Source organism: Lissotriton vulgaris, chromosome 4_1 (assembly GCF_964263255.1).
Source record: "Lissotriton vulgaris chromosome 4_1, aLisVul1.2, whole genome shotgun sequence".
Classification (NCBI taxonomy): domain Eukaryota; kingdom Metazoa; phylum Chordata; class Amphibia; order Caudata; family Salamandridae; genus Lissotriton; species Lissotriton vulgaris.
This window is the reverse complement of record NC_141691.1, coordinates 403,512,077-403,656,255: the sequence shown is the minus strand read 5'-3', so window position 1 is coordinate 403,656,255 and position 144,179 is coordinate 403,512,077.

Sequence of the window (144,179 nt, the reverse complement as noted above, 5' to 3'; positions counted from 1 at the left end):
CCACTGTTCTCACAGTAGATCTAGTAGCACCAGTGTCCAACAGGAAGGTGACGTCTTTTCCCTCAACCTTTCCTTCAATGTATGGTCCAGTCTGGTCTACCGGTAAGGAGGCGCCAAGTACGCACTCCTCATCCTCCCCTCTCAGGCCCCGTCAATCTTGATCTTCACAAAGGAAGGTATCGTTTAACAAATACTGTGGAATGACTGCATTTCTTTCACTCTCGACTTCCCATACTTCCGCCCTTTCATTCTGCTGACCCTGATTCTTAAAATTCTGTCTAGGTGCGCGAGGTACTGGAGGTAATTTTACCTGTTGCTGGTTCCTTTTCGTCCCCTCTTTCTGCACCTGTGGATTTAAACCATTTATAGGGGCATTACCGGCCTGCAGGTGTGGACACTCGTCTCGCCAATGCCCTATCTGGCCGCACCGATGGCACGGAAACTTTTTCATGGCCTCTTCCCGACTCATTTTAGCTCGGGGCTTTCCTCCCCCCCCAGCTGTGGCATTCTGAGCATTATTACTAGAAGTCAATTTGCTTAACTGTTTTTCCTGCTGTTCAGCTAATTTCACCTGTGCCCACATTACCTTTTCTTTGAGAGCTTTCTTTTTATTTTCGATTTCATCTTCGCAGTATTTTGCATATTTCAGGACATCATCTACGGGCTTTCCCTGCCAACTGATTTTATTATCTCGAATCCATTGTGATATTTCAGGTCTTAATCCTAGCACAAATCTGTAACTGAAATGGGTCATGTCTTTCATGTCCACATTATCGATACCACTGTAAGTTTTAAATACTTGCAGTAACCTTTCATAAAAGGAATGGACAGTTTCATCGCGTTCTTGGGTGGTTCTATCTATTCTGGTCCAATCTGTCTCTTTTGCGGGCACCTTTTTCTTAAGGTATTGTATGACTTGCTCATACTTCCTCATTACTTCAGGTGCAGGAGCTCCTGTTTTCTCATCTCTGGGAAATTCCTCACTGGGCCAATCAATTTCAATTTTACAGTCGGTCCACAAATCTACAGGGACCACAATGTCGAAAAACCCATCCAGGTCTTTCAGCAGACACTTCTGAACTTTTATGAAGCGTTCTACCTGCCTGTACCAATCAACAGGCTTCTCCCGTAATTTCGGGAAGTCATTTGTAAATGACACAATATCCTGTCGGGACCAAGGGACATGGACATACTTCCCTCCCGGGACCTCTCTCATGGGGCACAATTTTTCTGTTGGGGTTACTTCTTTTAACACGAATTCTGAAGCCTGAGACTTAGCCCTGCTGTCCTCCTTTTTCTTTGCCCACCGGGTTCTCCATTTCCCTACCTCTCCCCACTTCTGCAAGAGCTTCAACAATTCCTTTATCTGGATCTGTTTCCCCCCCACATTCAAGCTTTCTAAATCCTTGTCTGAAAAGTCTACTCGGTAAGGTTTCTGAAGGATTTTGGAGCGGCTAACATCAATCCCCATTTCTGTGGCTGTATCCATTATCCTTTCATGGAGCAACCTAGCACTCCGGGTAAGATTTTTGCTGATAAACAGTAACTCTTCTTCACTGTATGAGCTTAGGCGCTCAACTCCTACATTTCCAGCCATCATTTCTTCTATTTCTATCCTTAATTTATATATCTCTAATGCTTTGGGTTGGGGAGTGGTCTCCTTCTCCAGCTCTTTTGTCCATCTGTCTAATTCTTCTGGGGATACTACGGTGGCACTCCTAACCCCAGATGCACCTTCAATCAACACCTCTTTTGGTCTAGTCTGACTTCTTGCCCCCGATGTACTAGTCCGAGGCTCTCTAATGGGCAAATCCATCAGAACCACAGATTCACACTCACTTTCTTGATCTTCATCTATGTATACTTCCTTCCTCGGGGAAGGGACGCTAGGAGTAGGCAGCATTGGGGTGATAACAGGAGGACGGGGACTAGCCAGGTCATTTCTATACAGTGGAATAGCTGGACCAATAGTTACTGGAATAGTCAGGGAATCAGGATGGGGATGAATGTGGGCAATGGTTCGAACTAAATCCTCTCGCTGTCTAGCAAGGGTTTCTTTCTCTTTTTCCCTCAACGTCTTTTCTGCAGAATTGTCATGCAATACCTGGGGTACCAAGGGAGGATAAATACTTGGAGCAGTCGGAGTGACCAATCGGGGTGGACCTTCTCCGAACGGCTGATAATTTGGGACCGTGGATTTAGGTCTGCAAAACCCATCCCCGTCACTGGTTTTACTGTCTGTACCCGTTCCATCTGTATCACTATCCCTCCTACATCTGGGATATTTTGAAAAGGGATTTGGAGAATGCACAGGTTCTGACTCTGCAACATAGGGAGGTGGATTTTTCATTAACAAATCTTCCAGGTGCTCATCTTCTGAGTCCCCCACAGGCATTAGGTGATGGGTCTTTTCTTTACATTTTCCTTTTTTCTCCTCTAATACCCCCATCATAGGAAATAGTCCTTCAGTCAACATAGATTGCCTCCACTGTTTCATTTTCTGCTCTTTGGTCTGCGCTTGAACCCTCGGATACCATTTACTCACTCCCTTATCCATCCGGGGTCTATCTCGCTCTACAGCCTCAATCTCCCATTCCTCCAGGGCTTCGTACTGGGTCAACCTAGGTCTAGGGTGTAATTCATTCATGCGGGTCCTTAAGTTAAACAGAATCCGACCATTAAATGTACCTTCAACCGGGAATGCTAGGACTCCGTCATCTGCAGTATACTTTGCCCAATTTTCTAACCAGACACAAGTGTGGTACCCTTTATCAAACAGCATGAAAGAGGCAGGGGTATTTGGCGGGGGAATGAGCACGCCTTCCCTCGTTCTAATGGGCTTGTCAGTCTTGAAAAAATTCTTTATTTTATCAGAAAGTGACAATTTCCTCTTTACTCCATACATCATGTGCGGTCTTCCTCGTATAAGCTGATCCTTATGAAATCCTAGGTATTTTGGATTCGGTATGAAATCTGGATACCACATGCAACTCTCCAGACTCGCTTCTAACTCGGCTTGATTAATTTTGTTTACCTTTGTGCTTCCAATGCTAGCGCGACTTTTATTTCACAATACCCAATCAGGTCAGAGAATACAAAAACCCTTAACCAATGGGTGCGCGGCCTTTTCGCAAGACAGAGTCTCACGCTTCGGCACTCACCCCTCCTTTACAATTTCAGCTTCACTACACACCCGCTGTTTTGACCAATACCAGCGCGGCACGGAGTGACGTCAGAGCAGCTTTCCGACTGACTCCCTCCTTCACAAGGTAACGGAAACTTTTTACTCTCTCTAAAGTCCAAATGCAAGTCTTAGTCAACAACACGCAACGTTTGCCACTATGTCTGAGTGTTCTAAAGAGGTAAAAGAATTTTCTTTCACTACAAGTAAACCACTTCTGTCTACTTTTCATTCACTCTGGATAGACTTCTTTGCCTGTCCCTTCACACTAGTAACATAGAACCCGTTATTCTTCTGACTCATCCACCTTAGTCGGGGATATGTACTGAGCCAGGATTTCACCAGCGAACTATCTTACTTACCAGACAAGCCTCGGAGACCCTACTACTCCTTCCGTATGCGACCCTTACTAGGTGATATCGCAATGAAAGTTTTATAAAGGACTCGTAGCTATCATTTACTCCAGAAAATAAAGATCCTAATTAGTGCTTCCAGTTATTCTTAACCCTGCACTAATGACTCAAACCTAGTGACTTCAACAGCTAACCGGATTCTGATCACCGTTAGCTAAATACTTCCCCGGGGATTCGGACTACACTGAACATTCACAAACAGTTTTTCGGTTAATATAACATTTATAGCAGCAATGCAAAAATCATATACATTTACATATAAATCCTTAACACATTTCAAAATATTTGAACCAATACAGTAGAAAATCAGCAGCACATTTTATTTTCACGGTTTGTTTATCAACTATCCTGTCTACCTAATCTAACTAGTCCAAACCATCCTCTGGTTACCAGAAAATTACTGATAGAGCGCGCAGTTCACCCAGTTCACCAAGTCTACCATTTACCTACACGCACTGGGCCCTGGCGTGCAAATTTTAATACACCACTGACATTGGGTGAACCGGGTGAAAGATTTCTTTTGTTTCTCCTCCTGCACGCTGCTATGAGCAATTAAGGTTTGGTTTCACCTCTGCTTACCATGCACCTGACTTACCACAGGCACAATTCTTCTGACAGATCTGGAGCTATTAGGGAAATAGTAGACAGGGCCTAGGAACAATACTCTTTATAGTCAGTACATACTTATCCACAATTTCTGTAAAATGACCACAGACACCTGAGGATGTTCAAAGTTTTATATAAAGTTCAAAGAGAGTATGACAAGGCAATAAGTGATAGGCAGAGTAATGCGTTAAACATCAAAATCAAAACCAATAGATAACTATGTATTAACACTAGGACCATTGAGTATATGGGAAAACTAAAAGGTAAGAATTTTTAGAACAGAGCTAGTCACTGCAACTTTATACTAGGACATAGGACGTGGATGAGACCTAGAACATGTACTTAACCTAAGTGCTTTAAACTATTCTTGCTAAGTTCACCGCAATCATACTAAGGGAGAGGGAAAAATCGGAACATACTAATAAAATATAACAGTTGGCAATTCGCTAAGGGTGGGGAGAGAAGTGGAACAATTCTAATAAACCATCGCATATAATTTGCTTTAAAAGGTGACAGAGCAATATCACAGGCAAGAGTGCTTTATTAAGAAAACGAAGAGAGAAACGAGAGGGAGAGAGAGAAAGACGCAAACCCACAGGCTGATATTTACCTAGTTCAGAAAGAAGACTAACCCTGGCCACGGGTCAGTTGGAAGGACGGGGACAAGGACCCTCAGGACGGAATGCCAGAATGCGAGCAGGTACAGCTCACGGACAGTAAGGACAGGATACCCCTCAGGATTTGGGATCAGGACTGGGCTCACCAAGGTACGACCAACACCCGCAGCTTCGGAAGCAACGCCAGCGTTACCCCTCTCTGCAAGTAATCCGCCAGTAACCCCGATTGGGTTTTTCCGAATTTCCCAGCAAAGTGCTTCGCCAGCACTTAGGACAATTTCCACCCCTTAGGAGTCTGTGGAAAGTATGGACAGAGTGCTCCGCAGCACTTCAGATTGAGCACCTATAGAGTTCGTAGGGTCAGTGACAGGTCTGCTACTCGGACAAGTCGGACAATTTGCCTAAGCCAAACTAGGGCAATTATACTATTTGGGGACCCTCAGACCACCCACCAATGTTGCAAGTGACAGTTTCTCACAATATGATTGGTCAAGAGAGGTGGTGCGGTCATTACCACCTCCTAAAATTCATCGTTCCCATCATGAAATTTGAATTTACTTGTCCGCCCCTTAGGTTCACGTTCCCATCCATAGAATACAATAGAAAATATGAGTGCACAATACATTGCAACAAAGTCTCTTGGTTTCAAGGTGAGTTTCATCATCTTGTGCTGAGTTCTCAGGTGCATTGGGCTTCAGGAGCCAGCTGGCTTGTTTCAGCTTCTGCGCAATGGAGTTTTTCTCCGATCATGTGACGGTGCCCAGCAGAGCCTCAAGTATGGCTCCGCTCCCGATTTCCCAGCCCCAGAGACGCGGTACATGAAAAGTAAGCGAGAACAAATTAAAATCACATCTAAATGATCATACTGTATACCATGATAAAATTCTAACCAACCCTTACTTTATAATGACTATAGCATTATTGTTTAGTGCGAAAAGACAGATAGGCTAAAGCAGCAGTGGCAGGCAGAAAGCGTGGTGAGAGACAAGCGGCCATATTTGCAACAATGCGCATGAGCACAGATTCCCTCCAGAATGCGAGTGCGTCACATCACATGAGTATGACCGACGCATGCGCAGACTGAATTTCAGCGAAGCAGCCGTCTTTAGTGCAAGCTTCGTTAGTATGAGAAAGACATACAAGCAAGCATCCTGGGGACACCCGCGTGTTTGGAAAAACGCTTAATAAATGACAAACAACTGGTTTAGTGTGATTATACATTAGGCGAGGTTCTCATATGAGAGCAAGGCGCTTTACATGCGAATCCTTGCTCCATCATCTACACATGAGCTCTGTGGCTTGACCCTTGTCAAATAGCAGAGTATCCGGGCTGAACTGCGGTTCCAGAGAGTGTGGTCCACTCTAGTGAAGAACAATAGCAGAGGATATTTGCACAGAAACGCTTGCTCTAAGAGTTTCAGTCTGACAGACGGGTCAGATAACAAGAGCAGCATGAGCAGCCCAGTATGTAGGTTAGCGACGAGGATATTCTCCCTGTGTAGTGTTTGGTTAGGCTGCCACCACTTATGGAGACCCCATTGCTTGTAGGGCTGAGAGTCACTAGAGACAATGTATCGCTCTCATTACTTGGCTGCTACAGGAGCTTGGCAATTCATGGTAATTTCAGGTGAGAAGGTGACAAATGTAACCCCGCACACGCCATCTATGTAAAAGTAAGCTTTGCAAGGCTCCATGGATTGTGAGCTCACCCTCCCCTTCGCTAGAGTGTCCTGGTCGAAAGAACTGCTAGGCCCGCTGGCATCAGCATCCAATCTGATTGACAGTGGTTGCGCAAATGGTATGGAAGGATGTGAGCTTGTCAAAACAACTAATAGGAGGTGGTCAGTCGATATTTAAGGAACAGAGAAGTGCTGAATGCTACTAAGGTGCAGGGACCCAATTCAAATAGTTTGCCCACCACCTGGATAGAATACAGAGTCCATCGGCCCACCCTTATTGGCGGAGATTCGTCATCTGGAGCTCAAGGAGAACTAGATCTAGGACCACAGTGCTGAGCCAACTTGCTCAGATGTGAGCTTGCCCAGCCCCTGAAGGCAGTTTCCAACGCGTGACAATTAAAAGAAAGAATAAGGAGAGGGAAAGCTGCGCTGCATGTGGTATTGCGAGGGCATGTTACCTTTAAGGTGCCTCTAGGCTGGTAGCTGGGACCCAGTCGCAGCTATCAGGGTCATCCCGTCTCGTCGCTGCTGTGTTCACTACCCGCTTCTGTGAGGGGGTATCCCTCACCATCAGACAGAAGAAAGAAAGAACAACACCCTGTCCAAGTAAACTGTTCGGGACAGGCAGAGAGGCAGCAACAATCGTGGGGCCGCCGGAAATGCCTCCCAGGCAGAGCACTGCACAGTGGCTGCCGGAGGACACAGGGGAAAAAAGACATTACCTGCCCAAGCAGTCGTGTGGCGCCGTGTAGCCTTCACTACTGGTACACTCACTCAGAGGGCATCAGACAGATCAGACCAAAGCAGGCCCAGCAGCAATCTCAGCCGAGGGCCACTACATGACTACTGTCTGCCGAAGGAGAGGGAGGCATCAAGCGGCAGCCACAAAGGACTGTGCCACCACACTGCCACACCTTCAATTCAAGCCAGCCATCACTCCGGGTCCCAGTCAGCATCTAGTGGCAAGGATGGGTGTATCCTTGTGGTGTATTATGGATTAAGCCAGTGTGTGCTTGACAGCCACCGCAGTCTAGGACTGCCAAATAGCCAATGTCCACCGAAGGAGAGTGGGAGTTGTTGCAGCAGCCCCAAAGGACCGAGGCCCTTCGGCTCAGGATAGCCGCCACTCTGGATTCCAGCACAATATCCACTGGAGGAGAGAGGCATCAGCCGAACCTCCTCAGCTGGCGTAGACCTCTGTTGGCAACTGTGTCACCGTCCGTGCACTGCAGATAGCTGAGAGATCGCTATCAAAGACTGCTCAATGCTGATGGATAGCGGGCTTGTAAAGAATAATTTTAGAAATAAGGGCCTCAGAGTCCGGAGTGTTTTCAATCTGCGTCCACCATCTTTGTGTGTCCCAGCTACGCCCTGATGTGAAATGAAGTTGGATGACCTGAGAAATGTTGTCCTCCGAAACCGAGAGCCACTGTCTGGTCTGAGTTTCTTTATCTCCCCTCGTGGCTAGCCAACCACTGTCTATTCTGGATAAGCTCTTCGGCAGATGTGGATTTTACGATCTCTATTTTGTATACTTTAAATATCATCAGTTTATTACAAGCATATGGCGGCTCAGTTAGACCCCCATAATCTGAACTTGCTCAAACCAAAGGTGTGAAGGGATCACTTTCAGGAGCTGGAGGGACAGGTAGAGTGGAAGCTTGACAAAGAGGACACTCTCCTAAGGTGCTCTCTTGAATCTCTTCCAGACCATCTCTTCTAAAATGCTTTTCTGCAGACCTGGCTTTTTTTAAAGATTCTTTTTATTAACAAAAACAACAAACAAAAAAAGCCAAATGCTTCAGAAATCACTACAGTGTACATAGAGTGTGTTTGGTGTATAGAGATACAAAATATTACCACAATTCAACCCTCCCACTCGCCCACCCGCTCCACCCGTCTGACAAAGGTCACAATCAAAAAACATTTATTATCAACATACCTGCGACCTATTGCTACACTGGGGACTGTCCGGTTCTGTAGCCCACCCAGGCCCCCCCCTATCTTCTCCCATTTGCGTGGACATCCCCATCTCTGATATGCTGCTTGCTCAGCCCGTTGGCACTAATCTAAATAATTTTCCCATGATTCCACCATTGGGACTGCACTGGATCCCCGTGCATGGGCAATGTTATATTTTGCCACCACTCCCACCAGAGCGAGCCAAGCCGTGGTCCATTTGGGCCCCTGCTCCCCCACTACCAATGTCATCACTCTGGCCACGCCAGCCCAGAAAGCTTGAACCGTGTGAAAAAAATTCCCTGTCTCACCATAGCCCCTAATACACTGCATCGAGGTATATTTGCCCCAATGGTACAGTGCAGTCCTCGAGGCAAAGGACCTGTGTAAAATGCGCAGTTGGATCAACTGGCTTTTGGTTTTAACAATCCCATACTATTCAACATCGGCTAATTGAACTGCTTTAATGGCGAGAGCTTGAGGTATTACAAGGCGGGTTCCCCTCAGGAGACAACCTTCTGAAGTCATGTTTAAGTTGTGTCTTGCATTATACAACAATGTGAGGACTTTTCAGGCTTCTCGTGTACAGGTCAACAGTTCGGATGTCAATGACCTCCACTGCCCACTCTGAGTTTCATGAGTGACTATCTGCAAACAGTGATTGTTCACAGTAGTATCACAGTTGTCTTCCTGGGACATTGGCAGCGGGTCGGATCGCCCTATTTCCACTCTAACATATTCTTCCATTTTGCATTTCATAAGAAGCGGCTAATCCCGGATATCTCCATAGGTAATCTGCTGGCTTCTGTTACCCTGCTTCATATACCACAGAGAATGAGTATTCTTGCAACTAAAGAATCCACTTCTCTACTTGTTGTAGGTGAGGTGGCTATGACTGCAGAAACAGTGGAACTAGCAGTTTGTGAGCAGTGAAAGCCTGGCTATATAAGTAGAGATACAAGTGTCAGCACCACCCCGCCTTTATTGGATGCAGTATGCAAGTAGTGTTTTTTGGTGGGGTCAGGACTTGACTGGTGTATGTAATGGTTGCCCGATTTTGGCAAAGTTGTTTCTGCAACAGAACCACTTCCTGTCCCATGGAACAGTGGTTTCTTACAACTTAGATTCTTTACAAAGGTTGAAGTATTGGAGTGTGATTATGTTAATTGCATCTTTTGTTGATTGAAGTGCAGTTGGATGAATTTCACCACAGCTCCAGAAGGCAGACACTTTGTAGCTCCATTAGAGAAGTGAGATTCCTGATGAACTGACCACAATCAAGGACTTCCACATCAGCAGAGAGCTGGTAACCAAAGAAGTTGATGCTTGTTTTGAGGAACTCACATTTCTTGTGATTGGGTGTAAGATCAGTCTTTCAGTCTTTGACGAATGCTGTGGGGCCTAGAATGGTGCTCATTGAGAGCTTAAGCAAGTTCAAGAATGTCGTCGCTGGTGTACCATGTACAAGAATGTCATTGCTGGCATTTATGACTTCTGTAAGTCAAGCTAGACCTCTCTAATGCTTTTTTGAAAAACTTCAGTGACACTAGAGATTCAAAAGTTGATATTTTCTATGTGCAGTGGATGACCAGGGCTGGACTGGGAACCCAAAACTGCCCGGGCAATTTTGTTGGACCTGTCGTGCCCTAGGGAAAAGGGAGGCGGGAGGGGGCAATCTTGAAGCACAGCTTCTTAACAAAAACAGCCAGAGCACTGCTGCTTTTGTCAATGGCGACCAATATTGCAGCATTGCTGCAAAACTGGCCCCCAATAACTTCGGCTGAGGAGAAAGTAAGTCCCTGTGCAAAGTAACTAGTACAAAGGAATGCAGTAAAAAGAAAGACAAATAAGCGCATCTGATGATAAATGACCCATATGTTTCAGGTGTGGAAACAAACGTCACATGGCTAGGGATAAGATTTGTCCGGCCATCAAGTACAAGTGTTCATTTTGTGGAATCTTGGGGCATTTTGCCAAAGGGTGCATGAAAAAGAAGGGCAGGAAGTATTCAGTCAAGTGTGTTGATGGGCATTGATAAGGATAAAGTACAGTTGAGAGTGAGTCACAGAGTGATGACGGCATCTTAACCCCTCCCATGCTCATGACGAGCTCAGCTCGTCATGAGCCACGGTGGCCGTGTGCTCATGACGAGCTGAGCTCGTCATAACAGCCGCAACGCTCGCACGCGGGGCTAATTCCCCCGCTGTGCTGAACGTTCTACAGAAACGGGTGTGGCCCTGATGAGCTGAGCTCGTCATGAGCACACGGCCACCGTGGCTCATGACAAGCTGAGATCGTCATGAGCACCGGGGCGCTGTGCGCGCCCCCATTGAGGATGCTATATTAGATGCAGTGGGTTCTACAAGGAAAAAACCTGTGTGCAATATGACCATTGGTGAAGTTGACATACAAATAGTGGTGGACATGGGGTCTCCTTACACCATTATTTAACGACTTGTGTGGGAGGACAAGTGTGCTAAGGTGTTGGGGGAAGAACTGAATCTTACAGATATGCATCCGGTCATGTTCACAGGGTAAGAGATCCCCAGGGTAGAGTACATAAGAGTGATGTTCAAATTTAAAGGAAGGGGTGCCCAGGGGAAGTTGTATGTGGCTTAAAAAGGACCTTCTGTATTGGGATGGGTTAACCAAGGAGCTTTAGGCATCACGCTCGATCCCAAAAGTAGTCGTCAAGTAATGTTGTTGGGTGAGCTTGTAATCACCATGGAAGGAGGACTCGTCAAACGGTTCCCCAGTGTATTCTCAGGCAACGTGGACAAGTCAAGTGGGTTCACCCATAGAATTGCGTTAAAGGAGAGGGCTGTACCAGTTAGTCACAAGGCCATGAACATACCTTTGGGGGTTGAGCACAGTGTCATGGAACACCTAGATGACCTGGAAAACAAGGATATGATTGAACCGGTGAAGAGTGCTGAGTTGTTGACTCAGTGGTTGTAGCGCAGAAACTCAATGGCAACATTAGACTTTGAATTGCTCTTAGGGATTTAAATAAGAATATTGTTGTGGACAGTTTACCCTTCCCAGAATTGATGAACTCCTTTTTCAGTCTTAGGGCTGTAAATGGTTTTCCACCATAAGCTTGATCTCAGCCTATCACCAAATGTTGTTACATCCTTCTAGTAGGGAATTAACATCCTTTGTTACTCCTTTTGGCTGCTATAGGTCAGTATACATGCCATTTGATTTAGCATAGGCTGCTGCTGTCTTTCAATGTCATATGCATAAGTTGTTTAAGGGCACCAAAGGAGTGACATATTTCCAGGATGACATACTGGTGATGGGCTGAGACAGACAAGAACATGATTCCAGGTTGAAGCTCATGTTCATGAAATTGGCTGACAAGAGACTTAGTGCAGAGCTAAACAAATGTAAGTTTGCTTGAGATCGGTATCTTACTTGGGACACGAGGTAGGTGGGGATTGCATTTCTCCTAAGAAAAACATTGTTGAGGCCATTATTTAGTCTCCTGATCCTACATCTAAAGACGAAGTCTAGTCTTTCCTTGGCTTCCCCTAATTCTATTCTAAGTTTGTTGAAAACTTTGCTATGAAAACTCATGGACTTGACAGTTGGTCAAGACCAAACAGGTGTTCAGATGGAGCAAGGAGTTGCAGGGGGATTTTGAGAATATCAAGCAAGATTTATGCACTGCTTTTCCCTTATAAGGTTTTTAAATTGGTGCCTACAGCGTGGTACCACTGATGCTAGCGGTAAGGGGTTAGGAAAGGTGTGACCCAAATTTCGGAGATGGTAAGAGAAAACACGGTTGCATATGCTTCTCGTTCCCGGTCTCCAGCAGAGGAGAATTTCTCATTATGGCAAAAGAGATGCTAGCTGGGCTAATGGCCTTAGAAAAGTTCCGGCAATATTGATGGGGAACCAGATTTAAATTTAACACCAACCACAAGCCCCTTGTGAAGGTCCTCACATCCTAAGGAATAGCAAAGCTACACCGTACGTAGTGAGAATTACACTTGGATTATTTGATTTGGTTTATGACGTAGAATACTTTCCTGGCAGTAAAAATAAGGTAACTGAATATTTGAGTCACTCTTTGTTACTGTTAAGTGAGCACGTTAGTTACAGTATAGCTGTGTTTAGTGAAGGGGATGTGGTAATATCGAAAGAAGAATGGGAGACTGACTACCTGGAGGATAAACATTTTGGGTTCAGTTAAAATGTACATCATTAATGGATGGTCAGGAAAAAACAGGTTGCGAGAGGAGTGTAACAAACTATGGGAGAAAAAAGAGGAGTCATCCCTATTGAAGCGGGGTATATTCTCATGTGTGATAGAGTATTGCCTCCTAAGAGCTTGAGATCAAACTTTTTGGGAGATTGGTCATGAATGGCACCTCAGCATTGTGAAAGTCAAGAAAAATCATCTTACTGGTGGCCAGGTATTGATATGGGTGCAGAGAGGTTTGCAAGTAATTGCAGTATTGTGTTGATGTGGAAAAAGCACAGTCTACTTTTGGTCCTCCATTGGGGGTAGGAGGTGCCCAGAAATCCCCTGGGAGGATTTCAGCATAGATATACTAGGTCCCATCATGTATGCGTGGTGTGTACTCAAATATGGTATTGTTCTCATAGATCATTATTCTAAATGGTTGGAACGTGAGGTATCTGAGAATATCAATGCTGGCACCATAATATTTTTCTTGGAAGGGATATTTTTATGGAAATGTATACAGACGACTATCTTGAATGATAATGGGTCACAATTTACAGCAGAAACGTTTGGGAAATTTTTAATGAGGAATGGCATAAATGAACAAACACCTATTTACCCTCCTGCTGGGAACAGAATAGTAGAGCGATTCAATATGGGCTAATGGGGAGTGTGCAAGCAGCAATCAGGGCTGGGAAGGTTTGAGAGAAAGAGGTGGACAAGCCTATTTGGGCATGTAGAATAACGCCTACTGTGACAGAGGTATGCCCTTTCAGGATCCCAAGGTGGAGAGAACATTTCACAAAAGATAACAGAGCGTGGATGAGTTTGAAGTTGTGCAGTAAGTGGTCTCCTGCTGTAGAGAAAAGGCATTTACTGAAGATGCAGGAAATATATAAGGAGTGTTTCAACAAAAACATGGTGTTAAGAAGGAAGTATACCTGGAACATGATGATTGGATGAAGGTTAAGTAGGGTTGCAAGATTGGGAAGAGTAACAGCAAACTCTTGGAACCATTGCAAGTAAAAGAGGTGTATGCAAGATGAGTATTGTTGAGTGATGAGAAGGTGAGGCATTTTAACAGGATGTCAAGGTGTAACAAAGTGCTGAATTTGAGGCATGACAAGTGTGTGTTGTGAACTCTCCCCAGTTTATGATTGGATGTGGGATGCATGTGTAACCACTCCTGATGCATGTCGTTTCAATGGCGCATCCAGTTCCAATGGTGCACTGATAGGGAGGAATAGTCAGGTTTAAGGTTCTGAGGCCGATGGTGCTGGAAGTAGTGTCATGGATAAGACTACCCGCACAGGTCGATCAGTGGTGCTACCCGCAAAATTTAGTGAGTTAGTGATGTGTTGATCATTAGTATTTTTTTGTTTCCTGCGGGTTTGGTTATTTGAGCTCTTTAGTGCGGAAAACAAGCAAGTGAATTGTATGTATTTATACTTATTTATGCACTAATTTGTGGTCATACTATGTATTTCTACTTAAATTGTATTTGCATGTTTATGTACTTGTACTGTTAGCGTATGGCTGATTATAAATGCTAATGTCAGTTGTTGACTTAAGGTTGTGCACACATAGCATCTTTTTTTGTGTTGTGTTCACATTTGTAAATTAAATAAAGGAAGAAGATGTGGTATCTAGGGTACCTGGGGATTCTGTAATAGAACATCCGAGTTACGCAGTGGTGAAGGGTGGAAGAGACCTCTGCACTGCAAGGTTGCTACCTGGTTGTTCCCCATTAAACCACCCTACTTACCTTATATGGCACGAGGCTCATTCCTACGCTAGGCAATGCCAAAGTAAAGTTTCACTATCCTTTTATTGTTCAGCAAATTTTAGAAGCTGAGGACTAACAGGCTCAACTGCAAATTGTAATTGGATCCTCTTCTACATCATAGATATGATTTAGCCAATATTGTATGCTTTTATGAGATTTTAATTGATTGAAATATCTGAGATGGATTAGGATATTTGAGCTATATATTTTTCAATTTAGAAGTTTTGTTCCAAATTACATAAACCTTTCAAGTTCACTCTTATTCATGGTCATCAGGCCTGATGACTGAATTTTAGCTTGAAAATCAATGTAGGAGAGAGGGGCAGCCCCACGTATGGCATGTCTCTGATCTGTGACGCGCACAAATACCACGTAAGACATGTTTGGTTGTAGAAAAATCTTTCCTACCTGAGAGCCACAAAGCAAGAGGACAATAATAAGCCAAGGAACCCCCTTGGCTTATTATTTTTCCAATTAATAAAATATTCACAATTATTGTATGGTTCTGGCCACACAGATGATCACATTCGGCTGAATGTATAGAATTCAGAGAGTGTTGGTGACCATCTGCAGAACACCTGTCATTGGTTTGTCATTAGGATAAGCTATTGCTTATCAGAAGTGTAATTATGGCCAAATGGAGAGTTCAAGATTGAGGGAGCATACTGCCCACCGGCAGGCCATCTCCCACTTCACCTTCCCTTAGAACTACTTGGAAAGGATTCACAAAGTTCTTAGAGCAACAGCTATCTTTGGGTCATTCCTATATGTGGTGACACAGCGCCTCCGGTACCCCAGTGCTAGCTGGGACCTGGATTAACCTGCTCCTAGCTGCAAGTGTGAAAACCTGGCCCTACCTGTGTGGTGGGCAGCTCAATCCTTAAAGATCCCCCTTTCATGTTTGGCACCGGGATGCTGTACAGCAGTCACAGAATGTGAAGTTGAGCTAGGGCCCCACTCTGGCCCTTTAGCAAGCAACAATGATACAAACCTGCAGGGGCCCTCCTACGGTTCTTCCCAAGAATGGGGCTGAGTTATCCTCTTCCTGAAGACTAGGACCACGGCTGATGCCTTACTAGCGTGCTGTGCTTCCACTGACCTTGCCTGCATGGTAGCAACCAGCCAGCCAGGAAATCCAGAGACACTGCCACAGCACAGAGAAGACCTTTCCACCCTTTCCTAGAGACTGGCGAACAGCTGCCAAAGGTGAGTTGAGTTTTCCTGGTGCCTGGTGGGTACACTGTGTCACTGTGTGGGCCTACCACCGAGCCATTTCCTTGTATATACATGAAACTCCAACTGGAATGGCGTCTAGAACAAATGCATTATCAACATTTGTGGCTTACATGCTGCAGGAAAGGTCCCTGAGACACACCCAGCCTGGTTGTACAGAGGACTATTCTGGGTCTGACCTGCTAGCTAGTCACACTCATAGCTCAAAAGAAGCCCTCATGGTCCATGTGTCTGTCCGTGTCTAGGTGGGCTCATCGCCCCAGTTTCTACTGAGGGCGAGAACACTTTCTGACCTACCTTCATTATAACCCACCTTCCTTCCTACACTGGTTATTAATATTCAACACCTCCCAGTGTCAGCCATGGGGTATAGCAAAATATATGGCTATGTGAACAAGGCTAAGAGGGTAGGGAAAACATTTTGCATCATAATATTGTAACTGAGACCTGGTCAGCATTCTCGGACCAGGGCAGAGGTAAAAACTTGTAGAGGAATAAAAGGCAAAGAAAGTGGAAGAAAAAAACCTTGGAACGCGGAATTTCGTACAACTGCACAATAAGAAGTATTTAAGCAGTTACAATGACTGAAACGCCATGTACATAGAACCTATCACTGTTTATTACGTTATTAGCTGGTGTCAATTCGGTGTGATGTAGCTGCACCCTTCTAAACCTTGATAAGCCTTTAATAGAGAATACATATGGTAAAAATATGCTCAGTTATGCAGTTGCAGCCACACTGTCATTAGTTGTTAGTGACTTTTTAACTTCTGAACATGACACCTCTCTAAAAATCTCAGCTTGCAAATGAATTCGTGTGAAGATATTGCGTGGTTCGTTGGTGTGAACTTCACAAACTGCTATTTTTATCGTGTGAAAGATTAGTACATTTCAGGTAAGGCCGCACTTGTAAATGTAAATGCGCCAAATTGTTCTCTGTAGCACCATGTTACACTGTTGCCGATGGAGAAATTGCTGTACGGACCTCACTCAGGAATGATTTCCCCAATGGACAGGCAGTGTGAGCTGGTCGGGCGTATCATTAGTGCAGCAGGTGCAGCGGCACCAGGGCCCAGGGGTGTGAGGGACCCGCTGCACCCATATTATAGCTATCATTTTCTACTCTATCAAGGGGTCTGGGAGTCTCTTTTCCCTTGCATTAGGGCCCGTTGCACCCTTGGAGTTCCTTTATCGTACCCCAGGCTCAGCATGTCATTCCAACTTCTGCCTGTGCACTTACTTCAGTCTACAGAAGGGGGACGGGCATGCTTATCTTGTATTCGTTTTACTGCATTTGATGATATGGCTTTGAATGAGAGCTGTATGTATTAGTGACTATGGTAACAAAAAACTTCCCTTACATTCCACGTTTTTGAGGAGTTGCTCCCATCGCTCTTGGGACCTCTGCCCTTTTCTTTAGGAGCAAAATGGGGTGAACTTTTATCTGGTGCGGTCTGCAAGCAACCCAGAAAGGATTCTCATTCCATTTACCTGGGCACTTTTCCGTGACCGTCTTTATGGTCTGCAGATTAATAATTGAAGTAGTTGTTGACTGGAGACCAGGTGTATGGTTTTCTAAGCCCATAATTGGCACGACCGTCGTTTTTGCTGTCTACAGTCACCCGTAGGTTCATATGGTGTTGCTCTACAGTCGTGCAAGTCTTGCTGGTCCCCATGGAATGAAATCACCGGCCAACTTTTCTCTCCTAACATTCTAATAGTCTTTAAACAATTGCCTGCGTCCAGGTTATAACAGTGAGAGCTCAAATTGTTGGTGGGTGACATCGCTCGCAGGAGGATCAATTAATGTGCATTTGAGAAAAAGCCCTGTTCCCCCATCAACAGGATCAAAGGTTACTGTGACTAAAGATCTTCTGTGGTGTATAAAGGACTTAAACCTACCAAGAACTTGGCATTGACCTCTGAATTCGAGACCCTCCATCTATTTAGGTGGACAGAGAATGCTGGGCGCAAATTTACCATTTTGTATAGTTTTGACAGCCATGGATAGATGGACCATGGTACTAGATTGGACTTTCTTTTTAGCTATTATGCCAACAAAACTTTTAAGGAAAAGGGAACACCTTTCCAATGGAATTCCACTGGCTTCAGTTTACCAGCCAACACGATCTTCAAAATGTGCTGCACAGTGGTACCACAGCCGGCATCACAGCCTACCTGACAAACTCACATCTCTGTTGACTCTCGGCACGCCTGCTGCCAGGACACCAATAGCCTGGAGATGAACATTTACAAAAACGAAGAAAGAAAGGTAACAGACCTTCTCCACCTATGCAGCCAGAATGTTGAAAGACATCTCCTTATGCATCAAGACCGCACCATACCTGCTTCAGTATTGGAAAGAGCTGATTCCACACATATTTAGAGTACAGTGTATGACATCACAGTATTAGTTTACCTGCTTTCCAAATCCTGCCTCGTTGACTGTATCTTTGTCTTTGACCTTGTTCAGTGCTTTGCTGACTCTCTGTGATTCCTGTGCTATTATGTACATGCATACAAGTTTGTGTCAGGGAAGGGAATGGCACTAATTAACAACTGGATGTGCCTGTTTTGGTATGGTGCATAGCTTATCTCAGAGATAAGACCCCCTAGTGACTCAGAGCTAATTGAGTGCCCTTTTCTGGGCACTTCTGATGACTGTGAGGATTTTGGCACACCCAGTAGATCATTCTTGGCTCCCAAGGCATGTGGTTATAGTCAGTATGAGCGCGGGAGGCCTTTTAGTCTCATAACCTTAACCGTAACTCTCCTACTGGGTCCATGGAGTAGGATCTTTAATCTTTTATAAGTTCAAAAAGAAGTTTATTGGTCAAAATACATGATATCATCAACAATATAGAAAAAATGAAGGGAAACCAAAGGAAAGGAAAAAGAAAGCAAAAGCATTCAAGAAAAATATAACAATAAAGTCAATGGCATAAACAAATCATGGGCATTAAAATGGAACAAAGACAGTATAATGGCTATACTTGTAATCAGGTAGAAATAGTCAAATAACAGGTGAGAACGAAGGAAAAAGGAAATGCAAAGGGTATTCAAGGTGGTTTAAGGACTTCTTGGTGGTCAGGCTGTGGACGGTAAGACCCCAGAGCACATTTATCGAGGTACAATGTGATAGGAAGCCATAAATCTGCACGTTTCGTAGGCATGCTAATGGGAAAGACAAAAGTAGTATCTAGCCTGTGGTTGTGACAGACATTATCCCACCATGCTTTAAAGGAAATGATAGATGAAGCTTTCCAATTAATGGTAATCTGTTGAAACGCCACAGCTAACAATAAGCCAACAATGTGTACATCAAGGTCAACATCCTTCCAGCAAGGCGAAAGGCTTCCTAGGGAGATGCAAGCATGAGAAAAGGGAATACGAGTGCAAAAAATTACATTGATTTGAGCCCACACCTGCAACCAAAAGTCACGTACAGATTTGCAGAGAAACAGCATATGAAATAAGTTAGCGCGTGGAGAGGAACAAGATCAACATGCATCCGGGTTGGCTGGAAACCTCTTGTTAAGGGTGAAGGGCGTGTGGAGTAGCCTATTGTAGATGAAAAACAGAGATTGCGTTAGGGTCGCCGCTCTGGATGATTTACGAATCTTGGTCCATATTTTATCCCACAATGAAATAGCCCAAGTAGTACTAAAATCTGGTTCTCACTGTTCCTCCACCTTGGACTCGGGTCTAATGGACTCGTGAGCATGAAGATATTTGTAAAGAGTAGTAGCCTTAGGGGTAGTGCGAAAGAGAGAATGAAGTTGTGTAGCACAGGTGACAGAAGAGGAAGGCAACTGGGCTTGCAATAACCGGGTATGTGCAGCCATCACAGCTGTTTTAGGTAAAAGATACTTGGGGGCAAAAGATGCGGGTAAATCGAAGGAAGAACAGAGAGTTGAGAAAGGCAAAAGGGTAGAGTGTAAGAATAATTGCGATATCCAAACTAAACCTCTTTGTCTCCAAGCCTTCCAGTAAAAGGGTTTGTTGTGAATTAGAAGATGCGCATTATGCCAAATTGTGGAAGAATGGAAATCAGTGATGGTAGTAGGAGAAGGGGGCTTAGAGGAAAGGAGGAGTCTGGTGGTGAATTTATGAATGGGAGTGGGAATCGAGGAAGGTTTACGGGAAAAGGATAGATATTCCGTAAACGAGAAGGGTGAGAGGAAAAGACGCTCCACCTTAACCCATAGAGGACAGGGAGAAACAGGGTCCTGTAACCAAAAGGATGCTTGGCGTAGCAGAAAGGCTTTTTGGTAAACTGGGAAATCTGGGAAATTGACTCCACCTTCTGAACAGGATGAATCAGTTTAGCAAGCGACATCCAGGGTTTTTTGTTGTTCCATAGAAAGGAAGACAAGACTATGTTAATTTTCCTAAAAAATTTGGAAGGAATAGGTACAGGAATATTGGAGATTGTATAATGGACTGTGGGGATAACATCATCTTAATAGTGTCAAGGCGGCCCCACCAAGACAAATAAAGTGGGTGCCATCTGGTCACTAAATCCATTATCTTTTTACTACAATTATTCAGGCAAAGGGAAACAGTGTCTGAAATAGAAGGGGTAATGTGAAGGTCTAAATACTTGATATGCGAGGGGCTCCAAGTAAAATTAGAGGCACTAAAGTCAGGCTTAAAGGTGAATTTTGTTAGGGGCAGGATCTCGCACTTATCATTGTTAAGTTTGTAACCAGAAATGAGGGAAAGCTACATACTTCCTGCAGGAAAGCAGGGATTGAGACTGTGGGGTTGGAAAGGAAGAGTAAAATGTCATCTGCATAAGCAGCAAGTTTAATGTGAGCATTCGCGGTCTGAAAACCATGAATGGTAGGGTTTTGACGTAATTTAGACAAAAAGGGTTCCACAGCCAAATTGAAAAGAAAAGGGGAGAGGGGACATCCTTGACGTACACCCCTACCAAGGTCAAAAAAGGAGGAAACCTGACCGTTGGCACAAACTGCTGCACAAGGTCGTGAGTACAAAAGGGAGACTAAAGAGATAAAATGAGGGCCAAAGCCAAACCATTCGAGAGTATGGAAAAGATAGGACCATTCGACTCTGTCAAACGCCTTTTTGGCATCTAGGGCGATCGCTGGTAGAGGGTGCTGTAGGCGTAGGGATTTCGACAAAATGTTAAACAGTAGTCTGGTATTGTCAGTTATAAAGCGGCCCTTCACAAAACCGGACTGCTCTTCCTCTAAAAGGTCGGGCAGAAAAGGGTCTAAGTGCACCGCTAATGCCTTGGCAAATATTTTATAATCAATATACACTAGGGATATAGGCCTGTAGTTCTTACAATACTGAACATCTTTCCCATCTTTAGGTATCAAGCAAATGCGAGCATCAGAAAAAGATCCTGAAGAACTTCCGAGGGTAGTGAACGTGTCTAGAAGAGAATGAAGTTTTGGGATAAGTAGCTTGGAAAAATTGAGGTAAAATTCAACAGTGAAACCATCTGGCCAAGGGGCTTTGTTCAATTTGAGGTGTTGAAGTGCAGTAAGTAGTTCCTTCTGAGAAATGTCCGATTCTAAATGAGAAAGGTCGATAGGGAAGTGTGCAGGTTTCTGGATAGTAGAGAAGAAATGTGTAAGCGAGTGTGGGGAGGGTTGAGATTCAGAGGAATATAACGTTTTATAGAAAAGGGAAAACTCAGTGAGAATGTCGGCATCCTTGTGCTTGAGAACAGAATCCGTGTCGTAAATAGATTCAATGTTCAACTTATTATGTTTTACCTTTAGGTAATTGGCAAGAATCTTCCCAGCTTTATTTCGTCCCCCATAGAACTTAGCACTAGATTTCAGAAAATATAATGAGGCATCCTCCGTGGATTTCTTGTTAAACTTCATTTTGGCATCCACAAGAGCAGTCCAGCTGTCCTGTGAGTGCGAGGTGAAGTAGGCGTGTTCCAGTCTCTTAATGTCACAAAGGAGATCTGTTACGAGCAACCTTACGCTTCTTTGCCACAAAATTAATAATGAAATCTTGAGCTGCAGCCTTAAAGGCATCCCAAATAATGTGTTTTGAAATGGAGGGAGACTCATTGATTGAGAAAAATTCATCAAAAAAGGCAGTAAAAGAAGAGGTAAATTTGGGATCCAGAAGGAGAGCATTGTTAAAGCGCCACCTCTTAGGTCCGGCGGATTTAGGGAGTACGTCTATGCTGATCAAAACAAGGGCGTGATCCGAAAGTAAAATCGGACCGTTTTAAGAGTTTGGGCGACATGGTGAGATACAAAAATGTAGTCAATCCGTGATTGGGAGCGATGAGATGGAGAGTAAAAAGTGTACTCCTTTAAAATCGGATTGCATAAACGCCATGCGTCAATAAGCTTGTGATTGGAAATGGTGTGAGTGAAGAGCTTGTGGGATTTGTTAGGAATGTAGTGAGCAGCCGAGTTCCTATCAACAAAGGGATCCAAGGGGTGGTTGCAGTCGCCCGCCAAGATGAAATTATCATCCGCAAGACGAGTAACATGTTGGGAAAATTCAGCCCAGAAAAGAGGCTCACCTACCGTAGGGGCATAGACATTGAGAAAAGAGACTGGAACACCTCTGATGTATAACTTAACAAAAGTCCATCTGCCATTATCATCGGATTCTTGGGAGATAATGGAAAATGGAAGAGATTTGCGACATAAAATTGCTACACCATTTCGTTTGCCATCGCCTTGTGAATAAAAAACCTCACCCACCCAACCCCTTTTAAGTTTTGCAGATTCAACGTCAGAGAGGTGGGTTTCCTGCAAGAAAGCCACATCAACATTCAGTTTAGCTAAGTGGGACAAAATGCATTGGCGTTTGATGGGAGAATTAATACCCCTAACATTCCATGTAACTATGTTCAGTGACATATCATACAAAGTAAGCCATGAGAAACATAACAACAAAATTGATGAGAAAAGCCCAAGATTAAAAGCAAGAATACAAAGAAACAAGTAAATTCTGAGAGAAGAAAACTATCAAATAGGTACAAGTGAGGGAGAAAAAACATAAAGGGGAAAACGCAAGATAAAAAGAAGAACAAAAGGTAAGAACAAAAGGAAAACATACCTACGAGAGGAGAAAATGAGAAGGAGCTGGGGAGGGATGGAACCACACGGGTAAGGCAGCACATCCAAGGTCAGCTAGGCGGGGAGCCGGGGAAACAACATCAGACAGGGAAGGATTCCTGCAAAGATGAAGAAGGAAAATAAGGGTTAGGATACAGACAAATGATTTAGAGATATAAACAACAATGAACGACAACAGAACTCAAAGAAAACCAAAATCGGAGAGTGAAAAACTGCTCAAAAAGTGAAACAAGCGAAATGCAACATCAAAGCAACATCTGATAAAACTGTGGCTCAGCCAGGGAAAGAGGACGAAGGCCCAGAGAAGTCCATGGTGGAAGTCTGGTGCGCATTAATGAAGCTCTGTAGTCGAACTGGATCTTCATATGTGGTCGTCTTGTTGTTATAGGTGACTCTAAACAAACAAGGATGGAAGAGGCCATATCTTGCTCCGATTGAACGAAGATCGTTTCTCATACCCAAGAAGGCCTTACGTCGATTAGCAGTAGCCTTTGCATAATCCTGGGCAAAAAACAAAGAGGATCCAGACCATGGTAACTTTGGAGAAGATCTGGCAGCTGTCAAGACCTTCAGAAGATCCGTGTATTCTAGAAAATAAAGAATAACACCTCTGGGTCTCTGTGAAGGGGAGGCAGAGATAGTGGGTCGGCCCAAGCGATGTGCACGTTGGATGTTAAGATTTGTACCCTCTGGAAGATAATGCAGCTTGGGCGAGAATGATTTGAAAAAGGAAAGTGAGTCTGAGCCCTCAAGTCCCTCCACCAGACCATAAATGCGTAGGTTGTTCCGCCTATTCCTGTTTATCAACTCTTCCAAGAAGAGCAGATACTTGGGAATTAAGATGGGAGACAGTGGAACAAGTCTCCTGAAGAGATGTAACAGATTGCTCAACTGAGGATACCTTTGTTTCCATTAGTGACCAATTAGTGACCAATTATCCGCAAGAGCCTGAAGTTTGACATTAGTTTCCTCCATAAAGGGGCGAAAGGATCTAATTTCCCCCCAAAAAGGGCGGAAAGATCTGATTTCATCTAGTAAAACTTCCATGGAGACAGGTGTAGACTGTTTGGGTGAAGGAGGGTCCTTTTTCAGTCTCTTAGTAGTAGATTTTCCCGTTACAGGTTGAGAGAGCTCCATTGCAATGTCAGAGCTTGCGGAGGTGGAAGAATCCTCTAGCTTTGAAAAGGCAGAGAAGACTTTAGAGTTCTTGACAAAAACAGTCTGTGTTGATTTAGGCAAACGGGACAGGGACTTGAGTTTGCCCATATATTGCAAGTTATGGTGACCTCATAATACAACAAAGACGAGGAGGGCAACATCCATAACTTACAGCTGGTTAAGCAGGAGCCGATAAAAAGCACATCCGCACAAGGGGTCAGTTCACTGTATGCAAGTGAAGTCGTCAAATGAGTGGGTTATAAGTTCCTTGAGTAAGAGGGACCAACCATCAGGCAGCCAACACAGTAGAGTGAGAGATAAAAGGGAGTTGTGGAGAACGCATCCCTCATAAATTGAAACGGGCACGGCCTCAAAGACCCACATGGAGCATCATAATGGAGTGATGAAGGACAGCATCGTAAATCACAATGTCCTCAGCAGGTGCAACCCAATGACAGTGCGACATGTAGCTAAATTGTAGAGCAGGTGGAAGGCTCCTGGAAGCTGTACAACCTTCCGATGGTGCTCCGGTAAAGTTCGATAAGCTTATGGCCCGGCATTTGGCAAATGAGGAAAAGATGCGGCAGCTCGCAAAAGAGCACAAAATGGCGGCCATGATTGCGGCGGCTTATAGCAACTCACTCCGACAAAATACTGCGTCTTCTGGAGCGTGTAAGAGACCTGCCATTGTCTCAAAGTTGTCCCTGGGTGTTCCGTCATCAGAACATCGTCTCAGGGCAGGAAAAAGCAGTCGCAAAGTGAGATTCCCTCGGCGTCGCAGCAGAGTTTCACATGGACGCCGCCGTCACCCTCGGGCGCCAAGCCACGCCCCTAGGATCTTTAATCCAACACAGAATCTCACCTCAGAAGTGATGGTCCTCTGTTGGACCTTTCTTTGTCGTGGTGAGGGGTGAGGACTCAATCAATCAATCAAGCAATCAGGGTTTGGTGAAGCGACAGGTTGCAACAGCTTTCATCCCTTTTTGGGTTAGAAGTTGTGCCTGGTGATGTCAGGTTCCTTAATGAGGGAGTGGATGAGCTGGGGGTCATCGGTGTAGGAGACGATGTTGTGCCTGTGGTTTCTAACAATGGTTGCAGTGGGTCCATGTAAACATTGAAGAGTGTGGGGCTGAGGGAGGATGCTTGGGGTACTCTTCATCTGATCTCGGTCTGTTCTGAGAGGAAGGGTGGGAGTCTTATTCTCTGTGTTCTGCCTGAGAGGAAAGATCGTATCCAGTCCAAGGCTTTCCTTGGATGCTGGCATTGTAGAGTGTGCTGGCTAATGTGCAGTTGGAGAAGGTGTCGAAGGCTGCTGATAGGTCAAGGAGGATGAAGACTGACGTGTGGCCTTGGTCGAGGAGGGCGTGGATATAATCGGTGGCGGCGTGGAGGGTGGTCTCGGTGCTGTGGTTGCTGCGGAGTACCCGGATTTAGAGGTGTCTAGGATGTTGTTGGTGTCTATGAAGTGTGCTAGCTGGATGTTGACGGCCTTTTTGATGACTTTGACAGCAAAAGGAAGCAAAGAGATAGGCTTGAAGTTCTTGAGGTACGTTGGGGCAGCAGAGGGCTTTTTTAGGAGGGGGTTGACTTCGGTGTGCTTTCAGTTGTTGGGGAATTATGCTGTCTCGAGGGAGCAGTTGATAGTTCGGCGTAGCTCTGGTGTGATGGTTGCCCTCTGAAAGATGCAAAAAGAACAATTGATGGACAGAATGCAGAACAATGTCATACAATCACCCCAGTACAAAGATTTAGGCCTAAATCCATAGCTTTTTTGCTCACCATGCCATTCCAATTTGTACCCAGCCATTTGCAAATCAGTCTTGACCTGCGCCCCAATTGGAACAGTCCAGCCCGAACTCCCAGGCCAGGTTCTCCCTGGACTGGAAACAAGCATTCTAGGCCTGGTTTCGGGCTTTCAGCCCTCATCAGCCAGGATAGCTAACTGGGTATTCCCAGACGTGGGTCCCTTGCTCTCTTTGCCACTGGATTCAAGCTAGCCTTGCTGATGAAGGGTGTTACCCAGAAACTGGTCCCAGGATGCTTTTTTCCAGTTCAGGGAAGACCTGGCTTGGCAGTTCAGGCTGGACTGTTTCCATGAGGCACTAGGTCAAGGCTGATTTACATATAGCTGGGTCTGAATTGAGGTGGCAAAGTGAGCTAAAGAATGATGCTGGATTCAATCCAGATCTGTGACTGGGGGTGAGTGTCTGAAAAGTTTCAGCGCTCCATTCACCATCTCCTTGTGTTTGCTTTGTTTGCCCTAATTTGGCAGGGTATGCCCAGAAGTGGATCCGTTGCTCACTTTGCCACTGGATTTATGCTAACTTGGCTGCTAAAGGGTGTTACCCAGAAACCAGTCCCAGGATGCTTGTTTCCAGTTCAGGAAAGACCTGGCTTGACAGTTCAGGCTGGACTGTTCCCATGAGGCACAGGGTCAAGACTGATTTGCATATAGCTGGGTCTGAACTGATGTGGCGAAGTGAGCTAAAGATTGATGATGGATTCAACCCAGATCTGTGACTGGGGGTGAGTGTCTGAAAACTTTTAGAGCTCTGTCCATCATCTCCTAGTGTTTGCTTTGTTCGCCCTAAGGTGGCAGAGTATGCCCGGACGTGGGTCCCTTGCTCACTTTGCCACTGGATTCAAGCTAGCCTGGCTGATGAAGGGTATTACCCAGAAACCGGTCCCAGGATGCTTGTTTCCAGTTCAGGAAAGACCTGGCTTGACAGTTCAGGCTGGACTGTTCCCATGAGGCACAGGGTCAAGACTGATTTGCATATAGTTGGGTCTGAACTGAGGTGGTGAAGTGAACTAAAGAATGATGATGGATTCAACCCAGATCTGTGAATGGGGGTGTGTGTCTGAAAAGTTTCAGCGCTCCGTCCATCATTTCCTTGTGTTTGCTTTGTTCGCCCTAAGTTGGCAGGGTATGCCCAGACGTGGGTCCCTTACTCACTTTGCCACTGGATTCTAGCTAGCCTGGCTGATGAAGGTGTTACCCAGAAACTGTTCACAGGCTGCTTGTTTCCGGTTCAGGGAAGACCTGGCTTGGGAGTTCGGGCTGGACTGTTCCCATGATGCACAGGGTCAAGACTGATTTGCATATAGCTGGGTCTGAACTGAGGTGGCGATGTGAGCTAAAGAATGATGATGGATTATACCCAGATCTGTGACTGGGGGTGAGTATCTGAAAAGTTTCAGCGCTCCGTCCATCATCTCCTTGTGTTGGCCCTGTGAAAGATGTGCAGTGGGCAGGGGTCAGAAGTTGCTCCGGAGTGGATACTCTTCATTGTCTTTAAGGTGTCCTGTGGTGAGAGGGGTCCAGGTGAGAAGGGTCTGTTGGGTGGATTTGTTGGGGGTGGAAGGTGAGGTGGTGCTGTGGTCTTGGATGTCTTGGATGTCTCAGGATGTCTAACTGTCAGCTACCCGATAAGGACCCTCACAAATTGTTAATGGGGTTCAAATATATCACTCTCAAGGCCATGCTATAGAAATACATTATAGTAATATGTCTACCGTATGTATCCTTACATAAGAGTATTACACACAAGGTTGGCTTTTATTTACTCAGTGTTAGATCTGGGGGTCTCTAGTTGGCATTGGTATTCACCTTTGTCCAAATAGGGACCCTTACTTCTAAGTCAGGATAAGGGGATTACATTCCTTAATAACCCCTGCTCACCCCCTTGGTAGCTTGGCATGAGCAGACAGGCTTATCTCAGAGGCAGTGTGTTAACCCCTTCTCTGCGGGAGTAATTCCCCCGCTGTGCTGGGGGGCGGGGGGTGTGCATAGTGCCCCATGCTCATGACGAGCTCAGCTCGTCATGAGGCACAGTGCTCCTGTGCTCATGAGGAGCTGAGCTCGTCACGGCTGCACCCGTTTTCGTTGAACATTCAGCACAGCAGGGGAATTATCCCCGCGTGTGAGTGTTCCACGGCTCATAACGAGCTCAGCTCGTCATGAGCACAGGAGCACCGTGCCTCATGACGAGCTGATTTCACGACAAAAATCCACAATACTATATGCAAAGTTGACTAAAAGATGATAAAAGTTGCTTAGTTCAAGTTGATGATAAATGCGACAAAGTTCTCAACAAAGTACCTGGATGCGTAACGCGAAGTAAACAAGAGGCTCGCAAAAGGGGAGATGCGTCGGTTCTGTGATCCGGGGAGATGATGCGTCGTGCCTCAATGCTTGTGCAGAGTAGGGGATGCGTCATTATCCTTACCGGTGCAGAAGTAATGCATAGGTTCTCGGCTTGCGGGCCGTAAGATGGCGCCTTGATGCGATACGATGATCCGGTTGCGATGTGAGAAGATGGCACCCTTGATGTGATGATGCGATCACTCTGCGAGGATGATGCATAGACGCCCTGGCAGCCTTGCGACGACTCTGTACTTTGGGGTCGCGACAGGCCCTGCAACACGCTTCTCCGGTGATGCGATGGCGACTCTCTTGATGGCGTCACGCTTCTCTGGTAATGCGACAGCAGGCAGCTTCGATGAACACACGCTTCCAGGGAGTCGCGGCGAAGGCTCGCTTCTCCGCCGTTGCGACGATTTTAGCTGTGGCAGCGACACGCTTCCTCTCGATGCGTCGCGCTTTAAGCTCCCAGCGACACGCAAATGTCTGGAGTTGAGAATTCCCAGCAAGGAAATTCAGAGGGGAGCACAGTTCAAGCCCTTGGAGAATATTCTGAAGATGATGCAAGTCCTTAATAAGTTCCTTCTCATTTCCTTGGCAATGAAGCAACCACTGCAGGCCAACCCAGCAAACAGCACACTGGCAGAGGGGCAGTAAAACTCCTGGAGCTTCCTTGGTTCTTCTCCTTGGAAAAAGGTTTATTGTTCCAGAAGTGATCTAAAGTTCTTGGGACTGTGTCCCAATATTTATATCCCAAAATCCTTTGTTATCTGAAGGCAGAAAGGCCTCTGCCTAGTCCAAACCAGTTCCCAAGCACTTTGTTTACATGACTCTCTTCTTCCTTTCACTGTGTAGGGCAGAGACATCAGACAAGCCACAGGAGGTGGACCCAGCACAGGGGAAGGAAAATACAGCTCTGGAGCACTTTCTTGACAATATTCCTTCTCTCCTTTCACAGTGCAGGGAAGAGACATCAGACAAGCCACAGGAGGTGGAGCCAGCATTGTAGAGGGAAGGCCCAGCCTTATTCACGTCTCAGGTGCAACTCCTCCCTCCCATCTAGATGCAGATCTCTCTATTCACCACTGGGCTTCCCCACCCTGTCTCCTGGAATCCCCCAGCCCTGTCACTCACAAACCCAGACAAGGAATACCCAACATAGCAGAGGCAGGCCTGGAGTGTTAGGCAAGAAAATACCTACTTTCTTTAAAAGTGGTATTTTCAAAACCAACTTTACTAAAAGATGTGTTTTATTATTCTGAGCTCAGGCATACTAAATCCGAATTTCTACCATGTTCCCTGAGTCAGTTAGGATTATAAGAATGTAATAATCTAACTGCCCATTCTAGCCTATGGAGAACAGGTAGCCTTCAACAGTGAAAAACGAAAATGGCTGTAATTCACTATTAGGACATGCTACACACACCAGAGCATGTCCTACCTTATACTTACAATGCGCCCTGCCCTTGGGCCTACCATAGGGGTGTCTAATATGAAGCAAAGGGAAGGTTTAGGGACTGGCAAGTGGGTGCACTTGCCACGTCGACATGGCAATACTAGACTGCACACAGGCCTTGCAATGGTAGGCCCGAGACACACTTTACAAGCTGCTTCTGTGGGTGGTACAGCCAGTGCTGCAAGCCCACCAGCAGCATTTGATTTACAAGTCCTGGGCACACATGGTGCACTGTACTAGGGGCTGACAGGTAAATCAAATAGCACAATCATGGAATCACCAATTAGTACATCAATTTAACATAGGGAGCACTTCTACTGTGGCACTGAATATCAGTGGCACAGTGCCCAAAGCATGTAACTAGCAAAAATATATCAAATAGCAAAAATATATCAAAACAGAGGAGGCAAACTGTCAAAAATAGAAGGGAGACTCACGCCAATGATGCCAGGTCTAACACTCAGCAATTCAAATTCTATTACCATCAATGTAAGTAGTTGATTCTTGAAGGTTCCCTAAGCATCGAAAAAGGAATCAAGTTAAAGCCTACTAGAAACAAAGCCCGTGGGCAAGGGGCAAAGACGAATGGAGCATAAATCAGGAAAGTTCAAGCTTAGCATCTCACCAAGCCGCTTCGAAAGGTCCTACAGGCAGGTCCATCAGCAAAGACAAAAAGCAAAGGAACATAATAAAAGATAGTTTGGCAGGCAGGTAACAGTCAAAGGGAAAGTGTCATAGGACAGCCTGAGCTTAGATGTAAGTTCTCAAAAGTGCAAAAAGCTTATTGCCACTCCTTTTCCTGTATATCCTGTGATATAGTTCATATTTGTCATTATGACATTATTGATTGGTTCACTATCATCAAATGATCATCCTTCCGTGTTTCCAGGTACAAACTTGTTACATCGGTAACATTTCTCACACAGGCCATGAGAAACAAATATCCTGCCAACGACACAAATTAGTTGAAATTTACCTAATTTAATCTGCAACTTATGGATGTAGGAGAAAGAAAAAGAACATTAGTGATTTTTTCACCCAACAAATGTCATATTAATCCAGGAACAAATAAAGTATCATTTGGGAACGTATCAAGTCCATTGCACAAGAATATGAAATAATGCAGCCTAAAGAGGAAAACATCCTTATGTATTTAAATTCAACATTTCCTCTTTTAGTATAGAAACACTCCTAATTAAGTTTAAGCATAATTAAATAAATCACACATATCATATCTGACCTTTTGCAATGTTGTCAGTAAATTTTACACAGAAATGTTTAACTTTAAATATGACCTACAGCCACTATATCAGGAAAGTAGTAACATGTAAACAAATCCTAAAAGTCATTAAAATAACTAAAATAAACGGATGCAGCCCCATGTGAAAGGGCCTGCATCAGTCTTATGCCTGCTGTGAGGCAGGCGTAAGATATTGACGCATTTGAGTCCTAAAAGTGGCACAGTGAAATCTTATAGATTTCACTGTGTCACTTCTATGAACCTTTCTTGTGTCAGAACGCCCCCCGCATACATTATACCTAGCGCAGGTATAATGTGGCGTAGGGGTTTATAAAGTGTTGCATCTACCTAGATGCGTCACTTTGTAAATATGGTGCAACGTGGCAAATTTTTTACACCGCTGGTGGCGGCGTAAAAGTGACGCACAGCCTCATAAATAAGACCCTGGATCTTTACTTGTGACTGGCATGTAAGTGCAACATTGTTGAAATGTACCAACTGACAGACTCCGCCCTCTTTCGCGAGAACAATGCCAAGAGTTAATAGATTTTGCATCTCCATTGGTCTTATTGAAACAATTTCAATATCTACTACAGAAAATCTTGCAGTTATACTTGTGGCTAGTTTATCTATTATCAAAGAGCTTATTACTCTTATGCAAATTTAATTCCACACCTACAAATGGTATTAAAGCTCCAAAAATGTCACCTACTATTTCTTTAGCACTCTGACTTCTCTTCCTTCTCCCTTTTGTCTCTTGTAATTCGTCTCCACTTTGTTTCAAATGATACATTTTCGGAAACACAATTCCCAGACTACAGCTTCCATACCATATTTTTGGCAATTTGTAATAAGCATTCTTTCCACATATATAATGCATCCAGGAAAGATAGGATCAACTCCTTCTGACTATCTTACCCAGTTCTCATAAACATCAAAGGTATGTTCAGATTCACTATGAGCTATACGTTTTGTATTAGTATTTGATCTTTTGCTATATATACAAATGTTTCCTTTAATCTCCCAGTCAAAAGCTAAAGTAGCCGGTCCTTCTACTATTTTATTTACTTCTCCTGGTAAAATAACATGAGTTTATTTTTAAAGGTTCATCAGTTTTATTAGTCACATTATTCCATCTGCTCTCTACTAAATCTATGAATTTCCTCACAGCTCTCTCTATTTTATATGTTAGGTTACTTCTATGTGCATAACCCATGTTGAAAGACTGAGTTGGTCAGAAAAAATAGCCCATATTTTCAACAAGTAAAGCTTATGGGTGTGGGTTTAAACTTTTTAGTACAATTAGTTCAGAATAGACCAGATCTTGATTTGAATAATAATAGTGTAAGCAATCAGTACCATAAAACAAACTAACAAACTGAAAGATACTCAATAGGTTAATGGTAAGCTGTGGTAGGTTACCAATTCAGACACCGATACAGGAAATTGAATACATACGTAGCAATCATTAGCATCTATTGGTTCCACATACTCATTTATCAGTTGAGTGTGAACATTTTGTGAAGGTTCAGAATTTGACGTTTAAAACAGTAAAATCAGTGCCATTTGTTTTAGCAGTTTTTAAAGAATTGGCAAGTTTAGGATTTTCAACAAGTACATAATGCCGCAAATTCAAAAGAATTAGCAGTGAAATTAATATCAGAAGAATAACAGAAATAATTCCTTGATGCACAGGTTTCTAATTAAGGGAGATTTCAGTGCTAGGCCTCATGGCTTCTCACAATTCAGACCGTTGACTATAAAATAAAAAGAAAGTAGCAAATCACAGCTGGCGTAGTTTGTGCAATTCGGCAAAGGCACTGTTCAATGGCTCAATTCAAACCGAGAATTTTGTAGATCAGCTTCATTGATGAATTTATTTAGGGTAACTTGCGCCAGTCTAAATTCAAAACAAAGTTTGTTTCAAGGAGATTCAGGTAGACTCGCACTGTTAGGGCAAAAAGCAATGTATACCCTCCAACTTTCATTTGTAGTCAGATAAGTCTATTCAGGACATGAGTACTTGTGACTGGGTACTCTCGCTCTTTTTGATCTCCTTGCAGCTTCTCTTGTCATCACTGTCACTCTGGTCAGACTGCTAAGAACTTTCTGGAATGATCTGTGGTTCTTGTACTCTTCCTTCTGTTAGGCAACATCAAAACATCTCACCTTTCCTGGGCCAGCCGTCACCAGGTACATTTAGTTTTCTTGATGCACTAGGACTTTTACTAGGGTCAACGCTTCTTGAAGTCAACTCTACTGGCTAGGACCCTTCAGTACCATCACCAGTTGACTCTCTCAGACCCCTCGCAGGACAAACATGAGCTGTCCCAGCAGCTTGCTCCTCTCCAACAGCTTGACTAACCTTCATCCACTGTTTCTCTCTTACCACAGGCACAGCAGGGATAGGTTCTGTTGTATCATCAAGGGGACCTGGGACTCTGCAAGTATGGGCAGCATGTACCCAGTTCGGGAGACCTCCACACTTTACAGCAGTGTTGGTAACCAGAATCACCTAGTAAAGTCCTTTTCAATGGGGCTTCAAGCAGGTTTTCACATGTGCTTCTTTACCAGGACCCGCCCGTCAGAACTCAGTTCATGGCACTGCTCCTGTTGTGTCATAAGGGCAGCTTCTCCAACCTGGTGAGACACAGAACTTACCACATTGCCAAACCTTTACAATAGTCCAAGACCAGGTCATCTGTTGTGTTGACAACACATTTGCAGGAAGAGCTGGCTGTGTCATCACTCAGCCCGTTATTACTTCATGGGGTGACAATCCTGTTCTCCTGTTTGTTGTACTTCACAAGCTCATCGACACAAGAGACAATGCATTGGGACTTTCCAAAGACATAGGAGTGCATACCTTCACCAATCCTGATTTCAATGTTCCAATTATTTGTTTTACAAATCCAGAAGCCTCTAGACGGTAACTGCAGTGAAACTTCTGCTCAACCTGTGTGGCTACATAAAACATTTTCAGGACCTCATTGTTAAACTGAGTTCCTCGGTCTGACTCGAGAAAAGTCGGAAAGCCGAACCTTGGAAATAGCTCCCTTAACAACCATTTTGCTACTGTCAGGCTTTCATTTCTGCAAGTTGAATAAGCGTCCACCCATTTTGAAAAAATGCACACACAACCAAGATATATTTCAAACGGGTGAAAAGGGGCATTTCAATAAAATCCATTGTTCATCCGGTTGAAAAGACTTGTAGATTTTCCTAAATGGCTCATTGTAACAGGTGTTCTTTTTCCCACATTTTGCTGCTGACACACTACATCTTTGACAAAGGTTTTTTGCAGTAGCTCTTAATTTGGGATTAAACCACAGCTGTTGAAAGAGGCGTATTTTCGCATCTCTTCCCACATTTGCAGGACCATGATAATATCTAGCCATAGGTGGTACAAACTATAAGGTAATACCGGTCTGTCATCAGTGTAAAGCCAAACATCATCCTCAGTTTGGATACAATCTGCTCACACCCAACTTTGCTGTTCTGTTTCTGACACTTCTTCTTGTGACTGCCTAACCTAATCCCATACGTCTATTGCAGTTAGCAATAGGTTGCAATTTGTGTCATCTGATGCTTCATCAGTTAATTATAAATTAAAAGTATGAGAAATATTTTCTGTGGGAGATGCAGTTGACTACTGCAATTTGGGCATGCAATTGTCGGGACCGGAAAAGGTTCTTTAGAATTTCTCCACTTCGTAATGGTGATTCAGAGGAAGTCATGAACCCTTGCTGTGACCACAATTGCCTGAAGTCATGCATGACTTCAAAGCCGAGCTGAATATCCAAAAATATGGTAAACCTGAGTTGCTCAGAGATGATACAAACTCGATCCGCTCAGCAACTTGAGCCAAATGCACTCCTACAAACAGGACACTTCCATAACAACTGCACAGTACAAACAGCATATACAGCTTTCAGATTTCATCCAATGGCTCACATGCAAGAACCATCAACAAATAACACATGATCAAATTCAGGCAATGGTTCATCCATTATATCAAAACTGGGTTTGGCACATAGTTCAGTCACACTCATGCAATCGCGTTCATCTTCATCAGCCACAGTTTCTTGTCCAGGCAGTGGCAACAGAGTGGACAGATTTAATATTGTGTCTTTTAAGTGTAATATTCTCTGCACCCAAAAGTATTTGCTCATATTTAGTCAAACGACTATTGGTTAAATACTGTATCCAAGTACGGGTCAACAGTATTTCCACTGAGTGAGAGCCAAAAACAGTCACTGGATGTCCTATGACTACGCTTTCACACTTCTCAAGACTCATACATTCAAAAGCTATCAAACATATGGGCAAAGCAGCAGCCACTGGGTCAAGAGTTGCAGAAAAGTATGTAATAGGTCTGTGATTTCGTCCGTGCATCTGTGTCAGTACAGATAGAGTGCAGCCTTCTTTCTCACTACAAAACAACAGAAAGTACTTGTTATAATCAGGTATTCCCAGAGTATGTGCCCATCAAAGGCATTCTTGCAGCTCAGTGAAAGCTGTCATACACCTGTCATCCCAGGGTACCGGATCAGTCACTTCTTTGTATGTCAACCTCTGGAGAGGCTTCACTGTCAATAAGAAATTTAAACTCCTTTGTCGGCAATAGCCCACCATTCCTAAGAACATGTGGCCTTCTTTTTGGGTATTTGCAGACTCATATTTAGAATTGCTGTAATTCTCTCCTGTGACACTTTCCTTGCCTTATTTTCAATTTGAAGTTCTAAGTACAGGACTTCAGTTTGTCAAAACTGTACCTTAGTTGGGGATACTTTATGTGCATTCTTGGCCAGATGATATAAGGGGCAATTGTATCAGTTTTGCAAGCTTTCTTTGTATTTGTCACCACCAATAGATTGTTAATATACTGGACCAAAAGTGAGTGATTTGCCATCTCCAGAGACTCAAGATTTTCTTGAGTATCTGATTAAAATTTGAGGGTCTTTCTGTATTGTCTGTATGTCCCTTACAGCTATGCAGACTGTATAAACTAGGGAAGGAGAATGAAGGGATAAGTGCAAATTGTTCCAAAAGGCGGTCCGTTCTTCCTCAGAACAACTTTGGATGGTGACCGATCTTTGACAAATGTGTTACTACAAGATGGCCCCATATACTAGAAATACTACTGGAACCTAGGAAACACAAGTGAGCGCACTAGACCTCTTTTTGCATGTAACTAGTGCTGAGTATAGAGCAGGGACACTCAGGAGTAGATACTCCATCCCTGAAGAAGGCCCAAGACTCATGAGGACTCACGTTGAGTGCCGAAATATGTTAGCATTTCGAAGAGGGTATAACTACACCAATTGCGTTCAGAACAAATTTGGTTCACTGTTTTATCTCATACCCCAGGTACCCTACGAATAAACCTATGGTTTGGGTATACCTGTAGGTATTTTTAACATCACCTATCTGGTTCCTTGCATGACCAGCCAATATGTTATATAAGAACTCCCATAACACCTTTGGTTGAGTCCTCCCGGGTAGTACCATCTTACCTGGGTGTGGAAAGACGCCAATGATGAAGCATGTCACGACAAGTGAGTGAGACGTCTTCGACAATATTTTTGGATATCCTACCATCTGAAGTTGTTCTGAGGAAGAACGGACCGCCTTTTGGGACCCTTTACACTTATCCTTCATCCCCCTTCCCTAGTTTTGGCAGTCTGCAAAAAACGTAAGGGACATACAGACAATGCAGTTTCCTTTTGTTATGCGATTGTACCTGGGAGATTGCAACTGATCTGCTTTTCTCACTCTCTATTGTAAATAAGGGCTTTCTGTGTTCCCTTGTGGGACCCAGCATCATGCCAAGACATGATTCACGTAACAGAAAGTAAAAAGATATTGACTATCCTCATGCAAGGGAATAGAAAAGAAAGTTCGTCATAAATCAATGACTGAAAACCATTCAGCTTCGCACGGTATTTGAAATAGGATGACAGCTGGATTATGTACCACAGCACAACAAGGAACAATAATGTATGGAATTGATTTTCCTCAAATCCTGCAAAATACGATACTTGCCATTTGGCTTCTGTGAGCACATAATGGGAGAGTTACTTGGACTTCCCAATATCTCCTTCAAGATTCCTTGCTCAATCATTGAGTCAATCAAAGGAGTAATACCGGCAATAGTATCTGGAGGCAAATTATATTGTGGGATTCTTGTATAAGCTGAGATTGGTTTGACTGTGATTCGGACTGGTGCAACACCATTGATTAGTCCCATAACTTTACCTGTAAACTCTTAGACTTTAGGCAACACAACATCTCTCAGCTCAATGCGCAAATCCCCTTTAGTCAGAAGGGAATATATCAAAGTTTAAGACCCAGTGGCTTCCAGTGCTCGGCACCGGGACTTAATATCCAGCACTAGCGCTTATGACAGTGTGCCACCATTGTCTGCCTAAATTAGGGATGAGCACAAGAACAACTGTTTATTCATTCAATATACATAAACAATAACAAATAGCTGCCACCCAAGCCATTCCTATAGTTTTGGGGCCTAGACTAGTATGAATTCTCACACTTGTAAGAGTGTGATGGTTAGCAATTTTGTTGGTACTGTCATTGGCAGCGCTGGTAGGGACAATGAATGGTGCAAGCTGCAGTGGCCTCCTGAAGAGAGCCCTGGCACTTATTATTTTTTTACAAATTAAGCACTGGGATACATTCCCATGTCAGATTTTACAATCATTGGTATTAAACTCAATATCTTTTGGAGTGCATTAGATAGAACACAGTAATTTACAGCGCAAATCTTGTCCACAGGGATTTACTGGACTCAAATCACAAACCATAACTTGATGTGGATCCTCATAAGACCCATTTTAACAGTAACTGGTTATGAAATTGGGGTGGATATTTTTTATTTGTAACTCCTACAACTTGGCTACTTTCTCCCGATAGGGATAGGCTAGGAACCTCTGCTGTTTTCACAGTAGAGCGGATAGCAGCAGTGTCAACAAGGAATGAAACATGATTTCTGTTTACCTCAATATCGAAATATGGGCCGCTCTTGTCTACCTCTAAAGCTGCACCAAGCATGCAGTCCCCCTTTCCCCTCCGGCACCATGAGGCTGACTGGTCCTGATTGAAGTTGTCTGTCTGAATCAAATACTGTTGTGATGCAATTTGATTGTGGTACGAATTTCTATTCATCTGCTGATTCTGGGGATTGTATCTTTGTACCTGAACATTCTGTTGAGGCATTGGAGCTTAGGGTAGCTGCATTGATTGGGATGTGTAAGAATTATGAACTCTCTGTCTTTGTGTCTGTTGAGTGTAGACCATGTCCTTGAAACTGGGCGTTCCCTCCATTTTGCATCTGAACCCCAGAATTACTTGGATTATATTTACACTTGCGTTTCCAATCCCCAGACCTTCAGCACACATGACAAGAATTCGTTGTCTTCAAAACCAACAAATCAACACCTGTTCTAGAATCCACTGAATTATTGCATACTCTAATTAGTGTCTGAAAATGTTGCTTGACACCATGAACACCCTGCATCACAGTAACTGTGTTAAATCTTCTGTGTTTTGAAGCCAAATTGTGAAATGATTTTGAACTTTTTGTACTGCTCTCATTTGTGCTTTTTGTGCTTAAATTCCAATTAATCACCACAATATTGGATGTAATGCAAAATCTCATCGATCGATTTGTTTTTCCAACACAATAAACACTGCTGAATCATGGACGAAATATCAGGGTGCAAACCATTCACAAATCTATAAACAAAATGTCCCATATCTTTCTCTACCACATTTTCTATTCAACTGTGCCGTCTGAAACCCTGAGTCAATCTTTCATACAAAGCATGAACTGATTATTTGCCTGATTGTTTAATTCCTTGGATAAATCTGTTACTCTTTTGCCAATCGATTTCTTTAGAGGAAAACTTTGTTTTCAGGAAAGTAATCACGTGCTGGCACCTGTTTTAGGATCCTTCTCTGGTTTTCCTTCAGGCAAATCCACAGAGATTTTACACTTAGTCTATAAATCTCCAGGAGCCACAATGTCAAACAGAGTATTCAAATCTATCCATAGGACTTTTGAGATTTTCACAAACCTTTCAATCTGTCTGGACCATTCCACTTGATTATTTCTCAATTTCTGGTATTCAGTTGTAAATTACAAAATATTACCTCTTTTCCATGGCACAGGCATGTATCTTCCACCAGGTACCTCCCTCATAGGAAGCATCTGTATTTCACCTAATCCTTCATCAATCATGACTGAAGGTCTCTGCATTGTAACTTTCTGCACTTACTTCTTTTTCGACCATGTACCTTCCCATCTATCTCTGTCGCTCCATTTCTTAATCAGTGTTATCAGTTCCTTAATCTGCCATTTAATTCTAGCTGCCTCATATTTGAAAAGGCTTTGTCACTAAAGTCTAATCTGTATGTCCTTTGCAGGACCTTGGATTTCTGAATGTTATTGTTGTTGTTGTATATGCTGTATTTCGACAGCTAGTGTCATAAAAGCTATAAAAACATTTATATAATAAAAATACAGAAGAAACATATGATACAGCAACATGATAAAAATGGCATGCAGAGGCAATCTATAAGTATAAACTGTTGCACTCTCAATGGATGATGCTTTAGCCAGAAGCTACTTGATAAAAACTATTGTACAATTCTTCAATAAAAAAGATTGAATAAATTACGATAAAAAGGTAAAACGATAGCAGCAGAACGATCTTTCCTAGGGAAGGGTGCTGAAATAGGCCCAGAGTGAGGCCCCAATGAGCACCTTATAAAAACAAGTTGAACCCTTATAAGATAGTTACAGGGGAAATCGAATATAAAGTGCAAGTGCATGAGCTACATCTCAGTAAGGAGCTGAGTGGCCTTCAATCGCTACAACAGTTCGTCTCAGCTTCAGTTAGTTAGGTGTTAGGCTGCTCTTAATAGGGTCTTTTGCCTAATTAACCATGCATGTGAAGTGAAGAGTCGTGGTCCAGGAGCAGGTATAAGGTGAGTTTATTCAGGAAGCACAGCAGTACAAGTACCAACCATCCTGCCTCAACAACCGCCAGGATCAGAATGCAGAACATGGAACCATACAGGTAAGAGAATACAGAATACATGCTGGCATAACACTCTAAGCTTAGAAAACTGTGATAACATTAAGATGAGAGGCACAACATATCTCCTCCCCTTAAAGAGAAAAAAAACACTAAAAAAAAACAAGAAAGAAATAAAAGAGAAAGAACAACAAAAGAAGAGAAGGAAGAGAAAAGAGAAGAGGAACAGAGAATAAGAAAAATCAATATCTGACAAATTCATCAAATTTCTTAGGAACACGAAGAGTTCTTCCATAGGAAGTGCGACCCAAACTAGAGGGCACTCCTTGTGAAGACCCAGGAACAGAAGGAAACTTCTTAGAACAAGTGGGTGTAACAGGGAAAGAGTCTGGCAACTGAAAGGTGCCTTGAGAAGGACCTGAAGCAACTTTGGAACCCCCGAGAAGAGAGTCACCCCTCAAGGACACATCTCTGGATGATTGCTCAACCACTTTCCCATCTGAAACCTCCTTCTTGGCGTACAAGGCAATCCTGCGGAAATTCAAATTTTGTCCGTTCTCTAGCACAACATGCCATTTATGTACTTCCTTAACCCTCATGGGATCGGAAAACTTATTCATGCCAAACTCCCTACGTCCCAACTTGATTTTGACCAAGTCGCCCACTTCAACTCTACCCACCTTTCCAGGAACTACCTTAGAAGCAACATTCCCTTCCCACAGCCACTGCGGGACTAGCTTAGTTCTGGGAGTTCTCCCACGCATGCATTCAAACGGGACCAAATCAGTCACTCCATGGGCTGTGGTATTGTAAGACCACACCATATCTTCCACCGCCCTGCGCACATCTTTTTGTCCTTGCACCGACAACTGTATAGTACCCTTAATCAAACGATTCATCCGTTCCACCAAACCATTACCCTGGGGGTTGTAAAGGGAAGTGCAAATGTGTTGAATTCCATGATTGGCTAAGAAAGAATGCATAGAGGACGACATGAGTTGGGTGCCATTATCTGTAACAAGGATTTTCGGAAAACTTTCCTTAAGAAATAGAGACCTTAACTGCTTTATAACAGCATCAGTGGTGATATTCCTCATAAACTCTACACACAACCACCTAGAGGATACATCAACGAGAACTAAAGCAAACCTACAATCAGCAGGTAAGGAATCCATGGGACCAATGAAATCTAAACACAACTTATCCCAAGGCATGACACAAGAGCTGACAATGGAGCCCTGTGGAGGAGAGGAGATCTTCAACCTCTTTTCACTCTCTTTACACAGAAGACAAGACTCAACCCACCTGCGCACATCATCGTCAATTCCAGGCCACCAAAAGTTTTTTTTAATCCTCTTAAGAGTCATGTTTTGCCCGAGATGTCCCTCATGAGCTAAACAAAAAACTTTCCTCCTAAGAGAGGATGGTGGAACAAACCTCTCACCACGTAACACCAAATCATCGGAAACACCCAAACTCAACTCTTCTTGCAATTTGACAAAGGGACGCAGAGAAGGTTTAACATTCCCTTCCCTTCTCCATCCCAAACGAATAGCATCAACCAACTCACTAAAATCAGCATCCTCCAAGACGGCTTGATGCCATTCTTCTCTAGAGATAGAGTGAAACTCAGAAGAACAAACATCCTCAAAGGCAGCAATTAAACAGACACTCTCATCCTCCAAATCCTCACCAACATGCTCCGAAAAAACAGGAAGACGTGATAAGCAGTCCGCTTGTGTGTTCCTCCAACCAGAAATGTGCTCTAAATTATAAGTATAGTCTTGTAACTTGGCAGCAAACTTCATCAGGCGGGGAGAACCATTATTAGCCCCACCCGGTGACAGAATTTTGAGAAGGGGCTTATGGTCAGTCCTTAGACAAAACACCATACCCCACAGATAGGTACGAAAGTGCGAAACGCCCCATACAGCGGCTAGAGCCTCACGCTCGATGACAGCGTAGTTACGCTCAGAGGAATTGAGGCAGTGAGAAGCAAACGCCACAGTTTTCTCACTTCCTCCACACCTCTGAGACAACACAGCACCAATACCATATGCACTTGCATCAACTGTAACATAAGTATCCCTACCAGGTTCAAAAGTTGTCAAAATGCCTGCATTGATAATATCACTTTTAACCAGTTCAAAAGCTTGAGACTGTTGAGTTCCCCACTCGAAATGCACACCTTTCCTAAGTAATGTTCGTAAAGGTTCAGTTTTATGTGAAAAATTAGGAACAAATTTGGAGTAGTACTCCACTAAACCAAGAAACGACTTGAGTTGGTCTTTGTCAGTAGAAATAGGGGCACACTTGATAGCTTTTAGAAGATCTTCTTTTGGCTTAATACCATTTTGAGAAATAGTGTACCCCAAATAGTCAATTTCGGTTAACAAGAACTGACATTTGTCTTTTCTCAAAGTAAGACCAGCAGTTGATAAAATTTGTAAAACTTTTGACAAATTAGAATTGTGTTCAAGCTCATCTATGCCTGTAATCAAGATGTCATCTTGGAAGAAGTGGACATGCTTTAAGTCTTTGAAAAGGGAATGCATCATGCGTTGAAAAACGCTTGCCGCAGAGGCAAGGCCAAAAGGCAACCTTTTAAATTGAAACACCCCTTCAATGGTGACAAAGGCAGTAAACTTTTTGGAGTCAGGGTGTAACACAACTTGATGATAGGCGGACCTTGGGTCTAATTTACTAAAGAATTTAACCTTGTCCATTAACAGAACCATTTCTGAAATGTTGGGCAAAGGAAATTTGTCAACAATAATGTTCTGGTTAAGAGAACGAAGGTCAACACAAAAACGGAGCTTACCGTCCTTTTTCTGTGTGACTACAACTGGCGAAAGCCACTCAGAAGCTTCCACTGGTTCAATTATGTCTTGCTTTTGCATGTCATCAAGCATTTCCTTTACCTCCTTCCTAACAGCAATGGGGATTCTTCTTAAAGCATGTCTAACTGGGGAAGCATTTTCCTTAACCTTAATTTCATGTAAGTAACCTTTCAATTTACCCAAAGTAGGACGGAAAACGTCAGTGAATTTAGAGAGGACATTTTCAACATTGTAGAAATCATCGACTGCAAGTACCACATCATCAGATCTTGGGTCAAGAATAATATGTAAATCATACTGTTGTAACCAGCCAAGAATTGCTGGACCTTCTTCAGAAATGAAAACCTTGCCCAAAGCAGATCTCCCTTTAAATTGAAAAGAAGTATCCATGACTCCCTTCAATTTAATTACTTTTCCTGTATAACCTTTCGGCATAAAATCACTGTGTAAAAGTGGTACAGATGGCCAATGCTCCTTATACATACTGTAAGGTATAATGGAAAACATTGAGCCTGGATCAACCATGAGAGTAACAGGAACATCGTTGAGGATAAAAGAAGCTCTTGGCTTCTGTAAGACAAAATGAGTATTGTCATCATCAGCATCACCGTCCACACATAAGAACATCTCTTGAGAGGAAGCATCATCTTCAACAAAATTAACTCTATTAAATGCAGGAGATTTGCACACTTTGCTAATGTGACCACGCTTACCACACTTACGGCAGGTTTTGTCTCTAGCAAAACAACCCTGAAAATCAGCAGCATGAGACATATCACCACAACGAAAACATCCCCCAAATTTCACCTTCCCACCAGGATTATTAGAAACAGACCTAGACTTGGGAAGAAAAGTTTTAGGTTTAGAGTTAAATTTATCAACATTTGAAGCTGGTTCTTTATCAGACTTGGAGACAATGTTGACAGTCTCTTCCTTCTTTATTTCAAGAAGCCGCATCTCTTCCATGCATTTATCAGATTCTTCGACGACTTTCGCAATTGTGATAGCTTCCAACAATGTAGGGTTCTTGGCTGCCCAAAGTTTTTGCTGCATGCGCTTGTTTTTACATTGTACTATCAGTTGATCTCGAATCATCTGGTCCGCCATAGCTCCAAAGTCACATTTCAGGGATAATTCTCTTTAGCGAGCAACCATTTGATCAACTGTTTCTTTGCCTTTCTGGGGAGCAGTATAAAATTTGTGTCTTTGCATGACAATATTAATTTGCTTTCCAAAATATTTTTCTAACCTTAATTTCGCTTCATTGTAGGGGTTATCAATAGGCTCACCATCATCATTTAGGAGTTCTGGCAGAAATTTGAAAACATGTTGTCCTGCTTTGCCTAAGGAGTTTAATAAGATTGCCTTCTTCCTGGTGGCAGGAAACCTAAGGCCATCTATGGCTTCAAGATAATTTTCGAAAAATCCTAGCCACTCTTCCCATTCCGTAGTGGGAATTTCCCCTTCAATGAGAAAGGCAGGTGGAGGAGAAATTGTATGGTTGGCAGTGGTAGCCATGTAAATTGTATACGTATATATTTATTGTGTGTTTAATTTGCGGATTAAAGCTGAGGCAGGTGAACAGGAACGTGTTATAAAATACTTAGGCTTGTATTTGTATTAAATAAAGGCTTTTGTCATAAACTGTGCTAAAAGAAGACGTGTCTAGTACAATAAAGTTGTTTTGCCAGTTGAAATATAACGTGGTTGGCAAAACGGCAATAATAATGAGGCAGTTTTCATGCGTGGTTGGCAAAACGAAGAGAGGTGCTAAAATGGCCGCCAGACGCAGTGCGCGATGACGTCAGCGCGCATACAGCGTCTCTGGCACAGGAATCAGGAGACGCGCTGAAGAGTTCTCGCGCTCTGAAGAGTTCTCGCGCTTGCACAAAGGAATGGCGCTTGAGAACGTCCGCACTGTATCGCTCGCGCTGTGTGCCTCGCGCTGTGTGTTCGAGCGCGCAGCGACACGGCCAAAACCCAAAAATGAAGACACAGTACCTTGGGTTGCCGGTTTCAAAGAAAATACCGGAGCGGCAAGCGGCAAGCGCTGTGAAGGGCAAGCGCTAGGCTAGAGTCAACAAGGAAACGCCAACCAGCAGAGGGGAATGAAGTGTAGGCAAACAGTTCACCAGGAACAGAAGAGACACCTCGAAGACGTGGAGGGCCGAAGCGTCGCCAAGTTTATTCAGGAAGCACAGCAGTACAAGTACCAACCATCCTGCCTCAGCAACCGCCAGGATCAGAATGCAGAACATGGAACCATACAGGTAAGAGAATACAGAATACATGCTGGCATAACACTCTAAGCTTAGAAAACTGTGATAACATTAAGATGAGAGGCACAACAGCATGACTAAGAAATTTGGCCACATCACACGCAAAAAGGGGTCTAGAGTCTTACCTAAGAATGCGCAGGGCAACCCGATAGTCATGAGTGCCCAATTGACGGCATAATAGTTTTAGTCATTTAGACCTCGGAGCAGTGTATGCCGGGCAGACAAACATGACAGGTGCAACACTTTCCATCGGGGACCTGCAGCTTGGGCATTCCATTGATGTCTGTTTGAGGGGAAGCCATTTGGCAGTTGTCGTGCAGATGGGAAGTGTGTTGAACCTGAAGTGAATGTATACATTCTATGTCTTGGGACCTGGATTATATCTCGGTAGGGCTCTAGACATCTAGATTGCTTATGTAAGTAGAATTCTGATGTTAGTCTACCCTTGTTAGGTTTTCTAAATTCCTAGCAGTCCACCCACTCCCAGAACAACCGTTTAAGCTCCTCTTTGCTTGGTGGCTCCCGCCTGTCCCAAAAAGCCTGGAGTCCCAGGGCTAACAATGTCTTCCTGACATTTGTGATCCATCCTATTTTCCAACCAGTGTCCATTTGTGTGATCTCTGTAAGGGCTTTGGCATACTTAGAGAGCTCAGGGGTCTGCCTATTGTGAGCCCAGAAGAGCAAAGGGCGAAGCCTTACTGTGTCAGCCATTAAGGGTGTGAGTGGAATATTGCTGGGCAACATCACCAAGTCCCTGAGGAACTTGTGATCTGATCTACGGAGGTCCTCCACATGATCAAATCCCCATAGCTCAGCTTCATAAAGAGCTGAGCTGACTGCTTTGGCATCGTAAACTATAAGTGCCGGGGCAATTGGCCTGATGTGGTATTAGCAATGTTCTTTCTCTAATAATCCTAACACTAGTTTATGCGCCATCTTCATCTTTGCTAGGTGGGGCTTCCATGACATTTTGAGAGTCAGACGCCAAGATAGTCGAAGGTGCCCACTCTTTCTAATGGTGTTCCACCCAGCAAAAGATTGCTTCTAAAAGATTTATGGGGGTTGAATGCCATGAGCTTGGTGTTGGTGGTATTGAAGACTAGCCCCCTAGAATCACAAAAAAGTTGGAAACTGTTAAGCATTCTTTGTAGCCCTGCAGGGGTCTTAGACACTAGCAGGGTGTCATCAGCGAACAGGAGTGTTGGTACTTTCTCCCCCGCTAGGGTGGGTGTGTCTGCTGGATCTTCTTGCAGAAAGCTAACCAGCCCATTCATATATGAAGAGAACAGGGTGGGGGCCATGACGCAACCCTGGCGGACTACCCTGTTAACAGGGATCCTCTCTGTCAGCTGACCTTGTGCCCTCATCTTACTTGGGCATAATTACCCTCATGAAGCCATACCAACAAGTTGAGGATGAAAGGGGGGATGCCTATATCTCTCAGTGTAAGCCACGACTTGCCACTATGGACCAGTAAAAGGCAGTCTTTAAATCAATAAATGCGAAATAAAGACTGCCCTTGCCGATTACCACTGTTTTCCAATAAATAAGGAGCAGCCTGAACACTCGATCGATCTTTCCAGTGCTGGTCTGAAAACCAGCCTGAAACTGAGAGAGATGTCTTCATCCTCAGTCCATGATTGTATCCTCAGTAACAGAACCCTGCCAAAACCCTTCTGCAGTGCATCAATCAGACTGATTGGTCTATAGTTCGAAAGTTCTTCTCTGGCGCCCTTTTTGTAAATCGGGTTCACCTCAACGCCCTTTCAAGACTCCAGTATAGAGACACCGCTGGTAAGAAGGAAGATGTAACATGCCCAAATAGAGTTGTCTGCGAGGAATAGGTCACCAGGCAGACCATCGGGTCCTGCCACTTTGGCGGGTACTATTTTCCCTATTGCAGTCTCAATCTCCACCAGGTCAAAAAGCTCACTATCAAACCACAGGAGGCTGAGAGAATCATGTTGCTCCACGAGCGGTGTGTCCTCAGGTGTCAAATAAAGCTTCAGGAAATGGTCATGCCATTCCTGGCCTGTGATATGATTAGGAGGTGTACTTGCCCCTCTTCTGTCTCCCCAAGAAACTGGGGTCCAAATTAAATTGGTGTCCTTGGCTAAGCTTGCTTCCTTTAGTTGTTGCCAATGGGATTCATCCCATGTTATCTTTGCATTAAGTTAAGCTGCTCGATAACTCTGCCTAGCAACTTTAATCAAGGGACAATTTTTGTTTTTGATTGCTGCAGCTAGGTGCAAGCGTTTACTCATGCAGTCTATCGTGTACCACGAATATGGCCCTTTAGAAGGCAAGCTAGGCTTGTTGGCCAGATTGGTAGCTAGGAAGTATATACTAAGGTGTTTCACTGTGCGTGAGTGGGCCATGGGCACATCTGCCAATACCCATGGGTTTAAGGCTGCAGTCTGAAGTTCTAGGGTGCTTGATCGCAGGACTTGACATATGCCAGTGATCTTAGATTCTTCCAGGGCTACTTTGTGCCATTTTAAGAATCTGTTACAGTTTGAGGGGACAATCCCTCTGGTGATAGCATTAGGTAGGGTGCTCTTAGGATGGAGAGAGACTTCCCATAGAGGTTTCAGAGTTGGACAGAGAGGATTGTGATCACTATCTGTGGTGGTACCCACATTCATATCTGCCAAATTTCCCCATAGCCAAACATCCAATAAGATATAATCAATACGTGACGGGCAGGTAACTCTGTCGTAGGTGCATGCACCCAGTTTATCCGATGGTATTCTTCTGTTTGTTGCCTTCAGACCAAACTCTATAGTGAGGGCAATTAATTGGAGCACCCTCTGCGTCCATCTTTTGACTGGTGCCACGTTTAATGGGGGGACAGCCCATTTGATATCCTCATCCTCAAGTCCCAATAGGTTCTCTTTATCCAGAGGCTTAAATGTGCAGTTGAAATCTCCTCTAGAGTGAGGTAAACAGCTGGCTAAGCTTTCCTCTAGTGCTGAAATGGTAGGTGAGAGTCTGCCCCCTTTGGTTCCCCTTACATAGATATTATACAGGTAGATTATACCCCCTCCCTGGTCCCCTGATACTGAGTCTTAAAATATCTGGGTTACTGCTTGGTTGTCAAGTAATTCGGCAGCCCAGGGCAACATTCACCCATATAGTCAGTCCTCCTGATGGACACACTCTCCCGACCCTTGTTGGGGAGTAAAAACAAGCATAACCTGATTTATATAGGAGTACTAGGCTCCAGGTCTCCAGGAAAATACATATATCATAACCCTCAATTAGTTTGTTCCAGTGAGGGATTGACAGTTTGCTACTTAGGCCCGCCATGTTCCAGGATATTATCTTCAACTGCTAGTGAAGTGTTGAGCCAGGTGCAGTATTTTCCATTGGGATACATTGGCTAAGCGAATCTAAATCTGGAACTTGGGCTTGTTCCTGGGTTTTTGGATGTGTACGATAATCTGCATTTGCATTCCCCGCCTCCCAGTGGTTGGTGAGAAGGCTGTCCAGTCCAGTGGTCCCCTGAGATCTATCCTCTTTTGAGTCAAGAGCAATACAATGAACAAGGGTAGTGGTAGGGTTTATAATGCAATCTGAAGGGGTGGTGTATGGTCCGGGGTGCAGTTGGGGATTGCGCTGTAGTCAGTCATTAACCTTGAGTGAGGAGCTTCCGTCTGAGAGGATAGGTGGTTGCTTGGCGGATTGTCTACAGTGGCCATTAGTTGGAAATCGCCTAATCTGTATGGATGAGGTTTCGGCAGGGCAGGAGCAAAATTCAATTTTTGAATGTCAAATTCATATTCCTGAGCCTATTCAACTAGCTTCTCATGTGATTGTCTTGCTCCTCTGGTAATATCATTGCATAGGAACAATAGTTCCGGCTACTGGTAAGTGTCTAATTGAGATGGACAAAGAGTTCCCAGTATCATTTCTTGTAGCTCTCTATTTCAGTTTGGCTACATCTAGTATTTTCCCTTACCTGAGGCTGGAGCTGTGTCACAACTTTGATTATTATTAATTGGGGTACTAAACCCTCTAACCCTATCACCTAATTCTTGTGGAGTAATTCCAGATGTTTCTCTTGAAATGCTTGGATGCAAATCTCCATTTGTCAAGTCTTTACTTGTTCTAGATTGCATGTTTATTGCAGATATACCAGGAACTTAAATTCCTACAGGCGCAGTCATTTCGGTTGCATGGTAACTTATTTTAGGAGACGCAACCATTCTATTACTGGGATCAAATTGTGTCTGATTTGAATTTGAACTTGCACTCTTAGTACCAGCAGTATCACTTAGAGTCGGAACCATTGGTGTCTATAGCGAAGTTCCTGTTGTCAAATCTAGTAGATTACCATGTGCAGTATTCATTCCTGTAGGTACAGTCAATGTGTGTGCAGTATTTACCTGTAACCAACAGGTACAGCAGGTCCATTAGTAACAGGAATAGTCGAAGCATCTGGGGCATTCAATTCATATGGATTCAATGGAACTGGAATTTCTGTTCCCCCCCTTACAGGAGACATCAGTTTATTTTCCTTTGGTACTTCAGGCATAACAGGGGAATTTGGAATCCCAGCTGTGTTCTTATCTACTATAATGTCACTCTGAGATTCATTGTATGGTGGTGGATGTCTCAACCAAAAGCCCTTTAACAGATCGTCATCTATGTCATCATCATCTTCTTCCACTTCAGTGTTATCCTTTTCTGTCCCAGTGTGCTTTTTTCTCTTTTCATTTTTCCTCAACTTCTCCTTCAACTGGTATTAAAGGATACATTCTTGTTCCATGAACAACATCTCCTGTCTATGCTTTTTGCTGTGCATCCCACCTAGCTTCTGCATGGTGAACTAGAGTTCTCCTATACCTCCCTTGGTATTTCTCCTTATCTTTCTGATGAGCTAGATGTTCCCAAACATTATATGCTTCAATCTACATTGGTCTAGGAGGTGGTTTCATTGCATATAATTTCCTCCTCAAATTCTCAAGGATTCTCTAATTAAATGTCCCATAATGAGGAAATCTTAAAACCTCATCTTGCTCTGTAGTTTGATGTCAATGTTCAAATAAAAAACCAACAATGGTGAGAAACAACAACGATATGAAAGTGTGAATGAACTGCATTAACCAGGATGTAAAGGGGTCAAAACTGCGCTGTGACGAGAGACAGGGTGCTCCCACCCCCCTTCATATGCTAATTGCTTCGAGCAGACGAGCTCTCCGGTGTAGCACCTGTGTGCCTTGGAGAGGTACATGAACCTGCGACGACTTGGGCACCTTCATAGCAACCCCCAAAGACTTTTCCATGCTTCTAAATTACAACATGCTCTCTACTGACGACGGGCGTTACCCAGAAACACTAGTGTCTAGAGATATCTGCACTGCCAGAACCAACAATGGTGAGAAACAACAACGATATGAAAGTGCGAATGAACTGCATTAACCAGGATGCAAAGGGGTCAAAACTGCGCTGTGACGAGAGACAGGGTGCTCCCACCCCCCTTCATATGCTAATTGCTTCGAGCTGACGAGCTCTCCGGTGTAGCACCTGTGTGCCTTGGAGAGGTACATGAACCTGCGACGACTTGGGCACCTTCACACCAACCCCCAAAGACTTTTCCATGCTTCTAAATTACAACATGCTCTCTACTGACGACGGGCGTTACCCAGAAACACTAGTGTCTAGAGATATCTGCACTGCCAGAACCAACAATGGTGAGAAACAACAACGATATGAAAGTGCGAATGAACTGCATTTACCAGGATGCAAAGGGGTCAAAACTGCGCTGTGACGAGAGACAGGGTGCTCCCACCCCCCTTCATATGCTAATTGCTTCGAGCTGACGAGCTCTCCGGTGTAGCACCTGTGTGCCTTGGAGAGGTACATGAACCTGCGACGACTTGGGCACCTTCATAGCAACCCCCAAAGACTTTTCCATGCTTCTAAATTACAACATGCTCTCTACTGACGACGGGCGTTACCCAGAAACACTAGTGTCTAGAGATATCTGCACTGCCAGAACCAACAATGGTGAGAAACAACAACGATATGAAAGTGCGAATGAACTGCATTAACCAGGATGCAAAGGGGTCAAAACTGCGCTGTGACGAGAGACAGGGTGCTCCCACCCCCCTTCATGTGCTAATTGCTTCGAGCTGACGAGCTCTCCGGTGTAGCACCTGTGTGCCTTGGAGAGGTACATGAACCTGCGACGACTTGGGCACCTTCACACCAACCCCCAAAGACTTTTCCATGCTTCTAAATTACAACATGCTCTCTACTGATGACGGGCGTTACCCAGAAACACTAGTGTCTAGAGATATCTGCACTGCCAGAACCAACAGAGGTGAGAAACAACAACGATATGAAAGTGCGAATGAACTGCATTAACCAGGATGCAAAGGGGTCAAAACTGCGCTGTGACGAGAGACAGGGTGCTCCCACCCCCCTTCATATGCTAATTGCTTCGAGCTGACGAGCTCTCCGGTGTAGCACCTGTGTGCCTTGGAGAGGTACATGAACCTGCGACGACTTGGGCACCTTCACAGCAACCCCCAAAGACTTTTCCATGCTTCTAAATTACAACATGCTCTCTACTGACGACGGGCGTTACCCAGAAACACTAGTGTCTAGAGATATCTGCACTGCCAGAACCAACAATGGTGAGAAACAACAACGATATGAAAGTGCGAATGAACTGCATTAACCAGGTTGCAAAGGGGTCAAAACTGCGCTGTGACGAGAGACAGGGTGCTCCCACCCCCCTTCATATGCTAATTGCTTCGAGCTGACGAGCTCTCCGGTGTAGCACCTGTGTGCCTTGGAGAGGTACATGAACCTGCGACGACTTGGGCACCTTCACAGCAACCCCCAAAGACTTTTCCATGCTTCTAAATTACAACATGCTCTCTACTGACGACGGGCGTTACCCAGAAACACTAGTGTCTAGAGATATCTGCACTGCCAGAACAAACAATGGTGAGAAACAACAACGATATGAAAGTGCGAATGAACTGCATTAACCAGGATGCAAAGGGGTCAAAACTGCGCTGTGACGAGAGACAGGGTGCTCCCACCCCCCTTCATATGCTAATTGCTTCGAGCTGACGAGCTCTCCGGTGTAGCACCTGTGTGCCTTGGAGAGGTACATGAACCTGCGACGACTTGGGCACCTTCACAGCAACCCCCAAAGACTTTTCCATGCTTCTAAATTACAACATGCTCTCTACTGACGACGGGCGTTACCCAGAAACACTAGTGTCTAGAGATATCTGCACTGCCAGAACCAACAATGGTGAGAAACAACAACGATATGAAAGTGCGAATGAACTGCATTAACCAGGATGCAAAGGGGTCAAAACTGCGCTGTGACGAGAGACAGGGTGCTCCCACCCCCCTTCATATGCTAATTGCTTCGAGCTGACGAGCTCTCCGGTGTAGCACTTGTGTGCCTTGGAGAGGTACATGAACCTGCGACGACTTGGGCACCTTCACAGCAACCCCCAAAGACTTTTCCATGCTTCTAAATTACAACATGCTCTCTACTGACGACGGGCGTTACACAGAAACACTAGTGTCTAGAGATATATGCACTGCCAGAACAAACAATGGTGAGAAACAACAACGATATGAAAGTGCGAATGAACTGCATTAACCAGGATGCAAAGGGGTCAAAACTGCGCTGTGACGAGAGACAGGGTGCTCCCACCCCCCTTCATATGCTAATTGCTTCGAGCTGACGAGCTCTCCGGTGTAGCACCTGTGTGCCTTGGAGAGGTACATGAACCTGCGACGACTTGGGCACCTTCACAGCAACCCCCAAAGACTTTTCCATGCTTCTAAATTACAACATGCTCTCTACTGACGACGGGCGTTACCCAGAAACACTAGTGTCTAGAGATATCTGCACTGCCAGAACCAACAATGGTGAGAAACAACAACGATATGAAAGTGCGAATGAACTGCATTAACCAGGATGCAAAGGGGTCAAAACTGCGCTGTGACGAGAGACAGGGTGCTCCCACCCCCCTTCATATGCTAATTGCTTCGAGCTGACGAGCTCTCCGGTGTAGCACCTGTGTGCCTTGGAGAGGTACATGAACCTGCGACGACTTGGGCACCTTCACAGCAACCCCCAAAGACTTTTCCATGCTTCTAAATTACAACATGCTTTCTACTGACGACGGGCGTTACCCAGAAACACTAGTGTCTAGAGATATCTGCACTGCCAGAACCAACAATGGTGAGAAACAACAACGATATGAAAGTGCGAATGAACTGCATTAACCAGGATGCAAAGGGGTCAAAACTGCGCTGTGACGAGAGACAGGGTGCTCCCACCCCCCTTCATATGCTAATTGCTTCGAGCTGACGAGCTCTCCGGTGTAGCACCTGTGTGCCTTGGAGAGGTACATGAACCTGCGACGACTTGGGCACCTTCACTGCAACCCCCAAAGACTTTTCCATGCTTCTAAATTACAACATGCTCTCTACTGACGACGGGCGTTACCCAGAAACACTAGTGTCTAGAGATATCTGCACTGCCAGAACCAACAATGGTGAGAAACAACAACGATATGAAAGTGCGAATGAACTGCATTTACCAGGATGCAAAGGGGTCAAAACTGCGCTGTGACGAGAGACAGGGTGCTCCCACCCCCCTTCATATGCTAATTGCTTCGAGCTGACGAGCTCTCCGGTGTAGCACCTGTGTGCCTTGGAGAGGTACATGAACCTGCGACGACTTGGGCACCTTCATAGCAACCCCCAAAGACTTTTCCATGCTTCTAAATTACAACATGCTCTCTACTGACGACGGGCGTTACCCAGAAACACTAGTGTCTAGAGATATCTGCACTGCCAGAACCAACAATGGTGAGAAACAACACGATATGAAAGTGCGAATGAACTGAATTAACCAGGATGCAAAGGGGTCAAAACTGCGCTGTGACGAGAGACAGGGTGCTCCCACCCCCCTTCATGTGCTAATTGCTTCGAGCTGACGAGCTCTCCGGTGTAGCACCTGTGTGCCTTGGAGAGGTACATGAACCTGCGACGACTTGGGCACCTTCACACCAACCCCCAAAGACTTTTCCATGCTTCTAAATTACAACATGCTCTCTACTGATGACGGGCGTTACCCAGAAACACTAGTGTCTAGAGATATCTGCACTGCCAGAACCAACAGAGGTGAGAAACAACAACGATATGAAAGTGCGAATGAACTGCATTAACCAGGATGCAAAGGGGTCAAAACTGCGCTGTGACGAGAGACAGGGTGCTCCCACCCCCCTTCATATGCTAATTGCTTCGAGCTGACGAGCTCTCCGGTGTAGCACCTGTGTGCCTTGGAGAGGTACATGAACCTGCGACGACTTGGGCACCTTCACAGCAACCCCCAAAGACTTTTCCATGCTTCTAAATTACAACATGCTTTCTACTGACGACGGGCGTTACCCAGAAACACTAGTGTCTAGAGATATCTGCACTGCCAGAACCAACAATGGTGAGAAACAACAACGATATGAAAGTGCGAATGAACTGCATTAACCAGGATGCAAAGGGGTCAAAACTGCGCTGTGACGAGAGACAGGGTGCTCCCACCCCCCTTCATATGCTAATTGCTTCGAGCTGACGAACTCTCCGGTGTAGCACCTGTGTGCCTTGGAGAGGTACATGAACCTGCGACGACTTGGGCACCTTCACAGCAACCCCCAAAGACTTTTCCATGCTTCTAAATTACAACATGCTCTCTACTGACGACGGGCGTTACCCAGAAACACTAGTGTCTAGAGATATCTGCACTGCCAGAACCAACAATGGTGAGAAACAACAACGATATGAAAGTGCGAATGAACTGCATTTACCAGGATGCAAAGGGGTCAAAACTGCGCTGTGACGAGAGACAGGGTGCTCCCACCCCCCTTCATATGCTAATTGCTTCGAGCTGACGAGCTCTCCGGTGTAGCACCTGTGTGCCTTGGAGAGGTACATAAACCTGCGACGACTTGGGCACCTTCATAGCAACCCCCAAAGACTTTTCCATGCTTCTAAATTACAACATGCTCTCTACTGACGACGGGCGTTACCCAGAAACACTAGTGTCTAGAGATATCTGCACTGCCAGAACCAACAATGGTGAGAAACAACAACGATATGAAAGTGCGAATGAACTGCATTAACCAGGATGCAAAGGGGTCAAAACTGCGCTGTGACGAGAGACAGGGTGCTCCCACCCCCCTTCATGTGCTAATTGCTTCGAGCTGACGAGCTCTCCGGTGTAGCACCTGTGTGCCTTGGAGAGGTACATGAACCTGCGACGACTTGGGCACCTTCACACCAACCCCCAAAGACTTTTCCATGCTTCTAAATTACAACATGCTCTCTACTGATGACGGGCGTTACCCAGAAACACTAGTGTCTAGAGATATCTGCACTGCCAGAACCAATAGAGGTGAGAAACAACAACGATATGAAAGTGCGAATGAACTGCATTAACCAGGATGCAAAGGGGTCAAAACTGCGCTGTGACGAGAGACAGGGTGCTCCCACCCCCCTTCATATGCTAATTGCTTCGAGCTGACGAGCTCTCCGGTGTAGCACCTGTGTGCCTTGGAGAGGTACATGAACCTGCGCCGACTTGGGCACCTTCACAGCAACCCCCAAAGACTTTTCCATGCTTCTAAATTACAACATGCTCTCTACTGACGACGGGCGTTACCCAGAAACACTAGTGTCTAGAGATATCTGCACTGCCAGAACAAACAATGGTGAGAAACAACAACGATATGAAAGTGCGAATGAACTGCATTAACCAGGATGCAAAGGGGTCAAAACTGCGCTGTGACGAGAGACAGGGTGCTCCCACCCCCCTTCATATGCTAATTGCTTCGAGCTGACGAGCTCTCCGGTGTAGCACCTGTGTGCCTTGGAGAGGTACATGAACCTGCGACGACTTGGGCACCTTCACAGCAACCCCCAAAGACTTTTCCATGCTTCTAAATTACAACATGCTCTCTACTGACGACAGGCGTTACCCAGAAACACTAGTGTCTAGAGATATCTGCACTGCCAGAACCAACAATGGTGAGAAACAACAACGATATGAAAGTGCGAATGAACTGCATTAACCAGGATGCAAAGGGGTCAAAACTGCGCTGTGACGAGAGACAGGGTGCTCCCACCCCCCTTCATATGCTAATTGCTTCGAGCTGACGAGCTCTCCGGTGTAGCACCTGTGTGCCTTGGAGAGGTACATGAACCTGCGACGACTTGGGCACCTTCACAGCAACCCCCAAAGACTTTTCCATGCTTCTAAATTACAACATGCTCTCTACTGACGACGGGCGTTACCCAGAAACACTAGTGTCTAGAGATATATGCACTGCCAGAACAAACAATGGTGAGAAACAACAACGATATGAAAGTGCGAATGAACTGCATTAACCAGGATGCAAAGGGGTCAAAACTGCGCTGTGACGAGAGACAGGGTGCTCCCACCCCCCTTCATATGCTAATTGCTTCGAGCTGACGAGCTCTCCGGTGTAGCACCTGTGTGCCTTGGAGAGGTACAAGAACCTGCGACGACTTGTGCACCTTCACAGCAACCTCCAAAGACTTTTCCATGCTTCTAAATTACAACATGCTCTCTACTGACGACGGGCGTTACCCAGAAACACTAGTGTCTAGAGATATCTGCACTGCCAGAACCAACAATGGTGAGAAACAACAACGATATGAAAATGCGAATGAACTGTATTAACCAGGATGCCAAGGGGTCAAAACTGAGCTGTGACGAGAGACAGGGTGCTCCCACCCCCCTTCATATGCTAATTGCTTCGAGCTGACGAGCTCTCCGGTGTAGCACATGTGTGCCTTGGAGAGGTACATGAACCTGCGACGACTTGGGCACCTGCACAGCAACCCCCAAAGACTTTTCCATGCTTCTAAATTACAACATGCTCTCTACTGACGACGGGCGTTACCCAGAAACACTAGTATCTAGAGATATCTGCACTGCCAGAACCAACAATGGTGAGAAACAACAACGATATGAAAGTGCGAATGAACTGCATTAACCAGGATGCAAAGGGGTCAAAACTGTGCTGTGACGAGAGACAGGGTGCTGCCAATTGCTTCGAGCTGACGAGCTCTCCGGTGTAGCACCTGTGTGCCTTGGAGAGGTACATGAACCTGCGACGACTTGGGCACCTTCACAGCAACCCCCAAAGACTTTTCCATGCTTCTAAATTACAACATGCTCTCTACTGACGACGGGCTTTACCCAGAAACACTAGTGTTTAGAGATATCTGCACTGCCAGAACCAACAATGGTGAGAAACAACAACGATATGAAAGTGCGAATGAACTGCATTAACCAGGATGCAAAGGGGTCAAAACTGCGCTGTGACGAGAGACAGGGTGCTCCCACCCCCCTTCATATGCTAATTGCTTCGAGCTGACAAGCTCTCCGGTGTAGCACCTGTGTGCCTTGGAGAGGTACATGAACCTGCGACGACTTGGGCACCTTCACAGCAACCCCCAAAGACTTTTCCATGCTTCTAAATTACAACATGCTCTCTACTGACGACGGGCGTTACCCAGAAACACTAGTGTCTAGAGATATCTGCACTGCCAGAAAAAACAATGGTGAGAAACAACAATGATATGAAAGTGCGAATGAACTGCATTAACCAGGATGCAAAGGGGTCAAAACTGCGCTGTGACGAGAGACAGGGTGCTCCCACCCCCCTTCATATGCTAATTGCTTCGAGCTGACGAGCTCTCCGGTGTAGCACCTGTGTGCCTTGGAGAGGTACATGAACCTGCGACGACTTGGGCACCTTCACAGCAACCCCCAAAGACTTTTCCATGCTTCTAAATTACAACATGCTCTCTACTGACGACGGGCGTTACCCAGAAACACTAGTGTCTAGAGATATCTGCACTGCCAGAACCAACAATGGTGAGAAACAACAACGATATGAAAGTGCGAATGAACTGCATTAACCAGGATGTAAAGGGGTCAAAACTGCGCTGTGACGAGAGACAGGGTGCTCCCACCCCCCTTCATATGCTAATTGCTTCGAGCTGACAAGCTCTCCGGTGTAGCACCTGTGTGCCTTGGAGAGGTACATGAACCTGCGACGACTTGGGCACCTTCACAGCAACCCCCAAAGACTTTTCCATGCTTCTAAATTACAACATGCTCTCTACTGACGACGGGCGTTACCCAGAAAAACTAGTGTCTAGAGATATCTGCACTGCCAGAACCAACAATGGTGAGAAACAACAACGATATGAAAGTGCGAATGAACTGCATTAACCAGGATGCAAAGGGGTCAAAACTGCGCTGTGACGAGAGACAGGGTGCTCCCACCCCCCTTCATATGCTAATTGCTTCGAGCTGACGAGCTCTCCGGTGTAGCACCTGTGTGCCTTGGAGAGGTACATGAACCTGCGACGACTTGGGCACCTTCACAGCAACCCCCAAAGACTTTTCCATGCTTCTAAATTACAACATGCTCTCTACTGACGACGGGCGTTACCCAGAAACACTAGTGTCTAGAGATATCTGCACTGCCAGAACCAACAATGGTGAGAAACAACAACGATATGAAAGTGCGAATGAACTGCATTAACCAGGATGCCAAGGGGTCAAAACTGCGCTGTGACGAGAGACAGGGTGCTCCCACCCCCCTTCATATGCTAATTGCTTCGAGCTGACGAGCTCTCCAGTGTAGCACATGTGTGCCTTGGAGAGGTACATGAGCCTGCGACAACTTGGGCACCTTCACAGCAACCCCCAAAGACTTTTCCATGCTTCTAAATTACAACATGCTCTCTACTGACGACGGGCGTTACCCAGAAACACTAGTATCTAGAGATATCTGCACTGCCAGAACCAACAATGGTGAGAAACAACAACGATATGAAAGTGTGAATGAACTGCATTAACCAGGATGCAAAGGGGTCAAAACTGCGCTGTGACGAGAGACAGGGTGCTCCCACCCCCCTTCATATGCTAATTGCTTCGAGCTGACGAGCTCTCCGGTGTAGCACCTGTGTGCCTTGGAGAGGTACATGAACCTGCAACGACTTGGGCACCTTCACAGCAACCCCCAAAGACTTTTCCATGCTTCTAAATTACAACATGCTCTCTACTGACGACGGGCGTTACCCAGAAACACTAGTGTCTAGAGATATCTGCACTGCCAGAACCAACAATGGTGAGAAACAACAACGATATGAAAGTGCGAATGAACTGCATTAACCAGGATGCAAAGGGGTCAAAACTGCGCTGTGACGAGAGACAGGGTGCTCCCACCCCCCTTCATATGCTAATTGCTTCGAGCTGACGAGCTCTCCGGTGTAGCACCTGTGTGCCTTGGAGAGGTACATGAACCTGCGACGACTTGGGCACCTTCACAGCAACCCCCAAAGATTTTTCCATGCTTCTAAATTACAACATGCTCTCTACTGACGACGGGCGTTACCCAGAAACACTAGTGTCTAGAGATATCTGCACTGCCAGAACCAACAATGGTGAGAAACAACAACGATATGAAAGTGCGAATGAACTGCATTAACCAGGATGCAAAGGGGTCAAAACTGCGCTGTGACGAGAGACAGGGTGCTCCCACCCCCCTTCATATGCTAATTGCTTCGAGCTGACGAGCTCTCCGGTGTAGCACCTGTGTGCCTTGGAGAGGTACATGAACCTGCGACGACTTGGGCACCTTCACAGCAACCCCCAGAGACTTTTCCATGCTTCTAAATTACAACATGCTTTCTACTGACGACGGGCGTTACCCAGAAACACTAGTGTCTAGAGATATCTGCACTGCCAGAACCAACAATGGTGAGAAACAACAACGATATGAAAGTGCGAATGAACTGCATTAACCAGGATGCAAAGGGGTCAAAACTGCGCTGTGACGAGAGACAGGGTGCTCCCACCCCCCTTCATATGCTAATTGCTTCGAGCTGACGAGCTCTCCGGTGTAGCACCTGTGTGCCTTGGAGAGGTACATGAACCTGCGACGACTTGGGCACCTTCATAGCAACCCCCAAAGACTTTTCCATGCTTCTAAATTACAACATGCTCTCTACTGACGACGGGCGTTACCCAGAAACACTAGTGTCTAGAGATATCTGCACTGCCAGAACCAACAATGGTGAGAAACAACAACGATATGAAAGTGCGAATGAACTGCATTAACCAGGATGCAAAGGGGTCAAAACTGCGCTGTGACGAGAGACAGGGTGCTCCCACCCCCCTTCATATGCTAATTGCTTCGAGCTGACGAGCTCTACGGTGTAGCACCTGTGTGCCTTGGAGAGGTACATGAACCTGCGACGACTTGGGCACCTTCACAGCAACCCCCAAAGACTTTTCCATGCTTCTAAATTACAACATGCTCTCTACTGATGACGGGCGTTACCCAGAAACACTAGTGTCTAGAGATATCTGCACTGCCAGAACCAACAATGGTGAGAAACAACAACGATATGAAAGTGCGAATGAACTGCATTAACCAGGATGCAAAGGGGTCAAAACTGCGCTGTGACGAGAGACAGGGTGCTCCCACCCCCCTTCATATGCTAATTGCTTCGAGCTGACGAGCTCTCCGGTGTAGCACCTGTGTGCCTTGGAGAGGTACATGAACCTGCGACGACTTGGGCACCTTCACAGCAACCCCCAAAGACTTTTCCACGCTTCTAAATTACAACATGCTCTCTACTGACGACGGGCGTTACCCAGAAACACTAGTGTCTAGAGATATCTTCACTGCCAGAACCAACAATGGTGAGAAACAACAACGATATGAAAGTGCGAATGAACTGCATTAACCAGGATGCAAAGGGGTCAAAACTGCGCTGTGACGAGAGACAGGGTGCTCCCACCCCCCTTCATATGCTAATTGCTTCGAGCTGACGAGCTCTCCGGTGTAGCACCTGTGTGCCTTGGAGAGGTACATGAACCTGCGACGACTTGGGCACCTTCACAGCAACCCCCAAAGACTTTTCCATGCTTCTAAATTACAACATGCTCTCTACTGACGACGGGCGTTACCCAGAAACACTAGTGTCTAGAGATATCTGCACTGCCAGAACCAACAATGGTGAGAAACAACAACGATATGAAAGTGCGAATGAACTGCATTAACCAGGATGCAAAGGGGTCAAAACTGCGCTGTGACGAGAGACAGGGTGCTCCCACCCCCCTTCATATGCTAATTGCTTCGAGCTGACGAGCTCTCCGGTGTAGCACCTGTGTGCCTTGGAGAGGTACATGAACCTGCGACAACTTGGGCACCTTCACAGCAACCCCCAAAGACTTTTCCATGCTTCTAAATTACAACATGCTCTCTACTGACGACGGGCGTTACCCAGAAACACTAGTGTCTAGAGATATCTGCACTGCCAGAACCAACAATGGTGAGAAACAACAACGATATGAAAGTGCGAATGAACTGCATTAACCAGGATGTAAAGGGGTCAAAACTGCGCTGTGACGAGAGACAGGGTGCTCCCACCCCCCTTCATATGCTAATTGCTTCGAGCTGACAAGCTCTCCGGTGTAGCACCTGTGTGCCTTGGAGAGGTACATGAACCTGCGACGACTTGGGCACCTTCACAGCAACCCCCAAAGACTTTTCCATGCTTCTAAATTACAACATGCTCTCTACTGACGACGGGCGTTACCCAGAAACACTAGTGTCTAGAGATATCTGCACTGCCAGAACCAACAATGGTGAGAAACAACAACGATATGAAAGTGCGAATGAACTGCATTAACCAGGATGCAAAGGGGTCAAAACTGCGCTGTGACGAGAGACAGGGTGCTCCCACCCCCCTTCATATGCTAATTGCTTCGAGCTGACGAGCTCTCCGGTGTAGCACCTGTGTGCCTTGGAGAAGTACATGAACCTGCGACGACTTGGGCACCTTCACAGCAACCCCCAAAGACTTTTCCATGCTTCTAAATTACAACATGCTCTCTACTGACGACGGGCGTTACCCAGAAACACTAGTGTCTAGAGATATCTGCACTGCCAGAACCAACAATGGTGAGAAACAACAACGATATGAAAGTGCGAATGAACTGCATTAACCAGGATGCCAAGGGGTCAAAACTGCGCTGTGACGAGAGACAGGGTGCTCCCACCCCCCTTCATATGCTAATTGCTTCGAGCTGACGAGCTCTCCGGTGTAGCACATGTGTGCCTTGGAGAGGTACATGAACCTGCGACGACTTGGGCACCTTCACAGCAACCCCCAAAGACTTTTCCATGCTTCTAAATTACGACATGCTCTCTACTGACGACGGGCGTTACCCAGAAACACTAGTATCTAGAGATATCTGCACTGCCAGAACCAACAATGGTGAGAAACAACAACGATATGAAAGTGCGAATGAACTGCATTAACCAGGATGCAAAGGGGTCAAAACTGCGCTGTGACGAGAGAAAGGGTGCTCCCACCCCCCTTCATATGCTAATTGCTTCGAGCTGACGAGCTCTCCGGTGTAGCACCTGTGTGCCTTGGAGAGGTACATGAACCTGCGACGACTTGGGCACCTTCACAGCAACCCCCAAAGACTTTTCCATGCTTCTAAATTACAACATGCTCTCTACTGACGACGGGCGTTACCCAGAAACACTAGTGTCTAGAGATATCTGCACTGCCAGAACCAACAATGGTGAGAAACAACAACGATATGAAAGTGCGAATGAACTGCATTAACCAGGATGCAAAGGGGTCAAAACTGCGCTGTGACGAGAGACAGGGTGCTCCCACCCCCCTTCATATGCTAATTGCTTCGAGCTGACGAGCTCTCCGGTGTAGCACCTGTGTGCCTTGGAGAGGTACATGAACCTGCGACGACTTGGGCACCTTCACAGCAACCCTCAAAGACTTTTCCATGCTTCTAAATTACAACATGCTCTCTACTGACGACGGGCGTTACCCAGAAACACTAGTGTCTAGAGATATCTGCACTGCCAGAACCAACAATGGTGAGAAACAACAACGATATGAAAGTGCGAATGAACTGCATTAACCAGGATGCAAAGGGGTCAAAACTGCGCTGTGACGAGAGACAGGGTGCTCCCACCCCCCTTCATATGCTAATTGCTTCGAGCTGACAAGCTCTCCGGTGTAGCACCTGTGTGCCTTGGAGAGGTACATGAACCTGCGACGACTTGGGCACCTTCACAGCAACCCCCAAAGACTTTTCCATGCTTCTAAATTACAACATGCTTTCTACTGACGACGGGCGTTACCCAGAAACACTAGTGTCTAGAGATATCTGCACTGCCAGAACCAACAATGGTGAGAAACAACAACGATATGAAAGTGCGAATGAACTGCATTAACCAGGATGCAAAGGGGTCAAAACTGCGCTGTGACGAGAGACAGGGTGCTCCCACCCCCCTTCATATGCTAATTGCTTCGAGCTGACGAGCTCTCCAGTGTAGCACCTGTGTGCCTTGGAGAGGTACATGAACCTGCGACGACATGGGCACCTTCACAGCAACCCCCAAAGACTTTTCCATGCTTCTAAATTACAACATGCTCTCTACTGACGACGGGCGTTACCCAGAAACACTAGTGTCTAGAGATATCTGCACTGCCAGAACCAACAATGGTGAGAAACAACAACGATATGAAAGTGCGAATGAACTGCATTAACCAGGATGCAAAGGGGTCAAAACTGCGCTGTGACGAGAGACAGGGTGCTCCCACCCCCCTTCATATGCTAATTGCTTCGAGCTGACGAGCTCTCCGGTGTAGCACCTGTGTGCCTTGGAGAGTTACATGAACCTGCGACGACTTGGGCACCTTCACAGCAACCCCCAAAGACTTTTCCATGCTTCTAAATTACAACATGCTCTCTACTGACGACGGGCGTTACCCAGAAACACTAGTGTCTAGAGATATCTGCACTGCCAGAACCAACAATGGTGAGAAACAACAACGATATGAAAGTGCGAATGAACTGCATTAACCAGGATGCAAAGGGGTCAAAACTGCGCTGTGACGAGAGACAGGGTGCTCCCACCCCGCTTCATATGCTAATTGCTTCGAGCTGACGAGCTCTCCGGTGTAGCACCTGTGTGCCTTGGAGAGGTACATGAACCTGCGACGACTTGGGCACCTTCACAGCAACCCCCAAAGACTTTTCCATGCTTCTAAATTACAATATGCTCTCTACTGACGACGGGCGTTACCCAGAAACACTAGTGTCTAGAGATATCTGCACTGCCAGAACCAACAATGGTGAGAAACAACAACGATATGAAAGTGCGAATTAACTGCATTAACCAGGATGCAAAGTGGTCAAAAATGCGCTGTGACGAGAGACAGGGTGCTCCCACCCCCCTTCATATGCTAATTGCTTCGAGCTGACGAGCTCTCCGGTGTACCACCTGTGTGCCTTGGAGAGGTACATGAACCTGCGACGACTTGGGCACCTTCACAGCAACCCCCAAAGACTTTTCCATGCTTCTAAATTACAACATGCTCTCTACTGACGACGGGCGTTACCCAGAAACACTAGTGTCTAGAGATATCTGCACTGCCAGAACCAACAATGGTGAGAAACAACAACGATATGAAAGTGCGAATTAACTGCATTAACCAGGATGCAAAGGGGTCAAAACTGCGCTGTGACGAGAGACAGGGTGCTCCCACCCCCCTTCAAATAAAAAACATGGATGTAATCCTTTGTCCAACAATACAATGTATTATGGTGTACCCTCAGGAAGAATCCAATTGTCACCTACTATTTGGTAGCCAACTCACAAATTGGTAATCAGATTCAAATAGATCACTCTCAATACCATGCTATAGAAATACAGTATAGCAATTGGTAGACCATACCTCTTAAAGAAATTTAGTCTAACAAGAATCATACAATCTAAGAGCTCTGTCGCGGCTAAACAGAACAAGAAAAAAATAACCTGATGGTCTGAAAATAATCTAATACTATCTGCGTTACACATTTAAAATTAGCACAGTTTCTACGGAAAGAACATTAGATACAATGAGACTCAGGCAATTTTAGAATATCGGGTTATTGTATTAAAGATCTAATATTAATGTGTACAAGTAACATTTTAGGAAGTTCAATCATAAATGTAACAGTTCAAAATATAAATCCACACATCTGGTTAAAATATTATATTTTTTAACATAAGAGTATCAATAAAAGGATGTTTCTATATACTTCGGTTTCTATAATCATCAAAGTAAGAAATTGGTTCTTGAATATTCTCTAAGCATTGAAAAAAGGATCAAGTTAAAGTCTAGTCAGGACAAAATCCATGGGTAAGGGGCAAAGGGGAATGGAGCATAAATCAGGAAAGTTTAAGTCTGGTGTCTCACCAAACTGCTTCAAATTGAGCGACAGGCAGGTTAGTCAGCCAGGGCAAAAATAAAGGGACATAATAAAAGATAGTTCAGCAAGCAGGAAGGAATCAAAGGAAAAGGGTCAAGGGGAAGCCTGCGCCTAGACGTAAGCTCTCCTGAAAAGTGCAAAAAACACCTTGCCACTCTTCCTCCTGTGCATTGTGGTTACATAGTTCATATTTATCATCATTACATCAAGGATCTGTCCACAATGGTTTGATCATAACATGATCCTCCTTCCGTCTTTCCAGTTACCAACTTGTTACATCAGTAAAATGTTTTACAACGGTCATCAGAAACAAATGTCCTTTCAACAACACAAATTAGTTGACATATAGCTCATTGAATCATCAACTGTTTACGGTTGTTGGGGAAATGTATCTCTCCCACCATTCATACACAAAATAACATTAGTGAATTTTGCTACCCAAAGAATGTCATATTAATCCAGGAACACATAAAGCAATATTTGAGAACATATCAAGTTCATTGAACAAGGCCATGAAATAATGCAGTTTAACCCCTTCTGTGCTGATGATGGCCCCCATCCGACATGCACCGCGGTGGTCGTGTGCTGATGACGGCTGGGGGCCGTCATGAACCCACCCACTATTAAAAACAGCCGCACAGCGCGAAAAACGCGGCCGCGCCCAAGGGGCTAAAGAGAAACACATCTTAATGTGTTTAAATTCAACATTTCATCTTTCAGTATAGTAAAACCTCTAATTAAGTTTAACCATAATGAAATAAATCACACATATCATATATAACCTTTTGCAATGTTGTCAGTAAATGTTACACTGAAATGTTCAACTTTAAATATGGCCTACTCTCACTATTTCAGGAAAGTAGTAACATGTAAATTAAATCTAAAAATAATTGAAATAAATTGTTTCTGAAAACAAATGATCTTAATGCTATTCAGCACTGATACTGAAACTTTCCGACATTCCTGTATTTCATATAAAATATACACCAAAATCGTGATTGTTAAAAATCACTCTGTAAGGAAGTCAAATAGCAATGCTAAGTTATCATCAACGTTCATATTGTTTCTTTGTTAATTATATAATTTGATTACTTAAACATTATAAATTCACTAATTGATTAATCCTACTGATTCTACCTAGTCAAGCACACTTTCACAGAGCTGGCTTATCACTTGTTTCAGAGTTTCTGTGTCATTTTTCTAAATGCTTGCAAGGTGCACATTCATTCTTTTTACTGTATTTTGTGTGCGTGTCACGTAAAGGCAAGATCAGTTTTTACACATCCTCACCATTGAGACCTGCAGAGCAGATATAACAGATAGCGATCTCACTGGCCCATGGATGGGCTACATCACAGGTAGAACCAATATGGAGATATGTCACAAATCTGCTGGAAACTCAGCAGGCTATTTGTACTTGGGCACACTGGCCAATCTCCCAAGGGCAGAGCACACACACACACACATTTATACAGTTCTTTATTACACACATCATAGTGTAGAGTATATGAAGACAAATTATTGCAGTAATTATTAGTGTATTAAAACAGGCAGATTTTATAAATTCAAAAAATACAAAAATACCAAACGATATCTTATGTAAGCAGTATTTTTATAGCGTGCTAATCACCCATGAGGGTATCCATGCACTCTGTAGCAGAAGAGACCAGCCCTGGAAACTTGCTTGAAAAACTAAGTCTTCTTGCCAAAGTGAAGAAAAGAGAAGAAGGCTCTGATGTGTTGTGGGAGGGCATTCCAGGGTTTAGGGGCCAGGTACGAGAAGACGTGGCCCTCTGCTCTGCTTTTATGTAGGCGTGGAGTGTGTGCTCACTTGGGTCCATCAGAGCAAAGGTGTCTTGCTGGAAGTGAATGCAGCTGTTTAGATATGCAGGCTCAGTGTTGTGGAGAGATTTTAGGTGTGGGTAAGGAGTTTAAAATATGCAGGCTTGCATATCAGAAGCCACTAAATTTCCCTAAGGTGTGGTGTGATGTGGGCTCAGCATGGGAGGAGGATTACTAGTCTAGTTGCTTGGTTTGGACAGTCTGCAGTTTTATGAGCTGGTTTTTAATCCATATGTATTGGGTTTTTCCATGTATAGTCTGCTGGTGATGAAGGCTTGAGTGACTGTTTTCCTGGTATTGTTCGGTAGCCACTCGAAGATTGTCTTCAGCATCCTTAGTGTGTTGAAGTGTTGAAGTAGGCTAAAACCACTGTGTTGACTTGGACAGTTATGTTCAACCATTGCATATACAACCTAATAGAAATCCTGTCTCATTGTCTGCTCTGATTAAAAAGTTAGCTTTAGTCCCCGTATATAATAGGCTGTGAGCAGCCTTCACCTTTTTGGCCTGAGAATGTCTATGTGCTCCACACTCATATCAGGTAAATGCCCTTCATAAGGCCCGCATAAAGATTTTCCTAGCTGATTTTTAGCTAGAACATTAGCTCTTTCTAATTGGCTCCACTGGCTAAATCATGTAGATGAAAGGCTGTGTTTCCAAGCTGCCTGTGGTATTAGGTTATAAGAAATATACATATATCAAAAGAGAGGACAGGGAGATTACCGGTCCAGTATACACTTGTCCCAAACTAACCGAAGCGAAATCACAGTATACTGTTCTGTGAGATTCAGCCCCAGAGAAATTATCCCTAGTTGAAGAACTCTGACAAAGAGCCCTCTTGGGGGTCTGCCAGGCATTGCAGCACTGGCCTGGCGAGGAGCACAGCCAAAGGATGAAGCATGGCACCTTCGGGTGAGTGAGGACAACTGTTCTCAAAGGCACAGTCTTTTCAGGGTACTTGCATGCAGCTTGGGATAATTTCTCAGGGGCTGAATCTCCTCAGAACATTATATTGTGATTTCACTTATGAGAAATATACACCTACAGAGTACAATTTTAGCAATGAGAGTTCTGTGCCGTGAATGTGCTACGGGATTGTGCAGGATAGGGAAGCATGAATACCATGAAAAGCTACGTATGTACTATAAACATATGCTAACATCAATGCACAGCAAGCTTGTGTAGTAGTAGGATAACAGAATAATGACAAGAATTCAGAATATGTTGACATAAAATGCTGCATGTATTTGCCATAATAAGGAGTAGGTAATCGGTCAGAGGTTATAAATTAGAGGCACATGTACAGACAGTGAATCTTTTTGATACTTTGTCCCCACAATAGACAAGAGGATCAGCCCATATGGCTACATTCTTATGAAATGGCCAACATGAAACCTCACTAATGGAAAACCCAAATCATGAGTGGGTTAAAAAGCAGATGTTGCTTGAAGCAGGCAAACAACTCAGAAGGGTCAGAATTCATACATAAAGAGATTAAATGGCGCCATTCATAGTTTACTAATTGGAAATTCAAAAACGTGGTTCATGCTGGTTTTTGTTCTTGCCCAATGTTGTATAGAAGCAAGACAAAACAACAGATTAATCAGAACATTACGCAACACCGTTCGAGAATTAAGAAAAAGTTGATTACAGCTCCAATGGTCCAACACTTTATTGAAATATCCCCAGTGAAAGGGACTTCAAGTGGACGGTCCTAGCAGTCCTGGACACATTGAAAGGTGCACTAGACATTGAGGCTACCTTGCTGCAGACAGAGGCTTACCACATTTTAAAATTCAAAAGCTCTGTCACTGGGCTTAATGGGATGACAGAACTGTTGAAAACATAGGCATGTGGGTTGAAACACTACAGGTCCCAGAAAGCACTAGTCTGGACTCGTCAGTAACAAAGGGCCAGATGTAGATCACCAATTACCGCCCGGTAACGGCCGATTTCGGCCGTTACCCATCGGTATTTGGGATTTGGCATGTAGGGGGCATTTTATTTACAGAATCGGTATATTTACCGATTCGGTAAATTTACAGAATCGGTAAAATACCGAATCAGTAAATTTACTGATTCTGTAAATCAAGATGTAGGTGGCACTGTAATCAGTGCCACAGGCCCTTACCGAATCGTTATTTACCATGGAATACTATTCCATGGTAAATAATGAATTCCAGTGTACATGCACATCTGTGCATGTACACCTGTGCCATGTGGCACACAGACATGCCCTAAGGGCATGTCTGTGTGTCACATGGCACACAAGCCAGAAACAGGGGTGCAACAGGGTGTCAAAGTGACACCCTGTAACCCTTGCAAATTCGGTAATGTTACCGATTCTGTAATTACAGAATTGGTATTTGCCATTGATTCCTATGGGCTTCAAGGCCCTTAGGACTCAATGGCAAATACCTATTCTGTAATTACAGAATCGGTAATTACCGAATCTTACAGATTCGGTATTTTGACTGAATATTTTACCTACATAGCAATTACCGAATAGTGAATACCGAATCGGTAAAATTCGGTATTTACCATTCGGTAATTTGCTATTACCTACATCTAGGCCTAAGTCCATAACTTCCTTTGATTGGGACCTATGGAGGCACTACAATTCCCATGAACAATAGTCTTATATTCGCCATTGAAGGTGGTCCTGCAAAAATGCCCAACATTTGCGGTGACTGGCAAATCGATAATGGCGTAGAGAAGGATTCTAGTGGCAAAAATATCTCAAAGTAAGTGTGCCCCGCTTCCCGCCGGTTTGAAGTATGCGGCTGGGATTTGTGTATAAAGATGTTGTATCTATTTTTTTTAGAATAACGAGATTGCGAAAGAACACGCCTTGGTTGGAAAGACTCAGGACAGCAGTTTGGTAAATCTATTTTTCGCATGTATTCAGCAAAAACTCTTTAATACGATAAACCGCTGAAGAGAAGTGCCAGTGTTGGTTTGTTCACTCGTTTTTAGATACACAAGGATGCTAGATAGCGGTACCAGCTACGAGGCTCTCTGAAATCTTCTGAATTGAAAGTTGGATTCGAGCCACAAATTGAATAACTACTTTTTGGTCTCTAACACCCGGCCAGATCAGGTAAAAACGATGGGATCAGGGTCAAATAATGGAAGCAGAGTTTGATATAGGTACAATCGTTCTGATGTTTGTTTTTTGCATCATTTTATTAGAAAACGCTTAGCGACCATTGTTATGAAGCCCTGATGAGAGTCCCAGTACTACATGCCTGGGTCTCGAAACGCAGTGGCACTTTATTCGCAAGGAGGATTAAAAATTGTTCTTGTTAAATAAAGGGAGGGAGATTGTGATGAAAACCGCCCCCATTTATACATTTAAATCTTTCCCCCTGTCTGACACTTGCTTTGTCCAGAATTTAGAATAGTGACAGATTTATTGAGGTTGTTTTTATAGTTTTGAGGCAAATGAATGAAGTCCATGTTGTTCAAAAAATTGTTTGTATTAATGTTGCATGTTCATGATTATTGTTTTATTGTATGTCATGAACAGTAGTGTCTGTAATTTGAAAACTACATGTTCCTTTTCATACATTTGAAAATTGCTTTGATAACAAATATTTGATAGCAAAAAAGAGTGGCTAAAATAAAGAAACCATTCAAACAGAAAGAACAGGTGTCTGTTTGTGGCTCTAAAAGCAATAGGAACTTAGGACATAACGGAGCCCGGTTTCCATTTTCGTGTTTTGAATTTCTACGGCCCTTCCTGGCCACGGTCCTAAAAGGCCTGTCCCCTCTAGTTTTTTACTTTTGGAAGTTGGCATTTTTTGCACAGCCATTTGGTGCCTGCAGTCTGTCTCTGGGTGACATGACTGGGTGTAGCTGACATTTGTTGTTTGTGTATTCCTCCTAGACAGCCACCCATAATGAAGAGCTTAGGTGTAACTGGATGGGCCATCACTGGCAGGATGGGAGTGACGAACTAGGCACAGGCCTACTTACACTCAAAGAGGCTGTGTCCTTCGACCACATTTAGGGCTGCATATCCCCTGTAGTTAGTTTGAATTGAGGGCCAGGAAGGCAGATTATCTGTGCACTTCAAAGACCTGCCTCAAAGGCACAATTGTGCATAAATACTGTACCTCAGACTCCACTACTTCAGTCCACCACTGGATACTCTGCCAGGAGGAAGAAGGGCTGCTGTGCTGGTACAAGGAGTGCAACTTTGTTGGACTACTGCTCTAAAGAAACTGCTGCCCTAGTGTGCTGACCTCCTGCCTAATGCCCTCTTGCCTGGGGAAGAAGAACTGGACCGGCAACTTCATCTTGAACCAAAGACCTCACAATGACTCCAAGGGCTAGTCTGCTGGGCTCCTGGTAGAAGCCGCTGGAACATAAAAGGTTCCCAACATCCTGCTCCAGCTCCTGGACTCAGGTGCAGTGAGCTCTTGACCCCCAAGTGGTGCCTCGCAGGTCCTGAACCCATAGTGTGGTTCACAGGCAATGAAATTATTTTTTGGGCTCTTTGCGACTGCCAGTGAGTCTGTTTGCACCTAGACCTTGTTGCTCACACTGCAAATCAGAGCAAAGCACTATCAGCCTTACTGTGCACTGCAGTGTAAACCACTCATGGGGACCACCACCATGAAGCTCCTGCAATGCCCACCCATGACTTTGGCCGGAGTTTTGCGGGTAGCATCCCATGACGCTCTCCCTGGTCCCTGCAGCCTTCTGCAATGTGAAAGGGACTCTTGGCATGAACTTGAGAAGGTAAAACCTAAGTGAGCCTAACCTGCACTCCATTGTATTCGGCCTGAACTTTTGAATTTGACTTGATCCAGCGCACCCAGATATCCTTGGTTGGAGGTTTGTACTTTATGGCACTACTAGCAGCCCGTCCCGACGTTGTCCGGGTATGAATTGCTGGCTGCCAGTAGTATATTGTTTTGTTGGATTTCGTTTTGATAGCATTTCTTATCTGTGACTGGCCCGTGAAACGCTCCGATTCACAGTGCACTGCTGATGCACTTAAGAATGCGCGTTCAGCAGTGTGTGAACTCGAGTTTCCCTACTTTATTTTTCCTTGCAATATTATATAGCGCGAACTCGACAACATGGCATGAGCACAATTTACATTAAAGAAGAAGACATTCATTTGTGGTAGGCACTGGGAGACAAAGCGATGTGCCTGGAATCACAGGATGTTTAGCTGATGCCGAGATTCAAACGCAGCTCCCCAGCTCTAAAGTTTGCAATTTTAGAACTTGTGGCGGAAGGTGTGTCTAAAAGTGTATGTCGGTGCTGGCCATTAATGGGAGAGACCTGTGCATTTTTCAAATCGGTGGTGAAAAAATATGAATATGTTGCTGGAGATGTGGGCCGCCGTGCCACCAATGTACTTACCGGGGGAGGGTAAACACCCATTATTCCGCAACTTTCTTTCCGCATACCATCACTCCGCATACTTTCATTACAAAAGTACCATGACCCCGCTATGCCATTATAACGCATGGTATTACATTTTATATGCTTTTACCACGCATACATTTACAACGAAATTCGTTGTAAATACATGAATGGCAAAAGCATGTTTTTTTAAAATGTTTGGATAAGGTAAGTATGGGTATAGGGGTATATCTTTTGGGGTACTGAGGTATATGTTTTGGGGGTTTGGGAATTTTAAGGGTTCAGATATAGTTTGGGTTATGGGGTACAGGGGTAGTTTTAGGGTTTAGGGATAGGTATGGGTTATAGGGTACAGGGGTAGTTTTAGGGATAGGTATGGTTTTGGGGTATTAGGGTATTTTTAGGGTTCAGGGGTAGGTTTGGGTTTTGGGGTACAGGGGTATTTTAAGAGTTCAGGACTAGGTTTGGGTTTTGAGGTACAGGGGTATTTTAGGGTTCAGGGGTAGGTTTGGGTTTTGGGGTACAGGGTTATTTTTATGGTTCAGGGCTAGATTTGAGTTTTGGGGTACAGGGGTATTTTTAGGGTTCAGGGCTAGGTTTGGTTTTGGGGTACAGGGGTATTTTTAGGGTTCAGGGGTAGGTTTGGGTTTTGAGGTACAGGGGTATTTATAGGGTTCAGGGGTAGGTTTGGGTTTTGAAGTACAGGGGTATTTTTAAGGTTTAGGGATAGGTTTGGGTTTTGGGGTACAGGGTATACAAGGACATATGAGACATGGCATGAAGGGCGGAACGTACCTATGCCCCCAGCGTTTGTCACAACCCCAGCACACGCCCACAGCACAACGCAGACACGGCCACAAGGGACTACTTTGCTGGCACGGTTCTTTTACCTTTTAAATGTATATGGTGGACGTCTGCATAGCCTATGTCCTTCTGCTGCAACTGCCCTTTCCAACACTGTATTGAATGTTGTGATTGGCGCTGTGGTTCCTGAGATTACCCGCCTCAAAGGTTTGGGCTCTCTCTTTATTATATTAGTATAGATATTCACTTTAATCTTTGATAATTCAACACTCTGGTTCTACTGATTGTACTTCTGTCGTTTTTGCCTTGTTTTATTTATTATATTTTGCTTTTTTGTAGGATCTTTTTGTATGGTGTTTTTACTGTTTTACTGTTTAAAGTGTTGCACCAATATTTCACACTTTGCCTCTAAGTTAAGCCTGACTGCTCATTGCAAAGCAACCACGGGGTTGATCACAGGGTAATTTGGGGTTTGTTTGTGCCTTACCCTGACAAGGATTGTGGTTGCTGTTTGAACAGGGTTCACACCCCATTCAACCCGTAACCCAATCTCTGATATTGTTGATCAGCGGTGAGGGTTAGGATTTGTGTTTGTTCAGTGTCATACAGTGATTTGGTGTACACTACCAACTGGCATCTAAGATCAATTCAAGTTTAAATTCTCCTTGATTGGCTTCTTTTTGTTTCTTCCAAATTGATCCCCTGACTATTATGTGTGAAGCAGTGTGTCTTTCCACAGCCTGTCCCCAGAGGAGTTTGCAGAGAGGAGGGAGGAGAGAAAATTTAGACTGGAGATGGGCTGATTTTGGATGGAGGAAAATAAATCTGTTAAGACAGCAGAGTAGAAGGCTTAGGCTGAGAGGGCCTCGCCAAAGGAGAATCCTGACACTGAGAGAGCCTTGGAGGAGAAGAGGCTAGCTATATGATAGGAGAATGGCCCATGAGCTAAGTCACATAGACTGGACATTAGAGCTAATCAGGTGGTGTCCAGAAATAATGGTGGTAGTGTTCCTACAGTGCCCTCCATAGACAAGAGAGTCCTCATCCCTAAAGGTCTGGTGCCTGACTTTGTTGTGGGGGATGCCATTGAATAAAGGGTTGAAGCCTATGAGTTGGTTTTACAGATCAACAGGATCCTTTAGAAGTATTGGAGTCTAGTCTGTGGAAACACATCACTAGCAAGGGGAGGGACACCCTATTTGCCCTAGAGAAACAGGACATGATGAGGTATACCCCCATTAATGAATCCCTTGACAGGAACATGGTCTTACACTAGAAAGGTACAGGCAGAGGTTCAGGGACAGCCAGAAGCTGCCCAAGCAGCCCTGGGTGGATTTTGTGGATTCATTCTGCAAGGCACTAGATGGTTGGGTGAAGGGCAGTGAGGTGAATGATTACCAAGGGCTGTATGATGTTTGTAAGAGAGTACATGTTCCATAATTGTTTTCCAGAGCTACACCAACACTTGATTGATAGTAAGCTGACTGACCCCATGAAGCTTGCCAAGGAAGCGGCCCGCCGGCTCAGCATCCAAAAGAAGTTATGTGGGGGAATCACCACAAGAGTGGTAAGGGTACCCATCAGAAGAAGAAGGGGGAGACAAACATAAAAACAAGGAGTTCTATAAAGGCCCACAAGCTAGTTTCAAGGGTCAAGGCTCCCAAGCCCCACCTGAGCAGAAAAGACATGGTTGATAGTAAGTCTTCAGGGTATGTACCCTCTAAGTGCTATGATTGTCAACAGATTGGACACTACAAGGGGGATACCAAGTGTCCCAAGTAAAACCAAAGAGGATGATGCAAGCACTCACCCGAGTCAACGAATCTGGGTTCAATCCATCATCATTCTTTAGCTCACTCTGCCACCCCAGTTCAGACATGGCCATATGCAAATCAGTCTGACCCTGTGCCTCATGGGAACAGACCAGCCCGAACTGCCAAGCCATGTCTTCCCTGCACCGGAAGCAAGCATCCTAGGACCGGTTTCTGGCTAATTAGCTAGGCTAGCTTGAATCCAGTGACAAAGTGAGCAAGGGACCCAAGTCTGGGCATACCCTGCCAACTTAGGGCGAACAAAGCATATCCAAAGGGTCCCAAGTGGGCATAGCCCTCCACTGGTGGGCAGACACTGTGTAGCTTAGTGTAGCACTTGGGGAGGAGATTGTCATAGATATTGTGGGAGACAGTTCATAGTTTACCCTGCTGTCCCTGAGTGAGTGAGAGATTGTGCAGAGAACTCACATGCCTAGAAACAGCAGGAAGTACAGGCAGTGAATCACCATAAATGTGCAGATGTGGATGCTCTGACAGACGCTAGAGACAACATGGCAACCATCCAATGTCATCTGGTGACCTCAGAGCAGGTATTCCTTAATTCATTCCACCAAGTTGTTGCAGTTGACAACCATGAGAGTCCCCAGTGGCTTTGGTTCCCCTTGAGTGGGAGGAGGCTTCAAGCTCCCTGGGGGTAGCTGTGAGTCTGGTCAATGCCTGTGGATTGTCTGCTTGGCAATGACCAAAAGCACACCATCTGGAAAAAGATGGATCTCAGGCCCAACTTGAAGATGTTAGGGTTACTTTAGTGGGTGAGCATGGCCACATGGTCCATGGCAGCCTTAGAGGGTAGTCCGAATGAACTGAAGTCTGGAAGAATGGCCCAGGTGTCTGCCAAAAAGAGAAAGGGCAAGGGGTGTGGGAAACCAACTCCTGAAACTACCACAGTCTGGGAATAGGCTGAACTTGAGGGGGATACCCACTAGCTTACAAGGGTTGATATTACCACCTTGGTGAACCTACTGGAGCTGAGCAAATGGCAGAAGGAAGGGAGTCCCACCTGGGAGGAGTTTTGCCAGGCATAGTGGAGTGACCTACGTTTCTAGGCCTACGCAGCAAGCTGAGACCCAGGAGGCTGGCAACACTTCTGATTTACCTGATTTACTGGGAGAATGATATCGTTTATAGGGAGCCTGAGGTTCCTGAGCCTGGGAATATACATAAACATAAGTGTCCTAGCATATGCAATATCATATAAGCAGAATTATGAGTCATTACATTTTTCTTATGTTCTTCAATCTTTTCTTTTTGTTGTATTCAAATTCTTCTGCCAGCCAACACATCAGTGGGTGTGTCACCCTATGACTTCTTCAGGCCTGAAAAAACCTATCTTCCGATTTTATCCATTGCATATACCTTTAAATTGTACATCAAGTATATCTCTAAGGTAACTCCCTGTAAATCGTTTGGGGTGATGGTGGAGTTATAAGTATTATTAAACACCTAAACACAATTCCTACATAGCTCTTACCACTTTGTGTACATAGTAATTACATATGCGACATGCTTCTGTTACCTAAGCACCTCTGTCATTTGATTGCCACTACACCCAGTGGGAGTATCTTTATAAGGCCCGCATAAAGATTTTCCTAGCTGATTTTTAGCTAGAACATTAGCTCTTTCTAATTGGCTCCACTGGCTAAATCATGTAGATGAAAGGCTGTGTTTCCAAGCTGCCTGTGGTATTAGGTTATAAGAAATATACATATATCAAAAGAGAGGACAGGGAGATTACCGGTCCAGTATACACTTGTCCCAAACTAACCGAAGCGAAATCACAGTATACTGTTCTGTGAGATTCAGCCCCAGAGAAATTATCCCTAGTTGAAGAACTCTGACAAAGAGCCCTCTTGGGGGTCTGCCAGGCATTGCAGCACTGGCCTGGCGAGGAGCACAGCCAAAGGATGAAGCATGGCACCTTCGGGTGAGTGAGGACAACTGTTCTCAAAGGCACAGTCTTTTCAGGGTACTTGCATGCAGCTTGGGATAATTTCTCAGGGGCTGAATCTCCTCAGAACATTATATTGTGATTTCACTTATGAGAAATATACACCTACAGAGTACAATTTTAGCAATGAGAGTTCTGTGCCGTGAATGTGCTACGGGATTGTGCAGGATAGGGAAGCATGAATACCATGAAAAGCTACGTATGTACTATAAACATATGCTAACATCAATGCACAGCAAGCTTGTGTAGTAGTAGGATAACAGAATAATGACAAGAATTCAGAATATGTTGACATAAAATGCTGCATGTATTTGCCATAATAAGGAGTAGGTAATCGGTCAGAGGTTATAAATTAGAGGCACATGTACAGACAGTGAATCTTTTTGATACTTTGTCCCCACAATAGACAAGAGGATCAGCCCATATGGCTACATTCTTATGAAATGGCCAACATGAAACCTCACTAATGGAAAACCCAAATCATGAGTGGGTTAAAAAGCAGATGTTGCTTGAAGCAGGCAAACAACTCAGAAGGGTCAGAATTCATACATAAAGAGATTAAATGGCGCCATTCATAGTTTACTAATTGGAAATTCAAAAACGTGGTTCATGCTGGTTTTTGTTCTTGCCCAATGTTGTATAGAAGCAAGACAAAACAACAGATTAATCAGAACATTACGCAACACCGTTCGAGAATTAAGAAAAAGTTGATTACAGCTCCAATGGTCCAACACTTTATTGAAATATCCCCAGTGAAAGGGACTTCAAGTGGACGGTCCTAGCAGTCCTGGACACATTGAAAGGTGCACTAGACATTGAGGCTACCTTGCTGCAGACAGAGGCTTACCACATTTTAAAATTCAAAAGCTCTGTCACTGGGCTTAATGGGATGACAGAACTGTTGAAAACATAGGCATGTGGGTTGAAACACTACAGGTCCCAGAAAGCACTAGTCTGGACTCGTCAGTAACAAAGGGCCAGATGTAGATCACCAATTACCGCCCGGTAACGGCCGATTTCGGCCGTTACCCATCGGTATTTGGGATTTGGCATGTAGGGGGCATTTTATTTACAGAATCGGTATATTTACCGATTCGGTAAATTTACAGAATCGGTAAAATACCGAATCAGTAAATTTACTGATTCTGTAAATCAAGATGTAGGTGGCACTGTAATCAGTGCCACAGGCCCTTACCGAATCGTTATTTACCATGGAATACTATTCCATGGTAAATAATGAATTCCAGTGTACATGCACATCTGTGCATGTACACCTGTGCCATGTGGCACACAGACATGCCCTAAGGGCATGTCTGTGTGTCACATGGCACACAAGCCAGAAACAGGGGTGCAACAGGGTGTCAAAGTGACACCCTGTAACCCTTGCAAATTCGGTAATGTTACCGATTCTGTAATTACAGAATTGGTATTTGCCATTGATTCCTATGGGCTTCAAGGCCCTTAGGACTCAATGGCAAATACCTATTCTGTAATTACAGAATCGGTAATTACCGAATCTTACAGATTCGGTATTTTGACTGAATATTTTACCTACATAGCAATTACCGAATAGTGAATACCGAATCGGTAAAATTCGGTATTTACCATTCGGTAATTTGCTATTACCTACATCTAGGCCTAAGTCCATAACTTCCTTTGATTGGGACCTATGGAGGCACTACAATTCCCATGAACAATAGTCTTATATTCGCCATTGAAGGTGGTCCTGCAAAAATGCCCAACATTTGCGGTGACTGGCAAATCGATAATGGCGTAGAGAAGGATTCTAGTGGCAAAAATATCTCAAAGTAAGTGTGCCCCGCTTCCCGCCGGTTTGAAGTATGCGGCTGGGATTTGTGTATAAAGATGTTGTATCTATTTTTTTTAGAATAACGAGATTGCGAAAGAACACGCCTTGGTTGGAAAGACTCAGGACAGCAGTTTGGTAAATCTATTTTTCGCATGTATTCAGCAAAAACTCTTTAATACGATAAACCGCTGAAGAGAAGTGCCAGTGTTGGTTTGTTCACTCGTTTTTAGATACACAAGGATGCTAGATAGCGGTACCAGCTACGAGGCTCTCTGAAATCTTCTGAATTGAAAGTTGGATTCGAGCCACAAATTGAATAACTACTTTTTGGTCTCTAACACCCGGCCAGATCAGGTAAAAACGATGGGATCAGGGTCAAATAATGGAAGCAGAGTTTGATATAGGTACAATCGTTCTGATGTTTGTTTTTTGCATCATTTTATTAGAAAACGCTTAGCGACCATTGTTATGAAGCCCTGATGAGAGTCCCAGTACTACATGCCTGGGTCTCGAAACGCAGTGGCACTTTATTCGCAAGGAGGATTAAAAATTGTTCTTGTTAAATAAAGGGAGGGAGATTGTGATGAAAACCGCCCCCATTTATACATTTAAATCTTTCCCCCTGTCTGACACTTGCTTTGTCCAGAATTTAGAATAGTGACAGATTTATTGAGGTTGTTTTTATAGTTTTGAGGCAAATGAATGAAGTCCATGTTGTTCAAAAAATTGTTTGTATTAATGTTGCATGTTCATGATTATTGTTTTATTGTATGTCATGAACAGTAGTGTCTGTAATTTGAAAACTACATGTTCCTTTTCATACATTTGAAAATTGCTTTGATAACAAATATTTGATAGCAAAAAAGAGTGGCTAAAATAAAGAAACCATTCAAACAGAAAGAACAGGTGTCTGTTTGTGGCTCTAAAAGCAATAGGAACTTAGGACATAACGGAGCCCGGTTTCCATTTTCGTGTTTTGAATTTCTACGGCCCTTCCTGGCCACGGTCCTAAAAGGCCTGTCCCCTCTAGTTTTTTACTTTTGGAAGTTGGCATTTTTTGCACAGCCATTTGGTGCCTGCAGTCTGTCTCTGGGTGACATGACTGGGTGTAGCTGACATTTGTTGTTTGTGTATTCCTCCTAGACAGCCACCCATAATGAAGAGCTTAGGTGTAACTGGATGGGCCATCACTGGCAGGATGGGAGTGACGAACTAGGCACAGGCCTACTTACACTCAAAGAGGCTGTGTCCTTCGACCACATTTAGGGCTGCATATCCCCTGTAGTTAGTTTGAATTGAGGGCCAGGAAGGCAGATTATCTGTGCACTTCAAAGACCTGCCTCAAAGGCACAATTGTGCATAAATACTGTACCTCAGACTCCACTACTTCAGTCCACCACTGGATACTCTGCCAGGAGGAAGAAGGGCTGCTGTGCTGGTACAAGGAGTGCAACTTTGTTGGACTACTGCTCTAAAGAAACTGCTGCCCTAGTGTGCTGACCTCCTGCCTAATGCCCTCTTGCCTGGGGAAGAAGAACTGGACCGGCAACTTCATCTTGAACCAAAGACCTCACAATGACTCCAAGGGCTAGTCTGCTGGGCTCCTGGTAGAAGCCGCTGGAACATAAAAGGTTCCCAACATCCTGCTCCAGCTCCTGGACTCAGGTGCAGTGAGCTCTTGACCCCCAAGTGGTGCCTCGCAGGTCCTGAACCCATAGTGTGGTTCACAGGCAATGAAATTATTTTTTGGGCTCTTTGCGACTGCCAGTGAGTCTGTTTGCACCTAGACCTTGTTGCTCACACTGCAAATCAGAGCAAAGCACTATCAGCCTTACTGTGCACTGCAGTGTAAACCACTCATGGGGACCACCACCATGAAGCTCCTGCAATGCCCACCCATGACTTTGGCCGGAGTTTTGCGGGTAGCATCCCATGACGCTCTCCCTGGTCCCTGCAGCCTTCTGCAATGTGAAAGGGACTCTTGGCATGAACTTGAGAAGGTAAAACCTAAGTGAGCCTAACCTGCACTCCATTGTATTCGGCCTGAACTTTTGAATTTGACTTGATCCAGCGCACCCAGATATCCTTGGTTGGAGGTTTGTACTTTATGGCACTACTAGCAGCCCGTCCCGACGTTGTCCGGGTATGAATTGCTGGCTGCCAGTAGTATATTGTTTTGTTGGATTTCGTTTTGATAGCATTTCTTATCTGTGACTGGCCCGTGAAACGCTCCGATTCACAGTGCACTGCTGATGCACTTAAGAATGCGCGTTCAGCAGTGTGTGAACTCGAGTTTCCCTACTTTATTTTTCCTTGCAATATTATATAGCGCGAACTCGACAACATGGCATGAGCACAATTTACATTAAAGAAGAAGACATTCATTTGTGGTAGGCACTGGGAGACAAAGCGATGTGCCTGGAATCACAGGATGTTTAGCTGATGCCGAGATTCAAACGCAGCTCCCCAGCTCTAAAGTTTGCAATTTTAGAACTTGTGGCGGAAGGTGTGTCTAAAAGTGTATGTCGGTGCTGGCCATTAATGGGAGAGACCTGTGCATTTTTCAAATCGGTGGTGAAAAAATATGAATATGTTGCTGGAGATGTGGGCCGCCGTGCCACCAATGTACTTACCGGGGGAGGGTAAACACCCATTATTCCGCAACTTTCTTTCCGCATACCATCACTCCGCATACTTTCATTACAAAAGTACCATGACCCCGCTATGCCATTATAACGCATGGTATTACATTTTATATGCTTTTACCACGCATACATTTACAACGAAATTCGTTGTAAATACATGAATGGCAAAAGCATGTTTTTTTAAAATGTTTGGATAAGGTAAGTATGGGTATAGGGGTATATCTTTTGGGGTACTGAGGTATATGTTTTGGGGGTTTGGGAATTTTAAGGGTTCAGATATAGTTTGGGTTATGGGGTACAGGGGTAGTTTTAGGGTTTAGGGATAGGTATGGGTTATAGGGTACAGGGGTAGTTTTAGGGATAGGTATGGTTTTGGGGTATTAGGGTATTTTTAGGGTTCAGGGGTAGGTTTGGGTTTTGGGGTACAGGGGTATTTTAAGAGTTCAGGACTAGGTTTGGGTTTTGAGGTACAGGGGTATTTTAGGGTTCAGGGGTAGGTTTGGGTTTTGGGGTACAGGGTTATTTTTATGGTTCAGGGCTAGATTTGAGTTTTGGGGTACAGGGGTATTTTTAGGGTTCAGGGCTAGGTTTGGTTTTGGGGTACAGGGGTATTTTTAGGGTTCAGGGGTAGGTTTGGGTTTTGAGGTACAGGGGTATTTATAGGGTTCAGGGGTAGGTTTGGGTTTTGAAGTACAGGGGTATTTTTAAGGTTTAGGGATAGGTTTGGGTTTTGGGGTACAGGGTATACAAGGACATATGAGACATGGCATGAAGGGCGGAACGTACCTATGCCCCCAGCGTTTGTCACAACCCCAGCACACGCCCACAGCACAACGCAGACACGGCCACAAGGGACTACTTTGCTGGCACGGTTCTTTTACCTTTTAAATGTATATGGTGGACGTCTGCATAGCCTATGTCCTTCTGCTGCAACTGCCCTTTCCAACACTGTATTGAATGTTGTGATTGGCGCTGTGGTTCCTGAGATTACCCGCCTCAAAGGTTTGGGCTCTCTCTTTATTATATTAGTATAGATATTCACTTTAATCTTTGATAATTCAACACTCTGGTTCTACTGATTGTACTTCTGTCGTTTTTGCCTTGTTTTATTTATTATATTTTGCTTTTTTGTAGGATCTTTTTGTATGGTGTTTTTACTGTTTTACTGTTTAAAGTGTTGCACCAATATTTCACACTTTGCCTCTAAGTTAAGCCTGACTGCTCATTGCAAAGCAACCACGGGGTTGATCACAGGGTAATTTGGGGTTTGTTTGTGCCTTACCCTGACAAGGATTGTGGTTGCTGTTTGAACAGGGTTCACACCCCATTCAACCCGTAACCCAATCTCTGATATTGTTGATCAGCGGTGAGGGTTAGGATTTGTGTTTGTTCAGTGTCATACAGTGATTTGGTGTACACTACCAACTGGCATCTAAGATCAATTCAAGTTTAAATTCTCCTTGATTGGCTTCTTTTTGTTTCTTCCAAATTGATCCCCTGACTATTATGTGTGAAGCAGTGTGTCTTTCCACAGCCTGTCCCCAGAGGAGTTTGCAGAGAGGAGGGAGGAGAGAAAATTTAGACTGGAGATGGGCTGATTTTGGATGGAGGAAAATAAATCTGTTAAGACAGCAGAGTAGAAGGCTTAGGCTGAGAGGGCCTCGCCAAAGGAGAATCCTGACACTGAGAGAGCCTTGGAGGAGAAGAGGCTAGCTATATGATAGGAGAATGGCCCATGAGCTAAGTCACATAGACTGGACATTAGAGCTAATCAGGTGGTGTCCAGAAATAATGGTGGTAGTGTTCCTACAGTGCCCTCCATAGACAAGAGAGTCCTCATCCCTAAAGGTCTGGTGCCTGACTTTGTTGTGGGGGATGCCATTGAATAAAGGGTTGAAGCCTATGAGTTGGTTTTACAGATCAACAGGATCCTTTAGAAGTATTGGAGTCTAGTCTGTGGAAACACATCACTAGCAAGGGGAGGGACACCCTATTTGCCCTAGAGAAACAGGACATGATGAGGTATACCCCCATTAATGAATCCCTTGACAGGAACATGGTCTTACACTAGAAAGGTACAGGCAGAGGTTCAGGGACAGCCAGAAGCTGCCCAAGCAGCCCTGGGTGGATTTTGTGGATTCATTCTGCAAGGCACTAGATGGTTGGGTGAAGGGCAGTGAGGTGAATGATTACCAAGGGCTGTATGATGTTTGTAAGAGAGTACATGTTCCATAATTGTTTTCCAGAGCTACACCAACACTTGATTGATAGTAAGCTGACTGACCCCATGAAGCTTGCCAAGGAAGCGGCCCGCCGGCTCAGCATCCAAAAGAAGTTATGTGGGGGAATCACCACAAGAGTGGTAAGGGTACCCATCAGAAGAAGAAGGGGGAGACAAACATAAAAACAAGGAGTTCTATAAAGGCCCACAAGCTAGTTTCAAGGGTCAAGGCTCCCAAGCCCCACCTGAGCAGAAAAGACATGGTTGATAGTAAGTCTTCAGGGTATGTACCCTCTAAGTGCTATGATTGTCAACAGATTGGACACTACAAGGGGGATACCAAGTGTCCCAAGTAAAACCAAAGAGGATGATGCAAGCACTCACCCGAGTCAACGAATCTGGGTTCAATCCATCATCATTCTTTAGCTCACTCTGCCACCCCAGTTCAGACATGGCCATATGCAAATCAGTCTGACCCTGTGCCTCATGGGAACAGACCAGCCCGAACTGCCAAGCCATGTCTTCCCTGCACCGGAAGCAAGCATCCTAGGACCGGTTTCTGGCTAATTAGCTAGGCTAGCTTGAATCCAGTGACAAAGTGAGCAAGGGACCCAAGTCTGGGCATACCCTGCCAACTTAGGGCGAACAAAGCATATCCAAAGGGTCCCAAGTGGGCATAGCCCTCCACTGGTGGGCAGACACTGTGTAGCTTAGTGTAGCACTTGGGGAGGAGATTGTCATAGATATTGTGGGAGACAGTTCATAGTTTACCCTGCTGTCCCTGAGTGAGTGAGAGATTGTGCAGAGAACTCACATGCCTAGAAACAGCAGGAAGTACAGGCAGTGAATCACCATAAATGTGCAGATGTGGATGCTCTGACAGACGCTAGAGACAACATGGCAACCATCCAATGTCATCTGGTGACCTCAGAGCAGGTATTCCTTAATTCATTCCACCAAGTTGTTGCAGTTGACAACCATGAGAGTCCCCAGTGGCTTTGGTTCCCCTTGAGTGGGAGGAGGCTTCAAGCTCCCTGGGGGTAGCTGTGAGTCTGGTCAATGCCTGTGGATTGTCTGCTTGGCAATGACCAAAAGCACACCATCTGGAAAAAGATGGATCTCAGGCCCAACTTGAAGATGTTAGGGTTACTTTAGTGGGTGAGCATGGCCACATGGTCCATGGCAGCCTTAGAGGGTAGTCCGAATGAACTGAAGTCTGGAAGAATGGCCCAGGTGTCTGCCAAAAAGAGAAAGGGCAAGGGGTGTGGGAAACCAACTCCTGAAACTACCACAGTCTGGGAATAGGCTGAACTTGAGGGGGATACCCACTAGCTTACAAGGGTTGATATTACCACCTTGGTGAACCTACTGGAGCTGAGCAAATGGCAGAAGGAAGGGAGTCCCACCTGGGAGGAGTTTTGCCAGGCATAGTGGAGTGACCTACGTTTCTAGGCCTACGCAGCAAGCTGAGACCCAGGAGGCTGGCAACACTTCTGATTTACCTGATTTACTGGGAGAATGATATCGTTTATAGGGAGCCTGAGGTTCCTGAGCCTGGGAATATACATAAACATAAGTGTCCTAGCATATGCAATATCATATAAGCAGAATTATGAGTCATTACATTTTTCTTATGTTCTTCAATCTTTTCTTTTTGTTGTATTCAAATTCTTCTGCCAGCCAACACATCAGTGGGTGTGTCACCCTATGACTTCTTCAGGCCTGAAAAAACCTATCTTCCGATTTTATCCATTGCATATACCTTTAAATTGTACATCAAGTATATCTCTAAGGTAACTCCCTGTAAATCGTTTGGGGTGATGGTGGAGTTATAAGTATTATTAAACACCTAAACACAATTCCTACATAGCTCTTACCACTTTGTGTACATAGTAATTACATATGCGACATGCTTCTGTTACCTAAGCACCTCTGTCATTTGATTGCCACTACACCCAGTGGGAGTATCTTTATAATGCACATGATGTAAGCTGAGTACTATATATATATATATATATATATATATATATATATATATATATATTCACTGGAAAAACCATCAGTTACACATATGTTATAGTTAGCTAGACATTTCTCTCATACAAAACCATTGAAATTCCCCCGTTATAGTTAGTTCAGCTAACTATAACTCGCGCGCCCGCAATGCACTGCTGATGACGTCACATATTACATCACTCGTGACATGGTCAGTGACATCACTCATGACATCACTGATGACATCTCAAATGACATCCTGATGACATCACTGATGACATCATCCAGTGAATGTGTGTCTTTCCGAAAAATATATATTTTTTATATATGTATATCTAAAGTACGGTGGAAGAATAAATGGGTAAATAAGTGTCTAAATGGATGTTTTTTGTTGTAAAATTCATTGTATAACTGACTTATTAAGTATATCTTCAATCAATCAATCAAGCAATTTATAAAGCACGCTACATACACTCGAGGGTCCCAAGGCGCTGGGGGGCGGGGGCTGCAGTTAGGGATCGAAGAACCAGGTCTTTAGTAGTCTCCTGAAGGTTTGAGGGTCTTCTGTCTGCCGTAGGTGGAGAGGGAGGGAGTTCCATGTCTTGGCGGCATGGTAGGAGAAGGACCTGCCTCCGAAGGTGGTTCTGTGGATGCGTGGGACTGCAGCCAGGGAGAGGTCGTCGGAGCGGAGTCTCCTGTTTGTTGCGTAGAATGGTAGTCGGTTGTTGAGGTATGCAGGGCCGTTGTTGTGGAGTGTCTTGTGTGCGTGGGTAAGGAGCTTTAAGGTGATTCTTCTGTCGATGGGGAGCCAGAGCAGGTTTCTCAGGTGGGGGTGATGTGGTCTTGGCAGGGGACGGTGAGGAGCAGGCGTGCAGAGGTGTTCTGGATTCTTTGGAGTCTGCTTAGGAGTTTGGCTGGGGATCCGACGTAGAGGGCGTTGCCATAGTCAAGCCTGCTGCTGATGAGGGCGTGTGTGATGGTCTTTCGTGTGTCTGTAGGGATCCATCTGTAGGTCTTGCAGAGCATGCGGAGGGTGATGAAGCAGGTTGAGGAGACTGCGTTGATCTGGTTGGTCATGGTGAGTTTCGAGTCGAGGATGACTCCTAGGTTGCGCACGTGGATGGTCGGTGTGGGGGTGGTGCCCAGGGAGGTGGGCCACCAGGAGTCATCCCAGGCTGAGGGGTTGGGCCTGAGTATGAGGATCTCTGTCTTGTCTGTGTTGAGTTTGAGACGGCTTTCTTCCATCCAGTCGGCGACCGCCTTCATACCGCGGTGGAGGTTGGCATTGGGGGAGAGGGGTTCGTTGGTGAGGGAGAGGATCAGCTGGGTGTCGTTGGCGTAGGAGATAATGTTGAGGCCGTGGAGTCTGGAGATGCTTGTGAGTGGGGCCATGTAGATGTTGAAGAGCGTCGGGCTGAGGGATGATCCTTGCGGCACACCGCAGATCGTCTTGGTGACTTTGGAGTGGAATAGGTGTACTAGCGAGTAATCTTTAAATATTTAAATATCTGTATCAGTGTCTCACTTTGTATATAACTGGCTGCATGGGTTGGAGAGTAGCTACATGAGTGTGTATATGGGTTATTAGTTGTTTTTTTGGTACCAAAATGAGTGTTTGTATGGTTCAGTGGGGAGTATTACTTAGCACACAGATGCATGAATGACTGACTCACTGTTTGTATGTGTTTTGAAGACAGCATGTGTGCAAGACTGTATGGGTGGATGAGTGTGTATATGGGTGTGTTAGTGAGTGAATGACTGTCTCAATAGTATCTTGATGAGTAAGTACATTTGTTTTAAACTAATATATGTGAGTATTGATGTATATAAGTGAGTATATCTTAGAGCGACAGATTCTAAGACTTCCTGTATAAATAAGTATGTGTTTCTATAAGCGATTGTTTAAGAGAGTAAGTATGTCTACGATTCTGTAGAAGTTAGTGTAGTGGTGGGTGTATTGCTGTATATGCAAGTAAATGGATATTTGATAGTTTATTTCCATGTGTGAGTATGTGTGTGACTAACTCTATAGATGAGTGTCGGTGAATAACAGGATATATGGGTGTATGTGTACATATGATGAGTCAGTACATGTATGAGGGACTATATAGAACTGTTGATGAATGAGTGGATGTGTGTGTAGATTTAGGGATTACTCAATAGTTTGGTCTAACTGGAATTGGTATCTCCTTTTTTTTGAGAATTTTAGTTTCTATTTTTGATTGTGTGTATCAAAGGTTATATCATAGTAAGAGGAGGTGTGCCACAAGGATGATGTCATCAGTAATGCCATCAGGGATGTCATTTGAGATGTCATCAGTGATGTCATCAGTGATGTCACTGACCATGTCATGAGTGATGTAATATGTGACTTCATCAGCAGTGCATTGCGGGCGCGTGAGTTATGGTTAAATGAACTAACTATAACGGGGGAATTTCAATGGTTTTATATGAGAGAAATGTCTAGCTAACTATAACGTATATGTAACCTATGGTTTTTTCAGTGAATTTGCAAGGTTTTTTAAATGCTAATTCCTAACTATAACGTATGTGAAATCTATGGTTTTTTCAGAGAACTTGCAAGGTTTTTTAAATGCTAATTCCAAACTATGACATGTGTGAAACCTATTGTTTTTTTAAAGGAATTTCAAAGGTTTTTCAAATGCTAATTTCTGTATCAATTATTATATTTTATATATATATATATATATATATATATATATATATATATATATATATATTTTTTTTTAACAAACTGCCTATGTATATTGTAATAGATTGACTGTATCCTGTAATATGCAATGGCTCCGCTTTTTTTTGATTTGCATAAAGTTGAACAGTATAGTTGACATCTTCAATCAACATATAAACAGTGTTATTTTTGTTGTTGTTTTTTTTTTTTAATGTGCGCGCAACGTGCGCACCCCTTTGGGTTTAAAAAAAAAATGTTTTTTGCCTTTCGGGGCCCTTCAGGGACCCAATGAGAAGGGCTAGGGGGTCAGGGAGTCTTTACCATGCCTTCTTTTCCCGTTTTTAGAAGCATTTTCGAAAATCGGATTAAACGTCATTCATATGCGATGGTTGTGGCAATGTACAAGCCCCGTGCAGTTTCTAGCACTACCTACCCTAAAATCTGACTCACTTCTTCAGAACATGTATTCCCATATTTTTAAACACATCAACTAAGCAAATTATTACAATTGTACAACAAGACTCTCGCGAATCATTTTTAATTCTAAATCATAAATTTGTTCTTCAAACATTTCATACTGTAATAAAACATCCAGCATGATTTCATTAAGGAATTTCGTTTGCATTGTCCTCAACTTCAAAATTTTCAACTTGAAATTCAATGTCATTTACTGCTTCTATCTAGTCATTGTACAAACTTTGATCAAAAAAATCACTGCTTAAATCTCCTTCTCCATTATCTTGTTTATCAATGTTGTCCTCAAAAGCTACATTTAAGTCCTCTATGACATCAATGGAAATATCAAAATTGACTTGAAAGATGCCCTGATTTTGATCCATTATATATAGTACAATGTTGCTGGACCTTGCAAAAAAATATAAACAGTTAATTATATCATTTTCACTAATAGATAATAGAAAACTAGCTTTATGAACTTCATAAGTACATGTATTTCCATCTTTTTAAACTCATCAACTAAGCAAATTATTCTGCCACATACTTTTGAAATGAAAACTGACTCACACTAAGATCTTAGACACATAACAGTAACCCTTGCAATTCAGTAAAATTAAGAAAATGAGAGGGAAGGAATAAACAAAGGGAAGTAAGTCAGATGGAGTGAGGGAGTTTGAAAAGAGGAGTAAAGGAAAGGGAATGAGTAAACAGGAGTCAGAAAAAAGTACTGACGGTGAATGAAAAGCAGTAACAGTGAGAAAAGGCGTATAAGGGTGACAAAAGGGGAATGAGAGAAGAAAAAGATTAAAAGAGAGGAAAGGTGACTAAGTAAGAGTGAAGGAAACAGAAAGGAAAAGAGAGGAAGGGTGAGGGAAAGAGAGTCAGGAAGAGAATAAAAGAGAAAGAGAAGGAGAGTGAATAACTACAGAAAGTGAGGTAAGAGAATGGGTGTGATGTACAAAGAGGACAATACTATGTGTAAAGAGGAACAAACTCTTCACGGAAGGCCTGCGCTCTTCTTTTACATAAAACTCTAGGTTTTTCTTCTTACATCAACATGTTTAATTCACATAATTGAATCCATGAGCCTGTCGTTCAGTTGTATTCACTGTTTATTTTATCATGATTCTTATTATTTTTCTCCATAAGAAGTACTTCGTATAACATGAAGTGGAGGAAGAGGAGTGAGATTGAGTGAAGGATAATGACAGTGAGGAAAGAGATATGAGGGTGAGGAAAGGAGAGTGAGAGAAAAATAAGCATATTAAGAGAAAGGAAAAAGGAGTAAGTGAAACAGAAGGATTTTTTTAAAAAGAGAGGAAGGAATAAGAACAGTGGTGGAGAGAAAGGGAGACAGTGAGAGAGAAAGAAAAGAGGGAGAGTGGGGAACTTCCACATTAGAACACATTTTTCTTATTAACTTAAAGTGCACAACATAGTTCCCCTTACAAATCAATAACTCACCTTTTAAAATGCTTTTGAAGATTTAGTACAGTGTCAATCACACACCAGATTTTCTAAACCAAAATCTCTGAAATGTGCCTCAGACACTGCAACCACAAAATGGCCATTATTCCCTCTCATTTTTCACACATATCCATGTACATAACCCATGAAATTTCTTCCCACACAAATTCAAAACCAAACTAACATTTTAATTGGTTCTACATTTCAACCTACCCCTACTGCTCTCTCTGCCTGTTATCATGGTAACTCTCCATAGAACACCTATCTGAACTCAAAAGGTGAAAAGTTCATCACTCAATGTTGCAAACCAATCAGCAAGTGTGTTTGACTTCTCAATATACCAGCTTATCCTGTGCAATGTTCTTTTCAATGACTTTTTCTAAACCAATAGTATTATTCCTTTTAAAAACAGTAGTATGCACCCTAGTTTTCAATGTTCAATTATCAGAAACCACCAATCATTTCTTATTTTTTCAAGTGCACTAAATCTCACCCACATTTTTTTCTAAACTCCTATTTTTCAAAACACAACGGCTCTTTTTAGAGCCAACCAACATATAAACACACAAACTTGTTATTTAACCGTATTTTTTGTATCTTTTTTTTCGACGTGCGTGCAATATGCGCGCACCTTGCGATTTAAAAAAACAAACACATTTTTTTTTGCACTTTGGGGTCCTTCAGAGACCCCCAGAGAAGGCCTAGGGGTCAGGGAGTCTCTACCCTGCCCCCTTTTCACGTTCTTCACTTTTTGGCTGTCTTCTACCTTGGAGTGACAAAATGGCGGCCAAAGGGTGCGAGCACCGTGCGCGCACCTCGCTTTAATAAAAAAAAGTTTTTTTTTGCCCTTTTGGGTCCTTCAGGGACTCCATGAGAAGGCCTAAGGGGTAAGGGAGTCTCTTCCCTGCCTCCTTTTCACGTTTTACGAAAATCGGGTAAAACGCCATTTATATGCGACGGTCGTGCATCGTGCACGCACCCGTGCGCGCACGTAAAGTCATGTGACTTGAAAACAAAACTTTTGATTGGTTAATAGTAGTTTCTGTTCCAGATTCTTCAAAAACCCCACCCATTTCCCTCACTATCTCTTTCACTTTCTTGGGAGAAGGACCTTTGCTGCTTTGTTCCAGCTTTGGAGTTTGCTTCCAGGATTTGAATTAAAAAGATGGCAGAGAGACAGCAGCCACAGGATTCCTCCTCTTCTGAGTCAGATGTGGAGCAACAACAGCCACCTACCAAGAAGTCAAAGGAGACCTTAATTTGGAAGTTCTTCAGTTATCCTGAGGGGCAGAAGAATGTCAATGCGCCAAAGGTATCCTGCACCATCTGTGGGAGTGTGCTGTCGAGGGGAAACCCTCACAAGAAATATTCATTCAGTATACACACCATGTTGCAGCATGTGAGGAATGTGCACCCTCACCAATATGCACAGGCCTCCACAAGAGCCCTGGCGACACAACTTCCACCTGCTGTCACTTTTTGGCTGTCTTCTACCTCGGAGTGACAAAATGGTGGCCAAAGGGTGCGAGCACCATGCGCGCACCTCGCTTTAAAAAAAAAAAGGTTTTTTTTGCCCTTGTGGATCCTTCAGGGACTCCATGAGAAGGCCTAGGGGGTAAGGGAGTCTCTTCCCTGCCTCCTTTTCACGTTTTACGAAAATCGGGTAAAACGCCATTTATATGCGACGGTCGTGCATCGTGCGCACACCCGTGCATGCACGTAACGTCATGTGACTTGAAAACAACACTTTTGATTGATTAATAGTCGTTTCTGTTCCAGAATCTTCAAAAACCCCATCCATTTCCCTCACTATCTCTTTCACTTTCTTGGGAGAAGGACCTTTGCTGCTTTGTTCCAGCTTTGGAGTTTGCTTCCAGGATTTGAATTAAAAAAATGGCAGAGAGACAGCAGCCACAGGATTCCTCCTCTTCTGAGTCAGATGTGGAGCAACAACAGCCACCTACCAAGAAGTCAAAGGAGTCCTTCATTTGGAAGTTCTTCAGTTATCCTGAGGGGCAGAAGAAGGTCAATGCGCCAAAGGTATCCTGCACCATCTGTGGGAGTGTGCTGTCGAAGGGAAACCCTCACAAGAAATATTCATTCAGTATACACACCATGTTGCGGCATGTGAGGAATGTGCACCCTCACCAATATGCACAGGCCTCCACAAGAGCCCTGGCGACACAACTTCCACCTGCTGTCCCCAGCACTTCAACTGCAGGTGCATCTCCTTCTTCGTCAGCTCTCAATATCCGGCCACTTTTCAGCAAGGTCCACCTCCGTTCCAACATGTGCAATAAAATTCTTTTCTATGGTGAGCAAAGTCTAAACTTAATGGAGCCGAAGATTAACCAGCACATATGCTCCAGCCAATATTTTTTTCATTTAATAATTTTTGTTCCTGTTGAGCAATTTTTGTTACCTATTTTTTATTTTTGTTCTAAATAATCCCCCAAAAATATAAAATTGTTAAAAAATTACAAAAAATATAGAAAACAAAAAAGACAAAAAAACCAGTTCCTCTCAGAACTCACTTCACTTCTCCACAAGGAGCTATCAGCTAGATTCATGAAGCCAAATTGCGATCGCAATAGCTGCGAATTAGCAATTGCGATCGCAATTTGAAGAAAAGGAATTCATGACAGTGAAATCGCCAAAAATGCGAATTCGCTAATGAAAAATAGCGATTTCGCAAATAAATTCGCAGAATCCTGGAAGAAGCCCATTAGCGAATCGGAAATTGCGAGAAACCATGGATTCTGCGAAATTATCTGTGAAATTATCTGCGAAATCGCTAAAAAATCACAATCTCTATTCATGAAAAATCGCAGAATGCGAAAAACCCGAAAATCGCTATTTGCGACGCGCAATTTAAGGAGAACCCAAACTAGGTGGTAACCAGTAAGGAAAAAAAATCAATTAACAAAAAAACGTTTACTAAGTACCAACAGGTGCAGGCCTGACCAAACACACTTAAGGATTTGCAGCTGGAGCATTAGGACTCTCACAATGCCAGGACTCTACATGGTGGTCAGGCGGCGAAGGCTACAGCGAGCAGCACATAACAGACGTAGGATCCAGGAGCGGATATTCCGCCAGCGGGTCACCCTTCTGGGCCAAACCAGGGAGAAAATTTACGCTAAGTACCGCCTGAATGGGCCAATGATCATCAAGCTAATTCAGGACCTAGACCACCTGATGCAGCACCCAACAAGGAGGACCAATGCTGTGCCCACACATGTCCAGGTATTGTGCAGCCTGCACCTTCTGACCTCCGGAAGCTTCCAGGGGATAGTCGCTGTTGCAGGGGGGATATCCCAGCCCACCATGTCCCGCTGCTTAAGGAGTTTCCTGGAGGCCATGCTGACCCGGCTACACCACTACAGCTCATTCCCCACCAGCCAACAGGACTTGAATGACACCAAGCTGCAATTTTACAATGTAGCACAATTCCCACATATAATAGGATGCATTGACTGTATCCACATCCACATCTGCCCACCAGCACAAACAGAATACATGTATCGCAACCGCAAGTCCTACCACTCTCTCAATATCCATATGGTGTGCAATGCAAAGACAGTCATCACGGACATAGTGGCACAGTACCCGGGGAGCACACATGACTCCTTCATATTCCGGCACAGCGGCATTCACACACGACTGGCCAGGGGAGACTTTGGTGAAGGACACATACTGGGTAAGTACACATGCCCCACAATATTACACTGTGATAATGTAGCTGCGCAGCACAGGCACTCACCCTCTGCTCCTATCATTCAGGTGGCAGCGGCTACGCTCTCCGTGAGTACCTCCTCACACCATACCTCAACCCTGCAACACCACAGCAACGGCGTTACAATGCAGCACACATACGCACAAGAAATTGCATTGAGAGGACATTTGGCCGTTTGAAGAGCAGATTCTGCATACTGCACAAGACTGGTGGGGCCATCAAATATGAGCCAGAGGTCTGCTGCCGCATCGTGGCCGTGTGTGCAATCCTCCACAACATTGCTACCAAGCGCAGGATACCTGTAGACATCTCTGGCAGTGAGTTGGAAGGGGACAACCGACCACCTGCACATGTGCATTACGCACGCGGTGAGAATCCTGCAGAAGGACACAGGTGCCGTAACCAAATCTGCATGAACTATTTCTAGTACACCCACTCCACACACCCATTACTTAACTCATGCATGACAACATTAATAATGACATGAGTCAGATTAAGTTATTCAGAATATTTGTTATTGTTACATCACAATAAACTGAGCATTCGCCAAACTGGTACATGAATGACATATTGCGTCATATGTCTGTTCTTCAGGAGGGCATGCTTGTAGCTGCAGCATGGCCCCTCATGTAAATGTTCTACTGTTCAATACCGCCTCCGGGCAGATGCTCCCAACCTCCTTTCTACATACTCCTCCTGATTCGGCCGTGAGGCAGCAAAGGGCCTGCAGCTGCGGCGGGGTGCTACCACCGGTGGAACAGACTGGCTGCTATGGCTGGATATAGCCTCACTAGTGTTGTCAGCCCACCCCGCCTGGCCATGGCCGGTAGCCTGCATGCCCTGTACTGCTGTTGACACCTGCTCAAGAGCTCTCGCGACGTCCTGGCAGCACTGGACCATTTGGACCTGCATGGCCCAGGAGCGTTGCGAGAGCTGGGAAGTCGCGTTCCCAATAATGTAGTTGGACCGCGTGTACGCTGACAGGCGGGTCAGCAGCTGCCGGTGTCTGCGGCGGTTGAGGGCTCACTGGCTGTACATGGCCTGTGTGTTGGCCTCCATAGCAGCTGTCATTCTCTCCATGCGGTCTGACATTTGTGCTACATTGCGGGCGGTCTTGTTAAGTTGGAGGTGGATAGCCGCAAGATGACGGGCCTGGGTTTGATGGACATGTAGCATATGGCGCTCAATGGAGAGCCCACCTGGCCGCACGTTTGGTCCCCTGCCAGCGCGGGAATCGTTATTGCGCTGCTCCCTCACCAGTCCACTTGACTGGCTCCTCACAGCCGCAGGGCGGCGGGTTGGTTGGTGAACTGCTGCTGGTGTTGCAAGCCCCACTGGTGGTTGTGTGACGCGCATTGGTACTGCAGCGCCTGTTGGCACAGGGGTGGCACTGTCCACAGGAGCAGGTGGTGGAATGACCGCTGGTGCGGCAGCTTGCCCTGATAGTCCGGGCTGTGGGGATAGATGTGTGTCTCCCTCTGTGTCCTCCGTGATGTCCTCAATTACCAGGGCATCGCTGTCTTTGCTGGGGAATTCAGCGCCACCTGTGATGTAAAGTGGACGTTGATTAGTGACATGTTTCTTCCACATTTAGGCTTCCTACATGCATGCAGACTACCATTCCCTGACTCGCTGCAAGATTGATTCTCACTAAACATGTCTGGATTTATGGAACAAGATGATAATTGTGGTCAGACTACATGTCCCACAATGCAATAGCGCTTTAGTGGTGTGCTTTGGCTGCATGACTGGGGTTTTAAATGGGATGTTCTGGAGTCATGGACATTGTTAGGGGACAGGGGGTCGCAGTCGCATGGCACTTACCTGGTGTGTCTTGGGTGAGTCGGGAGGAGTCCAGCTGGATCACACCCATGCAAGCCTGCGGATTGATGGTGTCCTCCACTCGGTCCTCGAGTGGTGTGTTTGGTGGGACAGTGGGCTTCCCTCCACCTGTCGCCACACGCTACCCCAGCCTCTCGGCAATCTTCTCCTTTGCCCGCCCTCTGAGGTCGTACCAACGTTTTTTTAGCTCCTCCACGGAGTGCTGGGTTACCCCCACAGAGTTCACTATTGCGCGGATGCGCAACCATATCCGCCTTTTATCGGCCTCAGGCACCTTTCTGGAGTCTTTACCGAAGAGCCTTGCAGACTCCTTCGATCAAAAATTCGAGCTCTTGCTCTGAAAGTTTTATTTTCCTTTTTATTCCACTGGAAGATCCACCAGCAGCGTCCTGTGACATGCTGGCCACTGAGGTGTCTCCTGGTTTTCTCCTGTAGGCACTCTGGAAGGGAGCTCTGGCAATGCTGCTTCCACTTCAGGCTCTCACTGCTGAATGAGGGTGGAACCTGCCTACTTCCTGGTTGTGATGTCATCACTGTGCTCAGGATGCGACTTCCAATTTTTTTTGCGATTTCGGTAATTGCGAGTTTGCAATTTCAACACGGGTATCGGCCGATTCTACGAATATTTATCGATTTTTGGGTACTCGCAATCGGCGATTGCGGCCGATTGCGATTCGCTTTTTTTTCTCGCAAATATTCATGAATGCCATTCTGCGATTTCTTAATTGCGATTCGCATTTTCTCGCAATTTAGAAATCGCTGAATTTGACATTGATGAATCTGGCTGTATATCTCATATATACTGTGTCATACTTTTTTGAATGAATGTGTAGAGTATAAGTGAATGGCTGAAATGACTGAGTGTACGGGTGGAAGGGACTGATGGAATGAGTGAGGAAAGGGTAGTATGGTGAGTGAGGAAAGGTGAGTCAAAGAATGACTGAAACAAGGGGACTAAGGGTAGGGGAGTGAGGTAAGTGGAGAGAAAGAGTAAGGGAAGGGCAGTAAGGAAAGACAAAGGGGAAGGGAAGAGTGAGAAAAGGGGAGCATGGAACAGAGACAAGGAAGGGGAATAAGAGTTGGAAAGGGAGAAGTAGAGCAGAGTAAAGGAAGTGAAGGTAAGAGAAGTGGAGTGAAGGTGAGGGAAGGGGTATGAGGATGATAAAAGAGGAGTAAGGGAAAGTGAGAGATGGGGAGTGAGCGAGAGTAAAGTGAGGTGAGGGGATGGAGGGAGTTAGTAAAGGGAAGTGAGAGAAGGGGAGTAAGGAATAGAGAGCGAGGGGGAGTGAGGAAAAGGGAATGGGAAAGTGAAAGGGTGAGAAATACTGACAGGAGGAAGTGGAGAGGGGGAAAGGGAGTGACGGTGAGTGAAGGGCAGTGACAGTTAAGAAAGGAGTATAAGGGTGAGGGAAGATGAATGAGAAAGAAGGAACAAAATTAAGAGAGAGGGAAAGGAGTTTAAGGGTAAGGGAGAGAAAGGGACAGAATGAGAGAGAGGGAAAGCAAAGAACTGATAAGGAGTGAGGCAGTTAGAGTGAGTGACACAGGGGGAGACAGGGAGAGAAAAATGGATGAAAAAAGTGAGGGAAGGAATAAACGAATGGGAGCAAGTGAGATGGAGTGAGGGAGTGAGGAAAGAGGAGTGAAGGAAGGTGAGAGAGGGAAGGTGAGTGAGGGGAAGAGAGTGAGGGGGAGTGAGAGAAGTGGAGTGATTGAAAGAGAGTGATATATGATGTGAAGGAAGGGGAGAGTGAGAAAACATTGAGCGATACAGCAACACAAGGGTAGTGATGGAGGAAGATAGGAAAGAGAAGTGAGAAACAGAGAGGGGAAAGAGGGAGTTGGAAAAGGTGAGTGAGGCTGAAGAAAGAGTACTGATGGTGAGAGAAGGAGTGTAAAGGTGAATGAAGGGGAGTAAGGAGAATGAGGGAAGAGGAGTAAGATGAAGTAAAAGAAGGTACGAGAGAGTTTGAAGAAAGGGAAAGAAAGAGAAGTAAGAGAGTGATGAAAAGGTATTTTTTGTTTGTCATACTTACCTTATAAATAATGACATGTTATTAATACATTTTTATATAAATATAGTATCTGTGGAAGACAAGAAAAAATTGAATTATAATATATATTTCACAATACAAAAGAAAGTAGGAGTTAAGGAAACAGAAAGGGAAAGAAATGAAGGGTGAGAGAGAGGGAGAGAGTGAGAGAAAGAGAGGGTGAGAGTGAGTGACAGGGAGTGAAGAGGTTAGATTGAGTGAGACAAAGGGAGCGATAAATGGAGTGAAGGGGAGTGAGAGACTAAAGGAATGAGAGTTACTAAACAGGAATGAGGAAAGGGAAATAAGGGAAAGGTATTGTTGGGTGGAGTAAGTGAAAGAGAGTGAGTGGGAGTGAGGGAATGGAAGTAGGAAAAAGGGAATGGGAGTGATGCACAGAAAGGAGAACATGAAGTGGGGGAAGTAGGTAAGGGGTATGAGTAAGTAAGGGATGGTGTGAAGGAAAGAGAGTCAGGAGGGAGGGAGAAGAGAGTGAGGGATAGAACAAGAGAAGGGTAGTGATGAAGGAAGAAAGGAAAGAGAAGTGATGCACACAGAGGGAAAGAGGGAACAGGAGAAGGTGAGTGAGGGTGAAGGAAGGGTACTAATGGTGAGAGATAGAGTTTAATGGTTGAATGAAGGGGAGTAGGGAGAGTGAGAGGAGGGGAGTGGGATGAGTAAAGGAAGGGGAGTAAGGGAGTGAGCGAAAAGAAAGGGAAAGAGGGAAACAGAAGTAAATGACTGTTGAAAAAGGTTTTTTTGTTTGACATACTTACCTTATAAGTAATTAAAAGTTAATAATTTATTTTAAATAAATTTAGTATCTGTGGAAGAGAAGAAAAAAATTGAGTTATAATATATATTTCAGAATAAAAAATAATATGTACAATATGTTATGTATTTTAATTTGCTGTTCTCAGAATAAATTGAATTTCACTGAAAACAGTGAGTTCAATAGTACTCATCATATAACAGCAGGCAAAAAAAAAGACAATCAATAAGATTGTCTTTAAAAAACCCATTCAACATTTTCATTATAAATATAACAATTAGAAAAAAACATATCTTAAATGTCTTTTTCGAACAACAATTTTTTACATAAGTAAGAAATATTCTCAATAATTACAAAGTAACAAAATATTTTTACTTCTTTGATATACACTCTAAATAAAGTAATGTAGAAATATATGCTAACAACATTTACCTGAAATATTCATTTTTTGTTTCACATATCATTCCTCATGGCCAAATAGAATGTGTGAAATCCCTAATTTGGAAGTTACTTAATAGTACTCTTAAGCGTCCGTTTCACAACCTTCTGAATCAAAAGCACCAACATCTTTTGTAGCATATAACAAAGGTTAAACCTCCACCTGATGCTATTTATCATGTACATAGAACCTTAAACAACTAGCATGCTAGCAGAACCTCAACGTCTTCTGGTATGTTGATCACACTCTGCTCATCCTTTATCTTAGCAAGGAGCTGTATACCATTAAAAGAAACCTCTACAAAGGAATGAAACATATTTCCAACATCTCCTACAACTACAACAAATCTAAAACATCTCTGCCTCACTGATGATCAACATCTCATTTGATAGCCAAATTACTCATTATCTGATACACTTACACTACCTGTACGTCAACTTTAAGAATTTTTTGAACCACATCATCCTCACTGTGAGAGTACTTTATAAAACACCAGACTACCCTTTCTTAACAGCAGTAATTTCCCCAGGCCAGTTATTTTCCCTAAAATTTGGTAGATAAGTCATAAGGCAAACGTTGTTTAAAAATCAATTGAGTGTCATTACAATGAGTCCAGCCTTTCGTACATTTTAAATAAGCAGTGTAATGTCCGGATGTTGTAGAAGGACCATCATGGGAAATAATTGCTACAGTTACAAAAGTTCTTCCTGATATTGATAGTTGAGAAGCCACAACATTTTTTATTAAAGTTGTCAGTTTTCTTTCATCAGGTCTGCATCGTTGCAGCATTAAAATTACATACTGTGCATATCTTTGTATAAATAATGTTGATAACATTTGAGAGTTACATTGGGTATAGACCATGTTTTGATTTGCTCCTCTAACTAGATTATTAAAATACACTGATTTGCAGTCTGGTAAAGTCAAATAAATAAATCTTTCAGTGTCTATTTTAGTACTACTTGAATGCGAACAATTGTCACAATCATGTTGCTATTTATAAGAAAGGCCAAAAAGATGATCAGTTTCTATACCTTCATCTTGCAATACAACAAGCATATACATTAGAAATTCCTGACAATCTTGCTGAATATTCTGTGAAAAATGATTTAAACCAGAACATATGTCTAAAACATTTCGAATCTCAGAAACACTTTCTATTTTAGTTTTATCACTACTACATTTCTCAAACACAGAATTCAACAATGAACAACATCTTTTGTCCCGATTTTCAACAATTTGCTGTAGTAAAGTTTCAAGAAAAAAAACAACATTAACCACTACATTAGCATAGCAGTTGACACCAGAACTGTTTTCAAACTGAAAACCAACAACCTCTTCAATAGAATCTTTTTTCTTTTTGCTTACTATTACTGGTTCATCTAATTTTTTTCTTTTCTCTGCAACATCGCTACAATTTTTCTCATTTCTTCTTTTTCGCTTTCCCATATGCTTTTCAAATACTGGATATTGTGGTAAATTGGGAGCATATTCTCTTCTTAACCTATTATACTCTCTTACACAATTTACATCTGCACTACTCTTTGTGTCATCAAAATCAATCAGATATAATCCAAATAAAGTTCTGACTCGAGATAAAGCAACATATGCCATTCCCTCTTTAAATACAGTACTTCCAATATTCACCAAAGCATTATCTACACTTAAACCTTGAGATTTATGGATAGTCACTGCATATGCCAAACAAACAGGAAACTGTTTTCGGCGGACATATAAATCCTTTACAAGCAAAAATCGAGCTGAACAACGACTCAAATGTTGTACTTTCTTCAATTTTATCAAATTTGATTTTCAAGATTTCAATGTCAGTGTCCTTTGCCTGTCGCATATTTGTAATGAGTTCTGAATATTTCAAATATGACCAAATATTTGACCAAATATTTACATTTCCAATGCTTCCCAGGCACTTTGTGGTGTCATCATGTGTAACTGTTTTAAATACTGGCTGTCCTTTCACAGGAGTTAGTTGTAGTAGATCTCCAAAACTATGACGTGTTTCCCTTCGAATAACACATCATACTCTGTTTTAAGGATTTGGTGCACAAAGGCAAGCATTAAATTTGATACCATGCTTACCTCATCAATAATGAGAAGTTTAATTTTTTTCAAGACTCTAGAAACTTCACAACAAGCTTCTCCGGATAGCTTGTGGTATTCCAATTTATTTTCATCTTCTACTGGCAGCATCAATAAACGATGTAAAGTAATCCCTTTAATGTTATGTGCTGCCAATCCAGTTGGAGCAGTCACAACACAAGACAGTGACGACTCAGTTCTTTTCTGTAGATAATATGCAATTGCTTTAATTAGAAAAAAAATTCCAGTTCCTGCTTCTCCACTCACGTACAGTCGGACAGGTTTAAATGACGTACATGAGCACTCTTGTTTCTCATGATATAAACCATGCTCAATCTGTTCTGTCACTTGATCGTATATTTGTTTTTGTTAAAAATTTAGGGGCTGATTATGATGGAGTATTTTCCGCATCCTCCGGGACGGCGGAAGCCACCGCTGGCCCGGAGGATGCGGAAAATCCTCTGCGGACCCACCAAAGACCAACCGCCACTTTAGGATGGCTGGTGGGTCCTGGTTTCAGTCCGCCGCTTTTCCGCCGTGGTTGACTTACAACCACGGCAGAAAAGCTGTAACATGGCTGGCGGTGTCTATCAGACACCGCCAGCCATATTAGGATAGTGTAAAAGAGATGCTTTTTCACGGCGGCTTTTACGCCGTGGAAAAGCATACAGACTTTGACTTCGGAGGCCCGTTGCGGGCCCCCTGGGTGAAGGCGGGGTGGGGGTGCACATGGGGGTACCCATGGTACCCCCCTGCATTTGTATGCAGAAATCGGCAGGCAACGCACGGTGCCTGCCGCTTTCTGCATACAAATGCAATTAATGCATTTTTAACATTGCGGCGGGTGCAGCTTAAAGCTGCAGCCGCCACAATGTTAAAGATAGAGGATGTGACCGCCACCCTGGCGGTCACATCCTAATCTGCACGGAGGGAATGCCGCTGCCCATGCTGGGGTTGCAGACGGACTCAAGTCCGTCCGCGATCCTAATGAGCCCCTTAGTTGTTTCTCCAATTCTTCTAAGTTTATTACATCCTCTTGAGCTTGTTTCATTACTCTTTCCACCTCATCCATGGCAGTTGCTGCGTCATTTTGGATAATTGGTACTCCTAGTGGATCTTGACTCAATGAAGGAGAACTTTGACTGTCTTGAGAACTGTCTCTAGCAATCTCTGCTGCAATTGTAGCTTCTTGCTGTATTTCGTCATTCAACATTTTCAGATAATTTTTAAATGCAGGACATTCTATAGTATTTTTAGTTGCGTTGAATGACTCTTCATTACTGTCAAAATCTTCAAGTAGTTCTAATTCTGTTCGCCATGGCTTGAAGAGTTGCAAAAGAGCTAAATAGTAAAATTCCCTTTTGGCAGGTGTTTCGCAGCTCAGTTTCCGGTGATTTATCAAATGTGCTTTTCTTTGTTTCACTAAACATCCTTCAGATCCAATCACAGCATATACTCCTTTATTGATATCTTCTGTAATATTTCTCTTAAAAGTATAATTTTGCAGTACTTCATAGAGACAAATGTTCTCAAGATGATTACTTCTATTTGGATAGTATGTATCCAACATATTTGTCTTCAAAATATCTGTACTGTTTGGTTCTTTCTCTGCTAAATACTCAATTTCTTGTACAGATTTCAAAACTTGGTTTCGTGTTCTTGCAAGACCTAAACTCTGCCAAATGATTGTTCTAGATTTGGAGTATAGACTTGCAGATGATAAACGATCTGAACATTCATATGCTCCGATTTCTGGATGAGACAACATCTTCAAACTGTAGCTGTACAATTTCTTACTTAGCTCTTTTCATGAGAAATTTCTTCCCACATTTCCTTTAGTTCTGTCTTTTCAGATTTAGTAATGTAAGACGTTACATATCGAGCCACAGCAATGGAGTTGTCTGCAACATATTGAATACCGATGTTAGCATTCCACATGGACAAAATGACTGGGTTATAGTCATTTATGTATTTTGACTCTTCATTTCTTTTTAAGTTGTAGGTATTTTTCGGTGATTTTCTGGTGACAGTATGTCGCAAAGATGACATAAAATTGTTCACTCTTCCTTTCGATAATACTGGACGTGGAAATGCAAATCAACATTTTGTGTAGAACTAATCCTTAGATTTGTACTTTCGACGACAGTATTTTCCACAACGATGGGTTTGAAAACGTAAGATTTGATTTCTTAAATTCTTTTCTACTGTACTTTTGGGTACAGCACATGTAGAATATTGTTCAATAAAACTCATCACTGTGTCATCTGAATCTGTTCCAAATTTAGGAGCATCTTTGATCCATAGCAGCATATGTATGTGAGCAGCACCTCTTGCTTGATACTCCTTTCTCCAAAAGAAATTCAGAACCTCTCTAAGAGGAGGATTTTTTTCGTTTGTGATAAAAGACATCATAGCTTCAAATCTATGACTGAAATACGTGCATACATTAACTGAATCCAAAGAGCACAGTTCTCCAGGTGTCTTGTATTCTATATTTTCTATGTTAGCATTTGCCTCTCGAAGAAATTGAAGTAAAGCTTCTCAAGCATACTCTGCACAGCTTAGAGTAAGGAACCATGTAGGAGTTCCTAAATTTCTAAGCATACATTTCAATTCCCCATCACGATGGTACCAATACTCATTAGTACCACGCTGACATGCCATGAGATTAATTAGCTGAGATTCCAAAACAGTATCTTTCTGTTGGACTTCATCCATAAAGTCCTTTGCCGAAACATTTTGCAAATGTACTCCACTTTTCAGTGTATGGTTAACTGCATAAGAAAGTCCTGACAAGTTACTCTCAAACAGAAGATGAAACAAATATGGAATACAGTGGAGAAACCTTGGATCTTCTGCATATAATCTTGAAGTCCGGTATTCAGATGCAGGAATCTGCACAGGTCGTTCATCATATCGTCCACCTTTGCCTGTTGGAAATAATTGAGGGAAGCAACAGGCTTCTAAGCTTTCTTCCCATACACTAATGGGACTTCCTTTCGCTTTCTTCATTTGAAATAACTCAATAGTATTCCCCATCATTTCTTTAGAGTGAAGTGGATGCACACTATAATGTTCATAAATTTTTTCAGTTCTGGACACATCCACTTTTTCAATTTGTGCAGTTGGCAAATCACTTTCCTCTTCTACAGTTGTTTCCTCTTCTCCTATATATACATTGTTGTAGTATTGATTATTTTTTACCAAATACAACGTTGCCTTTTTCACTTTCCTAACATCTACTAATTCTTGCCAAATTTTCTTACTCTTGGTGGGAACGCCATTAACTAGAATAACTAGAGGTTCCTCTTCCACTTTTTTAACACCAATTGTTTCAATATTTTTCTTTAAATTTAGTGGCAAATATACAACTCTTCCCTTTAATCCTCTCTGTAAATCTGAAGGAGGCAGTTTCCCTTTCTAAGGCTCCATGCGAACAATAGCCTGAAATGGATGAACACATTGAATGAGAATAGACTCTTAAGTATTTAAATCTATCAGTTCAGAAGGAATATTTACCAACTCAAGATTATTATGAACAGCTCTAGCAGGCATCTTATTTTCATCTAATTGATTATAACAACATTTACAAATACGTTGATCAGTACCCAAATCAAAACAATTCTCTACGAACAAATAAGTTGCAAATTCCTTCCACTCATTATTATTCTCCTTTTCACTTTTTAAATATAGATCAACTAACCTGCTCTGATTTTTATAATGAATTCGTCTACAACAAATGCAAGAAAAGATTGGCCTTTCACCCGAAATGACCTTAAACCTTGTGATTTCTTGCTCAAAATTTTTTGTAGGAAAATTCTGTACATTTTCTTCCACATTGCCTTCGATTAAAATATCTGTTTCTGCACTTTCTTCTTCTGGACCAAAATAACTAACTTCAATTTCTTCACAAATGTTTATCACATCTAACACAGATCCATGCATCTCTGACAAACTTTTTTAGAAAGACAAGCCAAAGAATGACCTTGCTAACTCGTTTTTTCTCTTACTCTGCAGTGGTCTAATTCTTGCAATACCTTAATCTTCTGTTTAATACTTTTCTTAGTATACTTACGTAAAAAAATTGCGAAACAAATCAATTGAATCCTGTTGTACACTACAAATGCTACTACAATTCCAAGTGTACACCGGAGCCTTAGGACATCTCCCTAAAACTTCATCAGCTAACACCTCTTCTGCATTTCTAGGGACAATTTTCTCTTTTTCAATCGGACTACCATTCTTAACCTCATAAGCTCGACCACTGGTGTCAACTGATTGCAACAATTCGTTACTCTGAAAGTAACTCTCTTCATTAAAAAACGGCTCACAACTTGAACTATGTTTCCATTCTCCAGAAAAAACTTAGTGTTTGAATCCTATTGATTACTAAAACAAACTTTTCAATTCAAAAGATTTGTCAATAATTGTCTCTGTTTGGTTTTTTTTCTTATAAAAAGCTGTTTTTCTTTTACAATTCTTTACATTTATGTTATGAAACCTTCGCTTACGAATCTCAACAAACAGATTTTTTCATCTAGTACTATAAAGACTATGTTTCTCACACATTTTTCCATTATTTTTAGATTTTTTCTGATTTTTCTTTGTAGTTACAGATTATTATTTTTTTCTGCTTGTCCACAGTTTTTTAAAATTGTGTTATTTTCCTAATAAAATCTTTTGTTGACTCAGTAGGAGCTTTCCTTGTTTTTTCCAGACATTGCTCTTTAGATAAATCTTGTACATCTTCTTTCTTGGAAATGTAGGCCTGTTTATATCTTTTTCTTCTCTCTGTCCTATTCAGCATATTGTTTTTACTTTCTGTGAATAACTGAAATCTGTTGCGAAGAAAAAAAATACATTTTTTTTTTACAATTATAGACTACTACTAGCATACTACACAGTAATTAGAAACACTATATGTTGTTAAGTCTTGTTCACTCCATAAGTAATTATAAGGCACAGCAACAGAGTTTGGGCACTGTAGGAGATCAAGTAGGGAGTGCTGTTTCTGGGTTTAGGACAGTGCAGTGGTGTTTGAACATTATAGGGGCATTTGCTGAAAATAATGTTTGGTGTTTATAGCAGTGCAGTAGTGTTGAAAGAGTTCAGCGGACTTTGCTGGGGATAGTATTTCAGGGTTTCAGGGTTTAGGACAGTGCTGTGATGTTCAAGCACTGTAGAGGTTCAAGGTGCACCTGATAATTCAAAGTGAAGAAAAATGTGCCACATTTTCCTGAAATGAATGCTGACTCACACTGTGATCTTAGACACATGACAGTATCCCTTGCAATTCAGCAAAATAATTACTACAGCAAAAAAAAGTCTAGGTAGGAGGCCTGTTTCACATTTTATGACAGTTCAGTGGTATACAGGCAATGCAAGAGCTCAAGGTGGGACTGAGAATGTAGAAATTGAAATTCACTGAAATAATTTCTACATGCTACTGAAAACGTTGGTATGCAATTTCTACAGCACACCCAGGATCTTTATTTCCTTTTTTTCCCCCTCATTTTGCGATTATATGTGTATGGAGTTGGCGGGAGCCCATTGCTACAACATTTTGTGCTTTCACTGCCCCATGTTAGCCGACCTAGGGTGGGGAGTATCCCTTTAGCGGTTGTTTCAAACAGGAGTCTCCTTTATCCTTTATCATAATCAATAATTCCGTTTACTTGTGGGGGAGCTAGCCTTCCTGGCTACTCAGCGGGAATGATTCCCCTCTGAATTATTGTCACCGCTTTAATCAATGATTTTATTTTCTTGGGCCACACAAATGCATTAAGTGCCTGGTTGAAAATACTGTTCCCAGATTTCCCAGAAGTTTAGCTTTTTACTGGGTTTTCCTTTCCTATCTAGTTTGTTTATTTTTATTATTGAGTTCAGCCAGTTCCCATGTAATGGTGGTACTGGTTTAACCAAGTTTATGCATATCTCTCTCCTTGCTAACAGTATCAATGCAAACAACAGGCTTTCCTGTTTTTTGCTAACTTACCCAGATCATTAGTGATGTAAATCCCAAAGATAATGAGAGTAATACTTACATCCATTTGTTTTCCCAATACCGTGCTTATCGTCTTACCGACTTCCTGCCAGAAGGAGTCGAGGAAGGGGCATTCTTGGAACATGTGAAGATCATTCGCCTTCTCCATTCCGCATTTGGGGCAGGTCTTTATTTCGGCTCCCTTAAACTTTGATAACCTTTTTGGGGTCCAATAGGCCCTGTGTATTGTAAGTAGGTGGTTCCTCTTCAGGGCGGCTGGTTTTATGGTAGACCAGCATTTTTCTGGGGATCTTAGCCATATAATTTGTAGGTCTAGCTCTGGTATATCTTTCCTCCAGACTGTTTCTGGGATCAAGAAATCTTCTTCCCCAGCTGTAATGAGAGCCCACTACCACCTAGATATTTCTTTTTTCATTGGTGTGGTTTTCGTCATTTCTTTCTCTAGATCTTCGTTTCCCTTTTTTTTTCTCAGTTAATGATTTGGCCCAGCTGACTAGTTGATAACATTTAAATTTGGATAAGGTTGAATTGGAAATTATGGATAGTTGATCCCATATAGTTATGGAATTTTCTGCCATCAGTTGACCCCAATTTTCGATTCCCGCTGCTTTCAGTGGTAAGACCAAAGAGACTTTTAAGCAGTCAGGTGTGCCCGGAGATTCCCATATGTGGGCCATAGCGCTGTAGTATGGTATATTTAATGTGCTTCTGATTTGGTACAGAAAAGGGGGTGGTGATGAACAGAGTGTCTGAATTAAGCAGACCACTCTTACCCAGTCCAAAGATCAGGGCTTGATCCATCACCGTTTTTTAGCTCACTGCACCATCCCAGCTCAGAAATTGGCTATATGCAAATTAGTCTGACCCTGGCCCAGTGCATCATGGGAACAGGGCAGACCAAACTACCAAGCCAATTCTTATACTGGGAAATTGGTACCATCATTTTGCTGCGTTGTTTAGGATCTTTAGTTTTATCTTTTTAAAGAATTTTGGGTGGCCAAATTTATATAAAAAATGATCTGTTCTACCTGTCATGTTTTGTAGGGAGTCGGGGTAATATTGATATTTCTTTAAAAGAGGTCTCATGTTTTTAAATTGGAATGCCCTGTAGTATTCAAATAGGTCAGGACTGGCTATTCCCCCTTGCTCTTTTCTCCTCCTTAGTTTACTCCAAGCGATTCTTGTTCCTTTAGATGACCAAATAAAACTCGTTATTTCTCCCTGGATTTTCTTCAATGCGTCCCTCTTGAATTCCAAAGGTATAGTATTAAAAAGGTAGGTAAATTTGGGTACAATGGACATTTTTATTATATTAGATCTACCCAGGAAGCTTAAAGGTAGCCCATCCCATACTTTGAGGAGTCTCCTGGTTTCTCCGGCGATTCTGTTATCTGGGGCACTTTTTCTAGATCTTTAACCAGGTTAATCCCCAGATATTTTATTTTGTCTTTAGTGTATGGGGTATTGGGGTCCGTGTTCCAGCTCATAGCCTCAGTTTTCGCCTGATTTGTCAGATAGCCAGACACACTGCCAAAGTTAGTTATTGTATCTTCTATTGCTGCTGTAGAGTTTTGAAAGTTATCCGTAAAGACCATCAGGTCATTCACGTATAAAGCCACTTTTTGGACCAATCTCGATGTTTAAACGGTGTTATTGAGCTGTGATTTCTGAGAGAGCATGCTAATGGCTCAATATAAAGATTGAACAGTAGCAGTGACAGCGGGCATCCTTGCCTTTTTCCTCTTTGTATTTCAATATTCTCGGTAAGGCTCCCATTGACTAGTATCTTCGCTCTTGGCCTTTTATAGATTTCCACCACCATATGACCAAAGCTTTCCCCAAGATTATATTTGCTGATGACCTTATTCAGAAATGTCCAATTGACTCTGTCAAAAGCTTTGGTTGCGTCGAAAGTGATTATAGTAGGGGGTACTTTTTCGCTGGTGGCTATATCTATTGCCGCAAAAAGTTTGTGGGTTATCTCTTGTATTTGTCTTCCCTTCACGAAATCCTTTTGGTCAGGGTTGATCAGTTTTATTATTACCGAGGCTAATCTCCTTGCCATGACCTCCGTAAAGATTTTATAGACGCAGTTCAGCAATGAGATAGGTCTGTAAGATTCACATACTTTTGTTTTTTTTTCCTGGTTTTAGGATGATGCTGATGGTTGCATCGTTCCATGAGTCGGGAATTTTATACTGGTCCTTATAACTTATATTTAATAGCTCTGTTATTGATGGAGCCAAGGTTTCCCTCAGGGCTAAATAGAATTCATTAGGTAAGGTGTCAGGGCCGGCATCTTTCCCTCTTTTCTGACCCTTTATCACAGCTCTTACTTCTTCGATTGTGATTTCACCGTTCAACTCTTCTTTCTCCTCCTCTGATAGTAATGGGAGTGGCAGGATATCTAGATAGTTTCCAATCTATTCCTCTGTGGGGTTTGTGTCTTCCTTGTATAGATTGGAAAAGAAGTTTGTGAACTCCTGCATTATTACGGAGTCCTCAGAGCTTGGTTCATTTTGGTTATGCTGCTGGATGCTGGATATTTTATTTCTTGTTTGGTCTGTCATGGTTTTCCATGCCAGCATTTTACCGCATCCTTCCCCATACTCATGATTTGATAATTTGCTGGCTTCCCACTTTTTTCTCACTTTGTTCTCAAGGAGGTCAACTAGTTTCTCTTTTAGTTCTTGCCTTTTCTTTTCTAGTACTTCTTTGCTATCTGAAGTGTTCCTGTCACTATTTGTGCATCTAATAGTTTTATGTCTTTTTCCATGTTTCCAATTTCCTGCTTAGTGAGTCTGGATCTGTAGGCTCCCATACTTAATAGCTTCCCCCTAATAACTGCCTTATATGTATCCCAGGTGGTTTGTTTTGAAGTGCCAATTTGGTTGTTCTTAAAGAAATTAGTGGAAGCGTCTAACAATATAGTGCGGTCAACTATCCATCTGGGTTGTGCGTTATTGTTTGTCATTTGTAGAGTTAGTTGGACTGCTGAGTGGTCAGACAAGTGAGCTGGCAGATGCTCAATTCTTCTAACGCTACCTAGTAGGTTCCTATTTATTAAGAAGTATGAAAGGTGAAGGGCTGTCTTTTATCCACCTTTTCTTTCCACATGTCTATCAGATCCAGATCTTTTTTGTAGTTACCTAACCACTTCCTCATTTTGGGTAAATTTGCTTGTCTACTAGGGGGGGATCTATCCATTTTGGGATCTAATATAATGTTATAGTCGCCCCCTAGTATTATCGGAGCAGTTGTTGATAAAAGTTCTGTGTAGAGTCTTTGGAGGGGAGTTGGGTCGTCCGAGTTTGGACCGTAGTAGCCTACTACAGTAAATATGTGATCATTTATTCTCACTTTGGTTACAGCCCATCTTCCTTTGCTGTCCACTACTTTGTGTTCAATCTTAGCTTTGAGTGATTTTTTTAAAATTATTGCTATACCTTTGATATTACAGTCTTGCTTAGTGCACACATAGGCATCAACCCAGCTAAGATATTTCATTATTTGGTCCCACTCCCCACTTAGAAGATGCTTCTCTTGTAGTATGATTACCTCGCTTTTGACTTCATTCAGGTATTCGAGGATCCTTCTTCTTCTATTAGCAGTTCTAAGACCATTAACATTCCAAGAGAGAACTTTAAATTTTTTAGAGTTTGTCATCATTTACTTATATTGTGTTGGATAGTAATATAGGTTGATTTGTGTTTATAGGCCCCGCGTACTCCTTTTACTTTAATTAGTGAGGACATTTTTTCTATTTTTTTCCCCAGTTTGCTCCCCACCCATGCTCTCTTTTTGTTTTGTATTTATGCTTTTTTTGTGGGGTTATTTGTTACCCACCCTGAGGAAGCCTCCCTTCTTCTTTTTGGGTGGTATTGTTCACCGTCTTTGAGCTCCATTCTTCGCCTGGTTTGCAAGTTTAAACTAAGTGTGTAGTGTTAATTTCTGTGCTCTTGGGACTCGGAGTCCCTCCTTATTCCTCCGTTCTTTTGCGCCGCTGCCTCCCGTGCAGCCCCGCCCCCCCGGCACCCATTGGCTCTTCCCTCCTGCCTCCCAGCTGACCCCTCCTCCACCCTCCCCTCTTATGGCGCCAAAGACAAGCCTGTCTGCGCCCATCCGCGCCTGGACCGCGCCCAGCGCCAGGAACCCTGGATCTCAATGATGCCAACGTACCCGAAGAACATACAACACCACCACCTTCCGTGCACTCAACACCGGCCGGAACCCCGCCTGCTACCTGGCCACCCCGAAACGCACCAACGGACCCTTCACCTGCCAAGAGTGCAAATTCACCTGCATCCATCCCAGCCCAGCACCCGCCAAGCCTACCACCAGCAAGAATCACCTCAAGTGCATCCTGCTCAACACCCGCTCTGTCCACAGGCACGCAGTCGAACTCTGGAACCTCCTAGACACAACAGCACCTGATGTCGCCTTCCTCACGGAAACCTGGATGAGCGCCTCCTCAGCCCCCGACATCGCCATAGCCATCCCGGACGGCTACAAGATCACCCGGAAAGACCGCACCAACCAAACTGGAGAAGGCATCGCCATCGTCCACAGAAACACCATCCGCATCACGACCAACTCAGAAGACACCCTCACAGCCGCCGAACACCTGCACTTCCAAATACACACCGACCCCAGGAATACCCTCAGAGGCACCCTTATCTACAGACCCCTGGGACCACGCACTCAATTCAGCGAAACCATTGCAGACTTCGTAACCCGCACGCCCTCACCTCCCCAGACTACATCCTCCTAGGGGACCTCAACTTCCACCTGGAAAACAACAATGACAGCAACACCACCACCTTGCTGGACAACCTTGCCAACCTCGGACTCAAGCAACTTGTGAATACCCCCACCCACTACGCCGGCCACACGCTTGACCCCGTCTTCTCCTCCAGCAAGCAGCCTCTCCACCGGACTCCACTGGACAGACCACAGCTGTGTCCACTTCTCCTTCAACAAAACCACGTCCCACCACCGCCCACAGCAGGCCCCCTGCAGAAGCTGGAGCAAGATCACCGCCGACCTGCTCACCACCTCCCTCAGCCACAACCCTCCCACCATCACGACGGACCCCAACGAAGCAGCTCGCAAACTCGCACAATGGCTCACCGACTGCGCTGACGAACTAACACCACTGAAGAAACCACCGAGCAGACCCCACAGCAAGAAAGCCTCATGGTTCACGGACGACCTCATCAACTCTAAGAGAACCTGCCGCTCCCTGGATTAAACTTGGCGGCAGGACCAGACGACAGAGAACATGACAGCCCTCAAGAACGCCACCCGCAAGCACCACCAACTGATCCGCACCACCAAGAGAACTACTTACAAACAGCGTCTGGACAACAACACTCACAACAGCAAGGAACTCTTCAGCATCGTTAAAGAGCTCTCCAACCCCAGCGCCTGCAACAATGACATTACACCCACGCAAGACCTCTGCGACTCACTCGCCTCGTTCTTTCACCGCAAGATCGCCGACATACACGACAGCTTCGGCGCACAGACCAACCACCCAACCAGCGCACCCGACCGCCACCCTCTGCACCTGGAACCCGGTCAGCACCGAAGACACCGCCCGCACCATGAGCACCATCCACTCTGGCTCCCCCACCGACCCATGCCCACACCACATCTTTAACAAAGCCGACTCCATCATCGCCCCCCTACTCCGGGACGTCATCAACAACTCCTTCGCATCAGCCACCTTCCCGGAGAGCTTAAAGCATGCCGAACTCAGCGCCTTCCTGAAAAAACCCACTGCGGACCCCACGGACCTCAAGAACTTTCGACCCATCTCGCTCCTCCCGTTTCCCGCCAAAGTCATCAAGAAGACGGTCAACAAACAACTCTCCGCCTCGACCCGTCACAGTCCGGTTTCCGAGCAAACCACAGCACCGAGACCACCATTGTAGGTACCGACGACATCAGGTCTATGCTCGACAACGGGGAAACCGCCGCACTCATCCTCCTGGATCTCTCAGCAGCCTTCAACACGGTATGCCACCACACCCTGATACAACGCCTCAGCGACACCAGAATCCAAGGCCCGACCTTCGAATGGATCATCTCGTTCCTCGCCGGCAGAACCCAGAGAGTCCGCCTCCCCCCGTTCCGGTCCGTGGCCACCAAAGTCATCTGCGGCGTCCCACAAGGATCCTCGCTCAGCCCTACCCTCTTCAACGTCTACAGGAGCCCCCTCGCGGCCATCGCACGCAAACACAACCTCAACATCATCTCCTACGCCGACGACACACAGCTGATCCTCTCCCTCACCAACGACCAGGACACCGCCAGAGCCAGCCTCCAGGAAGGAATGAAGGACGTCACGGAATGGATGAAGCTCAGCCGTCTGAAACTGAACTCAGACAAGACAGAAGTCCTCATCCTGGGACCTTCCCCCTCGGCCTGGAACGACTCCTGGTGGCCACCTGCCCTGGGCACCGCCCCCAAACCCACAGACCACGCACGCAACCTGGGATTCATCCTCGACTCCTCCCTCACGATGACCAAGCAAATCAACGCCGTCTCATTGTCCTGTTTCAACACCCTGCGCATGCTCCGTAAAATCTTCTGATGGATCCCCACCGCATCCAGGAAGACGGTCACCCAGGCCCTCGTCACCAGCCGCCTGGATTATGGAAACACCCTCTACGCCGGAACCACAGCCAAGCTCCAGAAAAGACTACAGCAAATACAGAACGCCTCGGCAAGACTCATCCTGGACATCCCCAGCCACAGCCACATCTCTGCCCATCTGAAGAATCTGCACTGGCTCCCCATCAGCAAGAGAATCACATTCCGACTCCTCAACCACGCACACAAGGCTCTTCACGACGCGGGCCCATGTACCTCAACAACCGCCAGCCTCGCCCTTGCCACCGTCCCACGTATTCGCAAAGCCACCGCCGGAGGAAGGTCTTTCTCCTATCTGGCAGCCAAGACATGGAACTCCCTCCCCACACACCTCCGACTGACACAGAACCATCTCGCCTTCAGGAAACAACTCAAGACCTGGCTGTTCGAGCAGTAGCAACCCCCCCCCAGTGCTTTGAGACCCTAACGGGTGAGTAGTGCGCTTTACAAATCCCCTGATTGATTGATTGATTGATTCTTGACTATTATGTCTCGGTCCGGAGTTGATCCTTAATTTGTTCTATAAAGGTTTCTACCTCTTTGGGATCCCTGATGTTGTGCATTTTGTTCCTCCACATGATCCTCAGTGCAGCAGGGAATTTCATTTGGACTGTGGCCCCAAGGGACTTTAGTTCTTGCATGATTGCCCCAATTCCCACTGTCTATCCTGGGTAGCTTTGGACATGTAGGAGCGAATTTTGAAAGACCAGTTGTCTTTTTTTAGAGTGACATTTTTTAAACCCTCGCTTAAGATTCTCTTTTTCAGTGTATAGGTTTTAAAATTGATTAAGATTTTCCTTGGTGTCTGTCTCTCTTTGCTCTTTCTGAACGGATCCCGGTGGACCCTTTGAATGTCATCCATCAGATTAGCTTCTTTGGCCCAGGGGAAATACTCTTCTAGGAGGGAGATAATAAACTTTTTAATGTCTGTCCCTTCCAAGTTCTCTGGAATGTTCAGTACCCTTACATTGTTTTTTCTCGCTTTATTTTCCAGCGATTCGAGTTTTTCCTTCATGCTTCTATCGCTGGCTCTTAGCGACCTAATCTCCTTTTGATTAGTGTCCAATTTTTTACTGAGAACTTCTACCGCTGACTCAACCGCAGTCACTCTTTCTCCCAGCTCATTCAGTTTTTGGTCTAGGTTCTCGCATACTTCCTGAATTTTATTTTGATTAGCCTCAGAGATTGCGGATTTTTCCATGAGCTTCTCTGTATGTTCTAGGGCAGGATGGGTTTCCCCTGAGTAGGTGTTTCAGCAGGTTCTGTCATGATGGACCCTCCTGATATCTCCACTTGCGGGTCTGCGTGGGACTCTTTCCCTTTACTCATGCCCCGAGCTTTATCGTCTTAATCTGTAATGTTTAGCTCCACTCTCAGGGGGTTTATTTTTAGGATAGTGACTGGGTTCGAGACTAGAGATTTGTTCTTGTCTTGCGGGACAGGGTGTTTACCTCTCACTTGGACCAGCTGTTGAACTTTGAAAAAGGATCTTAGAGAGGGGGTTACTTTAATCTTTTGTTATGGCTGATCTTTCCCTAGATCTTTCTCCTTCACTGTTCTACTTTTTATTTTTTGTGACTGAGGTTCAAGGTTGGGAGTCCCTCACGGCTTCCTTTTTGCACTCCTAGGAAACACGGTCTGTTTTATTGGGGGGAGGAAGCTCTGTATGGAGAACTGCCTGTTCCTAAGACAGTAGCTAGATCTTATCCCGCTACCACCTTCAAGCTCTACTACTTTGGGTGTTTGAGTATCCACACCCCCCTAGTCTCTGATTTTTCCTGTGGGATAACAGCTTCTGCCACTATTTTGCCATTTGCTCCCTCTCCCCCTCCTGCCCCCTTTCCATCCTTCACTTGTTTGCTTTGCTTACACCCAGCAAGCAGGTCTAGCGTAGCGACCCCCTCTCAACCTCTCCCCCCCTGCACCTTGTTCATGGGCGTATGTGCAGTCCCTCGATCTGGCCAGGGAGTATTCTGACGATCCAGGTGCCTCGCTTCTGTTTGGAAAAACTACAGGTGATGGACAGAATGCAGAACAATGTCATACATTCACCCCAGTACAGAGATCTGGGCCTAAATCCATCGTTTTTTTGCTCACCATGCCTTTCCAGTTTGAACCCAGCCATATGCAAATCAGTCTTGACCCTGTGCCCCATGGGAACAGTCCAGCCCGAACTGCCAAGCCAGGTCCACCGCTTTTGGCCGCCATAAGTGTGGCAGGGTATGCTCAGACGTGAGTCCCTTGCTCACTTTGCCACTGGATTCAAGCAAGCCGGGCTGAAGACAGCTGGAATGCCAGAAACTGGTCCTTCGAAGTTTGTTTCCGGTCCAGGGAAGACATTGCTTGGCAGTTCGGGCTGGACTGTTCCCATGAGGCACAGGGTCAGACTGATTTGCATATAGGCATGTCTGAACTGGGGTGGCAGAGTGGGCTAAAGAACGGTGATGGATTAAACCCAGATCTTTTGACTGGGTGTGAGTGTTTGATTGATTCAGATGCTCCGTTCATCACCACCCCCTTTTGTACCGCTTTTGGCCGCCATAAGTGTGGCAGGGTATGCTCAGAGGTGAGTCCCTTGCTCACTTTGCCACTGGATTCAAGCAAGCCGAGCAGAAGACGGCTGGAATGCCAGAAACCGGTCCTCAGAAGCTTGTTTCCGGTCCAGGGAAGACATGGCTTTGCAGTTCGGGTTGGACTGTTCCCATGAGGCACAGGGTCAGACTGATTTGCATATAGGCATGTCTGAACTGGGGTGGCAGAGTGGGCTAAAGAACGGTGATGGATTAAACCCAGATCTTTTGACTGGGTGTGAGTGTTTGATTGATTCAGATGCTCCGTCCATCACCACCCACTTTTGTACCGCTTTTGGCCGCCATAAGTGTGGCAGGGTATGTTCAGACGTGAGTCCCTTGCTCACTTTGCCACTGGATTCAAGCAAGCCGGGCTGAAGACGGCTGGATTGCCAGAAACCGGTCCTCGGAAGCTTGTTTCCGGTCCAGGGAAGACATGGCTTGGCAGTTCGGGCTGGACTGTTCCCATGAGGCACAGGGTCAGACTGATTTGCATATAGGCATGTCTGAACTGGGGTGGCAGAGTGGGCTAAAGAACGGTGATGGATTAAACCCAGATCTTTTGACTGGGTGTGAGTGTTTGATTGATTCAGATGCTCCGTCCATCACCACCCCCTTTTGTACCGCTTTGGGCTTTATAGCACCAACTGTCATGAGAAATAACTCACTCCAAGACTACATCTATTGCCATATTTTAAAACACATGAACTAAGCAAATTATTCTGCAACATTTTTCTGAAATGAATCCTGACTCACGCTGTGATCTTAGACACATGACAGTATGCCTTGCAATTCAGCAGAATGATTACTTCAGCGATAAAAAAGTCTAGCTAGGAATCCTGTTTCACATTTTAGGACAGTGCAGTGGTATACAGGCAATGCAGGAGCTCAAGCTGGGACTGAGAATGTAGAAATGAAAATTCACTGAAACAATTTCTACATGCTACTGAAAAAGTTGGTATGCAATTTCTACAGCACACCCAGGATCTTTATTTCACAGCATGGAGATTATTTGGGAATCCCAAGGCCTAACACACATGCTGCTTTGGAATTATAGCACCAACTGCCATGAGAATTAACTCACTCCAAGACTGCATCTATTTCCATATTTTAAAACACATCAACTAAGCAAAGTATTCTGCCACATTTTTCTAAAATGAATCCTGACTCACACTGTGATCTTAGACACATGACGGTATCCCTTGCAATTCCGCAAAATGATTACTACAGCGAAAAAAAGTCTAGCTAGGAGTCCTGTTTCACATTTTAGGACAGTGCAGTGGTGTACAGGCAATGCAGGAGCTCAAGGAGGGACTGAGAATGTAGAAATGAAAATTTACTGAAATAATTTCTACATGCTACTGAAAAAGTTGGTATGCAATTTCTACAGCACACCCATGATCTTTATTACACAGCATGGAGACTATTTGGGAATCCAGAGGCCCAACACACATGCTGATTTGGACTTTATAGCACCAACTGCCATGAGAAATAACTCACTCTGGAAGAACACCACTAAGTACTTGATAATACCAAAATACACCAAATACACTCCTCTTTGGTATAGCCCAATTATCCCGGCACACCTTAATGATAGCACCACTAGGAGATGGAAGAGTCTAGGGGTAGTGAAAGTAGGAGATTTCCTTGGACGGGACTTTGTACCATCTTTTCAAGAACTATGCGGAAAATACCAAATCCCCCGCACTGACTATTTGAAATTCATACAAGTTTACACTGCCCTTAGACAGTTGTCACCTAGAATAAAACTAAAGGCTGTTCCAATTTTAGAGTTAATCGGTAAACGGACAACCAGGATAGGTAACATCTATGAAATATTTATGAATAACCAACCTGATGATCTAAAACAAATCGAAAAAAGCTGGGCCACTAAGTTAAATAACCCAAACATCGACGTAGACATGTCTCTGATGTTATCATCTAAGCTGTTTCTAGCTTCCAACTTAAAAGCACAAATTTATAAAACAATGTATGATCTTTACTTTACCCTTGTAAAACTATTTACCTGGGGCAAAACAGTAAGCGATCAATGCCCGAGATGCTCTCTTGGCCCAGCTAATCTTATACATATGCTACCTGATTGCCCTAAGCTAGATACGATTAAAAAAGAGATGTCCCAATATTGGGCTGATATATTTGGACACGAATTAAGTACATCATCAACACTTTTTGTTCTGGGTTATGATGGCTCTTTAGGGTACAGTAATAATGAAGCAATGTCTGTGTTTGTTGGGACAGCTGTATTTAGAATAATTTTGGCAGCGCGGTGGAAAGATTCAGACGCTCCCACTTTTCAAGGATGGCTAAGTAGACTACTAGGAATTTACAAGCAAGAGACTGCAATTTATAAAACTAGAGGGAAAAAATCAAGAGCTCTCGGGGCTCAGATATGGGCCCCTGTAGCCACCTGGTTTGATAACCAAAGAAATTCCTAGCCTCTAAAGACGAGATGGTATAGGAATGTATTATATATCAATACTTTTTGTATTTTTTGTATTTTTTTTCTCTCTTTTTGGGAGAGTAGTTGTGCATGACCGTGATAAAATTTAAAATGAATTATGTTTTATGATTTTGACTATGTAATTTGATCTTTGGGAACGATTGAAGTAATGAACTGTCTTTTTTTAGCATTACATCTATTGCCATATTTTAAAACACATCAACTAAACAAATTATTCTGCCACATTTTCCTGAAATGAATCCTGACTCACACTGTGATCTTAGACACATGACAGTATGCTTTGCAATTCAGCAAAATGATTACTACAGCGAAAAAATAGTCTAGCTCGGAGTCCTGTTTCACATTTTAGGACAGTGCAGTGGTGTACAGGCAATGTAGGAGCTCAAGGTGGGACTGAGAATGTAGAAATGAAAATTCACTAAAATAATTTGTATATGCTACTGAAAAAGTTGTTATGCAATTTCTACAGCACACCCAGGATCTTTTTTACACAACATGGAGATTATTTGGGAATCCAGAGGCCTAACACACATGCTGCTTTGGACTTAATAGCACCAACTGTCATGAGAAATAACTCACTCCAAGACTACATCTCTTGCCATATTTTAAAACACATGAACTAAGCAAATAATTCTGCCACATTTCACAATGTTTTTCCCAAAGCAGACACATTCTGAATTACACTCTATTCAAATAAACTCTTGCGTCCACATTAGAACACATTTTTCTTATTAACTTAAACTGCACAACATAGATCCCCTTGCAAATTAACAACTCACCTTTAAAAATGCTTTTGTAGTTTTAAAACAGTGTCAAACACACACCAGATTTTCTTAAGCAGAATCTCTGAATTGTGCACCAGTCACTGGAGTCATAGAATGACATAGCCTCCCTCTCATTTTCCACTCATATTCTTGAAGATAACCAATAAAATTTCTTCCCACACAAATTCAAAACCAAACTAACATTTTAATTGGTTCTACATTTCTATACTTTCAAACTCACATAATCTACAACCTTCTCCCATAGCTCTCTCTGCCTGTTTCCATGGTAACACTCTATAGAACACCTAACTGAACACACAGGTGAAATGTTCATCACCAAATGTTGCAAACCAAACCAGCAAGAGTGTATGACCTCTCAATAAACCAGCTTATACTGTGCAATCTACCTTTCAATGACTTTTTCTCAACCAGTCGCATTTCTCCTTCTAAAAAACAGTTGCATGCACCCTAGTTTTCAATGTTGAATTTTAAGAAACCACCAATCACTTCTTTTATTTCATTTCCACTGAATCTCATCCACATTTTTTTCTTAACTCCTACTTTTCAAACTGCCATTTAATTTCCTGAACCCATCTGAGTACAACCAGCTCTCCCTTCAAGATGCTTAGAGTGTGGAATATAGGACACAGTTATATTTTCTGGAGTGAAAGGTATGCAGCAAATAGATGCTTTCTCAACCTTGATTTACCAAATGTGGATATTATGTGGATTGGCCAGAGAGGATTGAGATGTCACCAATTGATGCCATTGGTAAAATCCTTTTTGCATCTCCCACACTCTGACCTCATAATTGTGCACTGTGGTGGCAATGACCTAGGCACTTTGACTGGGGTAGGTCTGGAAATGCTTTAAAAGGACACCTTTGGGCAATTGATGTCACTTTTTCCACAAATTTCCTTGGTATGTTCTAATATATGCCAAAGGCAAAAATAAAACTGGTACAACCAATATTGTCCACAGATTGAGAAAGCAAGGAAACATGTGAATAAGTCTGTTTCTGCTTTCCTCAGAGGCTATGGTATGGGTTCTATATACCACAACTACTTGCGTTACAACACGCAAGGCATTTATAGAGGAGACGGAGTACATTTCACAGATGAGGGGAACAGAGTCTTCCTCTGTAACTTTAGACTCTGCATCGGTACTTACTTGTAGGTACAAAAAACACTCAATGAACACAACAGCTCTTTTTAGAGCCAACCAACATATAAACACTCAAACTTGTTATTTAACTGTATTTTTATTTGTCTTTTTTTACCGATGTGCGCGCAACATGCGCGCACCTCGTGATTTAAAAAAATGTTTTTAGGCCCTTTGGGTCCTTCAGGGACCCCCTGAGAAGGCCTAGGGGGTGAGGGAGTCTCTACCCTGCCCCCTTTTTATGTTCTCCACTTTTGTTTTTGGCTCTCTTATTCCTCGGAGTGACAAAATGGCGGACAAAGGGTGCGAGCACCGTGCCCGCACTTCGCAATTAAAAAAATATATATATCTTTTTTGGGCCCTTTGGGGTCCTTCAGTGACCCCCTGAGAAGGCCTAGGGGGTCAGGGAGTCTCTACCCTGCCCCCTTTTCACGTTCTCCACTTTTGTTTTTGGCTCTCTTCTACCTCGGAGTGACAAAATGGTGGTCAAAGGGTGCGAGCACCGTGCTAGCACCTCGGGATTTGAAAATATATATATATATATATTTGGGGGTCCTTCGGGGTCCTTCAGGGACACCCTGAGAAGGCCTACGGGGTCAGGAAGTGTCTACACTGCCCCCTTTTCACGTTTTCTACTTTTTTTGGGGGGCTCTCTTCTGCCTTCGACACAAAATGGCGGCCAACACTTTCTGGTTTCCTCCAATTAGAATTTTGACAGAGATCTAACAACAAATCAGAATTCAGCTTGCTCACACCCGATTCCCGCACCATGCACACACGGTGCGCGCTTAAAGATATATATATTTCTTTCTTCTAATTTTCTCAGAAACTACTGGAAGGATTTACACCATTTAAGCAAAAGGGTGATCTGCGAATCAGACTCTACCATTTTGCCAAATTTGGTGTAATTCAGTTCAGCGGTTCGGGCTGTAGCCGTGTCTAAAGGTCCTATGGAAATTAACATGGGGAAAACATGTTTTGGAACCCCCCTTTTATCTCGGCCCCCGCTTCACGAATCTACCCGAGACTTTCAGGGAAGAAGCGGAGCGGAACGGGCCATCTTTTTTGAGAAATTCGCAAAGATTCGTCCAAAGTTATTCTCAATAGAATGTTGCGGATTTCCTATGGAAACTAGGTCATAACTATAACTACCTACTGGAGACCGCCAGTAGGTAATATATATATATATATATATATATATACATATACACACATATATATATATATATATATATATATATATATATATATATATATATATATATATATATATATATATATATATATATATATATATATATATATATATATATATATATTTATTTATTTATATTCACTGACAAAACCATAGGTTTCATGAGTGTTATAGTTGGCTGGACATTTCACTTTTACAAAACCATAGAAAATCCTCCGTTATAGTTAGTTGTGCTAACTATAACTTGCGCGCCTGCAATGCACTGCTGATGATGTCACATATTACATCATTCATGACATGGTCAGTGACATCACCGATGATATAACTGATGACATCTCAAATGACATCACTGATGACATCATCCAGTGATTGTGGTTTGTTTGAAATTTAAATATCTATTATATATATTCCAATCTGTATTGAAGATTGAGTAGATGTATAACTGTCTGGATTGAAGATTTAGTAGCTGTCTGACTGTTTGTTTAAGTGAGTAATTAAATGTGTCTCATTAAATATATGGGTTAGTAACCAAACTATGTGAATGTGTGTATCACTGTCTGTGTTGTTGTATAACCTGCTGCATCAATTGGTCACTAGCTACATGAGTGTCTATATTAGTTATTGATTAGTTGGCTGAGTATTTGTTAGGGAGACTGAGTGTATCTGTGGTTGGGTGGGGGAGTTGTAACTCTATGCATAGATGTGTGAGTGGTGATTGTCTAGGCATATGGGTTTAGGAGTGTTTATGGAAAGAGTTGTTTGGGCGTCTGAGTGTGTTTATTTGTGTGTTGGTAAGTGAATATATGTGTCACTGGTACATCTCCAATAAAGTAGAAAAATAAAAGGCATTGTATATGAGAGTTGGTGAATATAAATAAATATACAAAAGAGTATATGATTGTGAGAGTAACTATATGAATGAGTTTAATTGTAATAGTGTTTTTTTAACATAGTAACTATGATTTACTATGTGTATGTATAAATCAGATGTTGTGTGTATAACTGTGTAGGTGAGTAAATGTAAGTGTGAGTGATTCTTTTCATGAGTGAGTAGCATCACTGAATAACTGACTAGGATGACTGCTGATGTGTCAATGTCTATAAAGGTGTATGAGTACATTTGATAGTGTTACCATTGATCAGTGACTGCATGTCTAAGTGATTCTGTGGGTGAATGGACAGTTGTGTGTGTAGACTTAGAAATCAGTGAGTGCGTATTTAGTAACTGGTATGTGCGGGTCAATGCTTTCAAATATGGTACTCTGTATTTTACAGTGAGTGATCAAAGGTTATACTAGTGCGTGATGAGGTGTATCAGATTGTCACGTGGATTATGTCATAGGTGATTTCATCAGTGATGTCATCAGTGATGTCATTTGAAATGGCATCAGTGATGTCATCAGTGATGTCACTGACCATGTCATGAATGATGTAATATGTGACATCAACAGCAGTGCATTGCGGGCGCGCTAGTTATAATTAGCACAACTAACTATAAAGGAGGAATTTCTATGGTTTTGTACGAGTGAAATGTCCAGCTAACTATAACCCTCATGAAACCTATGGTTTTTTCAGTAAATGTATAGGCATTTATATAGCGCACTACTTACCCGTAGGGTCCCAAGGCGCTTCGACCGCTGCGAAACCCTTCCTGGTTTCCCTGAGAGATGGTCCCTTAATGGGTATCTCCAGGGTGAGACCAGGCATCCCCGGCGGTCTGGTGGGGCCGTTAGTGAAGATGAGGCAAGCTAATGCCCAGAGTTGCCGAGTGTGATCGCTGATCAGAGTGGGCACCGAGGCGAGAGAATTATCGAGTCCGCTGACCCTGGTCCAGAAACCTGCCGCGCCGGGAATCGAACCCTGGTCCCGGGCCGTCCTCTGCTCTCGGGTCTGCCGCCTCTAACCAGTGAGCCACACTACTTCACTAGCCACACTACTTCACAGTGAATTTCAAAGGTTTTTTAAATGGTAATTCCTAACTATAACGTCTCTAAAACGTATGGTTTTATCAGTGAATTTCAAAGGTTTTTTAAATGCTAATTTCTAACTATAACTTCTCTGAAATCTATGGTTTTTCAGTGAATTTAAAAGGTTTTTTAAATGCATAAGTAGTTATACCTATTTTTTTGTACTGAATTTCTACAGTTTTTAAACTGTTTATTTATCAATATTTTATTTATTAAACAACATTATATGTTTTTCTGAAAATTGCAAAAAAAAATTAGATACATTTAAAACAGAAATATTTTTAATTATTTAGTTTTTTTGTATTTAAATATATTTATATATTTTTTTTTTTTTTTTTTTTTTTAATTTCTAGGTGGAGTTACGCACCCAAAGCGTACCTACCGCATCGGGTCCGCGTATTCTAGCTGCCATTTTGGAAAAGTCATGAAGGATCCGCGTATGGTGAGTGACGAGTGCATGTTTTTTTCCAGTTACGTCCTATACGTACCATGTTACGTGGTGTGCGCGACCGATATGCGCCCGGTCCGTGACTCCTGCTCCAGCGCATTCGTGACACATGCGTATTACGGTAAGCGACATGTGCTCTGTGGCGGGCCCCACGTGACATCATATACGTGCTGGGGCGCTCTGGGTGCGCAACTCCCGTGAAATTTTTTATGTTCTAAAATGATGTGTACGTGTCTTTAATGTACATATTAGGGCAAAAGATTATCTAAAGTATTGATAAAAATAATATATTTGTACTTGTAATAAACTTTTATTATTTCAAAATATATTTTTGCGAAGTCGTGTCGAGCGTGTGGTTCCCATGTGACCTAAAAAAAAAAGATTTGATTGGTTCATAACATTTCCCACTGTAAATATTGAAGGACCCCACCCATTTTAATTATTCTTTTTGGAGCAGTTGATGAGAGACATCTCTTCTTCCTGAGTTGGTTTTGGAATTTTTTGGGTGTTTTTAAAAAATTGCATTGGAGAAATGGCAATTGGTTCGCAAGCACCACATCATTCTTCAGATGAAGATATCTTGGAGGAAGATCTACCCAAGCAGAGGCCTGAATCAGTGGTATGGACATTTTTCACCTTTCCTGCCGGAGAAGAAAAGGTCAATGCAAGAAAAGTCACATGCTTGCTGTGTGACAGGGTCCTGTCGCGAGTGACACGGAATACTCCTGTGGAACGGCGAGTATGTATAAACATCTGCGGACCATTCACCCGAAGAATCTGGCACGAGAAGAAATGAGGCATGTAGCAAAAACTCCACCACCAGGCATTGCTAGCACCTCCGGAGCATCCACTTCAGCACCACCAGTCGACATTCGCCCAGAATTTGCTTTTCTGCAACAGCACTGCACTAAGCGCATAACCATCATCTGTTATGGTGAACAGTCAGTGGACGCTATTTATGCAGCTCAACAGAACCACAAATGCACATTTTTTTAATTTTGTTGTTTTTGGAATGATGTTGAATTCCAAAAGCTAACTGTTTACTTAGTTCCTTTTTTGTTCAATTTTAAAAAAACACCCAAAAAAGTACAACATTGTTAACAAAACTACAAAAAAATTAAAAACAAAAAACAGAAGAAAAAAAAGGTTCAGAACTACCTTATCTGGTTTAAAAAAAGAAATATAATTGCATGGTAATGTCTGAAAGTTTGGTTGAATGTATATGTAGAGCATGATTGACTGAAAGAATGCTTTAGTACTGTATGGTGAATTTATAGGATCATATCTATGAGGAAGTGCTGCAGGGTGACACTGCAAGCCCTGTAGCTGCACCGCGCTGCGGCACTTCTGAAGTACAGGGATGTGACATATTCACATGAATATGTCGCAATTCTGTGCACCCTCTGCACTAGCTCACAAACTGCAGCCATATAGTGACGCAGGCACCCTTGCCCCATGGTGCAAGGATATCTGTGTCGTGGGGAGGTTGTTTTTGTGCGGGAAGGGACTACTTCCTGCACAAAAACAATCACTAAAGGCATTTTCCTCCTTCAATGTGTGCTGTGGAATGCAGCATGCATTGAAAGAGAAAAAAACGAGGAGAAATGAAAACATTTCTCCTTGTTGTGCCTCGCTACACCACCTCTAGGGTGGGGCACCATTCACACATATCCACAGATTTACACTTTCTCGTAAGTCTTGAGATGTGGTATTCCATGGGTGTTGTGTGGGAACTGACACAGAAACACCCATGGAACACCCCTTCAATGGAAAGTGGTGCGTTTGAATGGGTCGTATTTTCAAGGAGAGGAAAAGCCACGCAGAGTGGCTTTTCCTCTCCTTGTAAATATGGAGGAGTCCCCAGCTCCATCACTACGTTTCAAAAAGTGACTACTCGTGGCGCAGGGGGCTTGTAAATCAGCCCCCTAAGTGCATAGGTATTGGCAGAGTGATGCAATAAGAACATAGTGCTGGATGGCTGATTGACAAACTGCATGAGACTGACAGGAGGTATCCTAGGTTGCATGAGTACTACTTCAGTGTTTATTGGAGTGCACCAATAGTATGTACCTGTTTAGAGGTTTGTAGGGATTGTGCACAGAATATTGTATGTGTACTTGTGTTGGTGCCTAGGTCATTCTATAAGAACACCACTAGTAACTAGAATGATGACAGTGCTGCAAACAGAGTGCTCAGTTAATTTATAAATGCGTAGGTATTGTCTCCATGCCTGAGTGATTTTGCAAGTACATAGACAGTGACTGGGTTCCTAGAGTGCTAGTAGTTGACAGCAGGATACGTTTATAAGCACCTATGTTTCAGCAGATTGATTAGATTAGGACATGCTTCTGTCAGGTTGAGTGTAGGAGTGGACACAGACTCACAGTGGGATTCCAGACAAGCATGACTATTACATGGGTTTTTTCAGGACTGACTCAGTAGTCTCCAAGGGGTTAAGGGACCACATACATTGTGCACATGTCACTGCACCACTGCTTGTCAATGCCAGAGTCATTCTGCAAGTGCATAGACAGTGACTGGATTCCTAGAGTGCTAGTAGTTGACAGCAGGATAAGTGTATAAGCGCTTATGTTTCAGCAGAGTGATTAGATAAGGATATGCTTCTGTCAGGATAAATGTAGGAGTGGGCACAGACTCACAATGTGATTCTAGACAAACATGACTATTACCTAGACTTTTGCAGGACTTACTCAGTAGTCTGCAAGGGGTTAAGGCACTGCATACATTGCGCACATTTGACTGTACCACTGCTTGTCTCAATGCCTGAGTCATTCTGCAAGTGCATAGACAGTGACTGGGTTCCTAGAGTGCAGTAGTTGACAGCAGGATACGTTTATAAGCACTTATGTTTCAGCAGAGTGATTAGATAAGGACATGCTTCTGTCAGGATGATTGTAGGAGTGGACAGAGCTGCTTTAGAACCATAGAACAGGTCAGCAGAGCTGCTTTAGAGCTAGAGAACCAGGTCAGCAGAGCTGTTGTAGAGCCAGAGACCCAGGTCAGCAGAGCTGCTCTAGAGCCAGAGAACCAGGTCAGCAAAGCTGCTTTAGAGCCATAGAACCAGGTCAGCAGAGCTGCTGGAAAGCCAGAGAAACCAGGTCAGCATAGCTGCTTAAGAGCCAGAGAACCAGGTTAGTAGAGCTTTGTAGAGCCAGAGAACCAGGTAAGCAGAGCTGCTCTAGAGCCTAAGAAGCAGGGCAACAGAGCTGCTCTAGAACCAGAAACCCAGGTCAGCAGAGCTGCTCTAGAGCCAGAGACCAAGGTCAGCAGAGCTGCTTTAGAGCCAGAGAAACAGGTCAGCAGAGCTGCTCTAGAGCCAGAGAACCAGGTCAGCAACCCTGCTTTAGAGCCATAGAACCAGGTCAGCAGAGCTGCTTTAGAGGCAGAGAACCAAGTCAGCAGAGCTGATGTAAAGCCAGAGAAACCAGGTCAGCACAGCTGCTTAAGAGCCAGAGAACCATGTTAGCAGAGCCTTGTAGAGCCAGCAAACCAGGTAAGCAAAGCTGCTCTAGAGCCTAAGAAGCAGGTCAACAGAGCTGCTCTAGAACCAAAGACCTAGGTCAGCAGAGCTGCTCTAGAGGCTGAGAACCATGTCAGCAAAGCTGCTGTAGAGCCAGAGAAACCAGGTCAGCAGAGCTGCTTTAGAGGGCGAGAACCAGGTCAGCAGAACGGCTTTAGAGCCAGAGAACCAGGTCAGCACTGACTTACTGACACTGACTGACACTGACTGACTGACTGACACTGACTGCTATTGATTGACTGACACTGATTGACACTGACTGACTGACACTGACTGACTGACTGACACTAACAGACTGACACTGACACTGACTGACTGACACTGACTGACTGACACTGACTGACACTGACTGACTACTCTGTACTACTCTACTATTCACTCTCTACTACTCTTAACTACTCTCTCTCTACTACTCACTCTCTTTTACTCTACTACTCTCTACTACTCACTCTCTACTACTCATTCTCTACTACTACTCTCTACTATTATCTCTCTACTACTCACTCTCTACTATTCACTCTCTACTATTCACTCTCTACTACTCTCTGTCTACTACTCTCTGTCTACTACTCTCTACTACTCGCTCTCTACAACTCACTCTCTACTACTCTCTACTACAACTCTCTACTACTACTCACTACTACTCACTCTCTACTACTCTCTACTACTCACTCAACTACTCTATCCTACTCTCTACCACTCAGTCTTTACTAGCCTTTACTCACTCTCTACTACTCTCTCTCTTCTACTCAGTCTCCACTACTCACTCTACTACTCTCTACTACTCACTCTCTACTACTCTCTCTCTACAACTTACTCTCCACTACTCACTCTCCACTACTCACTCTCCACTACTCACTCTCTACTACTCTCTCTCTACTACTTACTCTCTACTACTTTCTACTACTCACTCTTCACTACTCACTCTCTACTAATCAATCTATACTACTCTCTACTACTCTCTCTACTACTCACTCTCTTCTACTCTCTTTACTACTCTCTACTACACTCTAACTCTCACTCTCTACTATTCTACTACTCACTCTCTACTACTCACTCTCTACTAATCTCTCTCTACTACTCTCTACTTCTGTCTACTACTCACTCTCTACTACTTGCTCTCTACTACTCGCTCTCTACTACTCGCTCTCTACTACTCACTTTCTATTACTAGCTCTCTGTTACTCTCTACCACTCACTGTACTACTCACTCTCTACTACTCTCTACTACTCTCTCTACTACTCACTCTCTACTACTCTCCACTACTCACTCTCTACTACACATACTCTACAACTTGCTCTCTACTACTGACTGTCTACTACTTGCTCTCTACTACTCACTCTCTAATACTGTCTATGACTCACTCTCTACCACTTACTCTCTACTACTCTCTCTACTACTCACTCTCTACTACTTACTCTCTACTACTCTCTCTACTACTCTCCCTCTCTACTCACTCTCTACTACTCTCTACTACTCACTCTCTACTACTCACTCTACTGCTACTCTCTTTACTACTCTGTACTACTCTCTACTACTCACTCTCTACTACTCTCTACTACTCTCTCTCTACTACTCTTTCTCTACTACTCACTCCACTACTCACTCTCTACTACTCACTCTCTACTACTCACTCTACTACTCTCTACTACTCACTCTCTACTACTCTCTACTAATCACTCTAGTACTCACTCTCACTCTCTACTACTCACTCTCTACTACTCTCTACTATTCACTCTCTACTCTCACTCTCTACTACTCACTTTCTACTACTCTCTACTTCTCACTCACTGCTACTCTCTTTACTACTCTGTACTACTCTCTACTACTCACTCTCTACTCTTTATTACTCATTCTCTACTCTCTACCTCTCTCAACCTCTCTCTCTACTGTTCTCTACCTCTCTATCTCTACCTCTACACCTCTAGCCTCTCTACCTCTCTTTACACGCACACATATGCACATATATATATATGCATATATATGCATTTATATATATGTATGTATATATATATATATATATATACATACATACATATATAAACATATATAATCTGCATATCTATATAAACACAAATATAAATGCATGTATACATATACATATATGCATACATATGCATGTTATGTACATGAAAGTTTGAAAAACACTAATGAAAGCAAAGCTAAAAAGCCACCTAATTACAAACAGAATTGCTTTAACTTAAACGAGTCCTATTGCATTTTAATGCTTGTTTACTTTGGTTCCATCAAAAAAGCATTCAGATGTGTCACACATTTGCCATAAATTCTGAACGTTAGCACTCTAGTTGCTCATTAGATCCTTGTAGTAAAGCTACTGCTCGCCAGGGAAGTCTGCTGCATGTTTCAGTCCACATGTTAGAATTTCTTAATGAAATAGAAGAGGATTTGAGAAGTCGAAATGTGCCCTCATTTTTCTTTCTGCAGCATTAATCATAATTTCTATGGCAAAATGAAGCCCCTCTTTTTGTTCCTTCGCAAATCAAATGTTTTAAGTGTTACCACTTTATTCCAATCAAGATTGCTTCAGGTGTTCCATACTTTTGTCATAAGTAAGACTGTTAGCGCTCTAGTTGTTCTTTAGAACACTCCGGGACATTATGTCATTGGGCTATTCTTGGGTTACATCTGGGTGATATTTGTGCTACATTTGGGCTCTTTTGTCTCTGGCGGCCATCTTGGGAGACTTATTTGTTAGGTGTTTTAATTTTTTATTGACATTTTGAGAAAATTGCATCATAATTACAATAAAGTAAATAATAACTTACAATTTGAATGATATGAATAAATATACGGAATATATGGAAAAGAAAAGAAAACATGGATATATGATAAGTACTATGTACCAATAATTTACACTTACAACTATAAAGATAAATAGTAAGGTCTACAGTTGAATAAATATGGTGTGAAAGATGTTACATATTTAAATAATGCTATCAGCATTTACAAGAAATATAAAAGTCTTAAAGAATGAATCATATGTTAACTCAATAGCTATATCAATTGAGTATATAAATTAAACATTATATATAACTACAAATATAGGAAATAGTAACATGACAAATCTCAGCCCTTGAGAAGTAATTCATCTGTAAAATCTAAAATTGTGAAATATATCAAGAAAAGAGTATTGAATAGAATACAGAAAAATAGTTGATATAAGAACAAAACGTATCAATAGAAGTTATGTTAAGAGAAATGAGAAACGAGATGTCAATAAGATATAGTACGAATAAAAGAATAGAAGAAAATTCGAAAAGATAGAATAATAAGATAATAGAATAATAAAATAATAATACAACAAAACTACAAATTAATACAATAATAGAAAAGGATGAAAACCATGGGTGAATATAGGGAGGGCAAAGAGAAAGACAGAAAGAGAGAAAAAAAAGGGCAATCAAAGAAAAGAGGGGGTTTATATTTTCAAATATCAGATCAAGGGGTATTAGTATCCACTCCTGAAATGTTATCATCAATATCCATGCCACTATTCAGGTTCAGGAAAGGTGACCAAACACGAAGAAATATGTCAGTTTGTTTCTGAAGATTATAGATTATTCTCTCATGTGATGCTGTTTGAAACATAGTTGTCACCCATTCTTCTTGCGAAGGAGGAGATGGAGATTTCCAATGGCGTAAAATACATATTTTTGCTGTGGCCATTGCTGTGTGAAAAAGACGACATTGGGGTTTGGTGAGTTTTGGAGATAACTGAAGGTCATGAATAATAATAACAGCAGGAGTGAAAGGAAGGTGTTAAGGCATAGTAGAAGCTAAAATGTTTCCCACATATGCCCAAAAGGTTTGAATCAACGGGAAGTCACATATAATGTGTGCTGAGTCACAGTGAGTGTTGTCACATCTCCAGCAATTAGCATGGGAAATTAAACAAGCTTTCTTTAATCTTGCAGGAGACCAATGCCAATAATGAAGAATCTTAAATAGGCAAAATTTAAGTCGGGCTTCGCGGATTCCTTTATTTAGATTCTCCATTATTGTCTCCCATGCATCAGTAGTGTAAGAAATTGAAAGTCGGGACTGCCATTTAAATTGTAGTGTCTTTGTTAGAGGTTGAGAAAAAAGATGTGATGTAAAAACTCTATATAAACCAGATATCACTCCTTTATGTTTACCCCAAGTATTTAGGTATGATAGTATATGTGAATTTAGCAGCACCGGAGAGTGTGAACCTAATTGTTTTTCCAAACATTGCTTGAGCTGTTTATATTGTAGGGCTTGATGCGATGGAACACCGAATTCCTCTTGTATTTGTGTGAAGGGTTTAAAGTCACCATTATAAAAAATGTGATCTAATGTTTGAATACCTGCTTCTTAAACATAAAAAATATTTAAGGATGGGTGCACAGCCTTTTGTTAAGTTCTTCTAGTTTGGGTTCTCCGTGGGTGGCGTCTATACCCCTAAAGACGCTAATGTGAAACAGTAGACTTGTGATACCAGTGGGTCACTGGGACCATCCCCTAGGGAACTCCTTTTATTCCTCCTAACAACAGAGGATTCCACACAATAGGTTCGTTTTGCTTAATTTGTTCATATTTATTTCACAATGTTCATTGAATATTGTTTCATAGCATATTCAATAGTTCATGATTACTCTGTAATGTACATTTATAGCTCATTTTGTTCATGAGGCATCATTATATTTGCAAATAAATATGAACAAATTAAGCAAAATGAACCTATTGTGTGGAATCCTCTGTTGTTAGGAGGAATAAAAGGAGTTCCCTAGGGGATGGTCCCAGTGACCCACTGGTATCACAAGTCTACAATACCTGCTTCTTCCCATAATGGCTATGATAATACCTTCTTATCAATACGAACACCAGAATGACTCCATATGGGTGCCTTTTCATAGATATGGGAGTTTAAAGCTAAAAAACGGTGTGCTCTTTGCCACGATTTAGACATGGCTGATAGGATTGGGTTTGTGGGTGATTGGGTTTGTGGGTTTTTGACGTGCAATTTTAGTGCCATAAAGTGCAGAAATATCAGTACTTGAAGATAAAAGATGGCGTTCTAAATGGACCCATTGCGGAACATCAGAGACTCCTGGTAACATATATGATAATTGAGAGATCTGCAATGCTAGGTTATAATGTTCAATGGATGGAAGACTCATACCTCCAGATGAATGGTGAGCCTTTAATTTCGTCATCGCCAAATGAGCTTTCATTGAGCCCCAAATAAAAGTTTTTATTTTGGAATCTATGAGTCTCAAAGTAGACAAGGGAAAATGAAGAGGGAGCATACCTAAGGTATACAGAAAACGAGGAAGTGTAACCATTTTAACAGCTTGAACTCTACCCCACATGGAAAGATTCAACATTTTCCACTTATCAAAGTCAAGTTGCATTTGAACAATCAGTGGGTTTAGGTTATCTGTAATCATACCTCCCATACCCTTATTTACTATGATACCCAAATATTTAAGACGTGAGGGTTGACAATGAAACGGGAAGTTGTGTATATCCGCTTTAGTGGTTCCATCAGAAATAGGCTTCACTCTTATCCAAATTTATTTTATAACCTGAGAATGAAGAAAAAGTATCTATAATTTGAAGGAAAGATGGCAATGAATTAGGGAGGTCTGTTAAGGTGAGTAGTATGTCATCTGCATAGATAAAGTTTGAATTCACTTATAGGGAGGGATATGCCTGCAACTGCTTCTGATTGATGAATCGTGACTGCTAAAGGCTCCATTGCTAAAATAAAAAGAAGTGGGGATAGATGACATCCCTGACGTGTTCCTCTTCGGATAGGAAATTCTGATATGAAACCTCCACAATTAACTTGTGCGGAAGGATTATCATATAGTAGTTGTACTTCCTGAATAAATTGGTTTCCAAGTCCGAAAGGCTCAAGCACTTTAAAAAGATAGTCCCATTATATGTGGTCAAATGCTTTTTCAGCATTTAGTGACAAAGCCAATGCGTCTTGTGGGAGATTTTTAGCATAACATAGAGTATGTGCCAATGTACGTAAGTGATTCCTAGAGGAATGTTCTGGAAAGAATCCTACTTGAGTTGCATAAATTAAGGAAGGTAATACATTTTTAAGCCGAGAAGCCAAATTGCTAGCAAATATTTTAACATCGCAATTCAGGAGTGAAATGGGACAGTAACTGGTGCAAAGCAAAGGGTCCTTTCCAGGTTTAGGGAGTACTGCAATTATAGCCTTGTTACAAAGAGAATTTAAGGAGTTAACCCGCTTTGCTTCTTGAAAAGCAGCATATAGGGAATCAATTATATTATGTCCAGCCCAACGATAGAATTCAGCTGAAAACCATCTTCCCCAGGAGTTTTATGGTATGGCAATTTTGATATTGCTTGCGCAATTTCTTCCCTGCTAATTTCACCCTCAAGAGAAGCCCTTCCATTATCGGAAAGGAACGGAAGATCTACTTTTGAAAGAGAGTTGTTTAGTCTATATGTGTTTACTTGTTTCTCTGGTGTGTAGAGGGACTTATAAAAGGAAGCAAATTCATTCACTATGTCCTGTGGTCATGTAAGAATTGGACCATGAGACGATTTCATAGCTAGGATAGCCATGGCTGCTTCTCTTTGCCTTAGTTGTGCCGCTAATAATCTACCTGCTTTTTCACCTTGTTCATAATGTCTTGTTTTCATTTTTTGAAGGGCAAGCTCCGCCTTAGACGTGAAAAGCCCATTTAGCGCCAATCGAGCTTGCTCTAGAATTTTACGATTTTGCCGTGTTGGTGCAATGTTATATTGATGGGTATAAGACAGAATGTTCTGTTCTAATCCTTGTTGACGTGCAGCATTTCGTTTGTTGGCCAATGCTGCCTCGCACATCAATTGACCTCTGATAGTAGCTTTAGCCGCAGCCCATATCACTTTACTTGAGGTTACCGAACCCTGATTCATAGAAATATAGTGTTGAAAAACTGTTTGTACTTGATGTTTACACTCTGGAGACTTGTGTAGTTGTATGTTCATGCACCAGGGTTAACGCCCTGGTCTGGGTATGCCTACTTCAATCGCTAAGAACTAATCTTTGCAATACAAAAAAATAATCCAAAGGAGAGAGGGTACCATGTATAGGAGATGAAAATGTGTACCCCGTATCGGACGGATGTAAAAGAAGCCAGTGATCAATTAATCCATTATCAGCTAAGATGTCATCCATTAATGCCCTGTCAGCACCATTACTTTTATCTAGGGGTCCTGTTCTATCTAAAATTGGTTCCCTTACAATGTTCCAGTCACCACCTATGAGATACTGTGATGCACCTATCTCAACTATCAAACGATTTAGATGAAGAAAATATTTTTTTTGATCCAGTTGGAGCATAAACAAGGGATTAGAAAGGAGGCGAGAGGGTAGAAAATCGGAAGAGAAACCCCTGGTTTAGCAGAGATATGGATAATCAGAGACAAAAAGGGAGTAGCAGTTGTGAGAGTGGAAATGTGTAGAGACAGTAAAATAAAAATAAAAAAGGTAAATATAATTTAGATATAGGTAGAGAATAATATAAGTACCAAAAATACTAACCTGTGAACCGCGGGTCTATCTCGCTCCACCGCAGAGAGAAACCCCGAAGGGACAGCAAATACTGCCAATCTTATATTATAGACATCACAGCATAACATAGATTATCATTATATGCTGAATCTATAGGAAAGCACATAATGCAAATATATATATACAAAATCTGATGAGTAGGTCCTTTAAGCCTGGTGTATGTTACCATCTCGAATATTCAATACACATAATATATATTAGATATGAGAACATTAATTGCTATATATAAATGCACACAAATGAAACATTAATTGATCTAATATAATAAATATACAAAATAGAGCAGATAAGAAAGTGATAAGCAGAAGCAAATATTATTAAATATTATAGTACGATAAAATGGATCATGCTAATGAACCAGTATAATTTCAATTTATATTATAAAACATGGTGAATAGATAGCATTCTATTATGCAAAACTTGAATAATATTTCCATCTATATCGCATAGATTTACACGGTCTAATCGATACACTTTTACAATACAAATATAAGTACTACAGTATCTATCTTATTTTAAATTAAATTTCAACAAAATAAATACTTATTTAATAACTAAATTTGTCGTATTACAATTGTCAGTCCTCTTCAGAGGCAGGTTTTAAAGGGGAACAAGACTTATCTCTATGCTGATCTTCTGTAAAAACAGAAGTAGTCTGCAACGCTGAAGATTTATCATCTTCAGCACGAGTAGGTCTTTCTAGATCTCTTCCTCTTTAGTGAGGATTGCTAACATTACGTCTTCTATTGTCAGGTATTTGTTGTGTGAAACTCAAGCTTGCATAGCTGTGATCAATTGAAGCATCTTGTGTATCCATATCTTGCGTTTTCATTTGATCTAGGAATTGCTGCAAATCTGCTGGATCATAAAAGTCTCTAGAGTCCTCATTTTTCGTAATACGAAAATGGGCTGGTTCGAATAGACCATATTTAAAGTCCAGTTGTGGTAACTGAGCTCTAATAGCAAGGAATGCTTTGCGCCTCTCGTTAGTCTCTTTAGAGAAATCCGCAACCATGTGGATGACGTGACCCTCATATGAAAATGAGGCATGCGAACGCCCTGTGTTTAGTAGAAGTCTGGTTTTCTCCTGCCTTAGAAAACAAGCGATAAGTGGTCGTGGTCGAGCTGTACTATCTTTTCGTGGAGGACCTATGCGGTGAGCTCTTTGGATCTCTAAAGGAGGGTCAAAGGTGATGCCAGTTAGCTTCGGAAGAACGTCACAAAGAAATAACCTAGCATTTTGCTTTTCAATATTTTCTGGAAAGCCGAAAAAGCGAATATTGTATCTCCTACTACGGTCCTTCAAGTCAACTATCTTACTGTGAAGAAAGGGCCATTCCACAATTGTCAATCTCGAATCTAGAACATCTTTTTTTGTGAGAAAACCCGCCAATTCTACACCAATGGCTTTGGTTTCAGCTGTTAGAGAGGAAATGTTAGTGTCCATAGCTTCTAGACGTTTACTGACTGCGGAAATTTCCAGTAATATGTGATTCAGGGTATCACCTTGTGAAGGAATGTTAGCATGTTGAGGTGGTACTTTTGATGTAGGAGCAGATCCTTTGCGCCAGGCATCTTACATGATTGCTTAAGAATTTCAGCAAATAGAAGTGGCGTAGAGAGTTTACTGTCACTTTTAATGGTTGACATTAACCCCTTCGATGCTCATGATGAGCTCAGCTCGTCATGAGGCACAGTTGAGCTGTGCTTATGACGAGCTGAGCTCGTCATGAATAAATGAGCTTTCAAAAAAGTCAGCACCGGAGGGGAAAACCCTTAGCAGCCAAGGTGTTAATATCAGCCTCACAGCCTCGCTCAAAAATTTATCTTGACCTTTGTAATATCTTTTTTAAATGACGCTTCTGTGCACAGAGATATCAAATATATCTTAGTGACAGTAATTGGCCTCAAAGGTCAAGACTGATTATCAATTCCCACCACTTCAGAATGTCGTATATCTTTTCTTATGAGTTAAATGCTTGATATCTGGTGAGGTTTAATGTGTGAGTGAGATCTATATTAGGCAGTAAAACATATATAGACAGGGTCACATTTTATTAGGAATACGTTGTCACCTCATTTCATGCAACATGCATGCAGTATTGCAACATAGCGTTCATAACCACTACTGTATATGTACAGTCATATATGCTGGCTTCAGCATTGCACTTAAAAGTATTTTGGGGTAAAACTTAAAATATGTGGCTTGACAATATGTAATAGCGTTGAAATTAAAGTTGTTTAGTGCTGAAATTAATTCATATGTATTGCCCCTTTTTTGATAATGCAGGTTGCCAGTAGTATTTTCTTCACATTAGTGGAGCAACAAAAAACATCTCTACAGTTCTAATTAACTGTATTACTGTGGTATTTTTGAAAAAAAATCAGTGCAACACCTTTTCAGTACTTTTGTGCCTCATGCGCAATAAATGTGAGCAATGGAAAAACGTATATATCCAGAAAAAATACGCAAGTTGTTGTTATGCCATTACATGAGGAGAAAAAGAAAGAATATTGCTTCAGTGCTGTTTATTTCATATTATGTTGTAGCTTTCCATTGTTTCAGCCTGTGCTTATTTTTAGATATAGGAATGCAGGACTTCATTTAGCTCATTGGTGCTGTTAAACAAGAAAAACTGATTTTCCAAGACCAACTGGAATGTTTCAGAGTCCTAAATCACCTCAGAAGCACATGGGAGCGCTTTACTGCATCTCTCCTCACATCATGTGAACTGCATAACGTTTATTACAGTTCCACTCTTCAAGATAAAAACTGCAGTCTCACCTCAGAGTTTGTACTGGTGAATGCTGCCCCCTGCAGTCATGAGGTGATTATTCTCTCAGCATGGGAGGTAATATTCACTGAAGCCAGACGTGGTGTAATGGAAGTGAATCACTCTTCAAGGGAAAAGCAGTTGTCTCACCTCAGAGTGTTGCCCCTCAGAGTCATGAGGTAATTATCCTCTCAGCATGGGAGCCACTGATCACTAAAGCTGAGTGACATATCAGGATCCGTCATCCGAAGCAAAAACACTGTTTCAGCCTCAGTCTCTCAGCTGTCAGGAAAGCTGTTCTGAGGCTGCTTTTGGGCTGTCAAAGTATTGCTGCCACCGTCCGGAGCCCCTCCACAGCACAGAGCTCCGAGTCTAAGCGGCCATCTTCTCGCGTGGCCGCTAATTTCCTCATTTACTACAGTCTCCTCAGTAGGAAATACTTTCAGTGTTTTACACTCTAGTTGCTCATTAGATCACTGTAATAAGTTACTGCTCACCAGGGAAGTCCGCTGCTGGTATTGAAAGTACTTGTTTCAGTCTGCATGTCAAAAAATGTTTTAATGAAACAGAAGAGGATTTGAGAAGTCACTCAAAATGTGCCCTAATTTTTGTTTCTGCAGCAATATTCATACTTTCTATTGCAAAATGAACCCCCTCATTTTGTTCCTTTTTAAATTAAATGTTTTAAGAGTTAGCACTTTACTCCAATCAAGATGGCTCCAGGTGTGCTATACTTTTGTCATAAGTAAGGCTGTTAGCACTTTAGTTGTTCTTTAGAACACTCTGGGAAGCTGCAGTAGAATACAAAGCAATCAACTGACAGCCTCTGCCATTGTTGGATATACATGTTTTATTGAGAATGCCAGACTTCATTCTCACATGACTGGGAAAGATAATGTGAATTTACAGAAAATATGCTCTCAGTTTAGCTTATAGATCACCTTCCAAACCTCTGTGGGAAAAGCATGAGAAAATAGTTTTCTCTCAAACATGATTCATGATATCTCAGCAGAAGGCTTTTTCACATGGTAAAATCACCTTAGAACACACCACAATTCCTAAAATGAGTATGGTACCATCAACAAATGATTTATAATGTAACTAAAGTCTTAAAACCTTCTATTAACTGCAATGCTTTTTAATGAGGTGATATCATGTCTATTGGTCCCAAGATGGCTGCCAACACTTCTTGGATGAAGTGCTGACAGCCAATCAGTTCTCACGATGAGATGTGTTGTTAGGCTCCGCCCAGATAAATATGTATTTTTTCCTTTAATATCTAAAAAACTACTGAACAGATTTACACCATTTAACCAAAAGGCACAAGTTTGAACCAAGGACTACCTCTTTGTCAAATTAGTTGTAATTCCATTCAGCAGTTCGGGCTGTAGCTGCGACTAAAGGTTCCTGAGGAAAATTGCATGGGGAAAACACGTTTTGGGACCCCGCTTGACGAATCACTCCGAGACGTTCAGGATAGGAGTGGACCAGAGGGCCCCACCAGTTTTGAAAATTTCGCAAAGATTCGTCAACCGGCGCCAAAGTTATTCCAAATAGAATTTTGCTGATTTCCTATGGAAAATAGGTCCTAACTATAACTACCTACTGGCGACAGCCAGTAAGTTTTATTTATATATGTATTTATATATATATATTACCTACTGGCGGTCGCCAGTAGGTAGTTATAGTTAGGATTGGCTACCATAGGAAATCCACAACATTCTATTGGTAATAACTCTGGCGTCGGTTGTGGAATTTGCGTGTAATGTTCCCAAATCTTGGCCAGCTCCGCTGCGCTCCTTCCCTGAAAGTTTCAGGGGGATTCGTGAAGTGGGGGCTGAGAAAAAAGGGGGGTCCCAAAACGTTTTTTCCCCATGTTAATTTCCGTAGGACGGTCTGACAAGTCTACAGCCTGAACCGCTGAACGGAATTACGCCAAACTTGGCAAAATTGTAGGGACTGATACGCAGATGTGCCTTTGCTATATTTGCTGAAAATTGCTCCAGTGTTTTTTTTGAAAATTAACTTCAAAAACACATATATATCTATAGGCGCGCTCCGAGCGCTCACGGGTGCGCGTACCGGGGAGCGCACCCGGCGCGCTACTGGAGTGCGCGAGCGGAAAGCTGATTGGCTGTCGGGTGTCTGTCAACATTCTAAACAGTCCGGAGAGTCCGCCATCTTGTGTCTCGGTAGAATCGAGACACAAGAGGTGAAAAAAGAAAGGGGGATATAATTAAAAGGGGGCAGAGTAGACACCCCCTGACCCCTTAGGTTTTCTGAGGGGGGCCTAAAAGGACCCTGAAGGGCAAAAAAAGTTTTGATTGTAAAAAATGTTTTTGCAGGGTAAGCGCTGGGTGCGTTTCTGGGTACGCTCTCCGGTACGCGCACCCTGAGCGCACCACGGGGAAAAACAGTGTAAAAAATAGAGAAAAAAAATAATGTAGAGTGTTTAGTGGTAAGTTAGCTCTGAAAAGAGCTGTTGTGTTCATTGGGTGTTTTTTGTACCTACAAGTAGGTACCAGTGCAGAGTCTTATATTCAAGAGGAAAACTCTATTCCCCTCATCTGTAAAATGCACACCATCTCTCCTATAGATGTCTTGCATGTTGTAACGCAAGTTGCTGTGGTAAATGGAACCCATAGCATAGTCTCTGAGGTAAGCAGAAACAGATTTATTTATATGTTTCCTTGCTTTCTCAATCTGTGGACAAAAGTGGTTGGACCAGTTCCATTTTTGCCTTTGGCATATATTAGAAAATACCAAGGCAGTTTTTGGAAAAAGTGACATCAATTGCCCAAAGATGTCCTTTAAAAGCATTTCCAGACCTACCCCAGTCAAAGTGCCTAAGTCATTTCCACCATAGTGCACAATTATAAGGTCAGGGTGTGGTAAATGCATAAAGGATTTTATCAATGGTATCAATTGGTGACTCCTCAATCCTCTTTGTCCAATCCATACAATGTTCACATTTGGTAAATCAAGATTGTAAATACCTCTGTTAGTTGCGTATTTTTGAGCCCAGTGGACATAGCAATGTCCCACAAACCAGACTTTTGTCATTTTGAAGGTAGGTGTCTGAAGGTAGGTGTGCTTCTAGTCAGATGAGTTGTGGAAATGAAATGGCAGTTTGATTATGATAACAAAGTGTTTGAGAATCAGTGCAGATGAATAAGTAGAAATGGTTTGAGCTTTGTTAAAAATCTCCACTGAAAATTAGGGTGAATGTTTTTTTTTTAAAGAAGTCATTTCAATTGTTGAGAACAAGTCTTTTAAAGAAACATTGCATTTTATTAGCTAGTAGATTGAGAGGTCAAGCAGGCTTGATGGATTTTTTTGCAATATAGTAAAATTAACTTGTGAATTCTGTGCTGGTTTTAGAGGGAGTTACCATGGTTACTTGGTGAATGAGCACTGGGGGAATGGGTGAATGTTATGTGAGTTTCAAAGTCTTGAAATCTTCAACCAATTAAAATGTGCAGTTTGGTTTTGAATTTGTGGGGGAACAATTTTTATTGGCTATGTGCAAGAATATGGCTCTGAAATCAGAAAGAATCTGTGCCATTATTGAAAGGCTCCCAGTGAAGGAAGCATTGTTCAGAGATTCTGTTTAAGAATTTCTGTTGATTGTGACTGACATTGTTTCCAAACCATTTTTAAAGGTGAGTAATGTTTCTTTTAAAAAGATAGAGAGTTTAAAGATTTTTCACAAGTATCATAGTGTGTGTCTCTGTGAATTAAGGAGTTATATTTTTACCTTTTTACATAATGTTAGCTGTGTGTTTATAAGGTAGTCTTCTTTATAAATTGTTTTTTATGCTTGGATTCAATGCTGGTTTAGAAATTGTGGAATGGTTTCATTGGAGTTGTAAATATGCTCATTTTTATAAAGCACATTGTGCAACCTGTAGCATGGGTGGAAGGAGTGAATGTCTGGAGAGGGATAGGAATAGCAGATAGAAATCCATATGAAATGGTGGGGAGATGCATAAAGTATTTCAGTAATGGTATCAAAAGAGATGTAATGTAAGATAAAGAGTAACATATTTACAAGACTTTTACGCAATTTTAGACATGGATGGAAGCAGAAAATGCATGCAGAAAAATAAAATATGTACCCAGACAAGAATATGAAATGCCGTGAGAGATGTTAAAATTGTGAGAGTCTACCTTATAAACACACAGCTATGTCAAAGATTGTGCACGCAGCTTGTAAATATGCAGGCAGACTGTTTTTCCCTGTGGTGCGCTTGAGGGCCTCATTTATGAGGCCATGCGTCACTTTTACGCCGCCGGTGCGTCACTTTTTGTGACACAGCAGTGGTGTAAAAATTGCATCTTGTTGAGTTATATTTACAAAGTGACGCATCTAGGTAGATGCGTCACTTTGTAAAACCCTGTCCCACATTATATGTGCGTCAGGTGTAATGTATGCAAAGGGGGCGTATTGACGCAAAGAAGGGTTGTACAAATGACGCAGTGAAATCTATGAGATTTCACTGCATCACTTTTAGGACGCTGTTGTGTCCAAATTTTGCACCTGCCTCACAGCAGGTGTAAGACTGACGCAGGCCCTTTCAGTTAGGGCTTGCCCCATGTGAAAGGATGCCTTGCTGGAAATTTTCTTTTTTTAATGGTATAGAGATAGAATATACAAAAAAAGAGAGACATATTTTCAAGCTGCGTGCGCAATCTTTGACATAGTTGTGTGTTTATGCATCTCCCCACCAATGCTGTGAGAGATGTTAACATTGTGAGAGTCTGGAAGCATATTGTGTTTTTGTATGGTGTATATTGGAAATGAATTTTGGAAATGAGTTAAGTTTCTGCTTTGCTTTGGAGTGGTCATTTAAATGGGTTGTGCTTTGTGTTAAAAACGATTTAGTATGGAACATTTTTTTTTGCTAAAAATTCTGGTATATATATATATATGTTTATAGATAGGTGGCCTGTTTTTGGCCAGTAGAGACAGACACAGTACATTATATCTAACATTCTGCTCATGTGCCTAAGATCACACTGTGACTGAAGCTTGATTCACCCATCACTGTGATCTTAAGCAGAGTCACACATACTGTTGGCAGAGACAGAAATGGTACATTATATCCAACATTCTGATTATGTGCCTAAGATCACACTGTGACTGAAGCTTGATTCACCCATTATTGTGATATTAGGCAGAGTCACATATACTGTTGGCAGGGATAGACATGGTATATTATAACTAAAATCCAATTAATCTGTCTAAAATCACACTGTGAGTGAAGCTTGATATAATGAGCAACTAGAGGGCTAACATTCAGAATATATGGCAAATGTGTGACACATCTGAATGCCTTCTTGATGGAACCAAAGTAAACAAGCATTGAAAATACAACAGATTTGGTGTGATCTTAGGCACATGTGCACCATATGACATGTAATCTACAATTTCTTTGTCTGCAAGCAGTATATATGTCTCTGCTCATATTATTTCAAATTATTTTCAGGCGAAAAACAGACAACCTATCTATAAACAAGACATAACATTAATTAGTAAATTATATTTAACATTGTGGAAGCGGTTTGTAAGTATGCCAACGGAACCTTTACACTATTTTTGGACCAGCATTAATGTAAAACATTCAGAATTTTTTGCAAATGTGTTACACATCTGAATGCCTTCTTGATGGAACCTAAGTAAACAAGCATTGAAAATGCAATA